This window comes from Convolutriloba macropyga, chromosome 2 (assembly GCF_964194025.1).
Source record: "Convolutriloba macropyga chromosome 2, txConMacr16.3, whole genome shotgun sequence".
Classification (NCBI taxonomy): domain Eukaryota; kingdom Metazoa; phylum Xenacoelomorpha; order Acoela; family Convolutidae; genus Convolutriloba; species Convolutriloba macropyga.
Window position 1 is genome coordinate 36,969,931 of NC_134469.1, and position 102,047 is coordinate 37,071,977.

At 35.7% G+C, this 102,047-nt stretch overlaps 2 protein-coding genes across 3 annotated transcripts; one reads left to right on the forward strand and one right to left on the reverse strand.

Moving 5' to 3' along the window:
• Positions 1-31,750: 31,750 nt before the first annotated feature.
• LOC142335259 (NDP-glycosyltransferase YjiC-like) lies at positions 31,751-50,310 on the forward strand. Of its 2 annotated transcripts, none has more exons than XM_075383680.1 (6): positions 31,751-32,104; positions 33,611-33,763; positions 39,199-39,265; positions 42,889-43,232; positions 43,579-43,915; positions 49,722-50,310. In XM_075383680.1, exons 1-6 carry the CDS (start codon positions 31,843-31,845, stop codon positions 50,179-50,181), a joined length of 1,623 nt encoding a protein of 540 aa, XP_075239795.1. In that variant the 5' UTR covers positions 31,751-31,842; the 3' UTR covers positions 50,182-50,310. The 2 variants fall into 2 exon arrangements, with proteins under 2 accessions (XP_075239795.1, XP_075239796.1); XM_075383681.1 differs by lacking the exon at positions 31,751-32,104 and adding an exon at positions 32,254-32,332.
• Positions 50,311-52,227: 1,917 nt separating this feature from the next.
• On the reverse strand, positions 52,228-77,890 carry LOC142358631 (protein phosphatase 1 regulatory subunit 21-like). The gene is made up of 6 exons (XM_075410089.1): positions 77,852-77,890; positions 72,623-72,790; positions 67,466-68,196; positions 66,750-67,192; positions 55,983-56,593; positions 52,228-52,874 (listed from the first exon to the last, which is right to left on the reverse strand). The coding sequence occupies exons 1-6, from the start codon at positions 77,882-77,884 to the stop codon at positions 52,422-52,424; spliced, it is 2,439 nt and encodes an 812-aa protein (XP_075266204.1). The 5' UTR covers positions 77,885-77,890; the 3' UTR covers positions 52,228-52,421.
• Between the last annotated feature and the right edge of the window lie 24,157 nt (positions 77,891-102,047).

Sequence of the window (102,047 nt, forward strand, 5' to 3'; positions counted from 1 at the left end):
CAAACAATGAAATGTACTTTGAGTACCCACGTTCAGTTTTACACATCAGATAAGAGTAAAACCGCCTAAATGCGACGACCCATAACTTGCGTTATGAGTCTACACATCAGAAACTATTACTTGCATAACAGATTCCAAACAATAAGTTGTACTTTGAGTAACCACATTCAGTTTTACACATCAGATAAGAGTAAAAACCGCCTAAAAGCGACGACCCATTACTTGCGTTATGAGTCTACTACACATCAGAAACTATTACTGCATAACAGCTTCCAGACAAAAAAATGTACTTTGGTTACCACATTCAGTTTTACACATCAGATAAGAGTAAAAACCGCCTAAATGCGACCACCCACAACTTGCGTTATGAGTCTACACATCAGAAACTATTACTTTCATAATAGCTTCAAACAATAAATTGTGATTTGAGTAAAACATTCAGTTTAACACATCAGATAAGAGTAAAAATCGCCTGAGCGCGACAACCCATAACTTGCGTTTTGAGTCTACACATCAGAAACTATTACTTGCATAACAGATTCCAAACAATAACTTGTACTTTGAGTAACCACATTCAGCTTTACACATCAGATAAGAGTAAAAACCGCCTAAATTCGACGACCCATTACTTGCGTTATGAGTCTACTACACATCAGAAACTATTACTTGCATAACAGATTCCAAACAATAAGTTGTACTTTGAGTAACCACATTCAGTTTTACACATCAGATAAGAGTAAAAACCGCCTAAATGCGACGACCCATTACTTGCGTTATGAGTCTACTACACATCAGAAACTATTACTTGCATTATGGTTTCCAGACAAAAAATTGTACTTTGATCTACCACATTCAGTTTTACACATCAGATAAGAGTAAAAACCGCCTAAATGCGACCACCCACAACTTGCGTTATGAGTCTACACATCAGAAACTATTACTTGCATAATAGCTTCAAACAATAAATTGTGATTTGAGTAAAAAAAATTCAGTTTAACACATCAGATAAGAGTAAAAACCGCCTGAGCGCGACAACCCATAACTTGCGTTTTGAGTCTACACATCAGAAACTATTACTTGCATAACAGATTCCAAACAATAAATTGTACTTTGAGTAACCACATTCAGTTTTACACATCAGATAAGAGTAAAAACCACCTAATTGCGACGACCCATAACTTGCGTTATGATTCTAATACACATCAGAAACTATTACTTGCATAACAGCTTCCAGACAAAAAATTGTACTTTGAGTTACCACATTCAGTTTTACACATCAGATAAGAGTAAAAACCACCTAAATGCGACCACCCACAACTTGCGTTGTGAGTCTACACATCAGAAACTATTACTTGCATAATAGCTTCAAACATTAAATTGTGATTTGAGTAAAACATTCAGTTTAACACATCAGATAAGAGTAAAAACCGCCTGAGCGCGACAACCCATAACTTGCGTTTTGAGTCTACACATCAGAAACTATTACTTGCATAAAAGCTTCAAACAATAAAATGTAATTTGAGTAAACACATTCAGTTTTACACATCAGATAAGAGTAAAAATCTCCTAAATGCGACGACCCATAACTTGCGTTATGAGTCTACACATCAGAAACTATTACTTGCATAACAGATTCCAAACAATAAGTTGTACTTTGAGTAACCACATTCAGTTTTACACATCAGATAAGAGTAAAAACCGCCTAAATGCGACGACCCCTTACTTGCGTTATGAGTCTACTACACATCAGAAACTATTACTTGCATAACAGCTTCCAGACAAAAAATTGTACTTTGAGTTACCACATTCAGTTTTACACATCAGATAAGAGTAAAAACCACCTAAATGCGACGACTAACAACATGCGTTATGAGTCTACACATCAGAAACTATTACTTGCATAACAGCTTCCAGACAAAAAATTGTACTTTGAGTTACCACATTCAGTTTTACACATCAGATAAGAGTAAAAACCGCCTAAATGCGACCACCCACAACTTGCGTTATGAGTCTACACATCAGAAACTATTACTTGCATAATAGCTTCAAACAATAAATTGTGATTTGAGTAAAACAATCAGTTTAACACATCAGATAAGAGTAAAATCCGCCTGAGCGCGACAACCCATAACTTGCGTTTTGAGTCTACACAACAGAAACTATTACTTGCATAACAGATTCCAAACAATAACTTGTACTTTGAGTAACCACATTCAGTTTCACACATCAGATAAGAGTAAAAAGCGCCTAAATGCGACGACCCATTACTTGCGTTATGAGTCTACTACACATCAGAAACTATTATTTGCATAACAGATTCCAAACAATAAGTTGTACTTTGAGTAACCACATTCAGTTTTACACATCAGATAAGAGCAAAAACCGCCTAAATGCGACGACCCATTACTTGCGTTATGAGTCTACTACACATCAGAAACTATTACTTGCATAACAACTTCCAGACAAAAAATTGTACTTTGAGTTACCACATTCAGTTTTACACATCAGATAAGAGTAAAAACCGCCTAAATGCGACCACCCACAACTTGCGTTATGAGTCAACACATCAGAAACTATTACTTGCATAATAGCTTTAAACAATAAATTGTGATTTGAGTAAAACATTCAGTTTAACACATCAGATAAGAGTAAAAACCGCCTGAGCGCGACAACCCATAACTTGCGTTTTGAGTCTACACATCAGAAACTATTACTTGCATTACAGATTCCAAACAATAACTTGTACTTTGAGTAACCACATTCAGTTTTACACATCTGATAAGAGTAAAAACCGCCTAAATGCGACGACCCATTACTTGCGTTATGAGTCTACTACACATCAGAAACTATTATTTGCATAACAGATTCCAAACAATAAGTTGTACTTTGAGTAACCACATTCAGATTTACACATCAGATAAGAGTAAAAACCGCCTAAATGCGACGATCCAGTACTTGCCTTATGAGTCTACTACACATCAGAAACTATTACTTGCATAACAGCTTCCAGACAAAAAATTGTAGTTTGAGTTACCACATTCAGTTTTACACATCAGATAAGAGTAAAAACCGCCTAAATGCGACCACCCACAACTTGCGTTATGAGTCTACACATCAGAAACTATTACTTGCATAAAAGCTTCCAGACAAAAAATTGTAGTTTGAGTTACCACATTCAGTTTTACACATCAGATAAGAGTAAAAACCGCCTAAATGCGACCACCCACAACTTGCGTTATGAGTCTACACATCAGAAACTATTACTTGCATAAAAGCTTCAAACAATAAATTGTGATTTGAGTAAAACATTCAGTTTAACACATCAGATAAGAGTAAAAACCGCCTGAGCGCGACAACCCATAACTTGCGTTTTGAGTCTACACATCAAAAACTATTACTTGCATAACAGATTCCAAAAAATAAGTTGTACTTTGAGTAACCACATTCAGTTTTACACGTCAGATAAGAATAAAAACCGCCTAAATGCGACGACCCTTTACTTGCGTTATGAGTCTACTACACATCAGAAAATATTACTTGCATAACAGATTCCAAACAATAAGTTGTACTTTGAGTAACCACATTCAGTTTTACACATCAGATAAGAGTAAAAACCACCTAAATGTGACGACCCATTACTTGCGTTATGAGTCTACTACACATCAGAAACTATTACTTGCATAACAGCTTCCAGACAAAAAATTGTACTTTGAGTTACCACATTCAGTTTTACACATCAGATAAGAGTAAAAACCGCCTAAATGCGACCACCCACAACTTGCGTTATGAGTTTATACATCAGAAACTATTACTTACATAATAGCTTCAAACAATAAATTGTGATTTGAGTAAAACATTCAGTTTAACACATCAGATAAGAGTAAAAACCGCCTGAGCGCGACAACCCATAACTTGCGTTTTGAGTCTACACATCAGAAACTATTACTTGCATAACAGATTCCAAACAATAAGTTGTACCTTGAGTAACCACATTCAGTTTTACACATCAGATAAGATTAAAAACCGCCTAAATGCGACGACCCTTTACTTGCGTTATGAGTCTACTACACATCAGAAAATATTACTTGCATAACAGATTCCAAACAATAAGTTGTACTTTGAGTAACCACATTCAGTTTTACACATCAGATAAGAGTAAAAACCACCTAAATGCGACGACCCATTACTTGCGTTATGAGTCTACTACACATCAGAAACTATTACTTGCATAACAGCTTCCAGACAAAAAATTGTACTTTGAGTTACCACATTCAGTTTTACACATCAGATAAGAGTAAAAACCGCCTAAATGCGACCACCCACAACTTGCGTTATGAGTCTACACCTCAGAAACTATTACTTGCATAATAGCTTCAAACAATAAATTGTGATTTGAGTAAAACATTCAGTTTAACACATCAGATAAGAGTAAAAACCGCCCAAATGCGACCACCCACAACTTGCGTTATGAGTCTACACATCAGAAACTATTACTTGCTTAATAGCTTCATACAATAAATTGTGATTTGAGTAAAACATTCAGTTTAACACATCAGATAAGTGTAAAAACCGCCTGATCGCGACAACCCATAACTTGCGTTTTGAGTCTACACATCAAAAACTATTACTTGCATAACAGATTCCAAACAATAACTTGTACTTTGGGTATCCACATTCAGTTTTACACATCAGATAAAAATAAAAACCGCCTAAATGCGACGACCCATTACTTGCGTTATGAGTCTACTACACATCAGAAACTATTACTTGCATAACAGATTCCAAACAATAAGTTGTACTTTGAGTAACCACATTCAGTTTTACACATCAGATAAGAGTAAAAACCGCCTAAATGCGACGACCCATTACTTGCGTTATGAGTCTACTACACATCAGAAACTATTACTTGCATAACAGCTTCCAGACAAAAAATTGTACTTTGAGTTACCACATTCAGTTTTACACATCAGATAAGAGTAAAAACCGCCTAAATGCGACCACCCACAACTTGCGTTATGAGTCTACACATCAGAAACTATTACTTGCATAATAGCTTCAAACAATAAATTGTGATTTGAGTAAAACATTCAGTTTAACACATCAGATAAGAGTAAAAACCGCCTGAGCGCGACAACCCATAACTTGCGTTTTGAGTCTACACATCAGAAACTATTACTTGCATAACAGATTCCAAACAATAAGTTGTACTTTGAGTAACCACATTCAGTTTTACACATCAGATAAGAGTAAAAACCGCCTAAATGCGACGACCCATTACTTGCGTTATGAGTCTACTACACATCAGAAACTATTAATTGCATAACAGCTTCCAGACAAAAAATTGTACTTTGAGTTACCACATTCAGTTTTACACATCAGATAAGAGTAAAAACCGCCTAAATGCGAACACCCACAACTTGCGTTATGAGTCTACACATCAGAAACTATTACTTGCATAATAGCTTCAAACAATAAATTGTAATTTGAGTAAAACATTCAGTTTAACACATCAGATAAGTGTAAAAACCGCCTGAGCGCGACAACCCATAACTTGCGTTTTGAGTCTACACATCAGAAACTATTGCTTGCATAACAGATTCCAAACAATAACATGTACTTTGAGTAACCACATTCAGTTTTACACATCAGATAAGAGTAAAAACCGCCTAATTGCGAAGACCCATAACTTGCGTTATGAGTCTAATACACATCAGAAACTATTACTTGCATAACAGCTTCCAGACAAAAAATTGTACTGTGAGTTAACACGTTCAGTTTTACACATCAGATAAGAATAAAAACCACCTAAATGCGACGACCCACAACTTGCGTTATGAGTCTACACATCAGAAACTATTACTTGCATAACAGCTTCCAAACAAAAAATAGTACTAGAATCATCTAAAACAGTTACTACTGTTGAAAAATCGAGTTAAAAATCTAACTTCAAGAGTTCAAATAAATGTTAATGATATTATGTTAAAAGGAGAGTTTAGGAGTGTTCAAATCATTTACAAAGCTTCATAACGCAGCATTCAAATTCGGAAATTGCTACAGCGAATAACTTCAATAGAGAGTCAGCGTTTATCAGTTCCTCTTGTTCAGTTTTTCTGATTGTAGAGGAAAAAACCCTTAACCGGGCCTATTTCGTCTAAAAGTTTATATTCCAGGACACTGGCATGAACATTTCCAAAAAACGGAGCATCCAGAATTGACACAAAATACCAAACAGGTCCAAAACACTCAGTATCGTCCTTTAAGTAACACACAAAGCTGTTAAAGAGACCAGAAGATGGCGCAAGCGAGTAAGCTGGAGAATCATAATAAACACCGTTTATCGAAAAACGATTCAAAAAGGTGGCATTTGGATACATTGCATTTGGATAAGTATCTGAATCTTCATGACGGAGTAACTGCTTCACGAGGCTACCGATCTTACTATCATCGCAATTGTGATGGAGGTCTCGCAGTCGCTGTTTTTGCAGAAAACGCCGACATATAATTTTGCATTCGTGATGCGATCCGCTATAAACTTCGCCTAAAATTCTGTTCGCCGACTCGAAGCTCATTGCAGAAAACGAGAACATGGGTCCAAATCTTCTCACTTGCTCTGGAAGATGACGCAAAGAGTGAACGTTAATTGTTTCTAATCTTTCATTCCCGTCAAATATGTCCACTACACTTGCGCAAAAGCTATCTAGAAGTTTTTCAGACAGCAGGATGTTTTCCTCGCGGCTGGATTTGAGCAGCAACCGAATTCCAAAGACAAGATTCAATAAATTCTCATATAACATTGTTGGAATCTTGTTTCGAAAAACAATGGAACTTATATAAAACATCCAATTAAAAAATTCGTTAGCCTGGAATGTTCCTATCTCCTCCAATGAACGTATTTTTCGGGAGTAACTAATGAGTTCACGTGGGCATGCAAGCGATTGAATGACCTCGTTAATTTCGCGTTTGGACATAGCCGCAGATTTTTTCAGCAGTTGTCTTAGGAGCTCAGGAAATACTCTGAGAAGAACGCAATGCATATAATCTACCGGCGCTGCCAAAGGAAGATTATCCATTAAGTCACTGAACGCACTGCGACCTTTTACTCCGTAAACATTTACCTGACCGGATGATTGCAAAAGTTCTGCAGAGCGAATGTACCCATTGTTGAGCTCCGGTTCTCGAACATCTCCACTCTGCCGAAAGGGATAGTAGGCATGTGTTTTTCCGATAGCCTTGCCCTCAGCAGTACAGAAGTGACAACCGAAATATCCGTTGAACTGAATCATGTTTAACACATGGGCTTTCGCACACATATCTGCTACCAACAATCGTACTTTGAAAATAACTTTGGCTCTAGGAAAATTTAAATGGTCAAAATCAATTGGAGATATGAGTTCAGCACGCAACCGGGTCACACTTTCGTTCCAATTTGGGGCACTATTACCAACAAAAAGACATCCTGGAATAATGTTCTTGCGCGACATTCGTAAAATTGGTGGCAGATCGGAGCACTGCAACCAGACTAGCCACAATTCCTTTTTGTAGGTTGACTTTTTTATGTTGACGCCGTCCGTTGAAAGCACAAGATTCATCTCAAGGTCTCACCTGCTGTAGGGTAAAACAATCGGTGCAACCTGCAGATTAGGGTCTAAGTCTGAATTCTGAAGTCTGAATTCCGAATACGCTGCAATTTGATTTAAATTTCGCTGTACTATTTTCCTCAATTGTTTTCGGAAATTTAAAATGATAACATTTCCCTTCGAACTTGTTAAAAATGCCCTTGTTTGGTTGCTCAGATCTTGCTTCATTTTCCTGACCAACGAATGGCCAGATGGTAATTTGTTGTCTCTCGGTAGCACAGCCTCAGTAATTGAGTAAAGAGCTACAGAGGCCTCATCTGAGAGAGAAAAACGCGAACTGAAAAAATCAAGAAGAGAAGTTGCCTCATGTAGCGAAACCTCACTGCCAGATTATAACATTACTGAGCTCCTCCTTTCATCCAACTCCTCCTTCCAACAACCTCCTGTAACCGTTGAGACTGAACATGCTAATGGCTGATACTCTATAGGGGATGAAATTCTTGGAATTTGTGGTGTTTGAATTTCTTCACTCATCTCATCGCTGCTTTGAACTGATTCGGATAGCTCTGGTTTTTCATTATAGCAGTGAAAATCCGATGGAACTCTTTTCCGGGAAATATCATATCTACTTTGGGCAAAATCGGGCGATCTTTGAGACTGATATCCGCTAACTGGAGATGCTGTTATTCTATTATACATTTCTACTGGCTCTCTTTGTCTCAAACGTTTTTTCATAGTTCTGACAGTAGTTGGTGCATTCTCGGAAAGTATCTCTTCGATAAGCAAGTTATGTACTGTTTCCCTAATAATCTCATCGACGTACGAATTTTCTAAATTGACTGCAGCTTGCATCTCAATGTCACACGTACGACACATACAGGCATTTTGTTCAAAAAACTCGGGGCCATATTTAGCGAGCAGTTCAGACTGCCTCGTAATCCGTCTTTTTGTTCTTAGTTGAACAACACCGAGAGAACTGGAGAAATCGTATTCACAATTAGGGTTGCAGTCCGAATTCACAAAGCGTATTGGCCCAACTAAAATCAAATTTTCACCAGTCCTCTCAGAGCGCATAACTGACCAATCAGTTACTACATCAAGAATCGGTCTTAAAAATCCGATTGGCGCCTTTATTACACTCTGTGGCTTCAAGTTCTCAGTCCCAATGTACATTAGCCGATATCCACCGTAACTGTCGCAATCTATTTTGAAGGATGGGTTCAAACTATCACAGGACTTGCAGACTATCTCGTACGTCTTTTTCCACAGATCATTTGTCAAAATACTTTGATCGAACCGCCGATCTGACAACGGCCTAACCAAGCATTCCGCAATCCGGTGGCAAAATTCAACTTTCCGTTTTACAGCGTACAAATCACATTGACTTAGAATGGCCCAGTCAACTTTTCTCGAGAGCATTCCACTATGAAAAACATTTTCTTTCTTTAAATTTTGCACCAGAAACAATTTTTGCTATCAGCAAAAAAATCTCTTATTTACTACAAAAGAGCAAGACAAAAAACAACTTATTGATAGAAATCTTTCTTTCCATGCAAGTTTTCCAATTAAGCAGACAAAAATAAGCTAACTTACACATAAGTTTTCTATGAGCTCTGAAAACACCGTGGACAAAATTTGGAACAAAAACAGAATTCATAGTTTAAAACACGCATAAGCAGAAAACATGAAATTACAAGCGCAAAAACTAAGTTTGAGAAGATAATTAGGAACAGATGACTCGGACAGATAACTTTAACGGACATCAAATAAACAAACCGCACATTATCAAAATCTTCACCTGATGGAAAAGAAACAGTTTGCAACTTAAGACTTGTTTTTTTAAAAGAGAGAAGCAGCTGTGAAAGTTTTCACTTATAATATTTTCAGGAACTGTTCTCAGAGGCCGAGGCCGAGAAATTGTTACTTGGGGGGTCATTCTCGTCCTGTCCTCCAAGACTGCCAAAACTTCGCCTCTCATTAGTTTTCAGCTCGTTTGCCCTGTTGTTAAAGCTCGTTTTAGCGTGCTCATACATACCGAGCCATTCCTTGTCGTTTTTCAATCTGAAGAGCTCTGTAACAAAAAGCGATGTATAGTTTGCTAATGAAAATTAATCAGCTCTTCACAAAATAACATAACAACATTACAATCGGCCTTCAAACAAAAAACTCTGTATAGGTAGTTTTTTTACCAAAACTTCATAAGCTTTTCAAAAAAGCTAAATAAAAAATTACTTAATAGAAAAATATTACATAAAAAACTATAAAAACATTACAATGAAGAGCCCTGTTACAGAAAGCGTTGTATAGATAGGCTTTACGAAAAAATATATTAGCTTTTAAGAACTACAAAAAACAATTGACTATGGGAAAGACAACTAAGTTCATGGAGGGAATACATGTTTTTCATCTGATTTTTGCGAGTCGGACTGAAGTCAGTTCTACCAACAACGCCAGCTTTTGTTCTCTTGGGCGACAGCAAGTGCACTTTCAGCTCCTTAGTATCCCACATTTTGTTGCTGCCTGTCGCATTATTGACGCAGCACTTTTGCCTGTGATCTTTGCCAGATCAAAAACTGTCGCTGGACCCTTGGTCACAATCAAAGATGGTTCTGTCCCATGCTCAATGTCTTTCGCTTGAGGTAGAGCCAACCCAAATCGTGCAATTTGTTGATTCTGAAGCACATGGCAATCTGTTAATGCTGTTTTTGGACAATGCAATTAACAGACAACTGTTTCAAAAAAGAAGGCGCCAGTAAAACGTTTCCAGATTTGTTCTCAATGTGAAGCTCAAATATCAAAAAAAAAATCAGAATAACTTTAAGTCGTCAAAACGTTTCTTTTACAAAAGAAACTTTTTGTGAAGTGATACTATAATCTTGAGCTGGTTGGTGTGATTTCGAAGCTCGTTGTAGTTTCTATTCGCCAGAAAACTGATGGCGCCCTTGAGATCTTTCACAGAGTTGTTTAAATTGGCAACACTATCTCGTAACTCTGATTGCACGGTTACACTGTATTTCACTGCGTCCAGCAAACTTTGATACAGCTCATTGCCTTCTAAACTTCCCACTACATGAGCGCCACCCTTCTTGACCCTCCTAGGGTTTCCTGGAGCTGATGTTACACTTTGGCAAGGCTGACTGCTTGTCCAAACAAACAGTTAATCGGACAAAATCGACTATTGAAATCAAAAAATGCGTTTTCCATACCTCGGTAATCAACATCTGTTGGTCTCGGTTTGTAGTAAACTCATCGATTTGAAGTGGACTTTCACCGAGGAGCCGATTAACCTCATCGCCGTCAATTAACGGCATCGCTGACTGAGCGGATGCTTCTAAATGACGATTGGGAATCGTCGTATCATTGTCACAGTTTTCTTGCGCTTGCTCAAACGAGAGCTTTTTGTTTGCAGCCGAAACTGATTTCTGACGTCCCATCAAATGAGAGGAAACTACAAAACAGTCAAATTGGGGTCAGTGCAGAGCTGAAAGGACAGTTCAGAGCTCCCTACCGACTCATTTCTCAGTGATTGGAGATGATTCTGTTCTTCTTGAAGGCAAAAGCCTCTATGGCCCACTGTATTGACGAGCGCAGACCAAATAAAGGATCCAGTTCTCGGGTTCCTCTTAGTATCCTTGATGTTAATGTTTTCTCCAGCCTTGAAAAAAATTTTCGTAGAAAAAAGTTTCCGGAAAACTTTTCTAAGAAAACCAGGTGTTTTGAATTATAATTAAGGACAACAAAAACTACTCGCCGGTGACACGCTGCTCATTACTGAGTCCAATAGCACCACTAAAGGCAGAGTTCACCACGAGAGTTGATCTATCCTCGAATTTCAGGAACCACCAGCGGTTTTTTAAATGAATAGCGTTTTGCTCGTCGATCATTCTTGTCTCTTCTCTGTCTTGCTGACTTAGGTCCCTTGTGTCACGAAGGAGAGGTCCTTGGCTCTAAAATGAAGGTTGTGATAGTCGGTTGAGGACCTAGGGGACGTTGAAACATTGCAAAAATTAAAACATACAGTTAAAGGGAAAAACTGAATTTAAAAACTAAAAAAAACTGCTCTCAAAAATTTCGCACATATTGACGTTTCCCTCGTCTTGCCCCACCACCCTCCTCCAAAACCCCTGCCAAACTGTATACATAGTTCCTCTAACAATAAATTCACATGTACTGAATTACTAATGGAGGGAAATAATGTCCCCCAATCTCGATAAGATTAAATAAACAAAATCTGAGAAATTTACTGGAATTACTTTTATACCAGTTACAGTACAAGAATTAGGTATATCTGGACCCTTCAGTGCAACTGTGGAAGCTTCAACGTGAATCAGAAGGTCTGCTCAGCTGTAAATGAAGAGTAAAAACAAATCCAAGCCGTACTGAGCTGAGTGACCCATGTCGATAAATGTTACCTTGTGCTCGTTCATGAACTTTTCAGTGAACTCGGTAAGCAATTTGTTCAGACCTGTTATCTAGTTAGCACATGTAATGAATTCACTCATATCAAAATTTGAGCTCAAAACACTAACTCAAAAAAAGTTATGAGGCATTTTTTTGGAGTACATTTTATGAGGCATGAGGCATTTTTTCGGAGTACTGAGTCTGAAACTTTTAATATTTACTAAAATACCCAACCGATCAGACCAAAACCTGGCTCAATCGAACCTCCCTGAAATAGGCTTTAAAACTAAATCTATAACTCTTAATTTTGACCAGTGGTTTGCGATATATCAGTGTATGAGCGTAGCTCAATTTGACCAATGTCGATACAAGTTAACTTGTGCTTGTTCAGGAACTTTTCTGTTAAGCTTGCATCAAACTAGTTCAGACTTACTAATTTAGTTAGGACATGCAATGAGCTCAATCATCTCAAAACTTGAGCCCAAAATATTTACTAAGCAAAAAGTTATTAACGAACGAGCACTGGTCATGAGGCATTTTTTCTGAGTACTGAGTCTGAAACTTTTAATATTTACTAAATACCCAACCGATCAGACCGAAACCTGGCTCAATCGAACCTCACTGAAATAAGCTTTAAAACTAAATATATAACTCTTTATTTTGACCAGTGGTTTGCGATATATCAGTGTATGAGCGTAGCTCAATTTGACCAATGTCGATACAAGTTAACTTGTGCTTGTTCAGGAACTTTTCTGTTAAGTTTGCACCCAACTAGTTTAGACCTACTAATTTAATTAGGACATGCAATGAGCTCAATGATCTCAAAATTTGAGACCAAAATATTTACTCAGCAAAAAGTTATTAACGAACGAGCACTGGTCATGAGCCAGTTTTTCAGAGTACAGAGTCTGAAATCTTTAATATTTACTAAAGTGCTGAACTGATCAGACCAAGACATAGCTCATTAACACCGCCGTGAAATAAGCTTTAAAATCATTACATCAAGAATTTATTCATAACTTATATTTTAGCCTGGTATAGTCTCTGAAAACCAGAGAACAGTTCAAAAAATCATTTATTCCTTAACATTTTCTGACACCAATTCCAAGCCCGCAACGAGGCGCTACGAGTAACAAACCCACCGCCAACTACAACTCATTAAAAACTCGAACACTTAACGCGGCCCAGGTTCTCAGTGGGGGCGTTGCGGGTTGCACGGCCGAATTAATCACAATACCCCTCGACACCTTGAAAGTCAAAGCGCAGACTGACCAAAAGCACTTCAAGCAGAACTGTTTACAGAAACTTTGCCAAAACCGTCACGAACAACGCACATGTATCGCAAATGGTGCATAATATTAAGCAGGTGGGTTGCCCGCTTTTTGTGTGAAGGCTTAACTGCAGCTTGTCACCGACAAATGATAATGGCAGCGGTTAAATTCGGCTGTTCCGACTTAGTCAAATCCGAGTACTGCAGACCTTTTTGCGTAACTGATGACCCGAAATTGGCACCAAATTCAGTTAAAATTCTAGCTGCATCTACAACTGGAAGCCTGGCTGTGTTCATTGGTCAACCCATCGGTCTCCGAGCACAGCGCACGTTGACCCTATATCGATACAAGTCACCCTATGTTCGTTGGTTAATTTCTCAGCGGAATCGTGACGCAACTACTTCAGACCTATTAATTTAGTTAACACAAATAGTGAGCTCACTCATATCAAAATTTGAGCCTAAAACATTCGCTCAATAAAAAGTTATTAACGAGGTAGTGAGCCCCGCCTAGTTCGACCTACATACACACAAGGTACCTCGTAACTGTTTCAGAACTTCGGCTACCAAACACGAGTCTGCCTCGCTTCAATCCCAACATGCACTTCGTGGGGGTTTCGAAACACTCCCCCGCACCCCCGCACAAAACGAGTCCAAAGTGAAGCAGAATAATATGCAAATAATATGCGCCCACTAGTAGGAGAGTCTTACTACTACTACTAACTCTCTTCTTTAACTCGTTAATGCGAATAGATGATTTACCGTTTCCTGGAAATAAACACCCCTCCTGTTTTATCGCGAGGGTAACTCTGAGCAAAATTGAGATTTTTCCGTTTGTGCCCCCACCTCCAACCAAACCCCCCCCCCCCCCTCCCACCCCCACATCTTAGTGGGCGCATATTATTTGCAGCCCCGACGCATGTGCAAACCCCATGACACGTGCTCTGTAACTGGGGGCGAATAACGTACTGGGGGAGCCCATGTTACACTGATACAATGCTGAACTAACAGAGGGCAGGATTGAATCTTGTGACAATCTGTACACCGGCACTGGCACTGTCATATGCCCATTTTCGTCCCCATTTTGACCCATATTTCGTGACAGATTCGCACTATTTTTAACACCACTTTGCAAAACTGTGCCCCTTGACAGCATGGGAACCCTCACAGTCTTCTTGATAACTTTTCCTCGATTCGAATACCCAGACATTTCAAGATCTGAAATATATATGTCGAGTTTCGGCTAAAATTCGGCTCCAAACGGCTGAAAAATGGCTGAAAACGGCCCAGAACACCTGAAATACCCTCAATAGACCCTCCCGGGATGCTATTAAACACCCATAAACAATTTGATATGCCCCCGGCATCATTTTCTAGCACCCCGGGAAAGTGGCCAAAAAGTAATGCCAAAATCGTGGCACGTTGCGAAATTTTTTTGAATTTGAAAATTTCACACGAATTTTTTTGAGAAGTTGGTTTTGACTTGGGAATCAACTTGCAAGTGTAATCCAGGTCTTGGTAAAGACTTGTCAGACTTAGACATTTGTTTTTAGACGTGCACAGTACTGATATATGCTTGTAGACTTGCAATTTGACGTGCCCAGTACTGATCTTGACTTGCAGTTCAGTCCGGGCCATTATGTGCTGGCTGGTCATCAAATTTTTGAATTGTTTTTTTGATAACCGCATGCATTTTGTGCTTACGAATTTTTTTTGCACATTCACAAAATTCAGCAAAAAATAAACTGATATTAATTTTGAGAACAAATTAGCTTATAAATTTTTTTATTATGGTTCCCATTTTTCATATGTCGCATTTACAAATAAGAAAGAATTAAAAGTTGCAGTATTTACCTGATAACTGATGTAGATAACCAGAAAATTAGATTACTACTATTGAATTACTAAAATACCAAAACTGATTCATTTTTTGGAATTTATGGAGAATACGCTCTGTCCTTTTAGTTCATGTTATTAACAGAACTGGAATGCTGAAACTTTTAATCTGGGGATTGGGCAACAAAAGATAATAGCAGCAGTGCAGAGAAGGAAGCTCTTCTGCAACATTTGTTTTAAATTTTGGCGCAACTATTCGTAGTTTTCCCTATACAGTTTCCAGTTCCAATTGAAATTTATTCACAATTTGCTCATCAGAAACCATTGCCACAATTCCACAACGTTAACTACAAGGTCCACTAAGTCCAGCAAAAAATGGTTCTGCAGACAACGGATCATGAGACTAACTCTACACTGAATAAAGTGCATACTGAGGTTGATTGGTCAACTACTTCAGTACAGACGCAATTGTAATAAATAAACGTCAATCACGGTTACAACAGAAGCTGAATGACCACCTCGCTTCTACAAGAACAATGCACTCTACTCTTCCTGACGGCCAGAAAGAAGGTGTTGACTACAGAGAAAAAAGTAGACATTGAATTTGACAACTGGTGACAAAGCAGATTGCACCCTCATACTATGCAATATTAGATAGGCAATCAAAGATGTTCCAACACTGGAAGTCACATCTCAAATCGTAACCGAAATGCTTGGCAAAATACACTAACTACAATACTGACAACAGCAAAAAAAATAGTATATTGCACTATACAACTAACGGAACTGATTGAGCTCTTCGATACTTCATTATGGGTGCTTGAATAAATATTTGCAGCTATTTTGGTTGTAAGAAAATAAAAAAGAAAAGACCCTCGAACAATCCAATGATTGATAGAAACAGACATACTGAAATCGAACTCAGATGGAAAAAAGAGTGAACTTAAATGAAGAATGCAAATTGAGGAATGTAAATAAATTTCAATCTGTCTTCAAAAGGGAAAAATAGTGATAATGCTTTTTGTTCAAAAATAGATTTTATAACTTTGCGTCGCGTATTACTTACAATTCAAAAGAATAGTTCACGCCGAGAGTTTGGGATGTAGGAACGGAAAATTTTACTTCAAAGTTTAAATTAATGAGAAAAGTTGAATAAGTAATTATAAATCCTAATGAACAATTGAATATAGATGAGCTTTGAACTTCTCATCCAAAAAAAGACTTTGAAGTCAAAATCAGGGATATGATAGCAAAATCATGAATGACCTTTTAAAAGAACCTACAAAAAGGCCTTTTTCCCCAAATGATACATTTAATTTTGGCAAAACTCAGAATCAACTATCAAAATCAAACGCAGATTGCCAGTTTATATACCATTTTGAGGCTATTTGCAGAAACCACATCGTGATCAAAATGGTTGTGTTGGGCGATGTCAATGATCAACTAATTGTCAAAAATAACGATAGTTTTTTTTAGAGATAGATTTTGGAGTTCATTGAAATGAGACGACTGTCGTTTTCGTAAACTTCGAAAATTTTATTCATTATTATTGTATTTGGTAACCATACTTTTTCGTTAATTTATCGTAGCTGACTTTCTACTATTTTTCACAACAGATTGTTTTCCAACTGTGTGGGCACTTTGTTGTTAGAAAGTTTAAACTATACAATTCATTGCTTGGCACACTTAGACGTATTACTAGCTCTGCTACATTAGTAAAACCTAGTTTCAATCAATACTAAATGATTTCTTAATTTATTTTGGAATTCTCATAAGGGAAGTTTTTCGAATGTACAAGTCTATTAAACTCATTCCTCAAATTTGTTATTGTGTCTTGCATATTACTTCGCTCAAACTTCATACATATAGCCCTGTTGGTCAACATTTCGTTAAATTTACGTACGTTTGAGCCAACATACGTTTGAGCTTCAACATACGTTTGAGCCGAAGTATAACAACGACGGAGACACAACAAGTATGACGACTTTGGACATCACCAAGACCATTGCTTCCTGAAAGTTTTCATCGGTCGCGTTCCTTCCAAGAGACGAATAAGTGAAACCTCTCCCTGAGAAGGTTCACTTACTTGTAGAAGAATTAGCGAGCAACGTTATCTTATATAGTGCGGAGGACCGAACCAACAAGCTCTCATAAGATCTACAGAGATCCTTATTACTTTACTGGCATTATCTTAATTTTCTTTTCAAGTAGTTTAAAATTCGTCTGGTTGGGTTGTAAAGTGAGCAAGGACAAGCTCTCCTCTGTATTGGCAATCTTATGTAAGGTGACGTGGTAGACTATGTAATTAGATAGCTGAAAAGAGAGCCTTACATAGTTCTCAGTCTTAGAGTTGCCACGTAAATAATTGATTTCCGGGACAAAAGGACACCACCCAGAGCAAAAAAGCATTGAAACACATTATTAATTTATGTGTTTTTTGCAATTGGTTAAAGGACTTTGACATTTCGACAAACAAAAGAAAAACAACAGTATAGAGATTGATTAAGATTCGCTTTTCCATTCATTACTTTTACTAAAAAGAAAAGTCAGAGCGCTTACAATTTAAAACTGAATAGAGATGTAGATAAACAAAATATTATAATACTACAATCGAAATAATAATAAAGCAACATTGATTCGTTTTTTCGGATTAGATGGAGAATACGTTCTGTCGTTTGAGTTCATGTCGTTGACAGAAATTGAAGGTTTAAAAGTTTTACTTTGAGATTGGACAACAAAAAGTAATAGTAATAGCACAGAGATAGAAATTTTTCTGCAACATTTATTTTAAATTTTGTCGCAACTTTTCGTAGTTTTCTTTCTGAATATCTGGAGAGAGAGAGAGAGAGAGAGAGTTACTCTAAAAATGGCGCAGTATCTCAATGGTTATACGTAAACTAACTCTCAATGTTTATATGTAAAAATTTTTAAAAAATTTTTCAAGTTGAAGTACAACATTGGAATAGTTTCCGGGTCCAATTGAAAATAATTCGAATTTCGCTCATCACAAACCATTGCCACAAACCTACGACGTTAACTACGAACATCAGCAAGTCCAGCAAAAAATGTTAAGCAGAAAGCAGATCTTGAGACTAAGACTATACTCAATAACGTTCATACGGAGGCTGATTGGTCAATTACTTTAGCACAGACGCAATTGTAATAAAAAACGTCAATGATGAATACACAAGAAAAAATAATTGACTACTTTTTCAAGAACAATGCACTCTACTATTCATGACGGCAAGAAAAAAAGTTTTGACTACAGAGAAAAAAACAAGACATTAAATTTTCCAGCTATTGAAAAAGCAGATTGCACTCTGACACTACAAAGAAATGGATTGGCATTCAAGAATGTTGCAAGGCTGAAAGTCTCAGCTCAACTCGTAACAAAAAGACCTGGTAAAATAGACCCACTACAAAACTGATATCAGAGAAGAAGAAATTATGTTGAATCACTTAACTAACGGAATACGCTGAGTCGTTCATTAATTCACATTATGTATGGTTGCATAAAAATTTGCGGCACTTTGGTTAGTAAGAGAAAAGAACTTGGATAATAAAAAAGAACCCTCGAACAATCCGACAATTGATTGAAACCTATATACTAAAAACGGAGCTTAGATGGTACAAAAAGATAAAATGTGGTGTGAAAATGCAAATTCAGAAAAATCATTAAAATGGAGACTGTCTTCGCGCAAAGGAGAAAACAAATGAAGAAGCCCATAATCAAAAACAGGAGAAAATTGATATTAAAATTTTAGTTCAAAAGTAGATTATAAAGCTTTGCATCGCGTAGTAATTACAATTAAAGACAATAGTTCAAACCGAGAGGGTGCAAACAACGATTTTTTAATGATAAAAAATCTCAACTGACGATCAAAACTGTAGAAATTTAATATTGCCAAAAGGGTCTAAATTCTTTATAAAATTTAAATAATTAAATGTCAATTCTGATAAAGATTCAATTATAGATTGGTCACCAATTTCTCACCCGCGAAAACAAAAGACTTTGAAGTCATGTTTTTGGATAGTTGATGGCAAAATTATGATTGATCATCTAAAATAATACGCAAAATGGCCCTCTCCCTATATGGACACTCGCTTTAGGCAAAACTAAGCCAACTATTATAATCAATCGCAGGTTAGCATTATATATATCATTGGACTTGAAGAATTTTGGTGAGGCCATATTGCCAAAGCAATGATTCTATTGAGTACTGTATGTGCAAAATCAATTGCCAAAAATAACTATAGTTTTATCAGAAATACTTTTTGAAGTTTGTTGTTGTCAAATAAGTGTCGTTTTCCTGATCTCCGTAATATTCTTTCGTAGTTGATTTACTCAGGTAAGTATATTTTTTGTTGTTTTTTTGTAGCTGATCATTTTTTCGCACTAGATCACTGTATAGCTGCATGGAAACTAAGTTAGTTGTCAACAAGAGTTACCTTTATTTCTTGTTGCATGGCATTCAAATAAATCACTCCGTTCTCCTGGCATTTCACGGTGCTTAAAAATTAGTGCAATTAATATTTATGAGCAATTAGTTATAACAATAAAACTTTATTTCACTCTGTTGCTACGTGAATAGTTTTGATAATGCAATACTGGAAACGTGCAACTCTTCCAATATTTATTTTTTTTTATTTATCCTCATAGCTGTTCTGTTTGAATGTGTTTAATTTATTGTTCGATAGTAAGTGTCTCTAACCTGCAAACGCAAAAAAAATTGCGTGTTATTAAAACCACAAGCTATGATAACCGGTACAAAAGCACACTTTAGGTTATAACATTCGGCAAATACTGTTAAATTACGTATCATTATATTATCAATATTTTTGAAATTCTACATTAAAACTGAAGAGAAAAAAATAAGACATTGACATTACCAGTTGCTGACAAAGAAGATTACACTCTGACAATACACAGAATTAAATTGGCATTCAAGAATGTTGGAAGGCTGGAAGGCTCAGCTCAACTCAAAACCAAAATGCCTGGCAAAATACATCCACTAAAAATTGACATTAGCAAAGAAGAATTTATACTGAAGCATTCAATTACCCAAATACGGCGAGCACTTCAAAAATTCCTTATGTGCGCTTGAATAGATATTTGAAAATATTTGTTTAGTAAGAGAATAGAGCTTGGATGAAAGAAAAGAACCCTCGAACAATCCACCAATTGATTGAAACAGATATACTAAAAACGGAACTCAGATAGTAAAAATAGAGTAAATTAAATATTAAAAAACGCCAAACAAGAAAAATCAATATGATGAAGACTGTCTTTGCGCAAAAGTGAAAACTAGTGAAGAAGCCTTCTTCAAAAATAGGAGTTAACTAATATTAAAACTTTTTGTTCAAACGTAGGTTATAAAGCTTTGCATTGCGTAGTACTTACAATTAAGGACTATAGTTCAAACCGAGAGGGTGCAAAAAAAAGTATTTTAAGGGCAAAAAAATCTCAACGGAAGTTCAGAACTGTATAAATTTACTATTGCCAAAAGGGATTAGTTTAAATCAAAAGGGATAAACTTTAATTCTGATAAAGATTTAATTATAGATTGGTCATCAATTTCTCACCCGCGAAAAAAAAGGACTTTGAACTCACATTTTTGGATAGATGATGGCAAAGTTATGACTGGTCATCTAAAACAATACGCAAAATGGCCCTTTCTTTATATGGACACTTGCTTTGGGCAAAACTAAGACAACTATCATAATCAAACGCAGATTAGTATTATATATATATATATATATATATATATATATATATATATATATATCATTGGACTTGAAGAATTTTGGAGAGGCCTTATTGCGAAAGCAATGATTCTATTGAGTACTGTATATGAAAAATCAATTGCCAAAAAAAACTACAGTTTTAATAGAAATACTTTTTGAAATTTTTTGTTCTCAAATAAGTGTCGTTTCCCTGATCTCCGTAAAATTCTGTTATATTTGATGTACTCCGGTAAGTATGTTTTTTCGTTAATTTTTTGTAGCTGATGTTTTTTTCATACTAGATCGCTGTCTAACTGCATGGAAACTAAAGATGTAGTAAGAAAGTGTGGTCTATATTTCTTGTAGTTTGACATTCAAATAAATCACTCAGTTCTCATGGCATTGCACAGTGCGTAAAAGTTAGTGCAATTAATGTTAATATGCAGTTAGTTGTAACTATAAATTTTTATTTCACTCTGTTGCTATGTGAATAGTTTTGATAATGCAATACTAGAAGAGTGCAACTCTTCTATCATTTATCATTTCTCCTCATAGCTGTTCTGTTTGAATGTGTTTAATTTACTGTTCGATAGCAAGTGTTTCTAATCTGCAAACGCAAAACAATTGTATGCTAAAAAAAATACATGCTATGATAACCAGTACAAATGCACAATTTGGGTTATAACAATCAACAAAAACTGTTAAAGTACGTATCAATATATTATCATTATTTTTGAAATTCTAAATTAAATCTGAAGAGAAAAAAACTAAGACATTGATTTTGCCAGCTGCTGACAAAGAAGATTACACTCTGACAATACACAGAATTAGATTGGCATCCAAGAATGTTGGAAGGCTGGAAATCTCAGCTCAATTCAAAACAGAAATGCCTGGGAAAAATGATCCACTAAAAATTGACAATAGCAAAGAAGAATTTATCTTGAAGCATTCAATTAACCAAATACGGTGAGCTCTTCAAAATTTCCTTATGTGTGCTTGAATAGATATTTGCAGCTATTTGTTTAGTAAGAGAAAAGAACTTGGATGAAAGAAAAGAACCCTCGAACTATCCACCAATTGATTGAAACAGATATATTAAAAACGGAACTCAGATAGTAAAAATAGAGTAAATTAGATATTAAAAAACGAAAAAATAAGAAAAATCAATTTGATGAAGACTGTCTTCGCGCAAAAGAGAAAACTAGTGAATAAGCCTTCTTCAAAAATAGGAGAAAACTAATATTAAAGTTTTGTTCAAAAGTAGGTTATAAAGATTTGCATTGCGTAATACTTACAATTAAGGACTATAGTTCAAACTGAGAGGGTGCAAAAAAAAGGTTTTTTAAGGACAAAAAAAATCTCAACTGAAGTTCAAAACTGTAGAAATTTACTATTGCCGAAAGGGATTAAATTATTTATGAAAGTTGATTAAGTAAACTTTAATTCTGATAAAGATTCAATAATAGATTGGTCATCAATTTCTCACCCGTGAAAACAAAGGACTATGAAGTCACATTTTTGGATAGGTGATAGCAAAGTTATGACTGGTCATCTAAAACAATACGCAAAATGGCCCTTTCATTATATGGACACTTGCTTTGGTCAAAACTACGACAACTATCATAATCAAACGCAGATTAGCATTATATATATATATATATATATATATATCATTGGACTTGAAGAATTTTGGAGAGGCCTTATTGCAAAAGCAATGATTCTATTGAGTACTGTATGTGAAAACTCGCTTGCCAAAAATAACTATAGTTTTATTAGAAATACTATTTGAAGTTTTTTGTTGACAAATAGGTATCGTTTCCCTGATCTCCGTAATCTTCTGTTGTATTTGATCTACTCCGGTAAGTATATTTTTCGTTATTTATTGTAGCTGATCTTTTTTTCAAACTAGATCCCTGTAGAACTGCATGGAATCTAAAGATGTAGTAAGAAAGTGTAATCTGTATATTTGTAGTTTGGCATTCAAATAAATCACTCAGTTCTCCTGGCATTTCACAGTGCGTAAAGGTTAGTGCAATTAATGTTAATATGCAGTTAGTTGTAACTATAAAATTTTCTTTCACTCTGTTGCTATGTGAACAGTTTTGATAATGCAATACTAGAAGAGTGCAGATCTTCTATCCTTTATCATTTCTCCTCATAGCTGTTCTGTTTGAATATTTTTAATTTACTTTTCGATAGTTAGTGTTTCTAATCTGCAAACGCAAAACAATTGTATGTTAATAAAATCACAAGATGATAACCAGTAAAAATGCACATTTTTAGTTAAAATATCCAGCAAGTACTGTTAAACTACGTGTCAATATGTTATCAAAAATTTTGAAATTCTACATTAAAACTGAAGAGAAAAAAAGACATTGAATTTGCCAGCTGTTGAGAAAGAAGATTACACTCTGACACTACACAGATTTAGATTGGCATTCAAGAATGTTGGAATGCTGGAAGTCTCAGATCAACTTGTAACAGAAATGCTGGCAGAATACACCCAGTTAAAACTGACAACAGCAAAGAGGAATTTATCTTGAAGCATTCAATTAACGGAACACGATGAGCTCTTCATTAGTTTATTATGTGTGATTGAATAGATATTTGCAGCTCTTTGGTTAGTAAGAGAACAGAGTTTAGATAAAAGAAAAGAACCCTCGATCAATCCACCAATTGATTGAAACAGATATACTAAAAACGGAACTGATATAGTAAAAATAGAGTAAATTAAATATTAAAAAAACGACAAATAAGAAAAATCAGTATGATGAAGACTTCTTCGATCAAAAGAGAAAACTAGTGAAAAAGCCCTTCTTCTAAACGAGGAGAAAACTATTAATAAAATTTTTCGTTGAAAAGTAGGTTTTAAAGCTTTGCATTGCGTGGTACTTACAATCAAGGACAATAGTTGAAAACAAGAGGGTGCAAAAAAAATTTCAACTAAAGTTCAAAACTGTATAAATTTACTATTGCCAAAAGGGATTAAAATATTTTTAAAAATTGATTAATAAAACTTTAATTCTGATAAAGATTCAAATATAGATTAGTCATCAATTTTTCACCCGCGAAAACAAAGGACTTTGAAGTCACATTTTTTGGATAGGTGATGGCAAAGTTATGACTGGTCATCTAAAACAATACGCAAAATGGCCCTTTCCTTATATGGATACTTGCTTTGGGCAAAACAAAGACAACTATCATTATCAAACGCAGATCAGAATTAAATATTTAATTGGTTTTGAAGAATTTTGGAGAGACCATATTGCAAAAGCAATGAGTCTATTGAGTACCGTATGTGAAAAATCAGTTGCCAAAAAAACTATAGTTTAGTTAGAAATACTTTTTGAAGTTTTTTTTTGTCAAATAACTGTTGTTTTCCTGATCTCCGCAAAATTCTGTTGTATTTGATGTTTTCCGGTAAGTATAGTTTTTCGTTATTTTATTGTAGCTGATCTTTTTTTATACTAGATCTCTGTATAACTGCATGGAAACTAAAGATGTAGTAAGAAAATGTGATCTACATTTCTTGTAGTTTGGCATTCAAATAAATCACTCAGTTCTCATGGCATTGCACAGTGCGTAAAAGTTAGTGCAATTAATGTTAATATGCAGTTAGTTATAACTATGAAATTTTATTTCACTCTGTTGCTACGTGAATAGTTTTGATAATGCAATACTAGAAAGGTGCAACTCTTCCATTATTTATCATTCCTCCTCACAGCTGTTCTGTTTGAATGTGTTTAATTTAATGTTCGATAGTAAGTGTTTCTAATCTGCAAACGCAAAACAATTGTATGCAATTAAAATCACAAGCTACGATAACCAGTACAAACGCAAACTTTTAGTTATAATATCCAGCAAATACTGTTAAAGTACGTATCAATATGTTATCAATAATTTTCAAATTCTCCATTAAAACTGAAGAGAAAAAAGCCATTGAATTTGCCAGCTGCTGACAAAGAAGATTACACTCTGACACTACGCAGTTTTAGATTGGCATTCAAGAGTTTTGGAAGGCTGGAAGTCTCAGCTCAACTTGTAACAGAAATGCTGGCAAAAAACACCCACTTAAAACTGACAACAGCAAAGAGGAATTTATCTTGAAGCATTCAATTAACGGACCACGATGAGCTCTTCATTATTTTATTATGTGTGCTTGAATAAATATTTGCAGCTCTTTGGTTAGTAAGAGAATAGAGCTTGGATAAAACAAAAAAGAACCCTCGATCAATCCACCAATTGATTGAAACAGATATACTAAAAACGGAACTCAGATAGTGAAAAAAGAGCAAATGAGATATTAAAAAACGCAAATTAGGAAAAATCATTATGATGATGACTGTTTTCGCGCAAAAGAGAAAACTAGTGAAGAAGCCCTTCTTCAAAAATAGGCGACAACTAATATTAAAACTTTTAGTTCAAAAGTAGGTTATAAAGCTTTGCATTGCGTAGTACTTAGAATTAAGGACAATAGTTCAAACCGAGAGGGTGCAAAAATATTTTAATGACAAAAAAAATCTCAACTGAACTTCAAAACTGTAGAAACTTGTTATTGCCTATAGGGGTTAAATTATTTATAAAAACTGAATAAGTAAATATCAATTCTGGTAAAGATTCAAATATAGATTAGTCATCAATTTTTCACCCGGAAAAAAAACAAAAGACTTTGAAATCACATTTTTGGATGGGTGGTGGCAAAATTATGACTGGTCATTTAAAACAGTACGCAAAATCGACCTTTCTTTACTTGCTTTGGGCAAAACTAAGACAACTAACATAATCAAACGCAGATTGGCAATGTATATATATATATATATATATATATATATATATATATATATATATATATATATAATCATATATATATATATATATATATATATATACATCATTGGACTTGAAGAATTTTGGAGAGGCCATATTGCGAAAGCAATGGTTCTATTGAGTACTGTATGTGAAAAATCAATTGCCAAAAATAACTATAGTTTTGTTAGAAAAAATTTTCAAGTCTTGTTGTCAAATAACTGTCGTTTTCCTGATCTCCGTATTATTCTCTTGTATTTGATGTACTCCGGTAAGTATATTTTCTCGTTATTTTATTGTAGCTGATCTTTTTTTCAGATTAGATCCCTGTATAACTGCATGGAAACTAAAGATGTAGTAAGAAAGTGTGATCTACATTTCTTGTAGTTTGGCATTCACATAATCACACAGTTCTCATGGCATTCCACGGTACTTAAAAGTTAGTGCAATTAAAGTTAATGTGCAGTGAATGTTAATGTCACTATTTTGCTCTGTGAAGAGTTTTGATAATCCATTTTTGGAAAGTTGCAACTCTTCCATTATTTATTATTTCTCCTCATAGCATTTCTGTGTTCAATCCACTGTTCGCTGTTAAGTATTTCTAATCTGCAAACAAAACACAATTTTATTTTATTGATATCATAAGCTATGATAAACAGTACAAAAGCACACTTTTAGTTAAAATAACCATTCAAAAATATTAAATTACATAACGATAGTTTGTTAATATTTTTGAAATTCTACATTAAGGTTTGCACATAGTACCTGTTGCATAATTATTTGGATGTCAATAATATTAATTGACGAAGAGAATATGTGGTACAGAAGATAATTTTATACCAATTCATGTTTCCCTGTGTTTTCACATCGTTCCTGATTTTTTATAATACATTATGTTTTGCCTCTAGTCTAGCGAGGAACTGATCTGTTTTTTTAAACCACTTTTTACCCTAACTCACTGCGCTCATTCAAATCTTTAAATTGAGTTGTTCCCTCAATTCTCTTTCCATTGAGGTGCTTCAAGCGAGTAAGTGAAAACAAAACGGATTTCCATCTAATCTCATACCCCAGTAAAAACGCAACGGCTTACCACTAATTATTCGATCCAGATAAATCCACTTCGTAATAGCGGTAGTGGAATCGTGACGCAATTCCAAGTGTCTTATTTTACAGTGCAATTGCAGTGCAAATACTCCGCTCTAACTGAGTATCACATAGGTGAAAAGTGTTCCATTGCACAGTTCTAGTAATTTCAATTAACATATCTGTCATCCTGTCCTGCATAATATTTCGTTCAAACTTCATGTAACTAGATATAGCCTGGTTAGTTGACATTTGTTTAAATAAATGATCAACCAATCAACAAGTAGTTTAAGTCACGGCCGAGCAGAACTAAAACAACGACGGAGACACGCCAAGGGTTACGACATTGGACATCACTGAGACGACTGCTTCTTCAGAGTATTAACCGCTCGCGATTCTTCCAGCAGACAAAGTGAAGCCTCTCTTAGAACAGGATCGCTTACTCGTAGAAGATCTGGCAGTTTATGTTAACCTATGTAGTATAAACGACTTAACCAGCGGACTCTCACAGGATCTACAGAAATCCTAATTATCTTACAGGCAACGTCATAGTTCTCATTTTAAGTTGGTTATTTTTCGTCTGATGTGGTTGTAAAGTGAACACGGACAATCTCTTCTCTCCGTCGACTATCTTATTTTAAGTGTCTTGGTAGCTCATATAATTAGTTGTAATGAGAACCTCGTATAGTTCTCAACCTTTGAGCCGCCACCTGTTTTAATTGGTAATAACATTCTTCAGGACTATGGGGCATCAATCAAAGCAGAGAGGCGTTAAAACATGTTCTGAATTTATACTTTTGGCAATTGATTAAAGTGCTATAATGCGTCGACAAACATCCTTTAGGGTTTGAAAGAAGGGCTTTGTAAAACTTTTAAACCTATTTAAGAGCGTAGTGGGCTTGTGAAGTTAAAAGCTCTCCCATTAGTGCTTTCTTTCTCTTATATATTCTAAGGAGACTTGTAGAATTGTGAATTGTGGATGTACCACCATCCTGAATTTCTAAACTCTAATCTTGCCGATAATTTTTTCTCACTTTGCGTCATCATTGTTTAAAATCGATCCGCTAACCATGGGCTATATTTTTTTTGTTTCATTACTCTTTTCCAAGGCTAGCTTATTCGATTCATTTAGTTAACTTGCCAAATAATTTTTCATTTATGCAGAGAGAAAAAGTAGATAGGATCGACAAAAGAATGATGAGCTTGCCAGATAATAAAAGAGTTCCGCAAAATTGCCATGTGAGCTTGACCACCAATCAAAATTTACATTGCTGTAAGCGGTTTCCTAAAACGGCCTCTGGAATACCAAAGAAATTACATACTCGAGACAAGATGCGCTTTGTATATGAACCTTAGTATGTAGACCTATGTAGGTAATTAAGAAGATAAACCCCGGGTAGTAACTTAATTTTAGCTCAGCCGTCTTAATGTTTCAACGCAACGATATTAAGACAGCCATTGATTTCGTGCCCGATTTTACGGGAGTGACTTTTTTCATCACATGAAGTCGATTATACAAGCATGACCAATTTGTTGGATATCGATAATAGCGAAAATGTAAAAATTTACAATTTTTAGTTTCAAACAAGAATTCAGCTGTTTTTGATAGATTGAATTTGGGGAGGTTCAATCGAAGCTTGTCTTTTCATTCCAGCACATAAGTACTTTTTCAGAGCAACTCTCACAACAAAAATCATTCATATTTCCACAAGAGGGCCTAAAAACAGAGATTAAATTTGAACTTTTTAACTGTCTAGATTGATTTCTTGTATAACTTCACGTGAACTTTTACTTTTTCAAGTGTTTCAGCCGACTGTATTGCTTGAGTTAACATATACATGAACAGGACTCAGTCTATCTCAATAAACTAGCCATGCGTTATTCACGCCTGTGATCTTTAGCATTCCTGGACATCCGAATACTCCTACAAATGTGAGACCACAGATGTCTGAAAAACATGCATATGTATCAGTGCGTTAAATGACTGATTTTTTCATCAAAAATTTCCCCAAAAATCAATATCAACGTGGTTTACCAAAAAACTATTTGTTTTATTATCTACATCCCCGATTGATATTTGGTCCCATATATTTAAGAACAGTATCTGCCTGTGTGCTTTGACTGGTATGATTGTTTTTTACTGTTTTTGTAGTAACACATGTAAACATGAAGTAACACATGAAGAAACCAAACCCTCTTTGAACAGCATTTTTTTAAGACAAAAGAGTATTTTTTCAAACCTAAAACAAAGACTAAAATTGCCGTTATCAGCAAACCTAAAATTGCCGTTTTCAAGGGCAGTTTTGAGAAAATGACCTCTCTGACCTACATTTTTTTACGAAACGATAATTTGAAAACCATGAATGCATTCAAAACAAAAAATCGAATTTATATCGGCTTTAATGTTGTACAAAAATACACATACCAATGATATATTTAATTTATTTGTACATTTTTGATGAGCAATATTGTCAAGATTGGATTGCGCTCCTCGGAAAACTTGTGCATTATGTGCGATTTTTTTTGTTTTTGCGGGATTTCGTTGAGAGTTGCTTTAAATGTTGAACACAAATAGAGGCAGAGTGCAGAAACCGTCAGAAATCATGAACAATCACTTAAAATTTGCTACAATTTGCGGCTTTAAATGAATTGAAAACCAAAAAAGTGTATTTTCAAAACACGCGAAAAATTACAGAAATTTACATTTCAAAGTTTGATGCCAAAATTTGATTTACTGCTACAATTGCCTCAAAAACTAATTTTCTTTATAAACAAACAAGACCTAAATGAACACTGATGAGCCTCTTGGGTATTGATTAAATTGCCAAAAACAAAATTAAGGGGCATTTACTTGTTATAATTTTGATCCCAAAAAAGTTTAGAGATTATACTTGAACAACTAGGTTCAAATAGACTTAGGTTGCAACATTTCAAAATACTTTGCTCGATAAGTTACATCAAAAGATTCATTTCAAATATAACCAAAAGCAAAATTTCTATTTCAAACAAAATTTCAGACAAAATTTGAAAGACCCCAAAAACTTTTAAAAAAGATTAAAATAGCTTTTAATGGTGGTAAAAATTTACAAGTAAAAGAAATGGAAATCTCTGCGATTAAAATTTGAACATTTTTCAGCCGTTTTAACGGATGAAATGGAGAAAATTCTTTCAAAATGTTAACTGTTTGAAGAAAAATTTGTTGAGCATTTTATTCTCACAGTGAGATTATACTCCGCCTGAAACACAAGAAATTGGGCTTTTCAAATTGCTACCAATAATGTTGGAAACCGCTTAGTAGTGATCAAACTATCAAACAGTAGCCAACAATCAAGCATCCATTTTGCGTTTTAGCTGTCTCATTAGTGAAAAAAGGCCTGTAAAACTATTCATTTGGCAAATTAAAGAAGAAGCTCAAACTGAAACCGATAAAATAACATCAAAAATCGCCAGCAGTGAAACATTTAACGTGAGCTTCAGTAATTTCGACCCTTTCAAACTTTCCAAAGCAATCAAACTTGGAACATATCTCTCTGTCATAAAGTTTCTCTGTACATCTAGTTTTTCTTGGCCACGTACCTTTGATGAGAAAACACACTATAATAATCAAAGACTCACTAGAACTTGTCTCAAACTTTTGAAAAAAACTTCACTGTAAAGGATATAGCTTAACACGAACAATGAATCCCATCTGTTGATGATCAGACGGTTGCGTAGGAAAAACAAGCTAAAAAGAGATTATTGAAGCATGAGTTTTGAGGGGTCAGTAAAGATTTTCAAAACTTGATATGCTGACCTAAAAGCTGAAAACTATCTTCCCAAATCTTACCTTCTTTGAATTAACTGCCAAATATAATTTCGATGCGCAGATCTACCCAAGCTTTATGGCTTACATATCTTAAGAAAGAGATAAGATGAAGTAAAAAGAATTTTAATGGCATGTATTTTTTTAAAGATCATGTGCTACAATGGTGACTATTGCCTTAGGGTAATTTATAACAGAGGCAAAGTATTTCTATAACGAAGACGTCGCTAAATCAACCAAGTTGCGCAAAAAGACAAAAAGTATCCAGCAAACTTTTGTATCCAGTTCTCTTTCAATCATATAAAAACTTAAGAGATGGGGGTCTAACTCCAAACAGAAAACAAATCCATACATGCTGAAACAATTTCTCCTTTGAATTTAAAAACGCCTGAAAACGGATTTTTTTGTTGAAAATGTTCATAACTTCACTCTTGTTCCACTAAATTTGAGCATATAAGAAGTAAACTGGTTATGAACCGCAAAACTTTTCAAGGATAGTAGAAATGTAAACATTTCGAACGGTCGGAAAGCTGAAAAATTTTTAAAGAAAAAAACTATACCGAATCTAGATAAAATAGGTTAAACTGCTCCGAAAGTTTATGCGACATAAAATCTTTCGGAAGGGATTTCTGCAGCTAATTTGTTTACTTGCTTTTTTGACTTTGGGACAGTCTCACTATTTTTGGTCAGGGATGTCCTACAAATTTTATTATCAACGAAGCCTCGTTGGCGTATAGCTCTCAGATGCTTCTGTAGAAATTTCAATTAAAGTTTGTTTCTCTTTGATGTATCTCAAAAAGCAACAAACTGGTCAAAAGAAGCAAAAATCTAGAAATCTGTTGAAGTTGGAGTTGAAAATGAGAAAAGGTTCCCAATTTTTACGCCTCACTATTTTTCTTTAAAAAAATTGAACTCTTGAATGTTTTACAGTGAAGTTTGAGAGGCAAATAGCTTTAAAATGATGATGCATAAGTTAGACTGGGATGCCTTAAAAATCAGAAATTGAGAAATTGGGGCAAGCATAAGATTCTCCTTTATTCAAAGAATGTGGGAACATTAAGATACAAATTACGCTGATGAGAGTGTTATTCTGTCAAAATTTTTGATCAAAATTTGCAGGTCAGAAATCTCAATTCAATCTTTTATTGCTTGCTTAATACCAATTAAAATTCCAGTCTTTGAAGCCAATAGATATGCTTAATTCTGGACAACCTTTATGACACGTTGACCTACGTAATCGGTGACATCGATTTGAAACTAATTTATATTACCACTAAGTTTAATATGTCACAACAATCTTGGTATAATTTTATGCTGAAGATCAAGCAATATTTACAGTTCAAATGAAATGCAATTTGTTCATCATGGCTGCAGTTGTTTCGAAACTGGTTATAAAGCTATTATGCTGCTTGATTATGTGTTTTCAACTATCGAACTGTCTTGAGGGTGAATGCATGGGCGAAGGGGACATGGGTAAACAAGGTGGAGCCAACCAGTGTGAAAGAGATGTGGATTGTGTTAAACATGTGGCTATTGTGTCTGGATGTGATTCCCATCTCTCCCTCACAATCCCAATAGCGAGTACTCTAATCAACGTACAGCAAGGTTAGATATAAATACATAATTTGGTTGCCACCCAAGTTGAGGTCAAAGGTCAAACTGACATCTGATCAGAGATGTCCCAAAACAAAGTGACCGCTGATCAGACCATCATAAATTTTGATGCATCTTAAGAACAGTTTCAATCTTTTTTTATATTTATTTTAATGTTTTCGCACCCTAATGAATGCAAAATGCTTGTTATATTATCGGATAATAATTTGTACCTAATTTGTAAGTACATCGATTAAAATGAAACAAAATAATCACGCCAAAGAAAGAAACAGTTCGCTATATGACTGCTTTCATCTGGACGGTATAGTTGATCTAAATCTAAATTTTTATTACAAAGTGGACAAGATGTCAAAAATTACAAATATTGGAGCCTTTTGAGACAAACCAAAAAGTTAAAGTCCAACCTAGTTAAACAAAAAGAATTATTAGCAGTAGTAGAAAACCACTATCATATTCTTAGAAAAATATATATGAAAAAGACAATCAGTTTTTTTTATTTCCGGAAGTGGACAATAGAATTGAACAAAATTTAACCAAACCAAAGCTCCTGAAAACCAAAAACTAAATATTTGTTATGAAATATTTTTTGAATGAATTTTTGAGGGACCCAAAAAATAATACATTTATTTCAATAATGAACATTATTTGATTTTTTTGTACATTAAGAAGCGTTTCTGTTGATATTGTATAATACATAGTAAAATTACACTAAATTTTCGACATTACGATGATCTGTGGTTTTGGAAATTCAGGGTTTCCTTTTTTATTATGCTCCGTTGCGCTCAGAAAGATAACAAAGTTTTGCAAACAAGTCGTCTTCTAAGGGAAACAACTTCACGCATCCTAACATCTGTTGTTACCAACAAGATCGTACCGTTAAAACTCACGCAAAACTGACATTGACGAAAAGGGAAATAAACACACGTGATGGTAACAACGATTTGATTTATAGCTAAGCCATGATAACCCTTTCAATAGTTACTCAACTTTCTCCAACCGACTAATAGGCTTCCACGACATCCGTTCATTAACAAAAAGTTAATCGAGTTTTTTGTAATCCACATTTAAAGGCTCTTTAGAAAATAGTTTTTTGCATTCTCGGCTGCTTGGTTTTGCAATGACATTCAAAATAGCGTTCGATGCGTCTTTTAATTGCTAAAAAGTGTAAGCTTAATTGTAGGCTACCCAAGGATAACTCAAAAAGTTGATAAAATTGTATTTTTCAAAAGAATGAAATTTAACAGAAACAGTTTACACCCAACTGCAACCAGCGTTTGCTTAATTTGATTGTATTGTATTACGAATCATATCGTTCTCATTTTGCCGTATACCGATATAGCATGTCTTGGAATTTTTTGATCACTGTAGTCTAAATTTGTTGCGACACCAAACATTTTTGCCATAGTAAAACTGAAAAACATAGCTTTTACTGATAACATACTTGGCGATAACTTGTGTTTTGTAGGTACATTAAGTCCTATAATGTTTTGTCTTTAGGTGGTAAATATAGAGTGACGTATGTGACTGGATCGCAGTGTGAACAAACTGTGAGGAATTTGGGAGCAGATTTCCACGACAGTGGCACCTGGTACTTTCCAAATTTGGATCCTAGCATCAGCCGCAGAGAGTTCATGCGCAACTTCACCGCAGGTTTCTAATAATGCGTTTTAAAAAATCTTCTGAAAAAGGGACTAAGTAACCTTTTAACATAGCCATAGTACCCAATTTATTCCTTTTCTCCGCAATTGTTTATCATACACAGATAATGTGCTCTTAGTGAGAACTATTTTGATAAATATTTAAGCACTAATTTAGCACTTTGCATTTTGGCCAAATTAAAAAGAGTACATCCCTTAAATTCTTTCTAAAACAGTGCCAAAGCAAGCTCGCCTCAATATAGTTGTCCAAAACTAAAAATCTAAGTACGCCTGAGAGCGAATGTTTAATTAACGTCAGATTAATGCCCCAAAACCTCTAAATTCAAGGACATCGAAAAAGATATTCAAATTAAACAGGAATTTATAAGCATTTCGTCACACTTTACTAGCATTTACTAGCTAGAATTTGGGTGGAAAATTGCCGCACACTATTGCATGCTAATGCCAATCTATCGAACCTGAACAGGCAAGAAAACTTGAATAAATATATTCTAACGAGGAGGCTCGGTCATATGCGTACGTACATAATGTTCCGACCCCGTTCATCCACATTCTTGACTTAATTTGGCTACCAAATGATGAACAGATCGAAGATTTTCAAAAACATGCATATCGTTCAATAAACCACTAATAGAATACAATAAAGCCACGCAAGAGGGCCGATGAAACTTGTGGTTAATATGACTACTAGAAAAGACAATAATAAAAAAATAACACACATTAATTACGATCAAAACTCGATGTCTATATTAAAAAAGTTATAACGAAATTAAACTCTCAGCAGATAAAATCTAAACAAACCAAATTTATCTATACTTCATTAGGAAAGATATGGGACATGTCCTCATTGCGACTGGGCAGCATATCGACAAAAAAAAGCAAAAAGGTGCGAAGTTCAAAAATGCGGTTCTACCTTTGAAAACAGTTGATTTCAAAGTGATTAATATCATTAGATATTAACTAAAATCTGCATTTATATCTTCATAGGAAGTGACTGCGACCTGTCATTACCCAGTGTACGACATACGACCACAAAAAAATGACAAAAACCGGCAAAGTCAAAAAGTTCGATAAAAAATTGCGCGAAAGTGTTCGTGGAGCCGTTAAAAACATAAACTTGTCACTAAGAGCATTTAAAGTGTGTTCAATTGCGCGATATTTCAAAACCAATGGGACCTACCATTAGTGTGATAATATATAATCAAAATAAAAATCTTTGAAAAAGAAAAAATATAAAATCTCAAACCATTTATGAAATCTCGTAGTAACAAACCGAGAAACAAATGTTTGGAACTAAAACCGTTATTAGTTACCTAAAATCGTTATTGGTTAATTAAAGCCGTTAAGATTGAACTATAGCTCACACGAAACGATTTTTGACCTTTCTTTATTAAGACTAAGCTACAAGTTGACCAAAAATGCTTTTAAAAAAAGACGACGCTGAAAAATTCAAATATGTTTTAAGAAACAAATATTTTCAAAGTCATTTCAGACATACGATTTCAACAAAAAAAAGAGATGGATTAAATTTCAAAATCCCAAGAAACCAATTGAACTTGTTATAATTGAGATTAAGTCACGAAACTAAAATTGAGAACAAATACAGGCAGAAGACAAAATTTCAACAACAATTTAACCACACCACAGTGTTCAGGGCACTCTAATTATAAGATGTTAAATGCAAGAACTGTAAATCCACACTTGCTTTTCATCTTAAAATCAACGGGTCTTCCCAATTGGAAGGACTGCTGAGAAATTACAACAAAACGAAACCAAAGATTTGAACAAAAGAGGTCTGGAAAAATTTTCATGGAACCAAATGTTGGAAGCCATCATTCAAAACAAAAAACAAACCAAAAAAATGTTTGAATCAACAAAAGTAGTTGAGACTTCTTATTATTGAGAATGAGTTACATTGTGACGAAAATGAAAGAAAAAAGGAGAGATTTAAAAAAAATCATTTTTTAAAAAAACAAGTTAATTTGAAAGTCATTAAAACAAATAGCTGTAAACAGAAACGTCCCGGGAAGCAGTTAAAACTTATCATTATCAGATATATCTGGCACAACAACCTAAAGAAAGACAAACATATGTATTTTTTTAAAAAAAAAAATTCTAATATTGGCGAGAGAATTATGTCTCAGCCCAAAAGCATAAACTAATCAACAAAAATAATTAACATTTTCATATATGCTTTTTCAAACATTGTGCCTTTTCCCAGATCCGCATTCTTTCAAATGAAACATTAGGTAACAACTGAAAGCATTGTGTAGGTTCCCTAACACCTCCTAAAAAGCGAATTGTATCTTTGATTGTTGAGACTGAGCCATTGGACTACAAAAATAATAAAAACTGAAAGCAAAAACATAAGAAATCCATAAAATTTTACGAAAACAATTATTCAGAGCCAAAAAAACCATGAGCTTAACTCTGAAATCATATTTTATATTCGTTGAGCCTTGTTTTTCTTGAAATAGTATCTGTCAATAATTAAGCCCTGATTTGAAACTCTTGTCAGGAATTTACAAAAAACTCTAGATGCAGAAATTTTTCTTTAAAAAAACAGCGCCACATTGAATTCTTAAAACTTTTTACCGCAAGGATCTAGGATGAGATCCAGCCCTGATATTGCTGCGCGGCTAAAAAATTACTCAATTGTTCAAATGGTTGTGAACTAGATCAATTTTTAAACAAAAATTTTCGGCATATCAAAAATAAATAATACACTTTGTATATTTATTAAGTTTAAATTTGCAAAACTATTTTAAAAAAACTGCAAAATAAAACTCCAGAAGACGCTTGAATCCAGTGGTAGTATAACTCGCTCTCGCATTGAGCTAAGAAAATTACCACGGTTTTAAGGTGTCTGCCTCCAACAAAGTTAAAGAAAGTAAGCTACAAGTAAGCATATTTGGTCCCAATTTTGTCCAAAAGGGTCTGAATTTTGAAAAAATTAGCACAAACTTTGGCCAAACAACTCGGATTAAACAATTCAGCAACTCTCCTCTATTTTTAAAGATAAAATCAATAACACTACCGTAACCAATTTTGACAAATCTTAGCAAAATTGACAAAAATTTGGACAAAAATACGGAAAATGTCAGTAAAAGCGACCAAATATCGCCTACGATAGAATCTGAATATTTAGGTTGGAGGTTTTACCCTATTCTCAATTCCACAATTGTTCCTTGAATCTATCTTTAGAGAAAACTACTGGACTGGATAGTAACTTCACAAACCTTCTTCTCTTAACTAGACTAAAGGGTTATACCAGGCCCTCCGTTCAAGTTCTAAAGAAAGTATTTTCAGGCGCTATAGAACTGTAGTCAATTGCCAATATTACTGATCTTATTAGAATATGTTTGTAATGCCTCTCTATGTTATATGATATTTTAGCTTCTAAGAAGTATTTTACCAAATGAAATAAATTGGTGACTCTAAGATCGAAAATTATACCAGGTCCTCAATTCACTTTCTAATTAATCGATCAACCAATGTACTTAAAACAATTAGTATATGACGTGAAGAGCTCGTCGGTGTTCACTCCGCAACCCAACCAGACGAGTATTAACCAACTTGATAGAACGTTAAGACATTGCCCGTCAGGTACTTCAGGTTACTGCTGACCTTTTAAATTTTCTACTTGGTTCACCATTCCGTACTACATGGGCTAACTTAACTTGCCAAGTCTTCTACAAGCAGGCAGGCCTACCCTCAGAGTGGCTTCACTATGCGGTCTCCTAGAAGGAGCCTGGCCGATTAATACTCTCAGAAATCAATCGTCTTGATGTTGTCCGGGATTCGATGCTGTCATCCAGTTCGTTAACCTAACTTAACCTAATTAGTGGTTTGTTGATCAGTACTTTACTAGTCACCAAACTAATTTAAATCCAATAAATTGAAGCTAGATTGAGTATGATTTCAGATCCTTAGAGATGTATTGTGAAGTTACTAAAGTAGTACAATTACCGTGTTGATTAACAGAAAATCGAAAGAAACGATTAAGTCTTACCCAGTCCTAATCAATACAGGCTATGGTTCCCTCAGACCAACTAGTTACAAATGCCTATGAGTGCCAAGTATCGAAGCGTTTAGCAAATACCTACTAGATAACAGTTTAAGCTCTACTAAGTTATAAGAAAATGTCTAAAAAGAGAAATTAGTTGAATATTTGCAAAGTTAATTTAACGAAAAGTCTAGTTACCACAGTATACTAGTTCAAACAATTACTACAATTTTCGAAACCACGACAGAGATCTGTTAACTCACTCGTTTAATAAAATTTACTCTGCAATTCGGATTATCATGACAATATAATTATTTTCAGACTGATTTTGGTTACAAAAATTGGCTAAAATTGAGCCGTATATATACTGCTTATCTACGTTTGGTCATGATAGTTTGGTCCTATTATTACCAAATGTTCCGAATCTTTGTGTGAAAAATGCTTTTTTGGGAAAAGTTTTCAGAAGATCAATCATGACTTTGATAACCTAGGCCCCTAATTTGGGTTTCTAATCCAATATTACGTGGGTGAGAATTTTGATGTTCAATCTATGATATAATCTTTATCAGAGTCCATATTTATTTATTCAACCGTTCTCATCAGTTGAAATTTCTTCACCATGATTATCTTTGTACAGTTTCAAATTTAGAATTCGCTTTTGTGTTGGGAATAATTCAAGGTCAGTATTAATTTGGTTCTTTTCCGAAAAACGCTTAAGTTTAGCTTTCCATGCCTACACCTACTATTCACAAAACGTTAAAACCCGATAACTCCCAGTAGAAAGCAAAAATCAGAAAAATATTTCTAGTTGCATACTCCACGCTGGACGGGCTTTCTAATGCCTACTGCCACTCAAGTCTCTCTACGATTATTGTATTGCTCGCCCAAAATTTACCGAACAAAAAAACCCATTTGAGTATGTAATTCCTCACCCCACTAAAGTGGGTCGGAACAATCCAGTAATTAATACATAATTTATCGAAGTTCGTAATTAAAATTCAATTTTTGTCACCTTTTTCCATGTTGTGATGCGGGATCCAGTAGTAAACGCTATCTTTGTCATTTAGAATCGACTCAGGGTGCTATGTACTTTCATCAAACTCGAGGAGATACGAGTCTTTGGCTATTTTGTTTGCAATTTTGTTTGATGTCCGACGGTCAACAATCGGTGATATTCTTGGTTAAATTCTGCGTTCTTTATTATCATGCAGCTCCCGCATAACAAAATTTTCAACTTTGAGCTCCATTACCTAAATGAAGCAGCATCACAAGTCTGTGTCTGAGCCTATATACCAAAACCTTATTTTGAGAGTGTTAACATTTTTAAGAAGAAATTTTGGTTATTTTTGATTATTATCAAATGACGAGTGCGAACATTATGTACATTGCCAATCCTCCTGATAGTTCATTTTATTTTTCAGGTTTGATGATTCATGCGCTGCCCAGCTTGGATTCTTTGATACAGAAGGATCGTCCAGATCTGATATTAGGGATATCGTTCTTGATACATAGTTCAGAATATAATAGCAAACAAGGAGGCTCGGTAATGTGCATTCGCACATAAAGTTCCGACCCCGCTCATCCAAACTTTTGGCATAAATGTCTATCAAATTAGGAACAGATAGAAAACCCCAAAAATCAAGTATTTTTCAAAAAAATGTGTATGCACAAAGATCGCCTCCAGCGCAAAAAAAAACTCAGTGGAATAAAAACACGCCGCATTAGATTGATGAGATCAGTCATTATTAAAAAAGCAAGTCAAGACTAACAAAAAATCAAACAACAATAACAACAAAAAGTAATTACATCCAAAACTTTATGTCCATTACAAAAACACTTACTAACCAGCTCAAACAAGCTCAAATAATTAATACTTCACTAGAAAAGATACGAGACCACTCTGTAGAAAAGCTGGGTAGCAATTAGACAAAAAAAACAAAATAACAGCAAAGATAAAAAAATGGCTTATATTTTGAAAAGCAATCAATTTCAAACTAAGGAAAACCATTAGATGGCAATATGTTTATCCAATGTGTTTATGATCACATACGCCTCCAAAACAGGGCATTTAGACCTGTCATTTGTCAATTTTTTATGCGGTTACAAAAAATCAACAAATAGAGACAAAAAAATTCAATTAAAACTTGCGAGAAAACGCTGCCGAAGCCCTGAAGCCAAATTTGACCCTTATAAATATGTTCAATTGAGACTTCCTCGAACGCCAAAAATGTGGTATAGGCCTTCTCATTGATGAGAATAGGTAACAAGTATAGAAAAAAAATGGCAAAATTATTTAAAACTTTTGTTTTTTTTTTCGAAAACAATTAATTTCAATGTCATGAAAACCATTAGCTGCAAAGTGAAATAAATAGATGGGTTCCTCTTTTTGTCCAAAGGAAGCGCTTGAGGCCTGTATTTACTCAGAAAATGTCTTAACTCTACAAAAAGAACAATAAATAGACAAAAATCAAAAATTAGATTTGGTACACTTGCACCTTCCCTCGAAATTAAAAAATTCGTATTTGACTTTCAATTAACGAGAATAGGAAACAAATAGCCAAAAAAGAACAAAAATGCGATGTTTAACAACGTTAAAAAGTTTTTTAAAACAATTGATTTCATTAAAGCCATCAGCAATCTACTCAAATCAGAATAAAGGCTCATTTATTTCCTCATGAATTGCCTCTGAGACCTGTCATTATTCAGGTAATCTCATATGACTAAAAAGATAAAGTAAAATCAGCAGTTAAAAACAATTGTAAAAAAGTCAATTTCTTCGAGAAAGGGATGTCGAAGCCGTTAAAACCATATTGCCTTTCAAGACTTTTATATGATCATTTGTGCCTTACGTTGAACGCCAATAATGTAGCATGTGAACTGTCAATAATGTGATGATGTGACAAAACGAGAAAAAAAATACGTTAAAAAGGGGCTAATACACAAAAGAAAAAAAATCTGAAATCGAGTGGTATCAAAGCCAGAAAACCATAACTTGACGCGTAAAACCGCAAAAAAGATTAAAATTTATTTCAATAGAAAAAAGAGCAGAAAAGAGATTCTTTCTTTGCTGACACTAAGCTACAAGTTGACCAAATGAAAAGAAAAATAGTGCCGCAAAGTTCACTAAGCCATTGTTTTTTTAAAAAGCAAATATTTTTAAAGGTCAAAACCACCAAAATCTTTCAAAAAGAGAAAATAACATTGATTTGGGACTACTCAGGAAGCCATTTGAACCTCTCAATAGTGAGCTTTGATGTGAATTGTTCTGTTCTTTAATTAACATAAAAAAGCTCGAACTTTGTTTTTAAAAACGGACTGATTACAATGCGAATTGTTTTCTCGACTGTACCAGTCCAAGATTGGACCAAAACCAGCTCTGCAATTGCTGATCGTCCAATTAGAACACTCAATTGTTTCAACTGCTTTATATCCAGACATTTTTTGAAAGATCAAAAATAAATGCTGTGTTTTTAATAATCATTGAGTAAAATTATTAGAAAAACAGCAAAATTTAGATTCTAGACTTCTCTCAATGGACGTGGAAGTAAAACTGGCGCCCATAGTAGTTTGCTAAGGTTGTTTACTAAGAAAGGGGTGTGTACTATTGGCAAATTTAGTCAAAAAAGACAAAAAAGCTAAATTTAGGGCAATTTTAATGAAAAAAAGCTGAATTCTGAAATGTTTAGCCAAAATTTTAGCCAGAAAACTTAACCAATATAGTCAAAAAAACTTAATTAATTTTTAAAAATAATATGAAAAGTACTATTGTTAACAATCTTTACAATTTTTAACAAAATTGACGAAAATTTAGGCGAAATTCCGGAAAATGTGAAAACAACTTAAGTCCGTCTATTTTTCACAAAACTTCGAACCTCGATAACTCTCTGTAAAATAAAAAATTCAAAAAAAATCTCTTCAATTCAATATTCTATGCTGGAGGGGCTTTTTAATGATACCACTCACAACTCTGTACGACGAATATATCGATTGGTCAAAATTGTCTGAACAAAAAAACCATTTGAGTATATAGTTCCTCCCCCCTCAAGAGGGGTCGGAACAATTCAGCCCTCTTAAATGTTTTCAAACTTTTCAACTGTTGTTATAGCACCATTGACTACCTAAGTGTTGCTTTTCGCAAATTTGACTCTTCGTTGTCTTTAACGTATTATGAAACTTTTTCTTTTGATCACATCGCTTTTTCCTAAGATTCCGGGGCAGTGCTCGTTTATGACCAGACTTTAATTATCATAATTTTGATTAGTGAGCTGATCCTCACAAGCTAGATCAGACTTTTTCCTCATAGATGAATCAAGCTCATGTAATCAAAGACGCACTTTATCCCGTCCGTTTAATCATTACTGTTACCTTCACGGTAGAACTAGAAATTAATTGAATACACGCGCTTTAGCGATGGTCACTGCGTGGAATTGAAAACAATGCTTACCTATTCGAGATCTCTGCTTTAATTTTTTTAAGAATTTCAGTTGCATTTTACAAGTGTGAATTACACTTACAGCTTGTCGCTTTTAAATTTGTTAAACAGTTCAGAATCGCAATTGGATGTGTTAGTTAACAAGAGCAATAAATGACCCGTGTATTAAGTATTGCATACAATTGCGTGCACAGATTCCCAATCCTTCAAATGCCATCAAGTAGACGACAACGCTTGTCTGACAATTAACGATCATCTTGACAGCAGTACTTTGCTATGAATAGCATTACATATAAGATGGAAATCAAAAACTTGTTTTTCTTGTTCAGAATATTTTATTCCAGATGTTTCAAGCCCCGTTCTACGCTGTCTCAGCTTTCAATTTAACACTGCGTCCTGGATTCGCGATATTCTTGCCCATCTTTATTTTACATGCGCTGAAAATTGACAGATTCAAAGTTTCAGCGCGTGTAATAACTGCGCTGAACATTGAGATTTTCTTAAAGTTTTAGCGCAAGTAGGGATTTCGAGCTTCGGCGCATTGTTTACATAATTTCAGCGCATTTCTTACAGAAAAATGCTGTAAATCGGCGCTGGTACCTCGTCCCGGGACCACCAGATTATGAATTTGAATTTAGGATATGCACGTGAATGATATCCCTGGCTTTAACCCAATAAAAGGAGTGGTTTTTGGCTGTGTGTGCTCAGTCATAGCAGAGAAGCACCAGATTCCCTTTGCCACTATTTGGGCCAGTGGAGTACCACACCCTTCTGTCTACAAAGAGGGTCAGAGAATGAACACTTCGCCTTCCTGGCTTCCTTTCCTCATACCCTCTGATGACACCCCGGATGTGATTGTGAAAGCTCTGGGCGCACTCCACTTGGCATTCCTGGTCACACTCAATACTATATCTACATCTAATGAATTGAAACTGTTCAACTCACTCAGAAGTGATCTCGGTTTGCCACCCATGAACAACTTTGTCCATCTCATGGGACTCTATCCTGCTATCGCCCACGCAGGTTTGATTCTGCGGTTGTATTTTTCAACTCAGTCGAAAGAATCTTTGTATAAGCCGTGAATCACTCAATCTTCGCATAGTAAACAACCAGAGTTATTACATGATAAAATTGTGCATATTGTCATTGTTTATTTGCTCTACTAAAATAAACTTATTTAGAAATTTATTTAGAAACCATTTGCTCTACTATAATTTTTATGCTGTGAGATTTTGAATATCCTGGCAGAGTTTTTGTCTTATATACGACGTCCGACTAGAAAATGATTGCTCGATAGTTATATTTCAAAATTATACAAGACGTCAAAAGATGAAAATTGAATATTTTTTATCAATTTGTTTGCGTTTAGGAGAGCCAGTTTTTCCACAGAAAGAGGACACCCGAGGACATATTGTGGTGACTGGAATGCTGCCAGTTTCCCAAAACAGAAGAAAGTTGCCAGAAGACTTGTTCAGTTTCATCGCAAACAGTGACAGACCCATTCTTTACATCTCCATGGGCACTTACGCTATTTTCTCCCACCAACAGTTTCAGCTGATGCTGGACGCACTAGAGAGGCAAGATAACTATAACGTCATTTGGTCTCACAGGAACTGGACTGATTCAATGGAATCCATGATTGACGCTCGGCGCTTCTTCGTCAAAAAGAAGCTTCCTCAGGCAGAGATACTGGCACAAAATAAAGTGTAAGCAATTTTGTTATCTCTATGTTAAATGTTAGTTTGCTCCAATATCTAGGGGCTCATTCAAGCTCTAGGCGCTCTAGGGCTCTAAGTCAGTTTCAGCCAAATATTTAGTCAATTTGCAGTTAAGATGTATCATATGAAAGCCTGCGAAATGTACTAGATCGAAATACAAAGACCCTAATAAAGGAAACCAAAATTCTCCAATCAGATTGGACTCGCCCACTTTTAGGCGAGTAAAAACGAGAATTTTTTGATGATCAATTATACATTAAAAGAATGGATTTTGATGCTTCTTAAGTAGCTGATAGTTAAGCTTATGTTTGACCATTCTATAAAATTGATTTTTTAAGCCGTAGAGTAATTATGTAAAAGAATATCTAAGTTTACTTCAGTTTTATTTTACGTTTACAGAGTAGCAATATACTCATGAGAGCTGAGATCGGGTAGTAAAAACGTCTCCGACATTTTGAAGCCAAATTAAGACCTATAACTTTCAAACCTTTTTTGAAATTGCAAAATAATTATTTCAAAAGTTTCTCATGGGATAATGGGTTACAAATTTCAAAACCTGCTTTTTGGCAATAGATTTATGCCCCTCAGACAACTTTGAGCTCATTTTGCACGAAATTAACTGCTAAAGCTAACTTAGAGACCTCACCGGAATTCAATGCCCCAGCGATTTACCAATTTATACCACTTCGACAACTACAGCTGAGAGTAACAATATAACATCGGGCACATGAAATTACCCGTTGAAAGGCAGAGAACTCTCCAATTGTTTTTTCTTAATATGAGAGACAATTGGTGATAGAAAATCAGTGACAAGGCAGCCAAAAATACGAATAAAATAGGCTGAAACAAACATTCACTAATCATCGCAATATTCAAAAGCAAGAAATATTATGGTAAACTCTTAAACAATTAATCTATACTCTCTATACTCCGTCAGAAAAGCACACCGATTTTTATTGGGATCTTTTTCGGTTGCCCCCCAGCTTAGCGCGCTCATATTATTTGCACCCCCCCCCCCCCACGCACGTGCCATATTTTTACATAATGATTTACTATGTAATGGCACGTGCTCTGTAACTGGGGAGCGCATGACGTACTGGGGGGGGGGGGGGCACAAACGAAAAGATCCCATTATTGATACCCAATGGCAAAGCAATAAGAGGTGCATAAATGCAGGAAGAACTGGAAAAAAAACTTTTTAAAAGCTGTCGTGCAACTGTCGTGCAACTTTTTAAAAGCTGTCAGTGAAAGTAAAACAGTGACAAGAGACAATGCAGCGTGCGGGTAAAACTTCTCTCGAACATCAATTTTCACTCCCCTTTCAAACTGACATTGTGGACGGATGAGCTTCTAGATAGGGGATTTGGGCTTAGGTTGGGGTGCGGCTGAGGTACTTGGGAGGAGCAATAGTTGGGAGATGAAGGGATATGTCCGAACAATTGAAAAAAAAATTGAGCAAAAATTAGCCAAAAACTTCAACCGGAAAAAAGTTTTAATCTCCTGCCTTTTCATTTTATTCAAACTCAACTCCAGAAATAGCATGATCAATATAAAACATGTAAGGTTGAGATAGAACAACCTAATGTAAATTGTGCATAAGATAAGCTTGGCATAGCTTGACAAAAAGCTCTACTTGTTCAACGTATACTTGACGAGAAATGAAGCCTTGAGGAACAAGAAAGAAAGTGAGAATGGGTTATAAGAGATGCCCAAGTTCGAGAGCTTCAGACCAGTTGGTGTAAATGCGTAGCACACTAGGCTTGCAAGTAAGAGATGCTGGTTCCAATCCAGCACTGGTCCATTTTCACAGTAGTTGCGCCTGCATAGACCCCCTAACAAAACAGAATCTTGAAACATAACCGACTAACGTCGGGCGAATTGCTCTCAAACGACCGGCGAGCGGTTGGCTTGGTCAGTAGCTAGCCACGGGGGGGGGGGGGGGGGTGCACCGGGGGCAGCACTGGGTGGGGGGGGCAAAAGCGCGGTGGGGGGGGGGTGGAGCCAATAGTGGGGGTGGGGGGTCAACAAAGGGGGGGGGGGTGTCAACCTCTAAGAACCGCCCCTCACACCATAAGTATAAGTATAAGTCTCCAAGACAGTTTGAGCTGAAACAGACCTGAAAGGCTCTAAGAGCACATAATGCCCGCTGGGCGCTACCTGTTTATCCCGTTTTTGAGGACGAAAAGTCAAAAGCGTCAGACGAAAAATTGGTCAAGCGAAAAATCGCATAAAAAAAAGACCGACAGGACTAATATAATTGCTACAAACTTCGTTTGAGAGCAATTAAAAACATTCTTGCCTGAAATATTAGTGGTCTAAAATAATAACTCATGGGAAAAACTGTCCATAATGGGTCTAAAACATGTAAACCTGACCTTTTCATGTTGAATGTCATTTTTCAGAGTGAGGTAGGTCAATATAAATTCTTTTGGTTTTAGGTCAATTGCCTGAACAAGTCAATCTGGAAAAAAATCGAGTAGAAGCAAAAATGACATAAGCCTTAGTCAACTACCTAATCATCTAGGCCATTCACGCAACTATCCAGTTTAAAAGAACATAGGGAAAAATTAAAATCGGACAAAAATCTGATAAATCGAACATCGAAATTTTGTCTTGCCAAATTGGAAGTTTAATAACATCTTACCAAGGAATATCCTTTATCATCAGTCATTGACCATCAGAATGTAAGAACTCAAATTTTTAACAATTTTCCAAACATAACTGGCACATTGCCAGAAAATAGCCGCAATAGCTTCGTAGATCTGCAGTCTCAAAAAAAGTAAAAGACAGACCAAAAAAATTCGTCTTTTCATCAAAGGCTATGTCATATTTTGATTAAAAATCTGTATAAGTTTTTGCTGCCTTTATTAGCTGCTCTCAAATAACCTTCAATAAGAGTGAGAAACACCCTTTTGACCTTATCTCTTTGAATTAAAGTAAATAAGTCAACTTCAAACTGAGGAAGTCATTTTTGAGAGTGAGTAAGTCAAGTGTGACCATAAATTTAATCACGCCAATGAACTCGCTCCAGTAAGAGCAACAAATGACGTCACGCACGCACTCTATTTGAAATTGCATGAACGAATGAACAAAAAGCAGATTTGAAGTGGTTGTGACGTCATATGGTCGTAACAAAAATCGCGAAAAAACAAAGCAGGACAAGTCCTGACGTACAATTCAAAGAATTTTCATTGACTAAACAGAAAAACTAGACCTAGAATGGACTATGAGTGAATTGAGAAAACAATTTTAAAAATCAGATAAATAAGAAAAAAAAACAGAAAATCAATGTCAAAATTCCGCATGTGAACAAAACCACTAGCGAGAAATAAAAATTTATTTCAAACAAAACACTAGGCCTAGAATGAGCTGAATGGATTGGGAAAACCATTTTTAAAAAATCCGATCCGGAAAATCGAAAAAACAGTAAAAATCAGAGTGAAATTGCCGCATGTGAACAAAAAACCACAACCGAGAAACCGAATTTTTGTTCAAACACCGTTTTCTCACTACTTTAAAATTGGAGCAAAAAAAAATTCACGCCTCAAAACCACTCGCTTTTTCGCTCCAATTCCTGTTTCGGCAAAATCACGACTAAACAAAAAAACTAGACCTCGAACGGACTATGAGTGTATTGGGAAAACCATTTTAAAAAAAACAGATAAAAAAACAGAAAATCAATGTCAAAATGCCGCTAGTGAGAACAAAAGACCACTAGCGAGAAATGTAATATTGAGTCTAACAAAAATCTGGGCCTAGAATGAACTACGAATGAATTGGGAAAATCATTTAGAAAAAAATCCGATCCAAAAAAACTGAAAAAAAAACAGTAAAAACCAAAATGAAATTGCCGAATGTGAACAAAAAACCACTAGCGAGATAGAAAATTTTTGTTCAAACACCGTTTTCTCAATCTACTTTAAAATTAAAGCGAAAAATTTCACGCCGCAAAACCACTCGCTTTTTCGCTCCATTTCTTGTTTCGCGTGACCAAAATCACTACTACAATTTGACTTCAAAAATCATGAAAATGTGTGAACAGATCTTTAAAAAAAAGACAGCGGCCCAATAGAATTCAAATTCTTTGAATTATAAAAAACCAAGAGAAGGCCAATAATAGCCCCAGCTATCGCGAAATAAAAATCTAATCACGACCAAAAATTTAATCACGCCAATGAACTCGCTCCACTAAGAGCGAAAAATGACGTCACGCACGCACTCTAGTTGAAATTGCATGAACGAATGAACAAAAAGCAGATTTGAAGTGGTTGTGACGTCATGTGGTTGTAACAAAAATCACGAAATAAAAAAAACCAAGAGAAGGCCAATAATAGCCCCAGCTATCGCTGTGCGGCTATTAACAAACCTTCCTGAAAGTTTCACGACTTTTCAACAATTGATCTTTGGAGCCTCTTTAAGGAAACTTTCTATTGATTCACAGGACATTAAGCACATTGAACGATAATTGCTTAATAAACCCAAAGGCTTTCCAAAATCACCAAAAAGTAGACAAAGAAAGGCCCATATTTGGCACCAATTTAATTGAATTTCTATAAGGAAAACAATTTTTATTGATATCAATATACTCCAGCGATAAATGAAGCCACTATTGAAGCTTAGTCCAACCAAAAAACTCACGTAGTGTAATAGTTTGAAGAGGAACACAAAGGCCGCTAAAAACGTGTCTACAACAATTAAAAAATAGCTCAAAATTTCATCGGACAATTCTGATATATACTGCAAACGATCAAAACCCTCTAAAAGTCCAATTAATGTTTATTATTTGTGCGAATAAACAATTTGCAGATATAATTCAAATTGAAACTAAAAACCTTGTGAAAAAAATGCTGCATAAGAACAAAAAAATAGTCCCTAGTCTTTCCACACAGTTCTTACACTCTCCCTTAGAAAGATGCATAAAAAACCATTAAAATTTACACTTCCATAACTTTTCATCAGATAAACCTACGCTGTTGTTTCACATCCGGCATTGACTATTACATCCAGTTTCAGTGACATTTGAGAGATTAAATATAGTCTTAAGCAGTAGAAAATTCACTCGTGCCCCTGCAAAAGTACAAAAATATATTTTCTAACTTCGTTACAATTTTTAACCGATTAACTGTCAAAACAATATCCGAGGAAAACTATAAAGAGAATAAGCAAAATCTAAAAACAGTTCCTTAAAATTCGTTTTAAGTTCGAACAACTGACGAAACGGGAGAGTGTCCAGTCTCGGTAACAACACCCAAAAAAATGTAAATATACACTTAATACAATAAATGATTTCCAGAAAAATAAGTGGAGAGCGTTTTAATAAACTTTGTCACCCAATGAGAGGGGACAATTTTCAAGACCATTTTTTTCGTTTTGACTGACCCAATGAGCACAGAACAAACTAATAAAAATCGCAGGATCAAGAATGCAACGACGACTACTCAATGGATGACTTATTGTCATAAACGAGAGGGCTAGGAGACAAAAGATTAATACACGAGGCATTCGCTAACGATTTAATGTTTAATTTGAACATGGATTTTCAAATTGACACTAAGCTGTCAGTAAACTATGCCGGATTCTCAGTTGAAGTTAATCTTGACAAAATCAATTTAAACAATTTTAGACAAAAAATTGGCAAAAAAGCACCTCTACAAATATTGATTAGATTGTTTTTGGAGCAATGGAAAAGAGTCAACCGACTTCTTTAGTTTTACGAGAGCAATTGATGGATCTCACTAGTGATTATATCAGTCTTATGGAATATTTGGATAATTAGAGCGCCTTATCCTTTCAGACATGTCTTTCTGACTCATTGTGGCAGCAGCTCTCTTACAGAAGGCATTCTGGCTGAAAAAGTGTTCATAGCCGCCCCTCAGATGCGCGACCAACACACCAACACCCGATCACTCACTTCACACGACTACGGAATTGTGGTCCCAACCAACCCATCAGCCAGCCAGCTTTTAACAGCACTCGAACAAATCCACACCAACTACCACAAATACTTAGAAAATGTGCGGCTTGTCAAGCAAATATCAACCGAAGGCGCTCAAGTTAAATTGAGAAAGACTATCGATTATCTCATCTCACAAAAGCACACACTTTCATTCGGAGTCGAAGACAGTCTGGCCATGTCTTTTACCCAAGCAGTGGCTATCCTATTGTGCATACCTATTGTATGTTGTAGCTTGGTAATTCTGACAGTTTTGTTGCTATGGCTTCGCTGCGGCAAGCAAAAGATCAAAAAACTATAAATTTTCATGAGCTTATCAGAAAATCTTATCAGAAGAATTACGAACAATTACAAATGTACGCTCATTTTTTTAAAACCTTGAACTGTATCTATTAAAATTCCAAATCTTGGACCGATGTGAACATAAAAATGATTCGTTTCGTAAACAGAGTCAATTGTCTGACCAGCAAGAAAGAGATTATCACGAACCAGGATTACTGCTATGACCCCAATTTTATGAGACTTCGCTTCAGTTGAGGGATTTCTCTTGCAGAAGTTTTTGTGCACGTTTCGTTTATATTTTCAAACTTGCTTTCACACTTATTTAGACGTTCTTCAAACTATAAGCTACAGCGTGGCATAAATTGGCTAATTTTCTCAGCAAACTTCTTGGAAAGAATACTTAGTCGCCTTAAGGCAACCTTCAATCAATCCACACTTGATGTTTTATCAGAGGAACTGATGCATTTATCAAATTGTGGGCTATTTCCAAAACGAAAAGAGAAACAGAACGCGGTAGTTGTTTGTTCTCTGCGCGTTTTTGTCTCAAAATTCAAAAAGCGGGGTAAACTGCCGGAAAATAGCCGCCGTTTATTCATATAACCCCGATTGTGTTTGAAAGAACAGAAAAAATTTACTGTTGTACAAAATACTTTCACGTGCGATCTACTTTGATTGAAATTCTTAGATAGACATACTCCTGTTTCTTAATGAGAGAATACAGAGATTAGTATCAATACAATAAACAGCAGACCTGGTAAATAGGAATAATTAGAACAATAACATAAATAAGTTTAAATAATGATCATCTAAAACTTCTTGTATGGGTTTATCCAGTTTCCAGTCTTGATTCCGTTTTATTGACATAATTCATAATAGATTGATTTGCTGAGCAGCTGTAAAAAAGCTTTGAGTAGAATGAGCAAAAAAGAAACTAGCGTACAGAAGTCAAAAAATTTCACGCAAAATGCGAAAAAGGATTGTGAACTAAATAAATCAACGCGAATCAAAATTAAAAGAAATTTCATTGACTAAACAAAAAAATGTAATCTAAAAACTAATACGAACTGATTCCGAAGAGCATTTAGGAAAAAACCCGGTCAAAAAAGTTTTTCAAAAAATTAGTAAAAAAAAGTCAAATTGCCACACGTGAACAAAAAACACATTTTTTTCACAAAATCACAAAAAAACGAGTTTTCTTACTCTGCTTATAAAATAGACAAACAATAACGCCACAAAACCACTCTTTTTCGCTCCATTTACTGTTTCGAAGTGACCATAATCATCCCTCCAATTTGACTTCAAAAAAAATACCCAATACAAATCAAATTCTTTGAATTATAAAAAATAAGCCCACAATAAAAGCTGGCTAAGATGAGCGTGGCTATTAATAAACAAACTACCGTAACGTGATACCTAAAGCAACAAAATTTTGGACTAAATAAAACATAACCGACTAAACGTCGGAAGAATTGCTCTTGAACGACTAGTGGGAGCTCTAATCAATTGCAGCCTGCTTCAGTCGGGGGGGGGGGGGGGGGGAGGGAGCCTAAATGGGACTAAGAAGTTCTATAGTGGGCTTCAAATAACCACATTAGAGGTTAACATATACCACTATTAAGATTTAAAGTAAAAAATGACACCAGTTTCGGCGCACTTTTCATTTGACTTTTAGTATTAAATTGCCGCCAATTGAGTTCAGCTGCGTGAAATTGTGATTGAGAGGGAATTTTAGATCACGCGAAATGCAAAAAGTCAAGGGCGTAAAAGTCACTCGAAAAGTCAAAACTGTCAAGCGAAAATTTTGCATTAAAAAAAAGACACACACGTTTACATTAATGGCTATGAACTACGTTCAAGAGCAATTAATTAGAAAATAATTCTGGGTATACTTCGGCAATTCGCGCAAGCGCCCTCGGTTCTGAGCTCAAATTGCCTCAGGCTTCCCAGAACTATATTTGAACATGAGCTTAGTCATTCTCCTTTATTCACATCAAACGAGCTGAGAAATACGAAATTCAATACTGAAAAGACATCAGAAGTCGTGTATGCTCATCTGAATAGAAAATAGGAATTCAAAAATCAATTTGGGGAATTAAATTATGGCTTACATCCACGTGGCGAATGAAGGCAAGGAAGAAATAGTGAAATGTTTGTATCTCATCATTAGATTATAACAAATATAATAAAATCATATATTGACATTGATAGAAATAAAGCAATGTAAACCTACTTCAATCTCAAAAAGAACCTGGTCTGGCTCTATCTGAAAATGTTTCTCAAATTAGCACCAGCAGACTTCAATGTGTTGGAGCCAATAGCTGCCAGCGAATTGCTAGTACCAGTAGAGACCGAATCCACAGAACCCACACTGCTACCCGCCCCAACAGGCCCAGGAGAGCCACCATTGTTGTGGTTCAAAAAGCTACTACTTTTCTTGGACGACCCGTTGCCTCCTCCTGATGCTCCGGTGCCACTATTGCTGTTACCAGTTCCAGGGTTGAACTGGACCTGAGCAGGGTTAATGAAGTTGGAGGCAGCCCCGTTGGAGGCATCGGTTGTGGACATTTGGGATTGTTTGGCTGCCAGCTGCAGTTCTCTGTAGATGCCTATCTGCTCATTCAGTTCGCACACGTGATCACTCATAGCTGACAGTTGTTGCTGGTAGGACTCTCTAGTAGAGTCCAACTCCTGCTGCTTCAGAATCAGTCTCTCCTACAGCACATCATATCACTTTGTCTAATAATCCCGTGCTCATTTACCAAAAGTCTTAAAAATTTCGATTAACAATTTTAATATCAAAACAAAGCTCAGGCAAACAACAGAAGCTATTCAAAACTTAAAAACCGCAAAATTGTTACTACTGCTCTCATGATGAAACACTCCGGACACAAATAAAAGAACCAGCCTAGTGATCAAAGGTTGCATGGTGCGATAGATGTTTTCTATATACAGCATAATGATACCGGTGAATATCAGATGTCGCGCAAAAAACGCTTAACAAAATTTGTATATACTAGACAAATTTTTAAATAGCTCTACGGCTTCACTGAGATGCAGTAAATTGATCATCAATTTGCCTGATTACATTAAATTCACAAAGTGAGTATTAATCAAGCTTTAAAGAGGTAAGTCATGTGTGTTCAAAAATCTTCACATAATCGACCAGAAGACTCACGCAAAGAAGAGCAAGAAAATGACCTCAATAACATAAACTGAGGTTCTGAACGTTCGTAAAATGCTGTTTTGAGCTTTGAAAGCGTGACCAAACGGTCAGACAAAAATGAAAGCATCCGACTAACTTTAATACCATAGCCGTCAATAAACAATCGTTTTGCGGAAACGAAAAAGGAAAGGACTTTTAAAAAAAATGGTAAGAACACAGTTGACTACTATCGTGATTGCTCCAAAAATATTATAGGCAAAGCGCAATGAAAGTCCATATTGTCTCGATTCATCGAGAAAACAAATGAGAAAATTAGGACAAGTTTTAGCAAACAATTAAAAGATTTTTTCATCTCGCAGGCAGTACTAATCAAGTTTATAACAGTTAGGCAAAATATAAAAACCAGTTTTCTATAGTTTTTCGGAAAAAAAATGTTTTTGGCAAAATGACGCTTCGACAAAAATCATGTAAGTTCGCTAATATAGAGTTATGGTAGAGCTATGATTTATTGCTATATTAAAGTAAGATTTCCTGCTTCCTGCTTTCGCTGTCAGGTGTGAGCAATACCTGTACAATTCGAATCTCACATTAGAAAGCCCTATCGACAACGTAAAAATGTGTAGTAGAAAAACCAGGATGAGATTCATAATTGGATAAATGCATAATCGTTTCACAGCTTTTATTAATTGGTAATTATTGTTAAGTTTGCAAAAATTATTTTTGTGAAGTTTTTAAGCAATGTTTTGTCTGAACGCTTTGACGTTTTCGTCCTGGAAATCTTCATGGCTTTTAATCGACTGAACTCAGATGCTAAAACTTTACTACTAAAGATCAAATGACAAGTGCACGCCGAAATCAATTTGGATCAATGTAATGATCAATTCGACGCTCTAATAACATCATTTGTTACATTAGCCTTCCGGTAACAAACCGGTCGGATTTAAGAAAAGCATTTGACACCGTCGATCTTAAAATTTTGTTACAAAAATGTTATCGTTATAGTTTTCACAAGGAAGCGAAGAATTTAATTAAATCGTATCTCAAAAACCAATACAATACAAAGAAATTGGAACCAAAAAGCCATTGTCGCAAGCAGTAGAATCAGGGGTGCCTCAAGGCTCTGTTCTTGGACGGATACTATTTCTTCTCTATATTAACGACATCAAATCAGCACAAGGACAGACCTGATTTTATATGCTGACACATCGATTGTAATGGAAAGCAGGAACCAAGATTTGTCCAATAATCATTAATAAGCACTAGAGATAACGAACGATTGGATAAAAGAGAACACTGCTAAATTTGCTCAACTGCAAAGAAAATGAAAATGTTCCAAATGGTAGATCTGAAAAATATTTTAACTAGCAATCGATCGAGTATGAAAAATTGTTTGAATAATAGAAATAGAAAACTTTTAAATGCAGTTTTAAATGTCGAAACCAAGTTTGTAGACGAGCTAAGAAAAAGTCTCAACGAGCACGAGACACGTAAACCGGCAATGGACCTTTTAAGATAATTAATGAAGATAGCTGACAACTTCGTAGATCTGCAGTCTAAAAACAGTTAAAAAGATATACCAAACTACTCTTTTCATTAAGGTATGAGATGTTATATTTTGATTGAGAATCTGTAAAAAAATTTTGCTGCCTCTATTAGCTGCTCTCAAATAACCTTCATTTAGACACACATTCACTAGACCTTATCTCTTAATTAAAGTCAAAAGTCAACTTCAAAGTCAGGAATTCATTTTTGAGAGTGAGGTAAGTCATGTGTGGCCAAAAACTTATACGCGAAAAGACCGCTTCACTAAAACAAAAAATCTATTACGCGAATAGAATGCTCAACTAACAAAACTCGCTCCACTGAGATTGAGAAATGGCGTCACCATGAACGAATGAACAAACAGCAGATTTGAAGTGGATGTGACGTCGTATGGTTGTAAAAATCTTGACGACAAAATAAAAAAACCAAGAGAAGGCCAATAATAGCCAAGCTATCGCGGCTACTAATTAGTTAATCATTCTCACCTAACTAATTCTTAAAATCGCTATTTTTTATCCACATTGGTCACCTTATAAATATAACATATTCTCAGCGAGCGGCACTTGAAAACAGGTCAGTTGGACCTAATAGTTACTCTTGTTTGATGTGGTTGTCATTTGTATGTTTATTTACGTAAAAGGTGTACTATTTTATTTTCTGTATCCATTGTAAAAAGTTCGTCTGTTTTGTGTACCAACCGTTAAAAAATATTTTTATTTGAAGCACCCCAGAAAAGAAGTTGCAGCGGCCTACCCATTGAAACACAAGTTACAATCGACACCCCTCTCTTACCCGCTAAAACAATTTAAAATTACTGAAGCACCTTATCCCACCCATTTTTGAGAGCAACTGGTTATTAATGAACGCTGTAGAGGGTATGGTATACCTTCGTCTGAAGGCTCTTTTAAAATAAAAACTGTCTATACTCACATAAAGCAAATTAAATAAAGTATCTGATTAACGTTTCGCTCTCATTCTGATTATCATAACATTTTTTTCTTGCCACCAAGATTATTCAAGCAACCACGAATCTCACAGCACATATAACAATACATCGCTTGAGCATATATTGCTATAAGCATTATGCAAAATCACTTCTCCATGAAATTAATTACCTTCAATTTGGCCCGTTCTTCGGCAACTTGGGAAGCCATTGACTCACTGAGTGACAGCCTGTTGTACAGCAACTGTGCCTCATCCTTGTAGAAAAGCTCCTTTCCTTCACTACACGTCATATCCATATCATCTGAAATCTGTGCCTCTCCCATCTTCTCATCTTGTTTCTCTCTTTCAGTTCCTGTATCGCGGCCAGAACCCAATTCTTTCAGCTGATACCAAAGCAAGTTCAACTCGGATTGCTTTAAGGCCAATTGCTTTCTGATCTGTTCGATGGTCTGTACGTTTGGAGTCACTTGTCTTTGCTTCGCAACAAGTCCAATCGACGATGGTAAGGCGGGGTTGAGAGGGTTCGACTGCTCGCCACTTGACAAGGATTGCGTTGCAGCCGGGGCAGTTGACACAAAGCTGATACTATTTGTAGCACTTAAGGTTTCTGAGGCAATTATCCGATTAATGAAGAAGGAGTCGTTTTCACTAATGAAGTCTACCAGCTTCGCTGTACAGCGTGACAGTGAATGAGTTGCCGAAAACAGACACTCGTTGGCGATGCGCACTTTTCCCTCGACCTCTTCTATCTGATGCTCTATTCTAATTTTGTGATTCAGGTCTAAAAAATATAGCAAGATGATCCATAACATTCTGCTCAAGGGTTTATATGAAGTAAACATAGCCGACAGAATGCTGAAACAGCTGCAAAATTGAGTTGCGTGCTATAGTACCTAGGTAGAAACAGATCCAGAAATGAGTAACAGTTGCTGATGCATCACATAATTAATATGAAAATCCACTTTTACATGGCCTATTTTATTTTGGTCGCCATGTTGTATTACTAACAGTCTTAATTATATATGAGCCCTTCCCTGATATTGAGACGGTTTAGTGTAACCTTAACTAAATTTAATTTAGCATTAAAAATTCATTTAAGAGTGCCGTTCAATCATTCAAGATCGAAAAAACTTATCACACAATTGAACTTAATACTCACTGCCAATAAGATTAGTAAATGGCGACACGCACGTAAAAGCAACTACAGAGCAGTAAAAGAGTCGCAAGAAAAGATCAACAAAATTGCTCTTTTGAAGTTTGCGCCGTGTAAAACAATCATAGCCGGCAGATTGCCGGAATAGCTGCGAAAGAATAGACTTGCGTGCCGTATGATAGAGATAGAAACAGATACAGATATAAGTTGAAAAAATTATCGACGCTCAAAAAGCTATGTAAAAAATAATAAAGCTTGTTAATTAATAAAGCTTGTAAAAATTCATTGCGCAGAAGCTTTTTCAACAGGGACCCTTATTACACATAGAAGTTCCTTTGACCTTACACTAATTCAAAATAAACTTAAATTTTAAAGTGCAAAAGTCATTTTATTGAGTGAGGTAAGTCACTTATGATCAAAATCTAATCAGGCAAAAAAACTTTTGCTAGAGAGAGTGAGAAATGACGTCACGCGCGCAAAATCAGTTATTGAGAGGAAGAAGTCATTCAGAAAATTTGACCTTTCAGCTTTGAGGTGTGAACTAATTTAAAACGAAAAAAGAGCGTCAGACGACGAAACAAAACATAGCAGGACTATGAGTGAATTGGGAAAACCATTTTTTAAAAAAATCAGATCAAAAAAACAAAAAAAAAACAGAAAATCAATGTCAAAATGCCGCTAGTGAGAACAAAAGACCACAAGTGAGAAATGTCAATTTGAGTCTGACAAAAATCTAGGCCTAGAATTGAGTCTAACACAAATCTAGGCCTAGAATGAACTACGAATGGATTGGGAAAACCATTTAGAAAAAAATCCGATCGAAAAAAAAAACAGTAAAAACCAAAGTGAAATTGCCGAATGTAAAAACAACCACCAGCGAGAAAGAGAATTTTTGTTCAAACACCGTTTTCTCAATCTACTTTAAAATTAGAGCGAAAAAATTTCACGCCGCAAAACCACTCGCTTTTTCGCTCCATTTCCTGTTTCGCGTGACCAAAATCACTACTCCAATTTGACTTCAAAAATCATGAAAATATGTGAACAGATCTTTAAAAAAAAGACAGCGCCCCAATACAATTCAAATTCTTTGAATTGTAAAAAAGCCATGAGCACCGCAATATAGCTCCGCTCAGCTTACAGCTTCGCAGCTATAAAACATCAACTCCAGACAAGGAAACAAAAATTATAGCTAGAAGAATTCCGGCAGCGTTTCGAAGCGCTGTTTCCATTCTGAAAAACAGAAACGTCATGAAGCCGAAAAAACTCTCATCTGTCTTGAGACAGTTATTCTTTGCCTCACCGCCAAAATTAACTAAATTATTTGATAAAAATTTTCACCCTTGTCCTAATGTGAGGATTCTTTTACAAGGACAAAACTGCGCGGATTTCTGATTTCGTTTCGTAGGCATACTCATCTTTCTCGATAACAGGTACAGAGATTGGCATCATTCGCAATAAGCACTAGACATAGTAACTAAGACTATGTAAAACAAGTTCAAAGAACGGGCATCGCAAGCTAGGTTTTATGGGTTCATCGCGTTTCCACTTTTGATTGCGTTTCTCGATATTCACTCTGCTTATTTGAGATTAATGGAAATTGGCACAATTGGGCACAGCAAAACAAATTCGTTGCACAAAAAAGGTGCAAAATATTAGTCTGCTGAGAATAAGACTGTCACCGTTATACCGATTTTAATCTTTATTCCCCGTGAATTAGAATAACTGAAATCCTGAAACTGTACAATATTTCACTATAAGAATCATATCTGGTAATGTTGAAAACAGTTGAAACAGCAGATTAAAAAATAATTGTTTCTATTGTTGGAGATATGCTTGATAAAAATGAATTCAATCCCCTTCAAATCAGGGAAAAACCAAAATAGGCGCAACAAATAAAAAGCATAAACGATTTATTTCAACTCTGACCAAAAAATTTTTCAGGAAAGTATCAGCACCTTCAATCGAACATATCAGTCATAAATATCTTAAGTAATTCAAAGCAATGTAATAAATGAAAGCAGTAGCAAACATTTTTTAAATCAAGAAAGTCTTAAATCAGGAAGTTTTAGAACTCAAAAGGGCAATAACAAAAAACTAACGAACACAGCAAAAACTCATCATTTATACATTTCTAAGAAAAAAAGGAGCCAAATACTAGAATTTTTGGAACACTTTGTAAGAAAACAAACGCATCTTCAAAATATGTTTTTAAAAATTAAAGTACAAAAACATAACCGACTAACGTCGGGCGAATTGCTCTCAAACGACCAGCGAGCGGTTGGCTTCGTCAACAGCTAGCCACGGTTTAGTGTCCTCAGGGCGATACCTCTTTATCCCGTTTCTGAATACGAAAGTCAAATGAGTCAGACGAAAAATCGGCCAAGCGAAAAATTGCAAAAAATTCAAACAGGATTAATATATTTGCAACAAATTGCTTTTGAGAGCAATTAACAATGGTTTCCTAAAAGTGCCTGTTTGATCATTTAAGATAGAAAACATTTCAACTATAACTCACTGATAATGAGGATCAGAGATGGTGACATTACGCCACATAACAGCAGCTGAAGTGCGGAATCAACAAAAAGAGAGAGAGAGAGAGAGAGAGAGAGAGAGAGAGAGAGAGATAGAGAGAGAGAGAGAGAGTGAGAGAGAGAGAGAAAAAACGTGAAAGAGAAAGAGAAGGAAAGGAACCCCAACCAAAAGAGAGAGAAGAAGACAAGAATATCTTCCATGATTGGATTCGACACTGCAACTTCTAGTTTTCTAACACTGTTAATAAATAAATCATATAGAAAAGAATTGAAAAAGGCAAAATTAAACAAAAAGTTTTGAACTCCGCAATAAAAAAATCAGAACCATTTTTTGTCTCGAGTAACCCTATCAAGTAACCCATCTCCGAGACTTGAAAAGTTTTCGTTGGCCAGTAATGGTCGTTAAACTCAGAAAAGGACAAAAAATATTCAAAAAATCGAAAATTGCAAATTTTAACAAATCTTACTAAAATTCAGGACATTAATATCTTAAGAACCATTTCATTGTCTCAAGAGACTATCCAGTACCCCTGTTTCAAGCCCTCTTTAAAACTAGTTTTACAAAATTACTAAAACTGGAGTCATAAAAATGTTCATCACAATCCCATTAACTCTAAAAACTATGCACCAGCTTATTATCAAACCCTGGAGGATGTCCCAGGGCCTCTGTTGCCGGAAAAAATTCAAAACCATGAAAAAATTGCAAACATTTTTCAAAATTTAATTAAATTCGTGATATTGAAATCTTGAAGAACATTCCATCACATCTATAAACTATGCAGTAACATAATATCAAACCCTAGAGGGAGTTCCGTGGCCCTTGAGGCTAGAGAAACTTAAAATGACAAAAAATTTCAAAAAACTTCAAAAAAACTGCAAGTTTAAAAAAAATGGCTAAAACTTGATATTGAAAAGTTGAAAATTAATCCATGACCAACAAAAATTTTCAATAATCTATTATCAAACCCTAACAGAGGCTTTTTTGACCCTTGAAGCTCAAAATATCTGAATAATGACTATAAATGTTAAAAAATTGGAAAAAATGGTTAGCAAAACAGATGCTAAAATTCTTGATGTTTAAATATTGCAAGACACTCTATTTAATCTAAAAAATATTCCGAAACCGATTTTCAAACCTCTTAAGTCTCAAAAAATCTAAAAAACGACAAAAAAATTCAAAAAAAAATTGAAAAAAAGCAAGTTTTATAAAAATTGCTAAAACATGTGACATTTAAAAAATGAAAAACTATTCCATCACCAAAAAAAATTTCTCAGTAAATTATTATCAAACCCCATAGGATGTTTTCTGGTCCCTGGGTCTGGAAAGACCTGAATAAGGAAAAAAATGTCAAAAAAATGAATAAAATTGCACGTTTTGTCAAAAAAAAGCTAAAATTCGTGATGGTAAAATGTTGAAACCATTTCATTACCACTAGAAACTACGCAGTAACCTATTTTTAAAACCTAAAGGATGTTCCTTGACACCTAGGGCTGATAAAAATTAAAAAATGTCAAAAATTTTCAAAAAGCTTGAAAAAAAATTGCAAAACAGTACAGATTTGCGTATTTAGCAAGCGGTTGTTCGTCAGTAGCTAGCCACGGGAGGGGGATGGTGCGCCCGGGGCTGATGGGGGGAACACTGGGGTGGGGGCAACAGCTCGGTGGAGGGGCAATAGGGGGGAGTCAACAGTGGGGGTGTCTTCAGCTTCTAAGAACCGCGCCCTTCACACCATAAGTATAAGTTTGAGTCTCCAAAACAGTTTCAGCTGAAACAGAGCTGAAAGGCTCTAAGAGCACGTAATGCCCACTGGGCGCTACCTGTTTATACCGTTTTTGAGGACAAAAAGTCAAAAGCGTCAGATGAAACATGAACCGACAAATGTCGGAAGAATTGCTCTTGAACGACAGGCGAGGCAATTTAATTCAGGGGCTGTAGCCTGGATCAAATTATGGGTGCAAAAAATTTTTCCCCCGCCGGGATTCGAACCCCTTCCCTCCCGATCCACAGCCACAACTACTAACCACTGCGCTACAGATCACATACCACACTTATTCTGCAACCGAATTTATATTAGCTTTACTTCAGAGCAATAGAGATCACTCAAAAATGAAGAACGAAAGCGTGAAAAAGTCACTTGAGAAGTCAAAGAATGTTCTAGAAGAAAAGCGCAAAACTGTCAAGCGAAAAATTTGCATAAAAAAGACACACACGTTTACAATAATTGCTATGAACTGCGTTCAAGAGCAATTAAAAATCGGTCAAGCGAAAAATCGCATAAAAAAAAAGACCGACAGGACTAATATAATTGCTACAAACTTCGTTTGAGCCCAATTAAACAATCTTTCCCTATTAAACTTTAAACGTTCAGTAATTCAATTAGTCATCTTCCTGTCAAAATAAGACAGTGTTGACTATTCATAGCTGTGAAAAATCGTACAAAATAAAAATAATGTTAAAATTGCCTTTATGAAATAAATTTATTGAACATCTAAGCCTCTTAAGGCCAAAACCCAATTGAATTATCAATAAAACGAATTCAAAATCCCAGGCGGGTCCGGAGAAGCTCTCTAGAAAAACAAAAACTTACAAAAAGTTAGACCAAACAGCCTCCGGAACGGATTAAGGGGATCAAAACAGTCAGGCATCGCAATATTGTCCTTACGAACGAAGCCTTCTGTTTTCACTAAGTCAGTTCAAGCTGAGTGAAAACGTGGCTCTGGCCAGTTGCTGACGCCGCGAGAGCTTTCAATTAGAAACAAATTTTGGTCTCGGGAACAGATACCTTGAATTCAACTAATTGAGTTTATCAGCAAAAATGGTGGTCTCAGGATATCTACCCGACACAAAGGTGTTGAGCAATTTAATAAGACTAAAAACCACTTCAAGGTTGATAATAGCACTAAACCTCAACAGAATAGAGTTCAATATAGAGGCGCTTAAAGTGAACGTTTATAGCATTAAACTTAACTCTGTTCCAAAGAGTCAGAGGCTGAAAAAACATCAATTATTCGACCACGTAAAAGAACAGGTATTTGAATCAGAAAAAGAACGAGCGGACACTTCAAGAATGGCACTTCGTGATGGTTAATAGCCATAATTTCTGAGAGGAAGAACTTGTCCATCAAAGGAAGAATCCAGAAATATCACAGCGGTATGGATTTACGCTCAACAATCTTCCTTTAAAGTAGGACGCGTGCGTGGTACAATTTGACGTTCAGCATGCCCTCACCTGTAAAAAGGGTCGACTAATTACTCACATATAATAATTCCTAGATTGGGAGACTATGTCTTCCGTGGCCGTATGCGCAGAAAGATCTTGGAATTCGTGAGCATGCAGAAAACAGCTCGGCACTTAAGAGATCTTTTCATCAGGGGAGTTTGCAGCACTTAGGACATTGCCTAGTTTGATATTCGCGTCACTGACAGTGAAGCCAAATTTTGCAGTAAGAGAAATCCCTAAGATGTCCTTGAAGGCTGTGCTGAGAGAAAAGTACCTAGTGGCTTGTCACCAAAGCATTATCGTTTAATTTTTAGCGAGGATGGCGTAATGGAAAAAGACAAAAAACTTTTTGCTGTGATTAACCGTGCGACTGCTCTCTAAATGGGATCAACCATACAGCAGATATCAAGTGGTTCAAGACAAGGCTTTGCTGTTAAACTAAAACATAGCCGGCAGATTGCCGGAATAGCTGCGAAAGAATAGACCTGCGTGCCATATAATAGAGATAGAAGCAGATACATATCTAAATTGAAAAAATCGACGCCGCTCAAAAACTAGGCTAAAAAACATTCAGCGATAAATTAATAAAGCTTGTTAAAATTCATTCCACAGAAGCCTCTTATTAGGGACTTTTACTGCACATATGAGTTCCTTTGACCTTAAACAAATTCAAATTAAACTTAAGTGCAAAAGCCATTTTATTGAAAGAGGTAAGTCACGTATGATCAAAATCTAATCACGCAAATAACCAAAAAACTTTTGCTAAAGCGAGTGAGAAATGACGTCACGCGCGCAAAAGCCGTTAGTGAGAGGAAGAAGTCCTTCAGAAAATTTGACTTTTTCAGCTTTACTGTGTGAACAAATGTAAAACGAAAAAAGAGCGTCAGACGACGAAACAAAAAAACATAGCAGGACAAGTCCTGACGTACAATTCAAAGAATTTTCATTGACCAAACAGAAAACTAGACCTAGAACGGACTATGAATGGATTGGAAAAACCATTTAGAAAAAAAACCGATCCAAAAAATAAAAAAAAACCAGTAAAAATCAAATTGAAATTGCCGCATGTGAACAAAAAACCACTACCGATAAAGCGAATTTTTGTTCAAACACCGTATTCTCACTCTACTTTAAAATTAGAGCGAAAAAATTTCACGCCGCAAAACCACTCGCTTTTTCGCTCCATTTCCTGTGTCGGCGTGACCAAAATCACTACTCCAATTTGACTTCAAAAATCATGAAAATGTGTGAACAGATCTTAAAAAAAAAGACAGCGCCCCAATACAATTCAAATTCTTTGAATTGTAAAAAACCAAGAGCACCGCAATATAGCTGCGCTCAGCTTACAGCTTCGCAGCCATAATAAACTAAATAAAATGAGAATCAAATACTGGGGCTGACAAAAAATCAAAGAACTGACTAACGTCGGGCGAATCGCTCTCAAACGGCTGGCAATCATTTGGTGGCTCTGTGAGGCTAGATTTAGCTTAACGGGAGGAATGGGGTGAGCATTGACATTCAGTGGAGGAGGAAGTGGGTCAAGGCTGGGAGGGTCTTTAAGTGGCGAATTGAATAATTCGAGACCAGTGAGCCATAAGGCTCCAAGAGAACAACACTTTTCCAGCCTTACCTGTTGGCCCTGTTTTTGAGGACGAAAAGTCAAACGGGTCAGATTCTACCGGGTCAGAACAGCCGGTAGAAAACTGGAAACTACTCAAGAGTCGCAAAATGTTACATGATGTTAGGGATTACCAGCAACTCCTAATGACTATGTATTAGTAAAAAGCTACTGTCAAAGTTTGATGTTCGAAATCAAAAGTCAACGTCCTAAGTCCTAAAACATAATTCATTCTTCAAAAACAAGACAAAACAAGTCAAAAAACACCTGCAGAAAACCAACACTCCTCCTCTTCAAGTCGTAAAAAGACCGAAGCACTAAAAAATGCTACAAACTTTGTGTGAGAGCATTTAATTGTCAACGGAGAAATTTATGTAAAAATGAAGGATCAAACAATTGACTTAAATGAAACCCCGACTGGAATTAACAAACGATTTGAAAAAAGTTTGTGTTTAGTATATGTACAAAATGATCAAAGGAAAACACTTGAAAAACTCGACCGCTACTTCTGCTTAAATCAGAGGCCGTTAACATATACACTGATTACTAAAAAAGTCAGTTCGCAGATTGAAAAAACAAATTATTGATAAAAACCAAAGGTTAACTGAAAAATGAGAAGACTTCTCATTATCGGTTTAACTAAAGTAGAAACATCAAAATAAAGAAATAACAGAACTGACTAATAAAAAAAATTAAAAGTTTTGTGAAAAACCTGATTATTCAATTTTTAGTTCAAGGGTTTGGTGGCAGGCAAGGCTAGGTAGGTGGAAATGGAAGCTTGAGGGTAGTTAGTCAACGGGTAGCTAGCTTTGGGGAGAGGGTAGGTAGCTAAGTGGGAGGGGTAGTATGTGAGAGATGGGTGAGTACACGAGTAATAGGGAGAGGTGAGGTGGGGGTGACGTGGGGAGGTGAGTGGGTGAAGATATAGTTTGGATGGGAGAAGGGACTGTTATGGGAAGAAAACTGCTTAAACTGACCTTTTGGCCTTGAGAATTACCCGTTCCTAATTATTAAAAAAAATAGTACGAAAGCTACTGTTATGTGGGCAATCAGAAGTCAACGTTCTAAAACAGGATTCATTGATCAAAAACAGGTCAAAAGCTAACTTAAAAACAAAATTACTTCATTTCGAAATTACCTGTAGAATACCAACAATTGCCTTAGAGTTGTAAAAAAGACAGTAGCACAAATGTAATATCTACAAACTTCGTTTGGGAGCAATTAATCATGTCAATTGAAAAATTCAAGTTAAATTGAAGGATGAAACAATGACTAAAATGAAACAACAATTGAAATTAATTAGAAATTTAGTTAACGTGTTCAGTATATGTACAAACTCAAGACACGTTTAAGGAAAACACCACGGAAAGCAAGATTTTAAAAAATGGCAACACACTTAACTGTCACCATTCAATCAAAGCGTAATTTTAGTTTACGAAAGAATTTCAAAAAGTCATTCATTGAACGTAGCACAAGAAAAAATACTTCCCTTGTAGCTCAAAACGCCACCGGAACAGTGCTTCTGGTTAAAATATTACCAAGAAAACAAATACACCTCTTCCAGTAGTAAAAACATAAACCGGCAAACGTCGGACGAATTGCTCTTTAGGGACAGGCGGCGAGATTTAATTCAGAGGTGTAGGTGATTTTTTACGAACGCGAAAAATTTTGACCAATGCGAGAAGCTAAAATAGAAAATCCATTTCACACGACAATCAGGTAAAAAAAAATAGCTAATCTAATCTTTGTATAATTTTGTATAGACAAGTACTATCAAAATTAGGAAGATTTTTAAAACCAACTTGAAATTAAAATTCAATTTTTGATAGTGCGCGAGACCACGAAAAATTCAAAAAATGCTTCAAACTTCGTTCGCGAGCGATTACAAAACATAAGCGATTGCTCTTAATCTCTTACTGATTTGATCACATCATATCTGAACTTAGAGCGACAATTATTTGTGAGGGTTTTTCGAAGGTTCGAGAAGTCTTAGACAAACGAGCTGTCAAAGGGGGGAAACATTGTCAAACAGGGGGGGAAACACTAATTAGTGGTAAACTGCCGCCAATTGAGTTCAGCGGGTTTAAAATTTAAATTAAGAAAGATATTTAGATCACGCAAAAAATTCAAGAGCGTAAAACGTTCAAGCGGAAATTTTGCATAAAAAACGTTTACAATAATTGCTTAACTTCGTTCGAGAGCAATTAACAAGATTACTGCCATATAGCTACGCTCAGCTTGCAGCTATAACTAATAGTTTCGAACATTTTATACCAGAAAATGCACTAGAAATTATATATCAATAGAACTGACAAATCGACTAAGCATGTTATTTATTTCAAGAAAACACTCAAATGAGTTACACTTTTTAAACTTAAAAAAATTTTCCTTTAAAGGTTTTCGTTTAAACTAACTTTTAGACATGGCTTTCAGCTCGTTTCTAAGAGCGACCAGCGCATTTTTGAGTTGTTGCATGAAAGTCGCCGCCGCTCCCCCTGATGTGTCTGCCTGTTCAGAATTAGGGAAGAGCGACAGAACATCGTGCAACTGTTTAAAACACTTTGACAATTCAGTGTGGTGCGCAGCAACCTGTCCATTCTTAGAACGGAGCTCTTCTGTGACATGTGGTCGCTGGCTCTCTGTTATCTCGTAATAACTTCTCGTTTCATTCGATAGTCGCACAGCCCCTGATAGGTAAAGAAGGAAAGGCATGAGGAAAAGTGAGAAGGACAGTCTCCCGTTGCTGTCGGAGGCTTCGCTCGTGGTCTTCTCGCTATCTGATGTGGACATTGCCAATGCAAACTGGCGAAAGTTTGCCACTGACTCTTTTATGGTTGTAGAAAGAGAGGCGTGTGAACTAAAACACAAGTGTACATGCATTCTCAAGAGTCCTAAGACGCGAAAAAAAATTAACTTAAAATTTCGCAATTTATCCTTTGAAAACAGTCGATTTACACATCACAACTTAAACTCATGATCAACTGTTCCACGGTTTATGATGGTACGAAAAAGCTTGTGGTTTTTGGTTATATTGTTGACATGATTTGTTTTAGCAAAAAGCGTGTAACTTTCCTAATACTTTACGAAAACCTACCAGTAAAATGATGCAAGACCCAGAATGCATGCTTACTTGGCAACATCATTGTCAGTTGGATCTATCTCTCCGTAAGCTGTCATTCGATCAGCTTCGTAGCTATGCCATGTGGACAAGCCTGACAAAAACTGATCAGAAATGACCCCCAAACTCACATACACGTCTTCCGCTCTCTTCTCCCCTACATGTTTTGATGACCGACTAGCTGCTCCAATTGCCGATACTGAAGCTGCATCGCTGAATCTTGAACTCTCAATGCTGGCAGTTTCAAAGTGATCAGTTGCAGCAGAAAGAAAGCCGTTTATTTGTTTCGGATAATATTCTGTTGTTTCTACAGACACAGAGCGTACTTTAACCTCACTATCGGCGCAATTCTTCTTTTCTTTAAGCTCCTCAATCTCCACAATTAACTTCTCATTGCTCTTTTTGAGGTCTTCAATGACCAATTTGTTTTCCAGGTTCTCAGTGGCATCTGTTGTCAATTGCAAAATACTTTTGCTCTGATAATTTTTCACTTTCTCCGTCAACTCAGACACTAGTTTCCTGTGTTCGGACTGAAGGGTTTCGATTGTAAAATGTAGCTCTTCGTTTTCCTTTATTTTCAACATCAACTCTGATTCCAAAACTGACATCTTTTCCTCGACACCTACACCCACACTAGCCACATTTCCTCTTTTCTTCTTGTCGTTTTTCTGTGCTTCGCTCAAATTCGACTGGAGAACTTCGACCCTCTTGTTCAACTGTCCGTTCACAAACTGCAAACTCTCCTGTAATATTATTAGCTCGTCAATATTCATGACCTAATTACAACCAAGGAAGCATTAAAATTGGCAATTCTAATTTTTATAAGAAACAAGAAAGTCACATAACGTTCCCTATTTTTTCAATATATTCATCCCCACTCAACTTTTCTATCCCGAATTTCTTGAAGTCTTTAATCTTAAATTTGGAGCAGGTTGTTTAAAACCAGATTAAAATTTAATAACACAGATAAGCTGAATTAGTGATACGCAGGAGGGTTCATGTCAATCTTCTTGTATAACGAAAGCAAAATTCCAACGGATTAAAAAAAATCTAATTTAATCCCGATCCCGAAAATACAAAATCGCGATCATATTCTTCTATATCTCAAAACTCTTAAGCATAACCGACTAACGTCGGGTGAATTGTTCTCAAACAACCGTCGAGCGTTTGGCTTCGTCTGTATCTCGCCAGTTAAGTGAGGCTGGCTTTAGCTAAATTCAAGACGCCTGAGGTGAGCGCAGCGGGGGGAGGGGGTAGGGCATCAATTTTTAAAAGCCACCCTTCACACCATAAGTATAAGTCTCCAAAACAGTCTGTGAATCACATACTTGTAGGCTATTGAGCTGAAAGGCTCTTTACTTATTATTATATGTTTACGCACCATTTACAAAATCAAAAGTGCTCTCAAAATCAAATATTAAATAGAGAAGTTTTCAGTTTTTTACGATAATCAAACTCATGGGGTATTAGTTTCGTTTCAAAAGGCAATTTATTCCATTCGAAAGGAACAGCAAAACTGAATGATCTTCGCCCATATGCAGTTGTGACATTAGGAACCTTCAAATTGTAAGCGTATTGGCATCTAGTCACCTTATCACTTCGGAAAACTAATGCGCCAAGATACATCGGAATTTCCCACGGATGGTGAACTAAACGTGACCAAAAAGTACAATTTTGTAGAGGACACGTTGTTTCATGGGTAGCCAATGAAGCTCTTTGATATAATTTGCTGTTGGTAAACCAGGTGATCGCCTAAAAATGAGACGACATGCTGAGTTATCATACAGTGTAATTTCTGTATAATATACACAGGTAGTCCACAGTAAAGTGAGTTGCACTAATCTAGTCGCGAGAGAATCATTACACGAACTAACTCGATCAACGACTTTCGACTGTATCTCTGATGGAATAAATTTTTCGCAGGAAATAATAACATCTACAATACACATAACTAACTTGTTTCGTATATGAAAATCTGGAATCTAAGTTGAAGCCCAACAAGGTAACATTGTTAGAAAAATTGGCGTCTATTGGAAGTTCAATATCGCTATTTAAACAATTCTTTCTACCAATAAACATGTACTGTTTTTTTCAAGTTTAATCGCAGCATAGCACCACTTAACAACTTTTGCAGAGTCCTAAGTATCAAATCAAAAGTCCCCTGATTGATCGAAGCATGGTAAACAAAATAGATTCTGTGTCATCGGCAGAAATATGATAATTGACATCAAGACGTTCAAACAGAAGTTCCAGAGGAAAAAGATAGCATAAAAACATGACCTAGAACAGATCCTTGAGGAACACCCGTTTCATAGTTTTTGGCATCCAATCAACACTTTTTGAGATCTACTACTCAGATAACTATTTAAAAAGTTAAGCCTTCTATCTTTGAAACCAAAACTTGTTTCAAGAATAGAAAGAAGTAACTCATGATTGAGAGTGTCAAAGGCAGCGGATAGATCAGATCCAATATAAAATATGCTTTTTGTCCTATCTAAATTGAGGAGCAAATCATTTGTCACCTTAACGAGGGCTGTTTCAGTAGAAAAAACTTCCTGTAGGCACTTTGGTATTTACTAAAGAGTTTATTCTTTTCAAGGTGTTCACTCATTTGCATAAAAGCTGCCCGTTCTAATAGTTTTGAAATGCAACTGAGCTTTGAAATAGGTCGATAATTTGAAAAATCTTCATTGTTAGATTTTGCTTTCTTCAAGTGGAGCTTAACAATGGCCATTTTAAAGGACTGGGTGAAACATCCCGCCTTAAGCGAAAGATTAAGAGGTTTCAGGAGGTCGAGAAAATAATAATCTGGAAATGACTTTACAAGATGTGTCGGAAAGATGTCCGGTGGAGATGTACTGTTTTACGACGCCGAAATCAATTCTCTAAACTGACTTATCGACAACTCTGTGAACGAATTCATTAAGTTAAATTCAGTTTTCAGAATTTCAGGACCCATCGCAGTGGGAATCGATGCAATAACACTTTCCTCTCTAGATATAAAGAACTCGTTGAAGTCTGTTTGCAAGCTGATTTTTGTTTTCATATGCCCAGAGCTGTTCTACATCTTGACCACGAAGCAATTTTAAGGTGGCAAACTTAAAGCCCACTTGGCGCTACCTCTTTGTCCCATTTCTGAGGACGAAAAGTGCAATGGGTCAGACGGAAAAAGAGTCAAGCGAAAAAAAACGTATAAAAAAGAATGCTTTCCCAAAAAGTGATAGTTAAGTTAGTAAAAACATTTCTACTATAATTCAGCATTAATGAGGGTAATAGATGATATCACACCACAGAAGAGCAGCTGAAGTGCGGCATCAACAAAAAGATAGAGATAGAGTGAGAGAGATAAAACGTGAACAAGAAAGAAAGAAAAAACCCTAACCGACAAAGAGAGAAAGAGATAGGAATATTTTTCATGATGGGATTCGACTCCGCAACTTCTAGTTTTCTAGCCTTGTTAGTAAATAAATCATATACATAAAACTGAAAAAGGCAAGATTTAAAAAAAATTTTCAACATCAGGGAAAAAATTCAAAAAGGTTTTTTGTCTCGGACGTTCTGTCGAGTAACCCATCTCAAAGACGGAAAAAAATTAGTTGACCAGTATTGGTCGTTAAACTCAGATAATGACAAAAATATTGACCAATTTTGGAAACAACTGCTAATTTTAACAAAATCTCCTTCAAATTCAAGATATTAATATCTTAAGAACCATTTCCTTGTCTCAAGAAACTATCCAGTATCCATGTTTCAAATCTGAAATAGTTTCACTGGCTCATAACGACCCACACAATTGGAACATGTAAATTTTCCACAAATTTGAAAAACAAAATTTTATCCAAAAACTACGAAAACTGGAGTCATAACAATTATTGATCACCATTCTATTAACTCTAGAAACTATGCAGCAGCTTTTTTATCAAACCTTGGAGGTCCCAGGGCCCCTGGTGCCTGAAAAAATTGCAAATATTTTAAAAAATTGCTTAAATTCGTGATATTAAAATCTTGAAAAACATTCGATTACATTTATAAACTATGCAGTAGCATATTATCAAACCCTAGATTAGATTCCGTGGCTCTTGAGGCTGGAGAAACCTAAAAAGTGACAAAAAAAGTTGAAAAAATTTTTAAAAAATGCAAGTTTTATTAAAAAAAATTGCTAAAATTTCCACAATTTGAAAAGCTGAAAATTAATCCATGACCAACAAAAACATTCCAGTGAATAATTATCAAACCCTATCGGAGGTTGTCTAAGACTTGAGGCTCAAAAAACCTGAAAAATTACAATAGATGTCAAAAAAACGGCAAAAATTGTCCAAAAAATACAAAATTCGTGATGTTAAAATCTTGCATTACATTCGATTACATCTAGAAATTATACAACAACCTATTTTTAACACCTAGAAGAGGTTCCTTGGCTCTTGAGGCTGAAAAAACCTACAAAACGACAAACATTTTCAAAAAACGAAAAAATGCAAGTTTCACCAAAAAATTGCAAAAATTTGTGATATCATGAATTTGAAAACTATTCCATGACATATAAAAAATTTCAGTAAGTTATTATCAAAACCTTAGGGAGGTTTTCTGGCCCGTGCGCCTGGAAAGACGTGAATAATGAAAAATAAATGTCAAAAAAATTAAAATTGCACGTTTTGTCAAAAAAATGCTAAAATTCATGATGTTAAAACCATTCCATTACCACTAGAAACTATGCAGTAACCTATTATTAAAATCTAGAGGAGCTTCCTTGACATCTAGGGCTGATAAAAATCAAAAAATGTCAAAAATATTCAAAAAGCTTGAAAAAAAATGCGTGTTTTTAGCGAGCGTTTGTTCGTTAGTAGCTAGAAACGGGGTGAGTGGTGCACCGAGGGCTGATGGGGGCAACAGTGGGGTGGGGACCAGAGCGCCCAGAGGGGAAATAGTGGGGGGTCAACAGTGAGGGAGGGGTCTTCAACCATTAAGAACCGCCCTTCACACCATAACTATAAGTCTCAAAAACAGTTTGGGCTGAAACAGAGCTGAAAGGCTCTAAGAGCACTTAATGCTCGCCTAAAAAACACAAAGTCTAAAGCGTCAGACGGAAAAACGGTTTAAGCAAAAAATTGCATAAAAAAGACCGACAGAACTAATATAACTTCGTTTGAGAGCAATTAATCATTCACCTACCTGTTCCTGTGTTAATTTTCTGATATCTTGATCTTTGGTTTTCACCATTCCAAGAAGAGAGTCCTTTTCCGCTCTGGTCTCAACCAGTAGTTTCTTCAACACTTGGTAATGCGCCTTCAATTTGGAATACTCTTCAGCCAACTTCCTATACATCCCAGACTCCACCTCCTAAAATTGGATTCATCTTCATTTAGATCATTTCGATAGAGGCAACTTCAGGCGCTGCTATACATCTAGTGGCGAATCAAATACAAGAGCTGATCATTTTTTTTTGTTCAGGTTACATCTAAGTCACCAGAAAACCCTGTGAACTATGTACTGTTTCTTTTAGTAATTTTAAAGCAGGACTCCCATTAGTCTGCCCATTGTAGAATGTTGCAACATTCCTCGCTGAGAAAACAGTCGGAGCCATTAAATTAAAATTCAAAATTTTTACAACGACAAATTGCTTTCAAGATTAGATTTTCGGTTATTGCATCTTTGACCAAGGCTACCTTTACGCTAATTAAAAATCGCAAGTTGAATTAAATTGCATAGACTTTGTAAAAACTTGCTAAGTTCCTCAAACCATTGGACGTCCGATCGATGAAACTTTCCATCCGAAATGAAATAAATTTAGATTCAATTTTTCACACTTCCCTGGTCTAAAAATGCCTAGTGCAACATCACGGCTTTTCAGATTCGCAATAAAATTTTCTAATAATGCGGAGCACTCTGTTTCTTGTCCAATTTCTCCTCTACTCAAAAACTTGAAAAAAAAAATAGATGGATATTTCGAGTTTTATGAACCAGAAGGAACTTAATCCATGCCGCTAAAAAACATCAACGAAGTTTAACATCGATAAATTTAAACCTAGACGACAGAAACTTAAAAACATTAAATTTTCATTTTTGTTCAACATTTTTTGCCCATTTGTCTGTAATTAACCAGCTGACAACTCTAAAGACCATTTTTTGGCAGAATGACAAAAGAGGTAACTGAGTAAAATTTAAAACTCACAACAACAACATCCAAGTGACAAAAATAGAACCAAGATTTTCCTCAACCATTTTAAAACCTGCCATCTAGAAACAGTATGTAGTATCAAAAACAAAATATAGCAGGCGGATTGCAAGACAGCAGCCTCGGATTAGAGTAATGAGATCTCTGGTTAAAGCAGATGAATAAGAGCCGACTGAATATGAGGTGCGCAAAGAAATGATACTCTGATTTTAAACTAAATCTTTGTTTTCAAGACACATTTCAAGCATTGTATCTCAAGTGAAAGAGCTCTGTAATACGCTCCGAGTTTTGTGTTCTACTGCAGATCAATAACTGAACGCAAAGTCATTTCTTAGTTAACTTTTTCAATGCGCCAAATTTAAAAATACCGCTACCCAACACTGGGTGAAAATTTGCCGGTCCTGGCTTCTCCCAGCCCTATGTCTTCAAAAATCATTTGTTATACTTACAAAACTATCAAAAACAATAGTCCTTGGTGCCTGGGATCAATCTCCTGAGTTGAAATAAGTTTACACTGACTAATTGTTCAGCGTTTTGTCAAAATACTAAGGGCTGATAGGCAATCAAACACGGAGAATCACCTGGGCATGTCATCTGTTGAGCTAACTTCAGTGAGTTTTCGCAAAATTGTTTTCGCAGTGATACTACCCAAAACATAGCTGGCAGATTTCCAGAAAATTGCCGCAATAGACTCGTAGATCGGCAGTCTAAAAAAACAGTAAAAAAGACAGACCAAAAAAATTCGTCTTTTCATTGAAGGCGGATATGTTATATTTTGATTAAAAATATGTAAGTTATTGGTGCCTCTTTTAGCTGATCTCAAATAACCTTCATTTAGAGTGACACACACCCATTTGATCTTATCTCTTTGAATTAAAGTAAATAAAAGTCAATTTCAAAGTGAGGAAGTCATTTTTGAGAGTGAGGTAAGTCAAGTGTGACCAAAAATTTAATCACGCGCATGAACAAAAAACTCGCTCCACTAACAGCGAAAAATGACGTCACACATGCAATTCAGTTGAAATTGCATGAACGAATGAACAAAAAGTAGCTGTGACGTCATATGGTCGTAACAAAAATCATGACGACGAAATAAAAAAACATAGCAGGACAAGTCCTGACGTACAATTCAAAGAATTTTCATTGACTAAACAGAAAACTAGACCTAGAAAGGACTATGAATGGATTGGAAAAACCATTTAGAAAAAAATCCGATCTAAAAAATCGAAAAAACAGTAAAAATCAAAGTGAAATCGCCGCATGTGAACAAAAAACCACTAGCGAGAAAGCGAATTTTTGTTCAAACACCGTTTTCTCACTCTACTTTAAATTTGGAGCGAAAAAATTTCACGCCGCAAAACCACTCGCTTTTTCGCTCCACTTCCTGTTTCGGCGTGACCAAAATCACTACTCCAATTTGACTTCAAAAATCATGAAAATATGTGAACAGATCTTTAAAAAAAAGACAGCGCCCCAATACAATTCAAATTCTTTGAATTGTAAAAAAACCAAGAGAAGGCCAATAATAGCCCCAGCTATCGCTGTGCGGCTATTAAAAAGGAATTTTTGATAAACCGTCAATTTGGTTACCTTGTATAGCAACCACCCGTTTTCATATAATACCGATACACGACAAAAATACATTCAATTGCTTCAATCGACAATTGGCTATAATTTTTTTTTAATTTGTCCTGATTTACGCTGCGTGGCTCTAAATGAAAACAACCCCATCCCACCTGTTCGTAACCAGCATTTGTTTGCAGTCCCAAAAAGGCAACACATGGCGAGATCTTATTGCCATAGCTACGGTGTCGCCATACTCCCAATGATCTCATGCACAACTTGAACGTACTGTAGCAGGTCGGTTGGGGAACCTACTGAAAATTCTGCAAGGATTTATGCGATCATGGTGAGCATTTTAGAAGCCTAGAGAATGCACCAAAATGTCAATTGCTTTAAGGTAACTTCAGAGGATCTCATGCTGATATTGTAGACGGTTACCGTGTTTTGGGATTAGCATTTGCATTGAAAAATTGCACGATTCATTCCTAGTGGCAGTGTAACTTTTCCGAATTCTCTTCACAAACTTAGAAAATTTGCGAAAACATTACATTGCCACAAAACTTAGCAGTCACCAAAATCGCGCGCCAGTTCTATTCATCGGCAAACTCTGAGGGTGGATTTATCATTAGGGAGCCATAGAAAACAAAACGATATCAGCCGCGTCCCTTCCTGCTGTCGAAACCTTCGGATATGAAGTCACGATACAGGATAGGATCACCCGAGACGCCGACAAGGCTCCAACTAAGAGGACGGAAACGTGCCAAGATACTCCGCGCGTTAACTGAAGACTAAGGTCACGTCATCTAGTCAGCATCAAAAAACGGTACTCAAACAGAGTCACTGCTATTCCACTGAAACACTACGGTTTCAAGCTGACAAAATGCAAATTTTTTGACGATTTGAGCTCTCTGCAAAATTTGGAACAAAAAATAGAACTATCGATAGTCCTGGTTTGGAAGAATTTGTAAACAAGCGAGCACACATGCTGCACAGAATGTAGATAAATTTATGACCATAAAGAATGCTCTCCCCTATAATGTTGAAAATTAGCTATCCATTCAGTTGCTAGACAGCGAAAACTTTTACAACAATACAATCACTGAAGAAAACGCTCGAGTTGGCATTAAGCAAATGAGCATTGAGCTCAAGATTCCATAGAACTCTATTTCAGATGAATTTTTTTTGTTCCGTCAATCCCAAAAGAAGGATGACTACCAAAAACTATTCGGCAAATAAAATGTAAACTATCAGTAACCACTTAGGAAATTCAAAAATGTTAATTTATTCCTCTCGTCTTCTCTTTGATGGTCGGCACATGGCCGTCTACAAAATGCTCTACATTGCCAACAGCAACAGAAATCACAAGAATATACAAAACATCCTCGGACTCAAAGACACACTGGCAGGGAGATCGTTTTTGCACTCCTGCAGCGCGAGTATCTGTCTCAGAGGCTGTCGAGGTTCTATCTATCTATCTGAGGTTGCAGCACCAGTATCAGTCTTCCAGATTGTAGTATTAATTCAATGCTCTGACGCGGCTATTATATTGCTGTTAAGAAAAATGCATTTTTTGCTGTCAATTGAAAAACCGCGCTTCGATTTTTAATTGTGTGGGCTCACTGTTCTGTTCATTGATACATAACACCCTCCTTTTCTTTTTGTACCTTCTCAGTGCCGTATTCTGCCAAAAAAGAAACAATCTTCATTTCAGTAAGCTGTAAGTGTAAAAATTGATAAAATTGCAGGTGCAATTAGAATCACTTACTCTTTAGGACCGCGCGCTGGTTTAGTGGTGGTAGCTGCAGTAAAAAGAGACTTTTGCTTTCATCACCTCTAATGATAAATTTTATGCTGAACCAACATGGACTGGCTTTTCATTTTTGGAGAATGGTCTCAAAGAAATGGGATTTAATGCTTTGCTATTATGTATCCATTTCAACAATCATGAACGAGATGCTTTCATGAAATGCCGTTTGCAGCAGAAGCTAGGCGAAAAGTAAGACAAATTTAGCCAAGTTGAAATAAAACTGGCTGCGCTCGTTGATAAAAAAGATTGAAGTAGTCAAAAATGTATGCTATAACATCGATGAAACCTGTGAAAAAAACTACAAAAAAGTATAGAAGACTGCAACCTTAATACTTACTTCCCGCAAGGCCTAATGATATCGATCATTACATTAAACTCATTTTCCATATTCATATCCCTGCGGACCCCAAGAACTCAATAATTGAAATTCTTGTCCAACTCATTCATCTGTCAAAAAGATACTTCAGTGGATTATAGCAAAGTTGGAAGTGACGATAATAAAAGGTGATGGAAAACTTCAACATAATCAAAAGCCAAAAACGCTTTTTAATAGTTATCAAAAAACTGCCATGAATAAAAGTTATTATTAGCTAAGAGTATGGTAAAGTACAAAGAAGTAGCAGAAGTATTCTAACTCTCATGAAAATTGAATCGATAAAAGAGAATCAGTGTCTCGAGATCAGAAAAAACTGCTCAAGAGTGGACTTACATAAAAAGTACTTAAGTTTTCTTAAAAATATACAGGAGAAATAAAGCAACATTCTCCCTCTCTGATAGCGAAGCAGCTGATTATTTATAGCGGTTCGATTTCAGAAAGGAAAGTATAATTTTTTATCCTAAACTTAAGTCAACTTACCGATGGCTGCCTGTCATTGTCTCCTTCACTCATAACTACATTCTGAAAACAAAGAAAATAGACTGACTAAGGAAGGCGACTTGTCGACAATACCAGCCAGTTTCCTGGGCCAAGTAACATAAGAGCATGATCCGCCCAATAGACGAAACAGTGAGCCCCCACATTAAACACCTCATCAACGTATACAAATTTACCACAAAGCGCATTGCATTTGTAACTTACCGCAATATGATGGCTCCAAAGCGTTGAAATAATTTTCCACTAACTAACTGCTAAGCCTTCTGTCAAAATACTCAGGGCTGATAGGCAATCAAACAACGAGAAATCACATGGGCATGTCATCTGATGAGTTAACTTCAGTGATTTTTCGCAGTGATACTATCCAAAAAATGGGTCTTTCCCATTATAGCCCCCATTATGGTATAAATACCATGATTGGGGGGGGGGGCTATAGGTTATCTGACCACTAAGCTGGGGCGGCTCTAATGGGAAAGACCCCAAAAGATAACCAAGGAATTATCGATAAACCGTCAATTTGTTTGAAATTGAAGTTAAGAATACAATTTTGTAGATTAGCGAAAGAAAATTTTCTCAAAAACTACAGTAGTTGAAATAAACCAAAAATCTCCATGTCTGATTGCAAAACAGCCGATTATTTATAGCAGTTCGATTCAAGAAATGAAAGTTTTTTGTCCTAAAATTAGTAACCTATAGGTCACAAAACTTAGGGCAAAATATAGTCATTTCTTGAAAGTCTAGAGAAGTAAAAGCCTATTTTTCGTCGTAAACTTTGTGTCCTATAGGTAACTAAGTTTAGGACAAAAATGGAATTTTGCTTTAGACTCTTTAAACTACAGCAACTCATCCATTCTTCCCCAATTTGGACACATTCTCACTTGAAAAAGCTGCAAGTGCAACAGAATCGCATTTTAAGATGGATTTTCAAGAACTGCATGTCTCCGCCAAGGTCTGCCTGTGAAGTCTTGCTTGGAGTCCCCAACTAGATATTCTGTTCCAGAGCACTAGCTTAAAGCCTCTGACAAAGTTAAAACAGAATCAACCGGATATAGTTGCTGCAGTTAACTTCAACGCACTTGATCACGCACGATCGACAGGGCATCTCCTCGAACGCTGTCTGAAAAAAAAATTTGAAAAAGTCACGGGGAGCTATCCTGCTCTAGGATATAGTACTCAGTCAGTCACTGCTTTCATCAATGAACTGTTGCTGAGAAGATGGTCCTCACCTGAGAACTTTGCTGTCCTGAGAATGTTCAGAAAAACAATGCCAGAGTGCCACAGCCAGATCCCCCTGATCCTTAGAAATTCTTACTTGGCCAACAGAAAAAGCAGCCTTGTTTTCGGAAAAAGCCCACTTCTCGCAGAATTTCAACGGAGAGTGAGTCAGTTTGCATTACCATTCTGTATGTGCGGCTCAGCTGAGGAAAACCCGACACATTATTTCTTCTATTGCCGTCTATGGGATCACTAAAGACCAGGGAACATAAGAAACAAGTTCATAAAGGCGACTGAAAAAATGATCAAGCAAATCAGTCACTGACTGTGACTCTACTTATTTCATCAACCTACCCATCAAAACTAGCAAATGAGCTTACATCTTCCCGCAAAGAGGGGACTTGCTTAGACTTTACATATTTACATAAGTATATATATAATATAAGTTTATATATATACATATATAAATATATATATATATATATATATATATATATATATATATATATATATAATTATATATATATATATATTTATATATATATATAAATATATGTATATATTTACATATATATTTATAAATATATTATATAATTTTATATATATATATATATATATATATATAGGAATGAACGCCTAATTTTTGCTGGCCTAAACTTAGTAACTTATAGGACACAAAGTTTAGGACAAAAGAATTGGCTCTCAATTCTTAGAAAGTTTAATCCTAATTTTTTGTCCTAAACTTATTAACATATAGGTCACAAAGCTTCTGGCAAAAAATAGACCCATTAATTGGAAGTGTACAAAGTGGAAGTCTATAAACGTAAACTTTGAGTCCTGTAGGTAACTAAGTTTACGACGAAAAAATATTTTCTTCAGACTATCATAGACTATCATCAGACTATATCTAGGCTGTTTAGACTATCGCAATTAGTAAGTAAATACTGTCTCAATAGAAGGGGGTTATCTTACGATACTTAAACATGGGCTAATGGGCGGTTATCATAGACGGAAAGGGATAAACTTTCATTCTTTACCAGATGTAATTATGGAAGACCAAGGGGGCAAATTTGTTGTCCGACAAACAGTCAACTTTAATCTAAGTTCAATTTCGTTCCGATAAGAGCAGCAAGTGAACAATTTATTGCAACGTATTTTAGCAGTCATAAACAAAAAATTTACACAGTTAGGAATTCAAAAGGCGCAGTTAAGTTAGTTAGATACAACAAGTTTATTGTCTGCACGCAACTTTTAATGCTCGTTTTTCATAACTGCAATTACTTTCACTGCAAACATTAGCTTCATAATTAATGAAGGGGTTTGGGGAAGAAGAACTGGAGCTGGTAGTAGCATCAAAATCAACAATACCATCGCTATCAATATCTTCCTCGTTAATAATACTTGTCATTGCAAATCCTGGGTCAGGTGTTTCCCATTCTTTCGGGCTTTCACTTGTTGTTGTATCCGGCACAACAAAACTATTATTATTGTCTCAGCTTTGACTCGAATCTAGGAGCAGCTGAGCACAATTTTGCGCATTTTCATAGTCCCACTCTACTTCGTCGCCATCCCAGGAGAAATATTCGACTCGACAAAAATCAATTCTATAGTGGCCGAATGGTAGTGTTTTAATTCCCTCAATCAAAATGTGGCGCGCAGTATAATACCAGTCAGAAGTGTAATATTGTAGTCTGCATGTCGAAGCAAATTTTGGGCTGCCCTGGTTTCCCAGTTGGCCTTGAGGGGCATGTGCCCCGCTGTCTGTCGAAAAATTTGTCCAGTTTTGCAACTCCCACAATTGCAGCATAGCTGCCAAGTGCAGACGTTGTCTTCGGAAAACCGATTTTCCATGTGCCACCACATAAGATTGATGATTCTGTTCTTTAGTCCAACATCGCAATTAAAGTCGATTTTCTCATGTTTTATTTAAATTCAGCGTTAATTGCCCTCTGTTGTTCCGTGATTGAATGGGTACGATGATTTTGTCATGACAATCATACAATGTTAGTTAGTACTTTGGTAGGTTTTTTCTGAATCATTAAACGTAAAACACTCACTAGCGGAAGTAATGCTGCACAGCTTTGGTTTCAAGCATATAAACTCTTTTATATAATCCCCAACAAATTCGTCTTTGATTTCTAAGACGACGCGTTTATTTTCTTGGCTGTATAGTTCGTGATCTCCTGGGTAATTTGAGAAGTCAAAATGATCAAGATTATTGCTCTCCTTCAGTTCACGGCAGAGATCTTCACAATTGCTCCCATATAGCAAGCTATCAGTATCACTATAGAGTAATCAACAGTCAAATGAAGATCGCATTGATCCATAGTAAAACTTATACCTGTAGTTTTTTGCTAGATCAAGTATTGTAGCCCTAAAACAGTCGGTGTGTCCCAGAAGATGTTTGGTGGGCCGGAAGAGAGAGGTGCCATGTTCTCGCCAAACACTTTGAATTTATCAAACTTAAACTTGATTCTTTTGGTTGTTGTTCGTCTTGCGTCGTTATTAAGCTCAATTTTCAATCGTCGACGTTTCGATTCGCAGTTTTCCCATAAAAGGCCTTGTTCTTTAGTAAATAGAAACTCTCCTCATTTTTAACCGGAGCCGCTTATCTCTTCTCTCTGTTCAGGGTTATATAGGGTGTTAACCAATTGCTTTGAGTAAACTGTAACACACGAGGCAATTTCCTGACCACAAGTCCCAAGTTACTATACAGTTTCAACAACTTGTAAAGCAGCACATAATGTTCTCTGTCAAAAAAAGTCTGCATGAGTTTTGGTACTTTTGAGGGGGATAAGTTTTGATTCTCTCTCAATATTACTTGTTAGTCACTGAGCCAGTCATCCTCGACAATATTTTTTAATGATACGAGGGGGAAGTCCTGATGGGAATTGTGTTGCCGTGCTGGATAATGTAAGTCGAATTCCACGAAGTAACTGACAGAGTTATTATCAGAACAGTTTACTATCGCAGCCAGTGTAATATCAGAATTAGCTTAAAATCTGACTCAGGGAGTTTTTTGTTTTGCTTGACGGCACGGTATAGGTTATTGGCGTCCACGTAGAAGCCAAATGTTGAGCGTTGTGAGGAGTCATAATCTCGTAAATATTTATTATTTGCCGTAAACTTTCTCATCTTGTAGACTCAACATACTCCCCCACGTACTGCTCCTTCTACCAAGTCGAGATGCTTACGATCAGCTAGCAATCCGACTTCCACCTTGCATATTCTCAGGGATGTTTCCTTAGCCATATTTGGCAGTGTGTAAAAGTGCATGCCTTCGAGTTTGTAGGTGGAGAAACTGAGCTCTCTTTGGAACTCACAAACGCATGCGAGAAGAGCGCAATCGCTTTGCAGGTATGCATCGTGGTAGTCTTGTAGAGTTTGACAATTCCGAGTGTTCCACATCGTCTTGGCGTGATTCAATTTTTCTTGAAATAGTGTTACCGCGGTTCCTTCTAAAGTTTTACGACATTCATTAAGAGGCGGTAAGAATTTTTTGTTGAGCTTCTCCCGACCGCTAACATATGAATAGGAATAATATCCTTTTTGCTGGAGAAGCTTCAATTCTGCTGAGTATAGGTTAGGAAAGACAGAAGCAAGTATTCAAAGCGATCTCTTGGAAAAATGTCAGCCAACGTTTCGAGAGACGAACTCATTTTTTTAATGAATCAATAAACCTCAGACTTTCATAGTTTTGATCACTTTTCCATCTTCTAGGATAACTGTCTCTACAAGTACTCCAAAATTTATGGAAATGTATCTCTCATCAGTGGACGGAATTACACTTACAGTGGTTGTTGGCTCACAAGATTGCTGGGCTAAACAAAGGTGATCATAATTGTTGTATATTATGATTCACCACAGGGGTAAAGTTAACGTTCCCTCGTGCTCGGTTGAATTTTTCATGAGCTCAGGCAAGAAATTGTCCGTGGTAGAGGCAGTGAACAAGATCAGTTGACGACTGTTCATCATTGTCGTCAAAAGGCTGAATAAATAGTTAACATTCGCTAGCTGCACTTTTTGGATAGTGGCTACGGTCACCTCTGAAAAACAGAAAAAAATCGTTTGCGCTTGTATATATCCTTGGCTAGTGTGTGTAACATGTGTACAAATTTAGTTATGCAATCTTCAGAGCTGTCCACGTAGAAGAAGATGGGTTTTGTTGAGTTGGGATGGATTACCGCAAGTGAAAACCCACAACGTTCGTGTTTTTCAATTACACTGGTGTATGATCTGAGTCTAAATAAGTCTCTACCATCATAACCAAAAACGTTGATTCGATCTTCAATGAGTTTTCGCAAACATATTGATCTCTTCTAGCCCCTTGTTGCCTGACTGGTCAGTTGGTTGATGAAGGTTAGCTAGCTTGTAAGATTCGGGTGAAGTTTTTTCTGTGTTTTAGTTCCTTCCTGGAGGATCTAAGCTAATATTGATGTGCATATGATATGCAGAAATATAGCTGTAAAGGAAGCAATTTTTGTCCTCATGGTTACAAATATTAAGTAAACCGCGGCAATTTTGTAGTTTTGAAGGTAATGCAATGTAAGACAGGCAAGTTATAAGTTGGTAGCGGGCAAAGCTCACAATTTCTTTGATAACTTTCTCAGGCACCCGACCACTACCATTAGAAGCAAATGTCGTTAGCAATATCATCATTTTCTTGACCTTAGTCCAGAAGTCTTCGCTTCTAAGTTCCTGACAATAAACGGGTGACATAAAGAAATTTGCATAAACTTCAATAACCCATCTTCCTGATCTTTTTTTTACTCTGATTTCGGAGTTGAAGACAGGCACTAAATTGAACTTCGTGATCCCTGTGAGAGTTTTTGTTCTATAAGCAAATCGATTTGTGGTTTATGTTGGAGCATGAGTTGGTTGGAATTGATCGCCAAAGACTGGTAAAGGATGCAAAGAACTCATATGCTGAGCAAATAGTCTGTTGTCGTTAAATCCTGTATAGCAGGACCAACAAAAATTTGAATTTTTCTGATGACAGGTCCTAATGTGTTGTTCCAGTTCAGAAAATTTTCTAAAAATGAATGTACAAATACAACAGGTAAAGACCGGTAAAACTTGTGTCCCCTGTTGGCAAAAATTGATTAATAATATTTGCAATTGAAAAGCATAGTTGAAAAATTTAAGGTTGAAAAGTTGGTAGAGATAATAACAACTTTCGTAAACATGTAACTCAACATCAAATGGCTAATTTCTTTCTATTCCACACGAGGCTTATATAAAAGGCGCACATTTTCACCATTCAAAATTTTCAAATTTGATTAGATAATAAGAGCGCGCGTTTGCTATTTTATCCCGCTTTAGTCAACTACTATGAACTTATCATTTGCATTGAATAAAGATAGCGCTTGACTTTACCTTTCCCACTGAACAACACTGACATGATAAAACTTGTTTGATATTTTAAAATTTTTACCACAATATACATAAGACTTAAACCTAGGGCAGTTCATTTTAATTATTAGGTATATGCGATGTGAAAAACATATCAATTGCAATTTTTTAGTTTGTTCAAAGAACTTTTAGGTCAAGTCAAAGTAAACTTTTATGAGCTTTTAGTGACCTTTCAATCAAACATTTTATTCTTTTTTTCCATTTTGATAGCTCATATACTCTAATAAAATAAAGGAAGAGGAAACATTTGTGTTCCATCCCTTTAGATGTAATATTACATTTCAGTAGTCTACCTAAAAAGAAAATTTGAATTTGATTTCCTCAGAAATTTTGTAAAAAATTCCAAAAACATTGCTTTTTGTCCACTTTGTAAATCGGTGAAGGAGCCGTTTTTTGGCCCTGATCCTAATGACCAAAAGTGACAGGCATGTATCACTGATTACATATCCGTAAAAAATGGGATTTTTGTCATTAAATATTAACTTGACTAATTAGGTGCTAATTAGCTGTTAATTAATGGGTAATTATTTCATGAAAGATTGAGTTTAAATTGACAAGCGTTATGAGCTTTTTTCTAGTGCAGTGTCTAATAGTATCAACCCAATAGTCAGTTTCATCCCAACTATCTGTTTGTAGGTGGAGAAACTGAGCTCTCTTTGGAACTCACAAACGCATGCGAGAAGAGCGGAATCGCTCTGCAGGTATGCTTCGTGGTAGTCTTGTAGAGTTTGACAATTCAGAGTGTTCCACATCGTCTTGGCGTGATTCAATTTTTCTTGAAATAGTGTTACCGCGGTTCCTTCTAAAGTGTTACGACATTCATTAAGAGGCGGTAAGAATTTTTCGTTGAACTTCTCCCGACCGCTAACATATGAATAGGAATAATATCCTTTTTGCTGGAGAAGCTTCAATTCTGCTGAGTATAGGTTAGGAAAGACAGAAGCAAGTATTCAAAACCGCGGCAAATTTGTAAATTTGAAGGTAATGCAATGTAAGACGGGCAAGTTATAGGTTGGTAGCGGGCAAAGCTCACAATTTCTTTGATAACTTTCTCAGGCACCCAACCACTACCATTAGAAGCAAATGTTGTTAGCAATATCTTCATTTTCTTGACCATAGTCCAGAAGTCTTCGCTTCTAAGTACCTGACAATAAACGGGTGACATAAACAAATTTGCATAAACTTCAATAAACCCATCTTGCTGATCTTCGTTTTGACTCTGATTTCGGAGTTGAAGATGAGCACTAAATTGAATTTTGTGATCCCTGTGAGAGTTTTTGTTCTATAAGCAAATCGATTTGTGGTTTATGTTGGAGCATGAGTCGGTTGGAAAAGATCGCCAAAGACAGGTAAAGAATGCAAAGAACTCAAATTCTGAGCAAATAGTCTGTTTTGGTTAAATCCTGTATAGCAGGACCAACAAAAATTTGAAATTTTTCGATGACAGGTCCTCATGTGTTGTTCCAGTTCAGAAAGTTTTCTAAAAATGAATGTACAAAAACAACAGGTAAAGACCGGTAAAATTTGTGTCCCCTGTTGGCAAAAATTGATTAATAATATTTGCAATTGAAAACCATAGTTGAAAAATTCAAGGTTGAAAAGTTGGTAGAGATAATAACAACTTTCGTAAACATGTAACTCAACATCAAATGGCTAATTTCTTTCTATTCCACACGAGGCTTATATAAAAGGCGCACATTTTCACCATTGAAAATTTTCAAATTTGATTAGATAATAAGAGCGCACGTTTGCTATTTTATTCCGCTTTAGTCAACTACTATGAACTTATCATTTGCATTGAATAAAGATAGCGGTTGACTTTACGTTTCCCACTGAACAACACTGACATGATAAAACTTGTTTGATATTTTAAAACTTTTACCACAATATACAAAAGACTTAAACCTAGGGCAGTTCATTTTAATTATTAGGTATATGCGATGTGAAAAACATATCAATTGCAATTTTTTAGTTTGTTCAAAGAACTTTTAGGTCAAGTCAAAGTAAACTCATATGAGCTTTTAGTGACCTTTCAATCAAACATTTTATTCTTTATTTCCATTTTGATAGCTCATATGCTCTAATAAAATAAAGGAAGAGGAAACATTTGTGTTCCATCCCTTTAGATGTAATTTTACATTTCAGTAGTCTACCGAAAAAGAAAATTTGGATTTGATTTCCTCAGAAATATTGAAAAAAATTCCAAAAACATTGCTTTTTTGTCCACTTCGTCAATCGGTGAAGGAGCCGTTTTTCGGCCCTGATCCTTATGACCAAAATTGGCAGGCATGTATCACTGATTACATATCCGTAAAAAATGGGATTTTTGTCAATAATTAATAACTTGACTAATTAGGTGCTAATTAGCTGTTAATTATTGGGTAATTATTTCATGAAAGATTGAGTTTAATTTGAAAAGCGATATGAGCTTTTTTCTAGTGCAGTGTCTGATAGTATCAACCCAATAGTCAGTTTCAGCCCAACTATCTGTTGGAGCCGACTTTTTGGGGTCAAAGATCACCACGAAAAACGAAAAAAAAATTGTTGTTTCTTAATTTTTTATATAAAAAATTTGGTTAATTTTTTATTCAAATCGATAGCCACAAAATTCACTCGGTGATTGCGTTCAGGATTTGAGTTTTCGTTCCGTCGAAAAAAATTTTTTAGACAAAAAAATGAAAAAATTTCATATTTACGAAAAATTTCATTCTTTTTTTCTTCTTTTTTGCTGAAAAATAATTTTTTACTATTTTGACTAACACCTGAAGGTATACACAACAGCAGTGCTGGTAAAATACCAGCACAACAAGAACCATTTTTTCAATGAGGCTTTGGTTTAAATGGAATTTATGCATTTTTTGTTTGAAGCTTTTGTCCAAGTCTATCTTTACAGTATAAAAACTTTTTCAACAACTTTTCTCTCAGCCAATCATTGTTTCATGTTATATATGTTTTTTGATCAGGTTTTGATCATATTTTTTGAATGTTTCCATTTTGGAAATGTTCTCTCAAGTTTTCCAAGTAAAAAATTTTGTTTACGTAACACAAGGGAACAGGTTTGAACATGTCCATTTTTGTAAAATTCTTATTCTGAAGTCTGCTAGCTATGTAAAAAACTTGAGAGAAGAGTGTCAATTAGCGAGCTATCTACAAAAACTAGTCACACAACACACCAAAGTGCAAAGAAAATATTTTTCAATATCAAAGAAGTTGAATTGTTTGAGGTCAAAAAGTCCATTAGAGAGTCTTCTTGTCTTCGTTTTTGGGTTCTGCGAACACTACTGGAGTTTCCAAGCAATTGGCTGTCTTGAAATTGGCTAAATTTAACTGCTGTTATGGTGACTGAAAGTTTGAGCCATATAAAATATTGACATCAAACTGACTTGTACTTGCAAAATTGTCAGAGATTTTGTTCTTCCTCTGGAAATCCTCAAAAAAAGGATGGTCATGGGGTTGGAGTAACAGTTGGGCTTGGATCCACAGCACGAGTTGTTGGAACACTGACGGAAACACTCGGTGGCTGACTGTCCGTTGAGAATGGTGACAATTTGACACCCCACACATCAACCAAATTTTTGTAGGCTGGATATGTGCCAAGCTGATTCTCGAATAACGGCAAACAATCGCATTCGTATCGGTACAAGATACGTCTCACTTCTTCCGGCAAAGATTCTACAATTGAAATCATTCGTGGTATATTTTTTGGTGGTAAGTGTCATTCAGAAGTAATGATACTGCATTCAGCTAGCTCCGTTCTTTGCGGTAAGTCAGCAATAGCGTTAATAAACAGCTTCGGTATCAAAAAATGCTGGTAGGTGTACCACAAATCGTTTTTTCTCCTCTGTCGTATCAGAACGACAAAATTTTCAAACACTGTTTTGTAACCAAGAGTTTTCTCAAAAGAAATAGCAGACTCCAGAAGAATTTTAACGGACCTTGTTTTAAAAATTGTTTTCAAGTTCGTTTCAATATTCAACTGTTAAGGAAGTGCAAAAGAATGAAATTAACACAAATACAAAATTCTTTCGCAACATATGTTTGATTGAAACAAGAATCAACTTATCTAAGAGCAAACTCATGATTGGAACATGGATTTTAGTCTTACCCAGTTGCCAAATATATCTCTACTTGTATATAGCATCTAGTTTTTATTAGGCGCACTGTGATTCCTTTAGAGAAGAATTTGTGTCACATCTGTTTTGTATGGGTTTGTATGTAAATTGTGTGTGGTCTCTGTACTATACTATCTAGGGTCAAATCTGTTCTAAATTAACTTGTATGTAAATTACATGGGTCGCTACACAATCAATGTCTACCTCTCTCCCACACCAAGTGGGGTTGTGTTGAAAAATTTATAGGTTTTTTGTATACAAAACACATGTACTTGTTATCTTTGTTCGCAAGCAGGTTCACGTAACTAATTGTTTCTAGAGGTATGGTTTTAATTAATTTTTATCTAAAGTCATTTCCATATAAAAGTCTATAATGAACAGTCTCAAGTACGCCGTGGGACGTACTTGATACTGTATTTACCAATCACTTGGATTTAATTTTTTAAAAAATGACGACACTGGATTGATCCCAGTTTGCCGCGCCTCTTAACTTCGTAGTTATTCACATTATGTTGATGGAAGTGATAAAACAAGTTGCCTACCATGCTTATTATTTCATTAAAAGAAGCAAAGTTTGGATATTGCTATTTCGACATTTCCCAAGCTAAAAAGCGTTTGGTCAGGGCAATTCTAAGAACGTACGAAAGAACCAGAACAGATGTGTTCAAGAAAGCGGCGGAGGAATACGAGTTTGAACAGAGAATTTCTCTGACTATAGATAAGTTTGGAATTTTAGTCAAAAAAGAAGAAAAGTACGCGCAGCTGCAACGCAAGATTCCCGTCAAAATCACACCCAGGAAAAAGCAGAAACTTGATCAGTGTAGTAAAGATGGCGTAATCAAGTTTTCAGCGCTCTCCCAACTGTTTCAAACAGTTTCAAAAGCAGTTCAAATTTTTAATTGTTCAAGAAAAGCCAAACTTAACAGCTTTGAATAATTATGCTGTGTGTCCTCATTTTGAGTCTGAATTTTGTCAGGTACCAACTAACCATTTTCACGATCTAATTGTGAGTGCAGTCGATGTTGAGACAATGAAGCCAATCAAAACTTTGGCATTTCCCTGTCTCTTCACTACTTTCAGACACTTATTTTCAACTTCAACGTGTATGGAATTTAAAGGAGATACATTTTCAATATAGCAGCTTGCAGTTGACTAATAACAAATCTGGAGACAAAATTGATGCCGCAAAGACGCAACCGACTTCAATCCTTGGCAATAGCGGCAATAAAAATACAAAATTCAACAGCGGTCTCTATGGTGATCTCAAAAACATTTGCCAGATCAACATGAATGGTACAACAAAAAACAATTCACAATTTTTTGTGTTCTACGGTTTCTTCGAAAACTCAAAATGATCAGTTTAGTAGTGAAATTCTGAAGAGAGTGGAATCAATATTAAGTTGTCATCATTCTGATGCTTTTTTGTCAGATTATGGATATATTTATGAGTGGTTTTGGAAAACTAAACATAGATTCTGATTTACTATTTGTTCATCTTGTATATGAAGAAAAGTTTCAGTTTTAAAAAAAATGTATTTTGCAATGTTAATTTTGTTAGAGCATCATGTGAAGAGCAAAGCAAATCAATTGAAAAACCTTACAATTTACAATTTGTCTCTCATCAAATATTAAATGAGCAAAAAATACAGAAGAGTCCGCACAATTCTGAGTATTGACGTTGAATTGGTTGGTTTTCAAGTAATTGGTGAAACTGGTACTTCGTTTTTTGCAAGTCGTTGATAAATATTCTTGCAGGAAGACAAGAATCGTCCAAGAGGATCAGCAAACAGAAGATGATTGTTCTTTTTACATATAAGGAGCCAGAGCGTGCAAGTTCTTCGAGATTTTAACGCGCTTATTATTAAAAAACTGTTTAGTGTCAATTTTGAAGGAAAATTGTCTGCTGCAAATAGACCTCGAAATTTGTGCTTTAGTTTTTGACATCACTGAATTAAATCAATTATGTCATCTTCATCCATCATTTTGTTAGAATATTATTTCTTGACACTCGTCGCCCAGTATCAACAAAAATTGTACTAATTTTTTCTCCAAAAATAAAAATTGGTCGGTAAGGCCGCTGAAAACCTCAACTCGATAGATATGGAACAGTTTGTTAGCTCCCGATGCATAACATCATGAGAAATTTATTGGGTGCTAGTCCGATCAAATACCATTAGAAAATGGTTGGGATAGTCTGACAGACTTATTTCTTGACCATTTTCAATATAGGCTAAATCTGATATTGTATTAAAATAAAGGCGTTGGTTATCAGTTGCAGATAATTGGCTATCAGCCTCTGGTAACCCGTTGCGATAGACATATCTCTGTTCCAAATCAATTTTTTGAAATTGCAAGGTATTTTGCGTGTTGTTGCCCAAAAAAGCTTCGTTTGTATTGAAACACAATGCTTATCTGCGGATTTTCTCTCTTGCAAAATTATCCTCTTGTTTCCAACTATGGAGACCAGTTGAAGATATGGTGACAATTTGACACCCCACACATCAACCAAATTTTTGTAGGCTGGATATGTGCCAAGCTGATTCTCGAATAACGGCAAACAATCGCAGTCGTATCGGTACAAGATACGTCTCACTTCTTCCGGCAAAGATTCTACAATTGAAATCATTCGTGGTATATTTTTTGGTGGTAAGTGTCATTCAGAAGTAATGATACTGCATTCAGCTAGCTCCGTTCTTTGCGGTAAGTCAGCAATAGCGTTAATAAACAGCTTCGGTATCAAAAAATGCTGGTAGGTGTACCACAAATCGTTTTTTCTCCTCTGTCGTATCAGAACGACAAAATTTTCAAACACTGTTTTGTAACCAAGAGTTTTCTCAAAAGAAATAGCAGACTCCAGAAGAATTTTAACGGACCTTGTTTTAAAAATTGTTTTCAAGTTCGTTTCAATATTCAACTGTTAAGGAAGTGCAAAAGAATGAAATTAACACAAATACAAAATTCTTTCGCAACATATGTTTGATTGAAACAAGAATCAACTTATCTAAGAGCAAACTCATGATTGGAACATGGATTTTAGTCTTACCCAGTTGCAAAATATATCTCTACTTGTATATAGCATCTAGTTTTTATTAGGCGCACTGTGATTCCTTTAGAGAAGAATTTGTGTCACATCTGTTTTGTATGGGTTTGTATGTAAATTGTGTGTGGTCTCTGTACTATACTATCTAGGGTCAAATCTGTTCTAAATTAACTTGTATGTAAATTACATGGGTCGCTACACAATCAATGTCTACCTCTCTCCCACACCAAGTGGGGTTGTGTTGAAAAATTTATAGGTTTTTTGTATACAAAACACATGTACTTGTTATCTTTGTTCGCAAGCAGGTTCACGTAACTAATTGTTTCTAGAGGTATGGTTTTAATTAATTTTTATCTAAAGTCATTTCCATATAAAAGTCTATAATGAACAGTCTCAAGTACGCCGTGGGACGTACTTGGTACTGTATTTACCAATCACTTGGGTTTAATTTTTTAAAAAATGACGACACTGGATTGATCCCAGTTTGCCGCGCCTCTTAACTTCGTAGTTATTCACATTATGTTGATGGAAGTGATAAAACAAGTTGCCTACCATGCTTATTATTTCATTAAAAGAAGCAAAGTTTGGATATTGCTATTTCGACATTTCCCAAGCTAAAAAGCGTTTGGTCAGGGCAATTCTAAGAACGTACGAAAGAACCAGAACAGATGTGTTCAAGAAAGCGGCGGAGGAATACGAGTTTGAACAGAGAATTTTTCTGACTATAGATAAGTTTGGAATTTTAGTCAAAAAAGAAGAAAAGTACGCGCAGCTGCAACGCAAGATTCCCGTCAAAATCACACCCAGGAAAAAGCAGAAACTTGATCAGTGTAGTAAAGATGGCGTAATCAAGTTTTCAGCGCTCTCCCAACTGTTTCAAACAGTTTCAAAAGCAGTTCAAATTTTTAATTGTTCAAGAAAAGCCAAACTTAACAGCTTTGAATAATTATGCTGTGTGTCCTCATTTTGAGTCTGAATTTTGTCAGGTACCAACTAACCATTTTCACGATCTAATTGTGAGTGCAGTCGATGTTGAGACCATGAAGCCAATCAAAACTTTGGCATTTCCCTGTTTCTTCACTACTTTCAGACACTTATTTTCAACTTCAACGTGTATGGAATTTAAAGGAGATACATTTTCAATATAGCAGCTTGCAGTTGACTGATAACAAATCTGGAGACAAAATTGATGCCGCAAAGACGCAACCGACTTCAATCCTTGGCAATAGCGGCAATAAAAATACAAAATTCAACAGCGGTCTCTATGGTGATCTCAAAAACATTTGCCAGATCAACATGAATGGTACAACAAAAAACAATTCACAATTTTTTGTGTTCTACGGTTTCTTCGAAAACTCAAAATGATCAGTTTAGTAGTGAAATTCTGAAGAGAGTGGAATCAATATTAAGTTGTCATCATTCTGATGCTTTTTTGTCAGATTATGGATATATTTATGAGTGGTTTTGGAAAACTAAACATAGATTCTGATTTACTATTTGTTCATCTTGTATATGAAGAAAAGTTTCAGTTTTAAAAAAAATGTATTTTGCAATGTTAATTTTGTTAGAGCATCATGTGAAGAGCAAAGCAAATCAATTGAAAAACCTTACAATTTACAATTTGTCTCTCATCAAATATTAAATGAGCAAAAAATACAGAAGAGTCCGCACAATTCTGAGTATTGACGTTGAATTGGTTGGGTTTCAAGTAATTGGTGAAACTGGTACTTCGTTTTTTGCAAGTCGTTGATAAATATTCTTGCAGGAAGACAAGAATCGTCCAAGAGGATCAGCAAACAGAAGATGATTGTTCTTTTTACATATAAGGAGCCAGAGCGTGCAAGTTCTTCGAGATTTTAACGCGCTTATTATTAAAAAACTGTTTAGTGTCAATTTTGAAGGAAAATTGTCTGCTGCAAATAGACCTCGAAATTTGTGCTTTAGTTTTTGACATCACTGAATTAAATCAATTATGTCATCTTCATCCATCATTTTGTTAGAATATTATTTCTTGACACTCGTCGCCCAGTATCAACAAAAATTGTACTAATTTTTTCTCCAAAAATAAAAATTGGTCGGTAAGGCCGCTGAAAACCTCAACTCGATAGATATGGAACAGTTTGTTAGCTCCCGATGCATAAAATCATGAGAAATTTATTGGGTGCTAGTCCGATCAAATACCATTAGAAAATGGTTGGGATAGTCTGACAGACTTATTTCTTGACCATTTTCAATATAGGCTAAATCTGATATTGTATTAAAATAAAGGCGTTGGTTATCAGTTGCAGATAATTGGCTGTCAGCCTCTGGTAACCCGTTGCGATAGACATATCTCTGTTCCAAATCAATTTTTTGAAATTGCAAGGTATTTTGCGTGTTGTTGCCCAAAAAAGCTTCGTTTGTATTGAAACACAATGCTTATCTGCGGATTTTCTCTCTTGCAAAATTATCCTCTTGTTTCCAACTATGGAGACCAGTTGAAGCCAAAAACGTCTTTGTCAAAAATTCGATGTACGGATAGGCATCAGGACTAGTAAGCAAGGTTTTTCAATGGCAGACACGACCTCAACATTCAATGTCATCTTGCGATTGAACAAATTAGCTTCAACAATTTTCAACTTGTAATGTTTTGCAGCATCATACTAAACGATAACAAAATCATCAATATATCTTCTGAATGCAATGCAAAATGTTACACCACTAAGCAGATGTTTATCACATGTGAAAAAGTCTACCGCTACTTTACCACATTCTGCTGACTTTCTGACCGAGTTTTTTCTTCGAGGAATTTCCGCTGCTTTTATTGCAGTAGGATCTTCTTCGTAAGAATAGCCTTGGCATGCTAATCAAGTGTTCTTTGCACCTTTGTTATGTGAGAACTCAGTTTTTATGAAACTCGTGTGCATAATTTCCATTTGCGTTACAGATTTTCAATCCGTTGGCTGACACTGTGCAGTCGCAGAAAAGAAAATGCAACACATTATTTCAAAAGTAAGGAGCATCGGTTCTGGCAGTGTCAGCAGCAGCTGCCTCGTCATATTTGAGATCAGCCCCGAAGACTTAAGAATTTTGCAATTGATTTCCAAAAACATTTTTGTAAATCAATCAAATTGTTACGGCCACCAACTACTTCCAACTCTAACATGGGTCCATCGGGACTATGCACTGGTCCCAATTTTTGACATAACCTTCTATCGAGAGTTATCAAGAGGGCCAGTTTTTCAAACAGATCTATTGAACTATGGGTTGCTTCGTATGGTAACAGGTTAGCGATCATGTTTAACATGAGAGAAGAATTCAGACCGAACCCTTTTTGGAAATGTTTGTTTTAAAATAACCAACTTTTGTTGGAAAAAAGTTTGCCTTGGTGAATTTTTTGAGCGACTCTTAATCGTTTTTTTTTGTTTGCAAAGTCTTGATTCCCCTATTTGTTTTTTAACAGTGTAGCTTTTTTTATTTGTTTACTGCTGACAACGTCTAACAACTCTGGAACAATTTGCCTCAAAAGTTCTTTTCCAATACGTTTTGCTGTAGGAAAAATGAAACGTCGAGCTAGGGGTAAAGCGACCCACTCAATTACCGCATTTAAGGCTCCAAAACCACTGCCTCTGTGTCTGTAGTGGTCAGAGAAATGTGTTAGGGTTATTGATTGGTTAGCGTAATAGGAGTCAATGCTAGTTGGAAAATTTCTTGAACAGAGGGGTTAAAATGACAATACCAGTTCCCGAAAAGGGACTCAATTCTCCCGTTTCTGTGCGAAGCTCAATCGATACTGATTGTATAGTGTTTGATAGGAGTTTTTTGTAATCTAAATTAGAAAAACAGTTCGATGATTTGGTTCAAGTTTGCAGACGCTAGTGTTTTTCAGACGTTGTTTTGAATCAATGACTGAAAGAAATGAGGTTTTTGTATCACCAACGTACTAGTACCCAAAAATATTTGTATATATGAAAATTAAGTGCTTTCCCGAGCAAAGATCAACGGGAAATTGTCTATAGTATGCTGCGATTTCATCACATTTCATTAGTCTGCTTGAAGTTGAGCTTTTCATTTTGTTTTCTATGTGTGCTCCATTACCATTTGGAGCACACATAGAACGCCCGAAAAACCGATATTTCCCCATCAAAATTTCAGATTTTCCAGATTTTTTGAACTCTCTGAATGAGAAATTCGTTAGTCCAACAGTTCGTTTGACGGTAGTTATTATGTCTATCACTGAGTTATAAGGTCCCGTCTTGATAGACAATTTCTCCCCGTTATACTGAGGAGAGATAACATCGGCTTCAGTAGCCCTTTTCTGGCTGTCTCCGTGCCCCTTTAAGCTATATACTTCCATGTCTACAATTAAAATACGCCTAAATTTTTTGGGGAAAATATCTCCCTGAGAGCTACTCTCCAGTCACCAGTGATTTGAATTTCATCCTTGAAAAAGTTTCGAAATGAACTGAGAGTGTTAGAGTTAAAATTTTCCAATGGAGCAGACGAAATAACATGCACAGTGAATTCATCTGTGAAACGGTTTTCACTCTTTTCTTCTCTGACCGAACAAGCTGTGGCTCTGGTTGACAAATTTTGCCTTCAATTTTTTCACCGTTGGCATCAATAAGTGAATACGTTGGTGGATTGACGGTTGGTAAGTTTTCTACTTCTGGAACTTCTTCGTTCAAAAGATTGTTTATAACCTTTCCTGAAGGCTTCGTCCTTTTTGACAATTTAACAAAATCTCCAACGTAAAATTTGGGTCTCTGAAACTTGATTGTTTGAGCAGTCAAAGAGACAAGTCGTGGCATATCTTTTTTTTACTTTTTTGGAGCAAGTTTGGTTACGCGGTTGACCCGTGAAATAATTGTTTTCGCAAAATGATCCAGTTTATCTATATAGGAGTATGTCCATTTTTCTTCAAGGTACTTGTGCATAATGTTTTTAGTTATCGAATGTTCCACTCTGCGAATGCAGACTTGTTTTCACTAAAAGTGCTGCATAAATGACTTCCTCGTCTGTTGCATAAAATTTTGAAGGCTCCAAGAAACTCTGTACCATCACACTTTTTGGGGTTGCTTTTTTATCATTTTTTGAAGGTCAAGGTAGTTTTTGTTGTGTACTTTGTTTTTAAGGGCTCCACACAAAGGTATCTGGAAAGACAGTTGAACAAAACAAATAAATATGTAACATTTTTTTGTATTGTGCTAGTTTGTCCACATAAGCCAAGTAAACGGACCAATTTTCATTTAGGTTTTTTACTATTACTTTAAGTCTAAAAAATTGCAAAAGAATTGGGCGATATTTTTGCAAAATATGGTTTGGTTTCCAAGTATGACTTAACTTTACCAAACGACAATTTGCTTTGAGTTTTTAATTGCTTTGGGTTTCTCAACGTTGCAGGTCCCTTCAAATACGGTTGGTCCAACGTTTTTTCTCAGAAGAAATGAGACCATTTTTGTTGTTTGGTCTCTCCTGCCTTCTGCCGTTTTTTTTCTTGTGTTCTTTTTTGTTTGGTTGATAACTTGATAACTGGTTCCTGATTGTCCTCGTGGGCTTGCAAAAAATGTCGAAACTAAGTGAGATGGAAGTTCGAGAGCCTAAAACGCTCTAGAAAATTTTTGAAAATTATTTTTTTTTTGTTGAATGCTGTGTGTTATACAAAAAAATTGATGCTTTTAAGCCAAGTGTTTGGTTAACAATATGAATCAAGCCACATGAATGTTCAATGGATACCGTCAGGGACTCTAATATCTTGCTGAGAATGATTTCTTTTTTCTGATTTTTTTTTCTGCATCACTCCCAAATCTCTCATTTTTGACTGAAACGTTGTATTTGTACTTTTTTTGACAAAAGAATCATTTTCACTGTCATCACTTATGGGCTCCTCCCTTTCCTCATCATCTCTTTCAACATTTATGCAGGATTCTATCTGGACTGCTCCATCCTCTTTTTTTTACTTTTTCCGGTCTTTGTAACATGTTTCTTTGAATAAGAGACAATAGCGTTGCTTTCTGTTTGTAGACAGGATTATCAAAACTTTCACTTGTTGCCGGTTGTGTTGACATGAACAATATTTTCGGAAATGAAATAAATTCTCCAGTATGAATTATCACTTACTTAGATGAAGGTAACGCGAGAGAGCTATACCTTTTAAAAAACCGTGTTTTAAGCAAAAATCTGCCTTTTATTTTTTAAAATTGTTTGATTAGATAAAAGTTTTTAAAAGAATTTTCATGGCCTTGTATCAATTATTTCTTGACAGGAACGTTACCGTTGACAACATTATGCAAACACTCGCACAAAAGTTATTAAAACTGTTTGAAGCCGACTAGATTAGTTCTTTTGATTTTATGTCCCATACCTCTAAGATTTGCAGCAGCATACAAGGTTTTTTCTCTCATTTCTCAAAATAGTTATAGCAGCGTTAGCTGGAAGAAAATAAAAAAATGTATGGTCCTGGTGGAACAGTAACGTTGAAGCAGTAACGTAAAACGTCCAATGTTTTTGGATCCAGATTGATCAGTAAACGACCAAAGGGTTGTTTGGTTGCTAGCTCGTAGCTATTTCTCAAAAATTGTGTGTTACTCAGCTGCCGACCAACTAAACCAATCTGTTGAATGTCACGGGGTGATTTAAATAAAACGATATGTGTTGTATTAAGATCAATAGTTTGTGACCATTAACTTTGTTGAAATAAAATTCTGTTTTACTTAAATTTTCACTAATGTTTTTGTGACGCCATTCTGTAGCCAATTTCGAAAACTCTTTGTCATTGAAAATTTCTCTGCATGAATTGTCAAACACCAACAGACAGTATTCGAGCTCCATTTTCAAATAGAAGCTTGAAAATTTGGTAAACTGTATGTTTTATTTTGCATCCAGTGACTTAAATATGGGTTGTTCATTTTGGTAAAAACACAAAATCGAGAGGAACTTTGGAAAAAAATGTTTTCGAGTAACAGTTTGAAAATAAGCTCTGTTTTTCCACAACCTGACGGACCGCAAACGGCCATAAACGACCGGTCAACTGTTGAAATAATTTTGTTCATAATCCTGGTTTGGGAAGACCGTAAACAACTGTACAAGAAGGAGGATGAAGCCAAAACGTAGACACCAGCAGCTGCCTCGTCATATTTGAGATCAGCTCCCGAAGACTGAAGAATTTTGCATTTGATTTCCAAAAATGTTTTTGTAAATCAATAAAATTGTTACGGCCACCAACTACCTCCAACCCTAACATGGGTCCATCGGGACTATGCACTGGTCCCAATTTTTGACAAAAACTTCCATCGAGAGTCATCAAGAGGGCCGGTTCTTCACACAGATCTATTGAACTATGGCTGGCTTCGTATTGTAACAGGTTAGCAATCATATTTAACATGAGAGAAGAACTCAGACCGAATTCTTTTTGGAAATGTTTGTTTTAAAATGGCCAAATTTTGTGAGGTTAATGTTTTATTCGGTGAATTTTTGGGCGACTCCTAATAGTTTTTCTTTGTTTGCAAAGTCTTGATCCCCCTATTTGTTTTTAAAAGTGTAGCTTTTTTTATTTTTGAGTGCTTTTGGTGATTTTGTTACTGCTGACAACGTCTAACAACTCTGGAACACTTTGCCTCAAAAGTTCTTTTCCAACACGTTTTGCAGTAGGAAGAATGAAACGTCGAGCTAGGGGTAAAGCGACCCACCCAATTGCCGCATTTAAGGCTCCAAAACCACTGCCTCTTTGTCTGTAGTGGCCAGAGAATTGTGTGTTAAAAATTTCCAATGAAGCAGACGAAATAACATGCACAGTGAATTCATCTATGAAACGGTTTTCACTCTCGTTTTTCTCTGAACGAACAAGCTGTGACTCTGGTCGATAAAATTTGCATTCAATTTTTTCACCGTTGGCATCAATAAGTGAATACGTTGGTGGATTGAAGGTTGGTAAGTTTTCTAATTCAGATACTTTGTCGTTGAAAGACTGTTTATACACTTTCCTGAAGGCTTCGTCCTTTTTGACAATTAAACAAAATCTCCAACGTAAAATTTGAGTCTCTGAAACTTGATTGTTTGAGCAGTCAAAGAGACAAGTCGTGAAATATCTTTTTTAAAACTTTTTTGTAGCAAGTTTGGTTACGCGGTTGACCCGTTAATTGATTGTTTTCCCAAAATGATCCAGTTTATCTATGTAGGAGTCTGTCCACTTCTCTTCAGGTAATTGTGGATAATGTTTTTTAGTTATCGAATGTTCCACTCTGCGAATGCAGACTTTTTTTCACTAAAAGTGCTGCGTAAATGAATTCCTCGTCTGTTGCATAAAATTTTGAAGGCTCCAAAAAACTCTGTACCATCACACTTTTTGGGGTGGCTTTTTTATCATTTTTTTGAAGGTCAAGGTAGTTTTTGTTGCGTACTTTGTTTTTAAGGGCTCCACACAAAGGTATCTGAAAATACAGTTGACCAAAACAAATAAATATGTAACATTTCTTTTGTATTGTGCTAGTTTGTCCACATAAGCCAAGTAAACGGACCAAATTTCATTTCTGTCTTTTACTATTACTTTAAATCTAAAAAATCCTAAAGGAAATGGGCGATATTTTGTAATGTATGGCTTGGTTTCCAAGTATGACTTAACTTTACCAAACGACAATTTGCTTTGAGTTTTTAATTGCTTTGGGTTTCCAAACGATGCAGGTCCCTTCAAATACGGTTGGTCCAACGTTTTTTCTCAGAAGAAGTGAGACCATTTTTGTTGTTTGGTCTCGCCTGCCTTCTGCCCTTTTTTTTCTTGTGTTCTTTTTTGTTTGGTTGATAACTCGATAACTGGTTCCTGATTGTCCTCGTGGGCTTGCAAAAAATGTCGAAACTAAATGAGATGGAGGTTCGAGAGCCTAAAATGCTCTAGAATATTTTTGAAAATCAATTTTTTTTGTTGAATGCTGTGTGTTATACAAAAAAATTGATGCTTTTAAGCCAAGTGTTTGGTTAACAAAATGAATCATGCCACATGGATGTTCAATGGATACCGTCAGGGACTCTAATATCTTGCTGAGAATGATTCCTTTTTTCCGATTTTTTTTCTGCATCAATCCCAAATCTCTCATTATTGACTGAAACGTTGTAGTTGTACTTTTTTGACAATAGATTCAATTTCACTGTAATCACTTATGGGCTCCTACCTTTCCTCATCTTCTCTTTCAACATTTATGCAGGATTCTGTCTGGACTGCTCCATCCTTTTTTTTTTTACTTTTTCAGGTCTTTGTAACATGTTTCTCCGAATAAGAGACAATTGCGTTGCTTTCTGTTTGTAGACAGGATTATCAAAACTTTCACTTGTTTCCGGTTGTGTTGACATGAACATTATTTTCGGAAAAGAAAAAAAAATTCTTCAGTATGAATTATCACTTACCTAGATGAAGGTAACACGAGAGAGCAATACCTTTTAAAAAACCGTGTTTTAAGAAAAACCTGCCTTTTATTTTTTAAAATTGTTTGATTAGATAAAAGTTTTTAAAAGAATTTTCATGGCCTTGCATCAATTTTTTCTTGACAGGAACGTTAACGTTGACAACATTATGCAAACACTCGAACAAAAAATTATTAAAACTGTTTGAAGCCGACTTGATTAGTTCTTTTGATTTTATGTCCCATGCCTCTAACATTTGCAGCAGCACACAAAGTTTTTTCTCTCGTTTCTCAAATTAGTTATAGCAGCGTTAGCTGGAAGAAAATCAAAAACGGATGGTCCTGGTGGAACAGTAACGTTGAAGCAGTAACGTAAAACGTCCAATGCTTTTGGATCCCGATCGATCAGTAAACGACCAAAGGGTTGGTTGGTTGCTAGCTCGTAGCTATTTCTCAAAAACTGTGTGTTATTCAGCTGCCGACCAATTAAACCAATCTGTTGAATGTCACGGGGTGATTTAAATAAAATGTGTTGTATTAAGATCAATAGTTCGTGACCATTAACTTTGTTGAAATAAATTGTGTTTTACTTAAATTTTCACTAATGTTTTTGTGACGTCATTGTGTAGCCAATTTCGAAAACTCTTTGTCATTGAAAATTTCTCTGCATGAACTGTCAAACACCAACAGACAGTTTTCGAGCTCCATTATCAAATAGAAGCTTAACAATTTGGTAAACTGTATGCTTTTTTTTGCATCGAGTGACTTAAATATGGGTTGTTCATTTCGGTAAAAATAAAAAATCGAGAGGAACTTTAGAAAAAAATGTTTTCGAGTAACATTTTGAAAATAAGCTCTGTTTTTCCACAACATGACGGACCGCAAACGGCCATAAACGACCGGTCAGTTGTTGAAATAATTTTGTTCATAATCTTGGTTTGGGAAGACCGTAAACAACTGTACGAGAAGGAGGAGGAAACCAAAACGTAGACACCAGTTTAAACAAAGAAACAGCTATGAGAAGAATT

Coding starts and splice junctions, on each gene's coding strand:
- LOC142358631 (XM_075410089.1), bottom strand. CDS start 77,884: ATGAGTGAAGGAGACAATGACAGGCAGCCATCG. Junction 72,791..77,851: donor ACAATGACAGGCAGCCATCG/GTAAGTTGACTT, acceptor ATCCAATTTTAG/GAGGTGGAGTCTGGGATGTA. Junction 67,193..67,465: donor ACTGACAATGATGTTGCCAA/GTAAGCATGCAT, acceptor CTTGTGTTTTAG/TTCACACGCCTCTCTTTCTA.
- LOC142335259 (XM_075383680.1), top strand. CDS start 31,843: ATGAAATGCAATTTGTTCATCATGGCTGCAGTTGTTTCGAAACTGGTT. Junction 32,105..33,610: donor TCTAATCAACGTACAGCAAG/GTTAGATATAAA, acceptor TTTTGTCTTTAG/GTGGTAAATATAGAGTGACG. Junction 43,916..49,721: donor ATACTGGCACAAAATAAAGT/GTAAGCAATTTT, acceptor TTATCCTTTCAG/ACATGTCTTTCTGACTCATT.